Source organism: Nomascus leucogenys, chromosome 22a (genome assembly GCF_006542625.1).
Source record: "Nomascus leucogenys isolate Asia chromosome 22a, Asia_NLE_v1, whole genome shotgun sequence".
NCBI classification, from domain to species: domain Eukaryota; kingdom Metazoa; phylum Chordata; class Mammalia; order Primates; family Hylobatidae; genus Nomascus; species Nomascus leucogenys.
The window spans coordinates 132,321,667-132,443,562 of NC_044402.1; the positions used below are offsets into that span (position 1 = coordinate 132,321,667).

General features: G+C 45.8%; 4 protein-coding genes and 3 pseudogenes across 16 annotated transcripts; 4 read left to right on the forward strand and 3 right to left on the reverse strand.

The window, feature by feature from the left end:
- Positions 1-789: 789 nt before the first annotated feature.
- Positions 790-5,789, forward strand: PTMA (prothymosin alpha). 2 transcript variants are annotated; one of them, XM_012499833.2, is made up of 5 exons: positions 790-1,030; positions 3,620-3,691; positions 4,139-4,235; positions 4,694-4,767; positions 5,054-5,789. In XM_012499833.2, exons 1-5 carry the CDS (start codon positions 986-988, stop codon positions 5,099-5,101), a joined length of 336 nt encoding a protein of 111 aa, XP_012355287.1. In that variant the 5' UTR covers positions 790-985; the 3' UTR covers positions 5,102-5,789. The 2 variants fall into 2 exon arrangements, with proteins under 2 accessions (XP_012355287.1, XP_012355293.1); XM_012499839.2 differs by having other exon boundaries at positions 801-1,030; positions 4,142-4,235.
- LOC115832734 lies at positions 3,781-3,892 on the forward strand (annotated as a pseudogene).
- A 5,409-nt stretch (positions 5,790-11,198) lies between the features above and the next one.
- On the reverse strand, positions 11,199-12,006 carry LOC100590905 (annotated as a pseudogene). Its single transcript, XR_180163.3, has one exon. The product of XR_180163.3 is annotated as a 60S ribosomal protein L7 pseudogene (transcript).
- Positions 12,007-25,490: 13,484 nt separating this feature from the next.
- PDE6D (phosphodiesterase 6D) lies at positions 25,491-70,062 on the reverse strand. Of its 2 annotated transcripts, XM_030803020.1 has the most exons (5): positions 69,802-70,046; positions 32,403-32,491; positions 31,356-31,481; positions 30,529-30,634; positions 25,491-26,098 (listed from the first exon to the last, which is right to left on the reverse strand). In XM_030803020.1, the coding sequence occupies exons 1-5, from the start codon at positions 69,849-69,851 to the stop codon at positions 26,017-26,019; spliced, it is 453 nt and encodes a 150-aa protein (XP_030658880.1). In that variant the 5' UTR covers positions 69,852-70,046; the 3' UTR covers positions 25,491-26,016. The 2 variants fall into 2 exon arrangements, with proteins under 2 accessions (XP_030658880.1, XP_030658882.1); XM_030803022.1 differs by lacking the exon at positions 30,529-30,634 and having other exon boundaries at positions 69,802-70,062.
- LOC115832578 lies at positions 45,419-45,482 on the forward strand (annotated as a pseudogene).
- A 344-nt stretch (positions 70,063-70,406) lies between the features above and the next one.
- On the forward strand, positions 70,407-98,278 carry COPS7B (COP9 signalosome subunit 7B). 10 transcript variants are annotated; one of them, XM_030803014.1, is made up of 8 exons: positions 70,407-70,619; positions 77,288-77,465; positions 80,133-80,208; positions 83,087-83,175; positions 85,836-86,038; positions 88,593-88,698; positions 90,852-90,919; positions 96,503-98,278. In XM_030803014.1, the coding sequence occupies exons 2-8, from the start codon at positions 77,304-77,306 to the stop codon at positions 96,633-96,635; spliced, it is 837 nt and encodes a 278-aa protein (XP_030658874.1). In that variant the 5' UTR covers positions 70,407-70,619; positions 77,288-77,303; the 3' UTR covers positions 96,636-98,278. The 10 variants fall into 10 exon arrangements, 9 of the variants coding, with proteins under 9 accessions (XP_030658874.1, XP_030658877.1, XP_012355248.1 ...); XR_004027854.1 differs by lacking the exons at positions 70,407-70,619; positions 96,503-98,278 and adding exons at positions 75,114-75,252; positions 90,620-90,738; XM_030803013.1 differs by lacking the exon at positions 70,407-70,619 and adding an exon at positions 75,114-75,252.
- An 823-nt stretch (positions 98,279-99,101) lies between these two features.
- Positions 99,102-101,551, reverse strand: LOC100604929 (guanidinoacetate N-methyltransferase). The gene is given in 5 exon segments (XM_012503914.1): positions 99,102-99,441; positions 99,443-99,525; positions 99,528-99,895; positions 101,125-101,200; positions 101,504-101,551. Coding segments are annotated over 5 exon segments (915 nt in total).
- Positions 101,552-121,896: the final 20,345 nt, after the last annotated feature.

The following is a 121,896-nucleotide window of genomic DNA, read 5'->3' on the forward strand; positions in this document are numbered from 1 at the left end:
CACTCGAGGGCTGGAGCCGGCATCGCGCATCGAGTCCGCTTGATACATGAATCAGTGTGTGCTTGGCACGGTGCCCGCTTGTCGACTGGCTTGGCCGACGGACGCCGGACCTGATGGTGGGCAATCGGGGTCGCCTGCCCACAGGACTAGGGGTGCCCTGCCCTGGGAGGACGCGAGGGCATGGCAGAGGGACGGGGCGGCCCAGGTGTCCGGGTCTCGGCCTCGTGACCTCGTTGCTTGTCGTGGGGCTGCCGTCCACTTGCACTGGGACAATCCTTGGTCGAAGGCGCCCAGGAGCGGGGGGCGGGCACCTCCGCGGGCACTGCGCTGGGCACCGCCCGGGGCGAGCGCGGCCCAGCACCCCGCCTTCCCCTCCCCCGCGCTGGCAGCCGTCGTGCGCCCGCCGCCCCCTCTTCCCTCCCCCTCTTTCCGAGCAGCCGCGGGGAGGGCGGGAAGGGGGGGGAAGGGGGCTGGGCGGGCAGCTTTGCCGCGCTTTGGCTTTCTGCGTCAGCAGCCCTAGCAAAACAGCTGCGGGAGCGCGCGTCCGGAACGCGCTCGCGCACCCCTCCCCCGCGCACTCGGCGCCGCTGAGACCCGGCAAACTCGGGCCTTGAATGACAGTGCTATCGGCGACTGCGCAGCGCGGGACGCGCCGGGGCACTGCCGCTTTAAGCACGCTTGTCCATTGTTCGGAATCGAGCCAATGAGCGGGCGCCCGCTCCCTGCGCTCAGCCAATAGCGGCCGGGTATGGGAAGCCGAGCGCCGCCCACTAATCTATATTAAAGCTTCTGGCGCCGCGTGAGTCCCCCACTGGCTGCTCTGAAAAGCCATCTTTGCATTGTTCCTCGTCCGCCTCCTTGCTCGCCGCAGCCGCCTCCGCCGCGCGCCTCCTTCGCCGCCGCGGACTCCGGCAGCTTTATTGCCAGTCCCTGAACTCTCGCTTTCTTTTTAATCCCCTGCATCGGATCACCGGCGTGCCCCACCATGTCAGACGCAGCCGTAGACACCAGCTCCGAAATAACCACCAAGGTGAGGCTGGACGCCGCCCGCCCCCTCGGGGTCCGCGCGCCGCCGCTCGGGCGGTGTTTGGCGCGCAGCAGCTGGATTGCCTCAAGCCGCTGTTGCTCCCTCTCGCGGGGAAACGGCCCGCTCCCGGCGCGGTGCCCTTAGGCAGCCCACTCTTTGTGTGGTGCGGGGGAGGGGGCGGGAACCGCCGCGGGCAGACGTGATGCCCGTCGGGGAGTGGGCCGGGCGCCCTCGGTGGCCGAGGGCTAGGCGCGGAGGCCGGCTCACGGCCCTCGAAACTCGTTTGTGACCGGTATGAGTGGCGGCGGGAGGAGAAGGGCCTGGCTGGGGGTCGTCGGCCCGCCGGGCGCACGGAAATAACTTTGAAACTCAAGCGCGTTGGGAATCGGAAGTGCTGGGGGGCGAGTGTTGGGGCGCGGGCCGGCCGCGGGAAGTGGCGGCGAGCGCCCGCCGGCAGCGCTGCTCTTTGTTCGGCGCCAGGCCCCCGGTTTCGCGCCTTGTAGCGGACCTGAGATGGTTTGTCTGGACTAAGCCCCGATAAGGCGGATGAGGCGACGGGCTGGCTGGCCGCGACGTCGGCCGTCCCGGCGGAGATGTGACGGGCTTATCCGCTTTGGGCGCTCTGGGAGGCGGGGGTGGGCGCCCTTCGAGGTGAATGCGCCGGGAGCGGCCGCCCAGTTTCAGTCATGCACCCGCGATGCCGGGCTTGGCTGAGGAGGCGAGAGCCCACGCGTCGCAAGGAGGAAAGAGAAAGTGAAGCGCGGCGCTGGGGCGACGATGGGCGCCCCCCGCGGCTGCCCGGGAGCACCGTGTGCGCCGCAGCTCGGGGCGACGCGGGCCAACACGGCGGCCGCGACAGGCCGGTGGTAGGGTCGAACTGGGAGGGGCGCCCGGGCCCCGTGGCGGGTTCACTGCCCTCGGCTATGAGGTCCTGCGCGGCTGGCGCGGCTCTGCTCCTGTTGTCGGCGCCGCCTCGGTCCCACTGCCCGCCCTGGGTAGCGTCTCTGCCCTCGGCGGGAGTGCGGCGCTCTCAGACTGACTGGCTTTTTCTTAATATTTCGGCCCTCGTCCGCGCCCGTTGTGCCCCTGCGGGGATTGGCGCGAGTCACCTTGGCGTCTCCTTAACCCTTGTGCCCCTGGCGTCACCTCTGGCTCTCCCAGGGGCGACTTCTTGGCAGAGCGGAGCTCGGAGCCCGGATCTCCACAGGGGCTCTCAGTGATCCCTTCTGGACTCAGTCCGGGTATCAGTTTGTGGGGGGAGAACACCGTCCCCAGTGCGGGGCTTGGGTGTTCGATTTTCTCCGAAGCACCAAAAGGTGACTTCCCACGAGGGCGATGAGTAGCCCGAGAGGCGCATCCCCGACAGTCTCGGACCTAAGCAACCCGGTGGACTTCGGGGCGACCTCCCGCGGGACTTGGCCCGCCAAATGCAGACATTCGGGCCTACCGGGGTGGCGGCAGTGGGGCGTCGAGTCGAGAGGCCGGCCGACCGACGCGCGACCCGCGCGCGTGCCACTGCGAGCTCTGCCTGCCGGCCCGGAGTCTCCAAGGCAAGGGACGCACTCGGCGGCCCCGGGCCACGTGCTCCCTGCGCGCGGTGCGTGCCGAGGCCCGCGCGCAAAGCCCGCCGGGCGGGGGGATGCGCGCCTGCGCGCCGCGACCTCCCTGCCCCCACTGCTCCCCGGGGCTTCGGCCGCCAGGGGGCGAGAGCGGGCGGAGCCGGGGTCAGCGGAGCGAGGCGGGCCGGACGGAGAGGGCCGACAGGTGGCCCGGAGCCGCTCGCCGGACGGCGGCCGAGGGGCTCCCGCAGGCCCGGACGCTGGACGCCTGTTGGTATTGGCGGCCGTGTCGTGTGGAAAAAGTTAGCGGGCGCCCGGGCCGCGCTGCCTTTTGGATCCCGGGTGGAGTCCCACCCCCTAGGTGGGGTCGGGATCCCCAGCCGCCGCGGGGAGGCCGGGACTTGGTGGCTCCGGCGGCACGCCCCGGCCTGGGGCACCGCCAAGCAGCGGTTTGCGGCCTCTAGGAACAGCGGTCGGATTTGGGGGGTCGGTGTGCTTTGGCTTCTTTAGAGACCTGTTCTGGCCAGGGCGGTGCGATCTCGCGGGCCTTCCAGGCTGGCGCGCCCATGGGGCTGTCCCCGAGCGCAGGCTCCTCCTTGTCTTATTTATTTCTGGAACATAACCTGCTGCCTTTCTAGACGGCTCGAGGGGCGGGCTCTTTGCACTTGGAAGCAGGCTGATGGGTGTGAGTGTCCGGGGCTCGTCCACCCGGCCGGACGGGCTGGGGCTGTGGCGTCACATGTCTCCTTTTTCTTAGGAAGCGCCAGGGGGCAGTGGGAACCGCCGCCGGGGCCGCTGTAGCGGGCCTTAAAGGATGGGAAACCCGATCACAGATGCCCCCGCCGGCCTTCCTTCCACCGGACCAGTGGGAGAGGGACCACAGGGGCAATCAGGCCCTTCTCCACATGTCGCGTGCGACTCTTAATTTGGGACGGACAGAACAGACGGACAGACCAGTAGTTCTCAGCGTCTTTGCTTACCCTGTGTTACTCAGAAGACTTACTGGTTACTGGTTCCTTCTTCCCTTTTGAAGGACTTAAAGGAGAAGAAAGAAGTTGTGGAAGAGGCGGAAAATGGAAGAGACGCCCCTGCTAACGGGAATGCTGTGAGTGTCAGCCTTGCTCCTGAGCCCTGGCAGCTACCGCCTCACAAAGTTTTTCCTATTCTACTTTAAACATATATATATATATATATAGCTTTGCACAGTGGCATTATCGTAGCCAATGAGCTTTACCCGAGGCGCGATTATTGCTAGTTAAATATTTATAAAAAGCTTTCGAGCAATGCCTGAACTAGAATAGGTTCAGAGGAGATTCCGGTAGTCTTGAGTTTGGGCTTGGCCCAGGGTGGGGAAAAGCCCTTGCCCTGGGGCAGTTAATGTGCAGGTTTCACGATGGAGCCTGGAGGGTGTTGACTGGAGAAGGGCCTCTGGGGTGGGCTTGGCTGAGCTGTAGATGCAGTCGGCAGCCTCTGGTGGGAGGCCGGGCATCAGGAGCAACGCTCTGTCCAGCCTTGGGCCAGCTGGTAATGACATGGCCTGTTTTCTGTCGAGGAGAATGAGGAAAATGGGGAGCAGGAGGCTGACAATGAGGTAGATGAAGAAGAGGAAGAAGGTGGGGAGGAAGAGGAGGAGGAAGAAGAAGGTGATGGTGAGTAGCCTTGTCTATCTTCCCCTTTTCAGATACTTTTTCCTGGCCTTGTCTGTCAGAAGGGGAAGGAAGGAATTGGGGCTCCTGGGAGTGGGACCATGGTACTTGGGGCCAGTGGACCACATGGCCCTGGGCACCCACCTGTAGAGTCAGGGAGGGTCTCTGACATGGAGCTGTGCCCATGCCCACCCACACTCACTCGCACACCTGAAAGTTTCTTTCGTGCAGCTCTGAAAGCCACTGATCTGTTGGGCCTGGCCTCTTGGGGTGCAGCTGCTTGGGACTCTCTCCTCTGGAGATTCCCACCTGTGTAGTGGGTGTGGGTTCCCTGATTGGGCCTAGTTGCAGGCAGCAGAGGCAGGGCAGGGACCTTGCAGTCCACTGCATCTTCCTCGGGATTTCCCCAGGAGCCACAGTAGGAGGGAAGTGTGGTTTATCTGGCCTTTGATTCTCTCCAGGTGAGGAAGAGGATGGAGATGAAGATGAGGAAGCTGAGTCAGCTACGGGCAAGCGGGCAGCTGAAGATGATGAGGTGGGTTCTGGCTTGAGAAGAATGGGGGTTTGGCATCTGGGTCTCCCCACCTGCCTCCAGCTGAGGTGCTCAAGCTGCTGAGGGACTGTTTCTGAGTTTGTAGGTGGCCACTGTGTGGTCCTGAATCTTAAGAACAGGAAGGAACAGGGCTGGGCTCAACTTCCCAGAGGCCTTGGGCTGTGGAGCTGGGGGTCCCTGGTTCTTGCTTTGCCAGCGGGAACTGAGGCAGTGGGTTGGATAGGGCCCCTGGGGTTGGAGGGGCCTTTGACAGTCTTTCTCTGCCTAGGATGACGATGTCGATACCAAGAAGCAGAAGACCGACGAGGATGACTAGACAGCAAAAAAGGAAAAGTTAAACTAAAAAAAAAAGGCCGCCGTGACCTATTCACCCTCCACTTCCCGTCTCAGAATCTAAACGTGGTCACCTTCGAGTAGAGAGGCCCGCCCGCCCACCGTGGGCAGTGCCACCCGCAGATGACACGCGCTCTCCACCACCCAACCCAAACCATGAGAATTTGCAACAGGGGAGGAAAAAAGAACCAAAACTTCCAAGGCCCTGCTTTTTTTCTTAAAAGTACTTTAAAAAGGAAATTTGTTTGTATTTTTTATTTACATTTTATATTTTTGTACATATTGTTAGGGTCAGCCATTTTTAATGATCTCGGATGACCAAACCAGCCTTCGGAGCGTTCTCTGTCCTACTTCTGACTTTACTTGTGGTGTGACCATGTTCATTATAATCTCAAAGGAGAAAAAAAACCTTGTAAAAAAAGCAAAAATGACAACAGAAAAACAATCTTATTCCGAGCATTCCAGTAACTTTTTTGTGTATGTACTTAGCTGTACTATAAGTAGTTGGTTTGTATGAGATGGTTAAAAAGGCCAAAGATAAAAGGTTTCTTTTTTTTCCTTTTTTGTCTATGAAGTTGCTGTTTATTTTTTTTGGCCTGTTTGATGTATGTGTGAAACAATGTTGTCCAACAATAAACAGGAATTTTATTTTGCTGAGTTGTTCTAACAAAGCTGTCTCAAGCCTGGTTTTTCTGTTTCAGTTTCTTCAGACCTTCCAGGGCACAAGGATAGGAGGGGGAGGATCCTGGGGACAGTGGGTTGAAGACATTTTGGGAGGCAGTTGGATGTGACCTGTGATGGGCAGCAGTCTGGTGGGTGGGCAGGGACTGAGCTGCAGTTGGCTGGGGGTGCTGCTCACTGGGGCAGTCAGGGATTGCCCCAAGAAGCCTTAACGGGAGGAGGACTATATCACTGGGTGCCACGTGGGGACCCCGGTGCCCTGGAGGTGGGAGTATGCAGTCCTAGACACTGAAAACAGGCCACACGGGACTGCCATTACGTGGAGTGCAGGGTGGTGGTGGTGATACAGGCCAAGAGGGAACTTGACAAGCCTCCCGAGATGCGTCCAAGTGGTGGCTGCCTCTGCAGGCCTCACCGGTTCAGCTCCATGACGTGGCTCCCCCTGCTGGTGGCACGTGGTGCCCTCCGGCCTCAGGATGCCAGGGGTTTTGGTTTGGCACTGGTGCATCCTGGCTGTCATCCAACCTTTGGTCTCCAGGTCCCTTAAGTTAGTTGGGCATGCCCACCCTGCCCCTTGAACACAGTTGGAGAAGTTACTGTGCCATTTGGATTTTCATACATGGGCTGTGAGCAGTGGGTCAGGATAGCCAACTGGAGGAAGCGCCACCAGCTGGTTTCCTCAGAGGTGGAGGTGAGGATTAGAGCTCACCAAGAACCTTCTGGGATCCTCCAATAAGAGCTGCAGGGGCAGGGGCCGGTATAGGCACTGCCAGTGGGCCTGTTGCCCAGGTAGGACCTAAGGAAGCCATCCAGGGGTTTCTGCAGGAAAACTCCCAGGAGCAGACTGAAGTGTCTGCAGAGGCCTGGCCTGGGTTAAAGGGAGACGCTGGGAAGGAGGGAAATGTGCATTTAAGAGAGCAAGAGAGACCAGTTCCCTCTACCTGCCCCTTGACACCATGTCCACTCCAATCTATGCCCCTCCCCGACCTTTGTGTTTCATACCAGGCGCCAGAGTTCTGGGGGGACCTTTCCCTTCTCTGGCTGGAGCTTAGTCACCCTCACAGGGCTGCTCAGGCCACTTGTTTAGCATGTCCCCAGGCAGCTGCCACCAGGATCAGGGGCAGGTTGAGGCCTTGGTAGGAGGGACCCCCTGACCTGTATCTACCCCATACCCCCTGCACAGCCTGGGTATCTGCATCCTGGCTCATCCAGGGAAGAAAGGGAGGGTCTGGAGCCAAAACGCTGGCTCCTCTCTGTTCTGCCGCCCAAGGCAACTCAGTAGTGCAGTGTTCCCAAGCTCGGCGCCCAGGAGGGTGTCTCTAAGGCAGGAATGCAGGCGAAGGCCGTGAAGGAAGGCCACACAGGGCAGGTAGCGCTTGGAGCTGAGAGCAGGTCTAACCCAGCTCCCTCAGGCTGCAGTCCCGCTCAGAACCACTACTGCAAGTCCCCCTGAAAGGGGAGAAGCTGTGCCCTGGTCAGCACACAGACATGGCAGCCATGTTAGCATGAGGCAAGTAACTGAACCTTGTGGGTCTCAATCACTTCCTCTGCAAAATGGGAACAATAGGATGAGGCATGAGCCAGGGCCCAGGGCTGCCTTGCTAGGGTCCCCCTGAGACACCCACATCAGCAGAGCTTACTTCCTCTGCTGTCTGAGCTGCCTCATCCCACCAAAGGTTTGGCCTAGAACAGCATTTGCTGCTTTAGCAGAACACACTTACCCCTAGTCCTGAGCCTAGCACACAATTAACCACTGCCTGAGGATATGCCTCAGGGCCCAGAGTCACCTTGATACCACTCCCAAAGTCCCCAAATGGCCTCCCACTGGAGCCCAGGTTAAAAGATTAGCAAGGAATGGGGTGCCCCCTGGTGGACACAGAGGAACTGTAAAGCGTGCCACTGGATTCTGTTCAGTCCAGGAAAGACCCTTCAGTGGGCCCTGGTCCCAAGGTAGGCAACGTCAGTCACCCTCCACCACCCTGACCCCCCACAACAAGACCTTTCTCCCTCTCTGTTGCTGGAACCCCAGTCAGATGTGACAGTCAGTGGTCATTTCCCAGACCTTCCTTCTGGGCAACCGATGACCCCTCCCAAGGACTGAGTCCTTTATGTGGAACGAAAGCTGGAAGCAGGGGTCCACTCTTCCATGGTCTTGGGCTTCCCTGTGGCCACAGGTGCTCCTGCCACGCTCTGTTCACATGCTTGGTGTGTACAGTGCCCTCTCGGGGTGGGCCTGTTCCTGAGTTATCTCCAGCGCCAAGTACATCACACAGAAAATGCGGGCCCTCATGTAGGACTGTACACAGCCTCACTGGACTCCACACACCCTCACCGGACTCCACACACCCTCACTGGACTCCACGCTCCCTCACTGGACTCCATACTCCCTCACTGGACTCCATACTCCTTCACTGGGACTCCACCCTCCCTTACTGGACTTCGCGCACCTTCACTGGTCTCCACACACCCTCACTGGACCCAACACATCCTCACTGGGACTGCTGTCTTGAGTGCAAACTAGGAGAGTTTGAATGAGGGGCCTTCACTAGAATGACTAGAATGACTCAGTCACTAGAATGGGGGGCAGGGAGTCAGGGGCTCCCAGCTCTACTTCCTGGCTCTCTCTTGGCTGTCAGCTACACAGTCCCAGGATCCAGTACTGCTTCTCCTCTACTGCTATCACAAGCCCTAGGGTCAGGATAATCAGCCTCTGGCCCTTCATAACTCCTCCCAGATCTCAGTCCCTCCAGGGCCCTGCTGCCTAGCCTGCCTCTACCAAGCCACCTCTGCGGGTTGGATGCCTGTGTCCTAGACACAGGCCAGCCCTGCCTGCCTCAGGGCCCTGGCTGCTGCGTGGTCCCCTCCTGGTGGGAGCTGCTTCATGAGGGTGGAATCCCTGGGCCCCGTGTTATTTGGGGCCTGCTTCAGTCTGGCTGGGCCTCACCGGCCTGGCCCCCCGCTATGCCCAACCTGTCTGCCCAGCAGCCCATCTCCTTGATGCAAGTGTGGTCAGTTTTGCAGTGTCGCTGCTTGTCCTCCCTGTACCCCAAGCCCGTGGAGGCATGGGCAGAGCCAGCCAGGGAATGGGGTAGAGCTGTGCTCTGAGCTCTTCCTCTAGGGATACCTCAGCCTATGCTCATGGGTCTGGCCTGAGCTCAGAGAGGTGCAGGAAGCACAGATTAGGAAACATGGCTGAAACATTTTAAGGACGTCTGGCACACTGACCCTATTTATATACTGGGTGAATGACACATGCGTTGTTTGCAGAGAAGGCCTAGCAGCCAGTGACTAGTGTGGATTCCATGAAGTCCTCAGCATAGCCAAGGATCGATGGTGTGCCTCCATGGGCTCTCTGTGAAGGCTGTCACCCACAGCAACAAGAAGTACCAGGTGGTCACTTGAAGCAACCTCATTTTACATGCACCCATGTGGGGACCCCACTGTGAGGCTCTGGGCAGGGAGCAGATCCCTTACTGAAAGGAGCTGCTGGTGGATTCCATAAGGTCCCAGGGGACATCTATTGTTTTTGCCACCAGCAGCCATTCCTTCACCCTTTTCTTTTTTTTTTTTTTTTGAGACAGAGTCTCGCTCTCTCGCCCAGGCTGGAGTGCGGTGGCGCGATCTCGGCTCACTGCAAGCTCCACCTCCCGGGTTCACGCCATTCTCCTGCCTCAGCCTCTCCGAGTAGCTGGGACTACAGGCGCCCGCCACCACGCCCGGCTAATTTTTTGTATTTTTAGTAGAGACAGGGTTTCACCGTGGTCTCGATCTCCTGACCTCATGATCCACCAGCCTCGGCCTCCCAAAGTGCTGGGATTACAAGCGTGAGCCACTGCGCCCGGCCTCCTTCACCCTTTTCTTGGCAGTAATGCCCTGAAGCAATGTCCAGCTTTTTTTTTCTTTTAGACGGAGTCTAGCTCTGTCGCCCAGGCTGGAGGGCAGTGGCGTGATCTCGGCTCACTGCAACCTCCGCCTCCCGGGTTCAAGCGATTCGTCTGCTTCAGCCTCCCGAGTAGCTGGGATTACAGGCGTGAGCCACCAGGCCATAGCTTTCCTTCTGAACTTCCCCCCTCCCACACTCAGACTAGCCCCAGGGCAGAACATGTGACTTGGTCCTGGCCAATCAGTGGCCTGAGGTGCCCTGGCTGCATTGGTTGGTTCACAGTTGGCACATGACCCAAGTCATCCAATCAGAAGGAGTTCTGGGATTTTGTTGTTGTTGTTGTTGGGGGGTTGCCGGAAAGGGAAGAAACTTTTGGTTTTGTTCCTCAGGGATTTGAACTTAAGAGGCTGAGAAGATGAGGCTGCAGACTACTCAGTGAGAAGCAGAACTGAGCCAAGAGGCAGAGGAACCTCAATTCTGATGACATTGCTTGAGCACTTCAGTCCAGCCATGCGGAGTATTCAGTTACACAAGCCAGTAAATTTCCTCCCGGTTTAGGCTAGTTCAGGTTGGGTTTTCTGTCATCTGTACCTGAAAGACTCCCAACTAAACAGGGAGAATGCAGGGCTTCAGGCTCCAGTCTCCAGGGCCAACTAGGCCTCCATGAACAAAGACAGCTTGGTGGTGGGGGACAGGTGTGGAGATGCCTTTTCTGGTGTGGTTTCCAGATTGGGAGGAATACAGAGAGGTGAGTCAGCCTCAGAAGAGGCTGTGATCTCATGGTCAGTCTCTCAGCAGGATCTGAGTCCTGCTTGAACTATTCCAGCCAGGTGGGGGGATGGCTGGAGTAATCTCAGCTGCCCACCTGGCGTCCTCTGTGTGAAGCCTCTAATCCCCTGTTCTCCAGCCCACAGTGATCTCTGGACCGCTGACTTCCCAGTGCTCCCATCGGGCCTCACAGCCAGACACACTCATTGAAGTGACTCGATGGCCCTGGGAGGCTCCTGGATAAGGTGTGAGAGCCCATCTTCATGCAGCCTGGAACCTCCCAGTTGTGTCTGTGCCCCAAGGTGTACCTGAGAAAGGGGAGGTGGCTCCATCTCATCTGGAGAAATGCTAGGTTAAGCAATGCTAAAAGGGTTTTCTGGCAGGACATGGTGGCTCATGCCTGTAATCCCAGCACTTTGGGAGGCTGAGGTGGGAGGATCACTTGAGCTATAGAGTTTGAGACTAGCCAGCCCCAGCCTGGAAAACACAGTGAAACCCTGTCTCTACAAAAAATTAAAAAATTAGTCAGGAGTGGTGGTGCACGCACCTATAGTCCCAGCTACATGGAAGGCTGAGGTGGGAGGAGGTCGAGGCTGCAGTGAACCACTGCACCACTGCATTCTGGCCTGGGTGATAAAGCAAAACTCTGTCTTAAAACAAAACAAACAAAAAAACAAAAAAGGAAGGTTCTCTTTCTGTAGAATTCACTGGGCACTGGGCAGTGCCCAGGGAATTCTTTTTTTTTTTTTTTTGAGAGCAGGTACTGTTTATTTACCAACCAGCTTAGAAAAATAATCATGGTAGACACCTTAGTTCATTCTTCTAATAAGCCTGTTGATCTGGTCCTCCCTGTTGCCAGCATCTCCACCTTCTACAAAATGGGTGGTCTTTTTCTTCATTCCACCTCGTGGAGAGGACAATTTGAAGGGCCACAGGAAGTTATTTGCCTCTTTGAAGCGTTTTCCAACAGTATAGATCTCATGAATCAGATCCTCCATGCAGATGATGCCATATTTATCAAGAGATCAGGCAATCAAAGCGTTATCTGTCAAAGCAATTCGCTTCTTATTGATTTTGCCATAACCACGCTTGTAGATTAGTTCATTTACTGACTTCAGATTGGGGTACCCCCATGCAATATATGGCTGTACAATCCTCAGTATGTTAATCGAAGCCTTGTTGAGCTTCACAAAGGTTCCATTGAAGATTTGATGAAGGCGAAGAAGCTACAACACCTTTCGAACCTTTGGGCTCACACCATTGATACCTCTGATTCTGATGACAAACGCCAATTTGGGTTCTGCAGGTACACAGAAGTTGCTAGCTTTTCTTGCCATCCTTGCCATTCGAATTTCAGTTCTGTACATCTGCCTATATTCCTTGTGATAGTGTTTTGCTTTTTCATAGATAAGCTTCCTCCTTGCCTTTCGAAGCATCTTTTGGGCAAATTTCTTTCTCAGGCACTTGATCTTCAGCTCTGTGAAATTCCTTCGCTTTTTCTTAAGGGTTTCTGGCACAGCAGGAACCTCCTTCTTCTTCTCTTCTACATCCTTCATGGTTCCAGCCGGAAAAAGAGCGGGAATTCTAATATACAAAGTGTACTGAGTTTCCAAGAGGAAAGTTTAGCATGCAGTTCGCTCTCAATTTATTTGACCTGAATTTTTTCACAGAGAGCTATTAACGTATTGAAGGACATTAGTGTCCAATAAAAGCTGATCTTGCACAAGGACCCTCACCAGGGCTGGGGAAATGTTTGCTGAACTAAGCAGATGATGGAGAAGGATTCCTTTGAGAATTTGTTCCACAGTCTGGCTCTTGGAACCCCACATGGGCCTCATCCTCCTATGGCTGCAGGCAGCCTGGGCCCTGTGCTGACAGCGCTCCGTGTCAGTGTCAGCCCAGCACGGGGGACAGGCATGCCCTTGGCTGAGGAGGTAACTGGCATTTCTAGGTGGGGGGACAGTAAAACATGGAAACTGGCATAAACCTTTCTGGAAAACATTTTGATCCTGTATATCAAGATCCAAAAATATGCGCACATACTTTTGATCTAGAAGTTCCACTGCCAGGAAATCTGCTGAGGAAAGGCCGGGCAAGGTGGGTCACGCCTGTAATCCCAGCACTTTGGGAGGCTGAAGTGGGCAGATCACTTGAGGTCAGGAGTTCAAGACAAGTCTGGCCAACCTGGTGAAACCCCATCTCTACTAAAAATACAAACATTATCTGGGCATGGCGCACACCTGTAATCTCAGCTACTCTGGAGGCTGAGGCAGGAGAATCGCTTGAATCTGGGAGGCGGAGGTTGCAGTGAACCGAGATTGGGCCACTGCACTTCAGCCTGGGCGACAGAGTAGACTCTGTCTCAAAAAAAAAAAAAAAAAAAGAAAAAAGAGAAAGAAGAAAAAAAAAGAACTGCTGAGGGAGGCACTAGACCTGAAGGTGTCCATAACAGCATTATTATTATTATTATTATTATTATTATTATTATTATTTTATTGAGATAGGGTCTGGCTCTGTTGCCAGGCTGGAGTGCAGTGGCATGATCTGGGCCCACTGTAGCCTTGACCTCTTGGGCTCAAGCCATCCTCCCCCCTCAGCCTCCAGAGTAGCTGGGATTACAGGTGTGAGCCACTGTGCCTGGCCTAACATTATTGATTGATAAGAGTAAAAAATTAGAGACAAGCCAAATGCTCGATCATCAGGAAGCAGGCAAGTCACTTACAGTATAACCACTTGGTAGATATCACAATGTTTACAAGAAATTTTCAAAATTGTTTTTAAATTTAGAAAAGCATTCCAGGCCCACTGTATGACCTTCACACCAGGCGAAAGTACAATGTGAGGAACACAGTGAGACCGCCCCTCAACCCCTTGTCTGGTCCAGTAGCCCTCTGTTAACTGTTAATGTGAAGCATGTGCCCTTCCCTCCAGAACTACAACTAGTTTTGAATAATGTAGAGAAGAGCCTGTTTTAAAATGTCAAGAGAAAAAAAGTTGATACAGAATTGTGTCTACAGTATAATCTAATGATCAAGAAAAAAAAAAAGTCAAGAATGAAGTTCACCAAAATGTCACTTCTCAGTGGTGGAATTATTTTTTCTTTAAGGTTCTTTTGTAAATTTTCCACACATAGACTTCAGCAGAGAAATAAATTAACAATCAATAAAAAGAAAGAAACAAAAAAAAAGGCAAACAGCAATCTGCACATCCGTTAGGTCTCTTTCAGTTGCAAGTGATAGAAACCTAACACAAACTGGTTTATGAAAAAAGGAAGTTTGTTGTCACTAGGATGTCCTGAGATAGCATGGCTTCAGGTACAGCAGGATTCAGGTCCTCAAACCATGTCATCAGGAACCTGTCTCCCTCCCGCCCTCCGTCAGCTCTGTTTTCTTTGGCATTGGTTTTGTTTTCTGGCCGTTTCACAGCTATAATACTATTGAATATGGTGACTACTGTTCGCAGCTTCTTCACCTAGCTTGGTGGTGGGAGTGGGAGGGCTGAAAGGTAGTATGTTAACAGGACAGTTGGTTTTCTAATGAAACTCTTGAGAAGGCAGTGTGACAGACATCATGAGCCCTGTAGGAAGCCAGCAGCCCCTCATTCCCCATTCCTAGTTCAGTTGGGATTGCGCTGTGCTCTGCAGGTCCTCCTCATGGGGCCTGCTGGGACCCACCATCTCCGAGGGGGAACTGGTCTTTTTCTCCATGGTTCCAGCCTAAGTCCTGCAGAAGGCTGTCACTGGTCAGATCTGGTCATGTGGTCCCATCCCCAAGTCAGTCCCACAGAGGCACTTGGACAGAGGGTGAGAATGGGGTAGGAGATCTTCCATTATGAAAAGTCAGTGTGTGTTATGAATAGGAGGGAGGCTGGTTAGGAGAAAGCAACTGATGTCCTCCACATCCAGTCAGTGGGTACTTGAGGAATTTCAATACAATTCAAAATGGAATCAGGGTGACCTGGGCCTGCTCTTGGGCAGGTGGACCTGGAGTATGACTGCACCCAGTGGTAGTGAAACCACATGTCAATATTCCCCTTGTTATTGCCCCTGAGTACTTCTTTCACTTCCCCTAGCTCTTCCACCACTAGGGCTAGGCAGGGAGCTTGAGTCTCATTCTCTGAGGGAAGGACGCAGCCTGGGCCAAGAAGACACTGCTTAGCTTGAGTTTCAAAGTGACTCTCTTTACTCATAGCGAGATGAGAAATCAAGCTCTCAAGAGTAGAAAAGGGCTAATGTGTTTTTATGTATCATGGACCAAAGTTCAGAGACATGACCACAGTGGGAGAGGACAGTGAGAAAGGGCCCCACTGACTACACAGGGAGGGGTCAAGCCCTTCAAGGCTGACTGGAGTGGGGCTTGGATCAGGAGAGAGAGAGACAATTTAGACATGAGTGACCTCATGGGCTGGCAGCTAGTGCCACACAATGCCCCAAAGACCACGCAGGTCCTTCAGTGGATGCCAACATAGAATGCCTGTGTGTCAGGGTGCCAAGCCACCAGCATCTGAGGAACTATACTCTTATCCCTGCTCTCTGGGTCCTTTCCAAGCAGAGGAAAGATGCTGCTGTCCGAGGGATGTGGCTGCTTGAGACCTTGTCACATAGCAGGCCACCAGGCTTACCCACCACTCCTCCTTTCTGGTGCTCTCAAGGTCACTCCAGCCAAAAAATGGCCATCTGCTCTCCAGGTCAAAGTGGTGCATAGAAGGGATCAGATGACATCACAGCCAAGGACTTCTAAGGGAACAGGCAGCACCAGAGGATGGCACATCCTCCACAGCTCTCATGCCCAGCCCTGTCCTGAAGATACTGGGAGCAGGACAGGCCCGGCTCTGACCCTACTTGAGGGAGGCTTTAGGCAAGAAACTTCCCCTATGAGGCTTTGGGCTCCTCATGACTGGAGCGGAGCTCACCAGCTCTGCTCCTCACCTCCAGGTGAGGACAAACACAGGCCCCTCGAGTGTCACTGTTCATTATGATTAGTGACTGCAGGTTACAGGGATTTTGGCAACCCTTCTACAGGCAGGACGGGTCAGGGCTCTCAGGTGACACAGTGTGACAGGGACCAGTGTAGCTCCAGCTGTTTATGGCATAGGAGGCTCATACAGCAGAGGACTCGGCCACTGGAAGAGCTGAGGGGTCTGTGGGGGGACTCAGGAGGACTGAGGGGGGGAATGTGAGGGGGACTGCAGGGTGAGACTAAGGGGTGACTCAGTCAGCTCAGGCTGCTGTAACAAAATACCTTCAACTGGGTGGCTTATAAACAGTAAATATTGGCTGGGCACGGTGGCTCACGCCTGTAATCCCAGCACTTTGGGAGGCTGAGGCAGGCAGATCACCTGAGGTCAAGAGTTCGAGGTCAGCCTGGCCAACATGGTGAAACCCTGTCTCTACTAAAAATACAAAAATTAGTTGGGCATGGTGGCGGATGCCTGGAATCTCAGCTACTCGGAAGGCTGAGGCAGGAGAATCACTTGAACCCAGGAGGCTGAGGTTGCAGCAAGTCGAGATCGCACCATTGCACTCCAGCCTGGGCAAGGAGTGAAACTCCATCTCAAAAACAACAAAACAACAACAACAACAACAACAACCACCCAGCAAATATTTATTTCTCACAGTTTTGGAGGCTAGGAGATCCATGATCAAAGGTGCTGGCTGTCTACAAAAACAAAAACAAAAACAAAACAAAAGGGTGCTGGCACACTTGGTGTCGGGTGAGGGCTGTTTACTGGCCCATGGACGATGCCTCTTTGCTGCGTCCTCACATGGTGGAAACCCTCCCTGGTGTCTCTTTTTATAAGGGCACTAATCCCATTCATGAAGGCTCCACCCCCATGGCCTAATCACCTCCCAAAGGCCCCACCTCCTAACACTGTCTCCTTAGGGAGACACAGGAATTTTGGGGGGGACACCAACATTCAGACTATAGCAGGGGGATACAGAGAAGGGACTGAGGGGACTGGAGGGGGGACTGGCAGGAGAGACTGAGGTAGGACTGCCCAGGGCCTATCAAAATAACAAACTGGTTGGACACGGTGGGCTCATGCCTGTAATCCCAGCACTTTGGGAGGCCAAGGTGGGGGCACTGCTTGAGCCCAGGAGTTTGAGACCAGTCTGGGCAACATAGCGCGACCCCTGACTCTTAAAAACATTTAAAAAATTAAACAGAAATCAAAAACAGCAACTTAACTTTTACTGGTAGCCTCTTGTGCAATGACATGTTTTTGATGTGGCCGTCCCAGTGGCTTTTTGCCTTCTCAGGTAAGAGGCCAAGGAGATGCCTGTGTGCAGAGGCAGGGTTTTCCTTAGAATATCACTGTGTATCTCCTCCAGAAAGACTATTAAATCCACAACTGAGGTTCTAGAATTTGGTGCTATAACATCATTTGTAGCCTACAAATGTTTGAGGATCACTCTGGTTGTCAAATTATTTAATATCACAAAATGTCTACTTTTTTTTTTTTTGAGAGCTGAGGGGTCTCAGCTCTCGCTCTGTCGCCCAGGCTGGAGTGCAATGGCACAATCTTGGCTCACTGCAGCCTCCCCTTCCCGGGTTCAAGCGATTCTCCTGCCTCAGCCTCCTGAGTAGTAGCTGGGATTACAGGCATGCGCAATCATGCCCGGCTAGTTTTTGTATTTTTAGTAGAGGCAGGGTTTGACTATGTTCGTGAGGCTGGTCTTGAACTCCTGACCTCATGATCTGCCTGCCTTGGCCTCCCAAAGTGCTGGGATTACAGGCATGAGCCACTGCGCCTGGCTGAAAATGTCTACTTTTAAGTAAGTCTGCTTTTACTTTCTTGGAATCTTCCAAGAAAAACGTTATAATTTTAGCCTAATTTTACCAAATGAATATTATTCAAATTTTTCAATATCTGTTAAATTATATTCAGCTTGTTGCTGAATATAAGCCAATTAAAAGTTGGAGATTATTTAGATTCTAATCCTAAGGGCTAGATCTCAAGTAAACAATATGCATGGCCAACAGTGTATCATAAAGAAAAGAAATGATCACGATTGACCTCTTAACAACATGAAACAATAAAATGTAATTTTAAGTTCTGTAAACAAGTAGACCAATCATCTCCACTTGATTATGCCAGGGTACCTTGTGACCCATAAAATATTCAGATACCATATTATATCGCAAATGCACATAGTTTAGCTCAAAATGAAATAATATATATAAAGCATTCAAGTGACAATAACTTTGCATATCCTCTTATAACAGAGAAGAGTTATTTAGGGGATGATTTGAGTAAGTCAGTTCACTTAAGCCATTCTATCTGACTAGATGCCTTTTCTGTTGAATGCATTTCCTTTAATAAGTGCGAGAATTCAGAAGCATTCCATTGAACAAGAGCTGCTTCAGAGCTCAGAAGTGGGTGGTCAATACCCATTTGTTGCTACAGCTGCCAGTGATGGTGATGAGTGTATGTTTCTTTCTTGAGAGAGGGTCTCACTTTGTCACCCAGGCTGGGGTGCAGTGGCATTGATCTCGGCTCGCCGCAACCTCTGCCTCCCAGGCTCAAGCGATCCTCTCACCTCAGACTTCTGAGTAGCTGGGACTACAGGTGTGCACCACCACGCCCAGCTAATTTTTGTATTTTTTGTAGAGAGGAGGTTTCACCATGTTGCCCAGGCTCATCTCGAACTCCTGATCTTAAGCAATCCCCTGTCTCCGTCTCCCAAAGTGCTGGGATTACAGCAGGGAGCCACCGTGCCCAGCTGAGTATATGTTTTTAAGGCATTTTATTTTTTTGAGACAGGAATCTCACTCTGTTGCCTAGGCTGGTGTGCAGTGGCATGAACATGGCTCACTGCAGCTTCAACTTCCTGAGTTCAAGTGATTCTCCTGCCTCAGCTTCACAAGTAGCTGGGATCACAGGTGTGTCACCACGCCCAGCTAATTTAAAACAAATTTTTTTTTGCAGAGATGGGATCTTGCTTTGTTCCCCAGGCTGGTCTGGTATTCTTGGGCTCAAGCAATCCTTCTGCCTCAGCCTCTCAAAGTGCTGGGATTGCAGGTATAAGCCCTGGTGCCTGGTCCTTCAAGATAAATTTGTCTTTAATCTAAGAGCTTAACAGAGGTCCCCAAACTTTCTCTGTTCACAGCAATCTTAGTGTTTCAGTAACTTTTATTAGTGCACCTAGGCCAAAATAAATATCTAACTCCTCTTTAGTCAGTTAGGTTCAAACAACTTATGAAGCATTTCTGCCCTAACTTAGTAGCTTGTCATATTATTTTGGAGAAAAGAAGCCACATAAATTGAGAAAATATTTTCTTTTCTTTTCTTTTTTTTTTTTGAGACGGGCTCACTCTGTTGCTCAGGCTAAAATGCAGTGGTGTGATCTCAGCTCACTGTAACCTCTATCTCCCGGGTTCAATCGATTCTCCTGCCTCAGCCTCCCAAGTAGTTGGGACTAGAGGCACATGCCACCACACCCAGCTAATTTTTGTATTTTTTGGTAGAGATGGGGTTTCACTGTGCCAGGCTGGTCTTGAACTCCTGGCCTCAAGTGATCCACCTGCCTCCCAAAGTGTGGGGATTACAGGCATGAGCCACCGCGTCCGGCCTAATTTCATTTTTGATTACAATGAATGACTTACTAATGGGGTGTGTGTGCCTATTAGGCACTGCACAGCTTTTTGTACCTTGGAATCCAAACGGACACCACCACCCTCATCTCCTGTTGGTGTTGATTTTCTCTGGGTTCTTGCTTCTTATCACCCAAACCTCCACAAGCTCAGCTTCCCAGATATTTCATCAAAGAGAATGCAGCACAGCCTAATTTGAAACTTAACAATCTTAGCTAACAGTTAAGAGTTAATAGGACAGATGTTCAGTGCCACTGTATTTTCTTTGAAAATTAAAAAAATCCTGCGGCCTCCCTGTGAGTTTGCGGAAGTGCCCTGGGAACCAAACATCTTCACCAAATCCCCGATTCTCACCCAGCTCCACCCCTCAGTTTATTTAAAGCTACAGCTGAAGCTGCTTGGTTACAGATCAAATAAAATCACCAAAGAGAATTGCTAAGCCTGATTATGTCTTCACTTTGAGGACCATTTTAACAGTGTGTTTTGAAAGCTGTGAAACAATTACCAGGTCACTAGCAAGAAGTTCTAAAAATAAACTTGACAATACAGGCTTAAAGTACTGTCCCACAGGCACAGGACAGTATTTTAACTAGCAGGGCTGGTGATCAGATTGCACCTTAGCATGTTCTTTCAGGCTGTGATGTGGAGGATAAGTCAGGAAGGGAGGCCCGTGCTGCAGTCCTGAGATGGTTACAGGACCTGAGGTGGGGGCCATGGGGATGGCGAGGACACGAACAAGATGTTTATGAAGTGAGGTCAACGGGCTAGGGTCTACTGGGCTGTGGGGCATTAGCGCAGGAAGAATGGAGACAGCCCATGCCCACCTGGGTGGATGTGTCCAGCCACCCCTCTCACCCATGACTGGGAGTGAAGGAGAGCAAGGACACCTGACCTCTTTGCCCGACTTCTTCCTCATTTCTTTTCTCCATCCTACACTAGGCTGCAAGGGGAGGGCTTTCACCTCCTCCTATAACGCAGGGATTTCCCTCACGTTGTAGCCTGAGTTCTCTGTATTCAACAGGTAATCAAGTATGGTACACCTGGTTCTTGCCATGTTGATGTCAGTTTAAGAGATTTAAAAACTCCTTTCTTTCTGACTAAAGCCTGGCTTTCCAGACTTTTGGTTTGCTGGAGATTCAAAAATCCTGTTTTGGAAGTCAATTGCTCAATGTTGACTTCTTTCATTTGTTTATTAAAAAAAAATACAGACAGGGTCTTGCTATGTTGCCCAGGCTGGTTTCAAACTCCTGGCCTCAAGTGATCCTCCCTTTTGGCCTCCCAAAGTGTTGGGATTACAGCTGTGAGCCACCCATGCCTGGCCTTGACTTCTTTCAGTTTCTACGCCCCCTCCAGACTGATGCTGTCATTGCACTGTCTTGTTTTCTTCAGAACACTGATCACTATCTGAAATTATTTATTTGCCTTCTGTCTCCTCCCATTAAAATCTAATGGGAGATTGGTTGGGCATGGTGGCTCACGCCTGTAATCCCAGCACTTTGGGAGGCCGAGGTGGGTGGATCAGGAGGTCAGGAGTTCAAGACCAGCCTGGCCAACATGGTAAAACCCCGTCCCTACTAAAAATACAAAAATTAGGCAGGCGTGGTGGAAGTTGCCTGTAATCCCAGCTACTTGGGAGGCTGAGACAGAAGAATTGCTTGAACCCGGGAGGACCAGTTTGCAGTAAGCTGAGACCACGCCACTGCACTCCAGCCTGGACAACAAGAGCGAAACTCCATCTAAAACAAACAAAAAAATCTAATGGTAAAATAGGGCCCTCATTCATCTCATCTTGTCTAGTAAGTTACCTCCACCACTTAGAACAGTGTCTGGAGTATAAAAAGTGCTCAGTGAATGTGTGTGGAGTAAATGCATAATGCTTAAAGAATTGGCACATAGCATCTTCTCAATACACTACAACTAAAAAAGAAAATCTAACACATTTTTGGGATGAGGCAGCTGGAAGAAAAATGAAGAGCCTACAGATGAGGAAGGAGCAGAACACCCAGAAGAGGGGCTCCTAGAATCTAAGAAGAGAAACCCAGCAGACATCAGAAGAATCAGATGCAGCAGAGAAAGCAAGGACTCAAAGGGGCCTGACAAAGGGGTGGGGGCCAGAGCCAGATGGCAGTGTTTGAGGAGTGGATGAGAGGAGTGGGAAGCGTGAGTGAAGACAATTCCAAGTTTGGATCTGCAGAGAAAGAGAAGGACTAGGGCACGAGCTGAAGGCCATGCGGGATTGAAGAGAAGTCTTATTTTTAGAAATTTATTTTTTAAGGTGATTTGAACATGTTTTGTGGGCTGAGGGTTGAAGGATCTGGAGAAGAGAAAAGGCTTTTCCGATTTTGTCTTGAGCATAATCTCCTCTTCCTTTAAATTTCTACCTGGTATTTCTCTTACGGCATTTTTTTTTTTTTTTTTTTTTTTTTTTTTGAGAAGGAGTCTAGTTCTGTCGCCCAGGCTGGAGTATAGTGGCATAATCTCAGCTGACTGTAATCTCCACCTCCCGGGTTCAAGCTATCCTCCTGTCTCAGCCTCCCGAGTAGCTGGGATTATAGGCACCTGCCACCATGCCCAGCTAATTTTTTGTATTTTTAGTAGAGACGGGGTTTATTTTTTTTTTTATTTTTTTTTTTTTTGAGACGGAGTCTTGCTCTGTGCCCCAGGCTGGAGTGCAGTGGCGCGATCTCGGCTCACTGCAAGCTCCGCCTCCCGGGTTCACGCCATTCTCCTGCCTCAGCCTCCCGAGTAGCTGGGACTACAGGTGCCCGCCAACACACCCGGCTAATTTTTTGTATTTTTAGTAGAGACGGGGTTTCACTGTGTTAGCCAGGATGGTCTCGATCTCCTGACCTCGTGATCCGCCCGCCTCGGCCTCCCAAAGTGCTGGGATTACAGGCTTGAGCCACCGCGCCCGGCCGAGAGACGGGGTTTCATTGTGTTGGCCAGGCTGGTCTCGAACTCCTGACCTCGTGATCCGCCCGCCTCGGCCTCCCAAAGTGCTGGGATTACAGGCATGAATCACCACGCCTGGCTTTTTTTTTTTTTTGAGATGGAGTTTTGCTCTTGTCACCCAGGCTAGAGTGCAGTGGTACGATCTTGGTTCACTGCAACCTCCACCTCCCGAGTTCAGGCGATTCTCCTGCCTCAGCCTCCTGAACAGCTGGGATTATAGGTGCCTGCCACCACGCCCAGATATTTTTTTTTTCCATAGAGATGGGGTTTCACCATATTGGCCAGGCTGGTCTCAAACTCCTGACCTCGTGATCCACCCGCCTCAGCCTCCCAAAGTGCTGGGATTGCAGGCATGAGCCACCGCCCCAGGCCTCTTATGGCATTTCTGATAATTATTTGTTGTATCCTTGTACTACAGACAAACTCAGTAAAGGTAGGCTTGTGCCTAGCACAGCATCTTATTAGTGGGTATAATAGGCCTGTAAGTGTGGCCTGAATGTGGCTATATCCCCTTTGGAAGACTTTCCTGCTTAACGAGGGCCAGACTCAGTACTTCATCACATTCCCCATCACAAAAGCCCAATACTCAAAACACTAGCAAGAAACATAATGGGGGTACTGATGAGGGTGTATTGCATATTACACAGCAAAGTTTAACCGAAATTCTCTAAATAGAAATCTATATTCTTTCTCGCAAGTCTCCTTCTCCAAGCCTGTGCAGCCTGGGATTCTTCCCCCTTCTCCTCCTCAACACAGACTCTTAAGCCCCTCTTGATTGCCCTGAGCAGCTGAACTCTCCCTCTCAGCTTGTACAGGTCAGAAATGGGACTCTGTTCCTTAAGCAAGCTGCTTGGAGACCTAGTTCTGTCCTGCAGCCATCCTCATGTACACATCTATGCTAACACATCTTAAATGCCTCTACCAGTATTTCTCAAAGCATGGTCCATAGACCACCTGCATTGGAATCACCTGGTGGCTTTAAGGTGCAGATTTCTGGGCCTCACACCTGCTGATCAGACTCTCTGGGAGCCGGATGGGGTGGGGAGATGCCCATCACTGGTTTGAAAATCAGTGGCCATAGACTGTGCCAGTCCTGGTCAATATGCGTCTCTTTCCAGGAACATTCTGCAGCCTTCAGTGTATCCAGAAAAAGCTGCATCTCCAGGCATCTGGGCCTGCATCAAGGCCTACCATACAAGAGCTGACTTTTGACTTCACAAGGGTCCTAGTCCCTACAGTTCTTCTGTCCTCTCCTTTTGCCTGTGTTTACTTAGGCCTGCACCAATTCCCTCCTTCTCCTCCTAGCATTCAGCCTTCCTCCTCACCAGTTCAAATCCCACCCACACTACTTGGAGCCCCTAGTCAGTACTGTCCCTGAAACATACACTTTCTATTTTTCTCAGAAGAGCTAGGAAGAAGCATGTCTGACTGTTTTGGACAGATGAATGAGTGGAGAAGCATTCTCTGGGAAGTCCTTTCTCCACTACAGTGTGTTCAGTCCCAGGAGAACATTCCTTGATGGAATTATGGGGAGCAGATATGGTTTAGCAAAGAGGAGATGGGTTCACTCTGAGAAAAAGAGATGGCATTTTAGGAAGGTAATTCAGGCTGGGTGCAGTTGCTCACGCCTGTAATCCCAACACTTTGGGAGGCTGAGGCGGGTGGATCACGAGGTCAGGAGTTCGAGACCAGCCTGACCAACATGGTAAAACCCCGTCTCTACTAAAAATACAAAAATTGGCTGGATGTGGTGGTGCGTGCCTGTAATCCTAGCTACTCAGGAGGCTGAGGCAGGAGAATTGCTTGAACCTGGGAGGCAGAGGTTGCAGTACACTGAGATCGCATCACTGCACTCCAGCCTGGGTAACAGAGAGAAACTCTGTCTCAGAAAAAAAAAAAAAAAAATTTTTTTAAAATTAGCTGGGCATGGTGGCACACATGTGTAGTCCCAGCTACTCGGGAGGCTAAGGTTAGAGCATCTCTTGAGTCCAGGAGTTTGAGGCTCTTGTGAGCTAGTATCATGCCACTGCACTCTGGCCTGGGTGACAGAGAGAGACTCTGTCTCTAAAAAGAATAAATAAATAAATAGATAAATAAACAATAAAGCAATTCATTTTCACCTTGTTTTTTTCTTTTTTTTTTTTTCGAGACGGAGTCTCGCTCTGTTGCCCAGGCTGGAGTGCAGTGGCATGATCTTGGCTCACTGCAACCTCCAACTCAGCCTCCTGAGTAGATAGGACTACAGGTGCCCACCACCATGCCCAGCTATGTTTTTTTTCTTTTCGTTTCTTTTCTTTTTTTTTTTTTTTTTTTTTGAGACAGGTTCTTGCTTTGTCACCCATGCCAGAGTGCAGTGGCACGATCTCAACCCATTGCAACCTCTGCCTCCTGGGCTCAAGCAATCCTCCTGCCTCATCCTCCCGAGTAGTTAGGACTATAGGCACATACCTCCATGCTTGGATAATTTATGTATTATTATTTTTTTTTGTAGAGACTGGGTTTTACCATTGTTACCCAGGCTCGTCTCGAATCCCCGGACTCAAGCGATCCTTCTGCCTTGGTCTCCTAAAGTGCTGGGGTTACCCCAACTTGTTTTTCCATCCAAACTCTGGTATTTAAAAAATAGCTTTTGGGCCAGGCATGGTGGCTCACGCCTGTAATCCCAGCACTTTGGGAGGCCGAGCCAGGCAGATCACCTGAGGTCAGGAGTTCGAGACCAGCCTGGCCAACATGGTGAAACTCTGTCTCTACTAAAATTACAAAAAAACTAGCCAGGTGTGGTGATGGGCTACTCGGGAGGCTGAGGCAGGATAATTGCTTGAACCCAGGAGGCAGAGGTTGCAGTGAGCTGAGATCCCGCCATTGGACTCTAGCCTGGGCAACAAGAGTGAGACTCTGTCTCAAAACAAAACAACAACAAAAAAAGACACTGAAGGCTACTAGTAGCTCAGAGGTAAGAACACTTTTTGGTGTTCTCTCTTATGTCGGTCCTGAAAGCACTGCCAGTTGTAATCCCTTCTCTCCCACGCTGGCTTCCAATGACAGCAGTCTTAAAGGCCTCCCAGCCTCCTCCCAGCCCAGATGCCTTCCCATCGTTCTCCAGTTAGGTTCATGCAGATCTTTTCATTTTGTAGCTTCTAGTCTCATTTAGGAATACAAGAGTCCCTACTCTACCAACTTAGAACTGCCCTTTCTTGAAACTTCTTGAACAAATGAATACTGTAAACAAATAGAAAAAATTAACAATAATAAACAAACAAAGGGTGCATGTATGTTGTGGAAAAGAACCATTAAAGATTGTGTCTAAAAGACAAATGTTAAGGTCATGGGTTTGGTTCACGTATGTTGCACAATTTTGGAAAGCAGTAACTGGCACTAGGGAACAAGATCTATCAGTTCCATTCCTGGAGTGAAATACAGTTGTGACCTTATATTTGGTTTCTTTCCATTATGCAGCCAGGTTCACTTTCCAGAAAAAGGAGAGATAAAAGCAGTGCCATGCTAAAGACTGTAGGAATATTTTAATTCATATTTTTAATTACATTATGTAATAATATCACAGTCTATTTTACAAGTTAAATGTATGAGAATGTATGAAATAGAAATGGTAGGAAAAAACTAAACATGGGTCAGGAACACGGAATTTTTCCAAACCAGGGGCCAAAGGTAGATGTGTAGCCTGTAGGGCCCAAGGAGGAGACAAGGAGGGTGACAGGTACAGTTCCCGGTTTGTGGTATGTGTTTGTTCCCTGTGTGTATGCTGGGAAGGACTTGAGACCTGTCCCCTGCCCTGGTCTGGGGTTGGGAGTTTAGTCTGGTCAGCTGGAAGATGGCGGCTTGGGAAAAAGAGCCATCTGGTTACCTACACAGACCTGGTCCCCTGGTGGCTGCAGGTAGGTTCTGCTGTTGAGGGAATTAGGGGTGTATGTGTCAAAAATCAAACGTGTGGAGGAAAAAAGTAAACAGTTTCCTCCTCCCTCCAAAAAACCCAAATTCTTGAAATGCACACACATTCTTCTCTCAAACATAGAAAAGTCTCACTCTGGATGTGCTTACAAGAAGATCGTCGTCAAAAAACTTTGTTTCTATGATAACGTTCCCACTGTAAGAAGAGAAACAGAGGGCAAAAGAGAGTGAGCATGTTAGGCACAAGATTTCATTTCCATAAAGTGGTTTCCATCTGGATTCCTGGGCCAATGGACATGCACCCACCCAGAGTCTTAGCTTGGGGACATTAAAATCCTTGTCTATACGGGGCTACAAGTCTAACATGACATTTAACTTATGTGGTTACATTCATCCCTGTCAAGCTCACAAATCAGAAGTGAGAGCATGTCTCCACTCCTTGGTACACTCTAAAGCCCTTAGTAGAGTGCTCTGCACACAGGGTGCTTATAGATCCGACTGACTTTCTGATACCGCATTCATGGACACCTCTGGCTGGTTTACACATAGAAGCCTGCAGACCTCAGGGGCAGTATCCTTCCCTACAGTACTCACTATAGTTGAAAGGTGGGCTTCGGCCTGGCCCACATCTGTTTTCCTGCCTTTGGGTGACAGCACCTTGCTCTTCATTTGGGAACCACCCTTCCTCCAGTCCATGTGCCAAGTGAGTGGCCCCTCACTCACCTGGCAAAAGGGTGAACAGAGGATGTAACTTAGGCCAATCAGACTCTTTCCCTTGAGCAAGATCCTTCCTGTAGCTTCTCCTTGAGGAAGCCATCCAGGGATTCCTGCCCATCTGCATCTTCCAAGCCGCCCCAGCTCTCTCCCTTAGTCTTTCAACTCTTGTATTAGCCAGAGCCTGTTTCTATGACTTACAACTACAGAACACTAAATGATGCACCTGTATTGTGAGGTGTGAGGGAAGAATTTCATTTTTCTTGGTGGGTATCTCAGTGCTCCCATTTGTAAAATGGGAGAGACCATGGCCTTACCAAATCACACTTGAGCTGAGTTTAGGGCAAGTGTTTTTGGGGGTTCTAAAAAGTTAAGTAGCCAGGCGCGGTGGCTCACGCCTGTAATCCCAGCACTTTGGGAGGCCGAGGTGGGCGGATCACAAGGTCAGGAAATCGAGACCATCCTGGCTAACATGGTGAAACCCCATCTCTACTAAAAATACAAAAAATTAGCTGGGCGTGATGGTGGGTGCCTGTAGTCCCAGGTACTCGGGAGGCTGAGGCAGGAGAATGGTGGGAACCTGGGAGGCGGAGCCTGCAGTGAGCCAAGATCATGCCACTGCACTCCAGCCTGGGCAACAGAGCGAGACTCTGTCTCAAAAAAAATAAAAAATAAAAAGTTAAGTATAGTTGGTTCCCTACTTGTAATGAATCAACTTATGTTCTTTCAACTTTATAGTGGATTTATGGGGAGATTAAATGCATTTTTGACTTATGATTTTCATCTTATGATAGGTTTGAGACAGAGCGAGATCGTCTCAAAAAAAAAAAAACCAGCAACAAAAAGGCCTCGTGAAGAAGTCAAATGAAGTTTAATAAAATCTAAAAAAAAAAACCCCTGCTTTCCTAAACTACTCTGTACTTTCCCAGGGTAATTTTTTTTTTTTTTTTTTTTGAGACGGAGTCTCGCTGTTGCCCAGGCTGGAGTTCAGTGGCAGGATCTCGGCTCACTGCAGGCTCCGCCCCCCCGGGGGTTCACGCCATTCTCCTGCCTCAGCCTCCCGAGTAGCTGGGACTACAGGCGCCCACCACCTCGCCCGGCTAATTTTTTGTATTTTTAGTACAGACGGGGTTTCACCATGTTAGCCAGGATGGTCTCGATCTCCTGACCTCGGGATCCGCCCGCCTCGGCCTCCCAAAGTTCCCAGGGTAATTAATAACCAGCAGATACATTTCTGCTGGTAATTAATTATAAAACAGGTAAATAGGCCGGGCATGGTGGCTCATGCCTGTAATCCCAGCACTTTGGGAGGCTGAGGCGGGCAGATCACGAGGTCAGGAGATAGAGACCATCCTGGCTAACACGGTGAAACTCCGTCTCTACTAAAGATATAAAAAAAAAATAGCCGGGTGTGGTGGCGGGCGCCTGTAGTCTCAGCTACTCAGGAGGCTGAGGCAGGAGAATGGTGTGAACCTGGGAGGCGGAGGTTGCAGTGAGCTGGGATCATGCTACTGCACTCCAGCCTGGGTGACAGAGCGAGACTCCATCTCAAAAAAAAAAAAAAAAAAAACCCCCAAAAACAGGTAAATAAGGTACTCAGAATCTGACTGGCTGATAGGATATAAAAATAGCTACCACTGTAATTAAAAATCTACTTTTAGGCCAGGTGCAGTGGCTCATGCCTGTAATCTCAGCACTTTGGGAGGCCGAGGCGGGCAGATCATGAGGTCAGGAGATTGAGACCATCCTGGCTAACACGGTGAAACCCCGTCTCTACTAAAAATACAGAAAATTAGCCGGGCGTGGCGGCAGGCACCTGTAGTCCCAGCTACTCAGGAGGCTGAGGCAGGAGAAAGATGGGAACCTGGGAGGTGGAGCTTGCAGTGAGCCGAGATCTTGCCACTGCACTCCAGCCTGGGTGACAGAGCGAGACTCCATCTCAAAAAAAAAACAAAAAAAAAATCTACTTTTAAAACTATTAAAACTTTAAAACATTCGACTACAATTTTTTTTTTTTTTTTGAGGTGGAGACTCGCCCTGTCGCCTAGGCTGGAGTGCAGAGGCGCGATCTCGGCTCACTGCAACCTCCAGCACCCAGATTCAAGTGATTCTCCTGCCTCAGCCTCCCTAGTAGCTGGGACTACAAGCGTGTGCCACCATGCCCAGCTAATTTTTTGTATTTTTAGTAGAGATGGGGTTTCACTGTGTTAGCCAGGATGGTCTCGATTTCCTGACCTCTTGATCCACCCGACTTGGCTTCCCAAAGTGCTGGGATTACAGGTGTGAGCCACCGCGCCTAGCCTCTTCCAAAATTTAGATGGGGTCTTGCTATGTTGCCCAAGCTAGTCTCAAACTCTTGGACTCAAGCAATCCTCCTACCTCAGCTTCCCAAGTAGCTAGGATTATAGGAAAATGTCACCACACCTGGCTGTTAAAAAAAACTATTAAAAACTTTAAAAAAGGGGCTGGGCACGGTGGCTCACGCCTGTAATCCCAGCACTTTGGGAGGTCGAGGCGGGTGGATCACCTGAGGTTAGGAGTTCGAGACCAGCCTGACCAACATGGCGAAACCCTGTCTCTACTAAAAATACAAAAAAAAAAATTAACCGGTGTGGTGGTGTATGCCTGTAATCCCAGCTACTTGGGAGGCTGAGACAGGAGAATTGCTTGAACCTGGGAGGCGGAGCTTGCAGTGAGCTGAGATCGTGCCACTGCACTCCAGCCTGGGCTACAGGGCGAGACTCTGTCTCAAAAAAAAAAAAAAAAAAAAAAAGTAGAGACAGACATGGTGGCACATGCCTGTAGTCTCACCTACTTAGGAGGCTGAGGCATGAAGATCACTTGAGCCCAGGAGTTGGAGTCCAGCCTGGGCAACATGGCAAGACCCTGTTTTTTTAAAAAATAAAATAAACAAAACCCAAAACCAAAACAAACAAAAAACCTAAAAGTAAATAACCTCAATTTTTAACAAATTCAATATGGCTTTCATAAAGGAACTGTTGAAAGAGATGATCCAATATTACACAATTATCTGTGGGACTACCTCTTTTTTGAAATAGAGTCTTGGTCTGCTACCCAGGCTGGAATGCAGTGACATGATCTTGGCTCACTGTAACCTCCACCTCCCGGGTTCAAGCAATTCTCCTATCTCAGCTTCTTGAGCAGCTGGGATTACAGGTGTGTGCCATCATGCCCAGCTAATTTGGGACTAACTCTTTAGAAGGTACTATTACTATAACATTTGAGAGACTAACATCTTTCCCACAGACAATGGGACGTAGGAAGTTATTGACAGTGTTTTTGGAAAAAGCACAAACAAATTGTTCTTTGAATAGGAACCAAAGCTATTAATATGGTAAGCCATTCTCCAAAAAACTGTAACCAAGTAGTATTCTCGAAAACAGAATTATTAATAGGACTTTGCCAGATTCTGTTAAAGGTGATCTAAACAAAATACAGAGATACCGGAAGTATGGTAGTCAGGAATGGGAGCAAATTAACATAGATTCGGTATATATATTAAATGCCAGTCTCCTTCCATGTCATCACATTTTATCTTCATTACACCTCTGTAAGAGAGAATTAATTTCTGTGTTTACAGATGAAAGACTAGGGCTCAGAGAGATAAAGTATATTAGTGCCCAAGATGACACAGGTAGTCAGGGTGAAACAGGAATTTAAATCTGGTTGAATCTAAAGTTTTATTTTTATTTTTAAATTCTTTCTACTCTATCATACTGTCTTTTTCATATGAAAAAGGTTAGGAACCTGGAAACCTAGATACCCTTGGATACTCTTTTACTCTATTTCTCAACCAAGCTCTCTGCCCACTGAATGGCACCAGGAGTCCCACCTGCCTGGAATGCCTGTTTCTAGGCACACTTCATAATTTCCTGAGACCTGCTCACTCACGTTAAGACGCTTGCTGGCATCATCTGGGACTCGGGTGCTGCCTCTATCAAGGACTGCCAGGTATTTGTGGAGTTAGGGATCACAAAGCCAAACTCGAAGAACCATTCTGAAGGAAGAAGGAAAAGCCGGGGTGAGCAGGTGCCCCCGTATAAAGTTTAAGGGCTCTTTGTCTCCCACTCTAGAGTGAGCCTCTTCCTACCCTGAGAACCACCAAAGGAAGCTATCAGCAACCTCTCAGACCAGAGGCATAAAAAAGACAGGGAAGCCTGCTCAGGTTGTCCTCTGAACCACACCAAAGGCTTGCTTCTCATGCTTTGAGGTCTAAAGGACTAGGACCAGCGAGCAGAACACAATATAAGTAGCATTTTCTTAGAGGTAGGCTAGATGTGAACTATACATAGATACATAGCTAAATTCACTTGGAATTAGCTTGAAGGGGCTTATGTGCCCTTTACATTGCATGGTGAGAATTCAATGCAGAGTGGCCTTGCCAGTCAAATCTGTATGATACTGTATGTAGAGCACTGTACTAGGCCCTGCTCATAGCAGCTTCCTCCATGATCATATCACAATACAACGTCAGTGCCTAAACCAGGCACCACGATCCATGCTCCCAGTGTCAGAGACCTCAAAGCCCCTTGTAGTGGCTAGCTTTGTTTTGGTTTGTTTTCACTGGGGATTCACAGTCTTGCAGAGTGTAGGAATCCTACCACAAACTGAGTTGTAAAAGGAATGTTATCAAAGCACTGCTTTAGTTCACCGGGTATTGTTGCCTTTTGTCCTGGTCGCCCTAAGCCCTGATTTCAGGCATGTAGGCAGCAGAATACCTTCTAGGCATTGCCCTTTGAAGTAAACCTTTTGTTCCAGGCGGAATTTTTCCATTTGTTCTGTCGAAGAAAAATTAAGTTCTCGAGACACTGCCTTGCACTTGAGGATTTTCTTGGGAACACGGGCTGGTAAGAGAAAAACAAATGTTGAAGCCATTCTAAATGAAAACCACATGACTATGATGCTTCAATTTCCGGGAGCTTCTTACAGCTGATTTAGAGAATACTTTATTACATTTTGGATAATGCCTTGGTAAGTGCACTACACTTTGTGTGGCTGAAAGCAGAGGTCTCTAATTGGTCACCTGTATCTGAAAGATATTAGATCTTCAAGGAACACCAGGTTTTGTGCATCTAAGGACCTCATCTAGCTACTCTCATCAGGAAGGGGGCTGCATGGGTACCTTCTCTCTACTCTGTTCTGGTGATTTTAACCCCTTACTTCTTCTTTACTTCAGGGAGATAAAAATGCAAATTTTCTTTTGGAGTAAAAAGTTGAGATCTTAGTTTCTCTCTTCGGGTATGTTCAAATGGTAAAATATCAGCACAAAATGGGTTTTGGGAAGTGAGAAAAAGAAACGTTAAGAAAGTAACTGGCTGGGCATGGTGGCTCACACCTGTAATCCCAGCAGTTTGGGAGGCTGAGGCGGGCAGATCACTTGAGGTGCGGAGTTCGAGACCAGGATGGCCAACATGGTGAAACCCCGTCTCTACTCAAAATACAAAAATTAGCCAGGCGTGGTGGTGCACGCCTGTAATCCCAGCTACTCGGGAGGCTGAGACATGAGAATCCCTGGAACCTGGGAAGCAGAGGTTGCAGTGAGCCGACATCACACCACTGCACTCCAGCCTGGGTGATAGAGCAAGACTGTGTCTCAAAAAAAAAAAAAAAGAAATTAACTGAAACTGTCAACAACACATGGATTAACATGCTGTGTCTTCAGGGGCTCACCTGCCTATTAGGTATGTGTTAACTTAGCTCTCTTATGCTCAGGCGCTAGTCTGGCACTGGTCACAGCCCTGTGTAGATAAAGGATTGGAAAGTACCTTCATGCTCCACACCAGGGACAGACAGGTCTTCTGTTCCTTGCCAGAGTATCTTCCCTGTCTCAGCATCCCGAAGGTTCATCCAATTTCTGAGCAAATATGACTAAGGAAAAATAAGGCACTGAAAGTGACTCCCACTTTGTACTCTAGGTGTCTCATGTTTACTCCCACCAACTCTTGTTTACTTTTTAAAAAGTCTGTCAAACTGCTCATTGCCATGGAAGCAGATAAGAATGTGAGGAGAGTCAAAAAGACATCTAAAGGAAGAAGCAGAAACCTAGAGAAGTTACTTTTATCTATGAGAATCCTAAGACTGCACACACCTAGAGATTGCAAGAAAGGGACAGAAAATGAATAGTGCAAAATTTAAAATTTACCAACAGGATCTGACCAACCAAGATAAAATACATAAAGAAACAAATATCAGATGTACCCCAAGGAAACAACTCATGAAGATCACTCTACAATGAAGGCCACAGTCCATAAACTTCACCCACAAGCACAGAACTCTCTAATTGCTTTGTAGTGCCCCCTCTGTTTTTTTTTTTTTCTGAGACAGAGTCTCACTCTGTCACACAGGCTGGAATGCAGTGGCACAACCTCGGCTCACTATAACCTTCACCTCCTCAGTTCAAGCAATTCTTGTGCCTCAGTCTCCCGAGTAGCTGGAATTACAGGAGCACGTCACCAAGCCCAGCTTATTTTTGTATTTTTAATAGAGATGGGGTTTCACCATGTTGGCCAGGCTGGTCTCGAACTCCTGACCTCAAGTGATCTGCCTGCCTCAGCCTCTGAGTGCCCTGTTTTTAAATATGAGAAGATAGCCAAGTATCAACAGAAATTTAAGAAAGCATTTATTATGAAAGACAGACCAAAACAAACTAAAAGAAAAAAGTAACTTAGAGGAATAAAGAGGCTTACAGATAAAGATGTAAGTTTTAAAATGGAGCATTAAAAAAAGAGAGATATGACATAACCTCTACAGACACTAAAAATTAATACAATAAAATTCTGTATATTTTAGGTGAATTTCTCTGGTTTGAGGTTACAACTTATGAAACTGGTTAACCGATGTTCTCTGTCAGAAAATGCCTTCTAACATAAGTATTTATATTTTCTAGTTTCTGTATTGTTTGATATATTAAATGAGTCAATAATATCAATTTAAAAAAGGATATTCAGAGAACAAAAAGAACTCTAGAAACATATTTTGATAGCAGAACCAAACAACTCAATGCAGAGACAAAATTGAAGAAAGCTTTCAGAACGAAAAAGGCAAGGATAGAAAACAGGAGAGCAGGCTGAGTGTGGTGGCTCACGCCTGTAATTCCAGCACTTTGGGAGGCTGAGGTGGGTGGATTCCTTGAGCTCAGGAGTTTGAGATTAGCCTGGGAAACATGGTGATAACCTCATCTCTACAAAAATACAAAATTAACCAGTCATGGTGGCACATGCCTGTGGTCCCAGCTACTCTGGAGGCTGAGGTGAGAGGATTGCCTGAGCCCACAAAATCAATGCTGCAGTGAGCCGAGGTCATGAGACTGCACTCCAGCCTGGGCGACAGAGGGAGACCCTGTCTCCAAAAAAAAAAAAAAAGGAGAGTAAAGGTACAAAAACTTATAGTCCAAGAATAGTCCGAGAGTTCTAGTGTCTAACTAATAGAAGTTCTAGAAAGGTAGAACAGAGAGAACTGAGGGGAGGATGGCATCAATAAATTAATTCAAGAACATTCCATAGACTGAAAGTGTCTAGGCCAGGAGCGGTGGCTCACCTACAATCCCAGCACTTTGGGAGGCTGAGGCGGGTGGATCACCTGAAGTCGGGAGTTCGAGACCAGCCTGACCAACATGGAGAAACCCCATCTCTACTGAAAATACAAAATTAGCCAGACGTGGTGGTGCCTGCTTGTAATCCCAGCTACTCAGGAGGCTGAGGCAGGAGAATCACTTGAATCCGGGAGATTGCGCCATTGCACTCCAGCCTCAACAAGAGCGAAACTCTGTCTCAAAAAAAAAAAAAAAGGGTGTAGCAAATGCCCAAGTCACATCAGTGGATTTACAGAATATCAAAGATAAAGAAAAGCGAAAAGCTTCCAGAGGTTAAACAAGTCATTATACAAAAGGTCAAATCAGAATAGGAAAAAAAAAAAATCAGAATAAATCAAATTCAAAAGGAACCCTGGAGGATAGGAGACAATTTAGCAGGGCCTTTAAAATTTTCAGGGAAACAATTCCTGAAACAAACTAAAAAATATTTGCTTTCTTAAGAAACTAAGGAAAATATGGCTTCATCAAAATGACAGAGAAAACCAAGAAAGGGGATGACATGGGATATAGCAAGCAAGAAACAGCTGAAGGGAGTCCCCTGAGTGACAGAGAAGGAAGATCCCAAGACAATAGCTCTTTAACAGGTCTGGAGAGTGACTAGCCCAGGGTCCAGGCTAGAGCAGGTCACAAAGCTCAGGAAGAGATTTTCTTTTAAAAAGATGAAATTCATAGAATACCTAGTGTGTTTTGGCTGGGCACAGTGGCTCAAGCCTGTAATCCCAGCACTTTGGGAGGCCGAGGCGGGCGGATCACGAGGTCAGGAGATCGAGACCATCCTGGCTAACACGGTGAAACCCCGTCTCTACTAAAAATACAAAAAATTAGCCGGGCGTGGTGGCGGGCGCCTGTAGTCCCAGCTACTCGGGAGGCTGAGGCAGGAGAATGGCGTGAACCCAGGAGGCGGAGCTTGCAGTGAGCCGAGATCGCCCCACTGCACTCCAGCCTGGGGGACAGAGAAAGACTCTGTCTCAAAAAAAAAAAAAAAAAAAATACCTAGTATGTTTATATGGAAAGGAGATTTATACAATTAGAGGGAGATTTTGGGGTCAAATTCATGAGAAGCACAGAAAATCTAAGCAAATGACAAAAATCCAAGTATTGACATCAAGAAAAATTAAAGGTAGTACTGAAAGAAAAAAGTAGTCATAGTATAACTCATGGCTTCATTGCAAGTAGTGCTGATATGGTCATAACAATGAAAGCACAGGCTAACACCCAGTATAATTACCTGGGAGGATGGGGGAACAAGAGTAGTATATCCGGATAGTCAGGCACGAAATGTTGAGAAACAACAAAACTGTCATTTTCCATAGTGGAAAGTGGATAAATAATGCTAAAATGGAAACATTACGATATAGCCACAATTTGCTTTTTGGAAATACCAAGATGAATACCAAATAAATAAGCTAAAAAGGATTGAAAATAGTTTTCTCTGGGGAGTAGAAAATAGGGGGACAGGGAGCAGTGCTCTTCATTAGAAACTAGATAGACTGTGTTTTTTGGTTTTTTTTTTGAGATGGAATTTTGCTCTTGTTGCCCAGGCTGGAGTGCAATGGCGTGATCTTGGCTCACCGCAATCTCCATCTCCCGGGTTCAAGCAATTCTCCTGCCTCAGCCTCCTGAGTAGCTGGGATTACAGGCATGCACCACCACGCCCGGCTAATTTTTGTATTTTTAACTAGAGACAGGGTTTCTCCATGTTGTTCAGGCTGGTCTCAAACTCCTGACCTCAGGTGATCTGCCCGCCTTGGCCTCCCAAAGTGCTGGGATTACAGGTGTGAGCCACCTTGCCCGGCTGACTATGATTCTTTAAATGATGAACACATACAACTTAATAAAAATAAAGACTAAATTTAAGAAGAGAGTGCTAAGTTTCTTTTGTTTTGTTTTAAAAAACAATTGACAAACCATTAAATGAAAATTAATATTATGCAAGCACAGAGGCTAAGTCTGCAAAAGATCGTTAATATTTGCAAAGAGACTGAGCTGCAGATAAATATATGTATAATATATAGTTTACATGTGTCTTTTTTTTTTTTTGGTTTTCTCTTTTTGCTATCTTGTAATCAGACTCTCTTCCCAAAGCACTCCATAACCTCTCTACCTTGTGAAAGGCAGTGACCGCTCTGCACTACAGCAGCTAGAAAGGCCACATCCTTTTCTCCCAGCCCTGGTATAATTAGGGGTGAGCACAAGAAGGCCTAGCCTTGGACACCTGCTGCCCAGTTCTGGGGTCCTGAAGCTATAGGACTTGCGAGGGAGTTGGAAGTTCTTCAGGGTGGGGGCAGCAGGGGCATGCCAACCTGCCCTTTCCTACTGTGTGGTCTTTGCTACAGACCCTGTCCTTCAACTTCCAGGCAGTTCCAAAAGCCTCAGATACCCTTTCCCATTGTTTGAATAGCTTGCAGTGGAGAACCCTAAACAACACAGCTGACTGGAATCATCATGTGTGTAATAACACTACATTTTACCCTCTGGAGAGATTCTGTCTAGGTTTTGCTGCTATACAAGAAAAGTCTCAAAATATAACAAAGTGTTATTCAGCAGAGTGCCTGCAATGTGATGAGCAGTCTATCTTTCTGTGCACTCAACCTGCTTGTGGGCATCCCTGCATGAATGTACTGTCGCTTTCAGGTCACATTGGTTGTGTCACTCTCCCCTCAGGGTGTGCAATTCCTAACAAACTCTCCTTCTATGCTCAATACATCTCCGGACAGTGCCGTTCCTCTCCACCCGTGTGACCTGCCTTCCTCTGGTTCATATTTTCAAACTCCACTTTTTTTTTTTTAAACAACTAAATTCAAAAGCACGTTCACATACTTGCTTAGGTCATGTCTCACAATTATAATTACCATAAATATGCTCACACATCCCAGGGTCTCTATATGCTAGGAGAAAGCTTCCCAACTGCAGAAGGAAAACAACAGATACTACTGCTCTATCAATCCCCTCTGAGCTCAGATCTAAACTGTCCCAGGCAGCTAAGCCCAAGGTTTTCTGAAGACATAGTCCTCATTCGACCTGCTCTGAACAAGCTTTTCATTCTTTTACAGCAGATAGTGTCCTATGTACCCACTACGGCAACATGGACATCAGACTTTCTTAAATTAAACAATAAGACTAAACAAAACTAAAATGACTTCTACAGTTCCAGGCTCACAGGCAGGTGGCGCATTCTAGCAAAACTAGAAAAGTCCCGGAGGGTCCCTGCACAAAGCTGCAGCTGGAGCAGACTGAACTTCCAGAAAAAGCACTACTGTGACCGGCAGAGGTCAGAAAAGCAAAGCCTGGGGCCAGGACTTACTCTTCAATCTATATATTAAATGATAAAAAAGAAAGACGTTTTAAATTAGTCTTCTATCTGGTATTTAGTGAATAGTAAATTTAAGCTCCTCTTATTTCAAGGGAGAGAAGTAGCTAAAAATACATGGTTGATTTCCACAACATGAATGTCTTTTCTCTGTAAATAATCAGGTTAAGGACTTAATTGCTTTTCTTTTTTTTTTTTTTTTTGGAGACAGAGTTTTGCTCTTGTTGCACAGACTGGAGTGCAATGGCACGATCTCGGCTCACCACAACCTCTGCCTCCCGGATTCAAGTGATTCTCCTGCCTCAGCCTCCTGAGTAGTTGGGATTACAGGCATGCGCCACCATGCCCGGCTAATTTTGTATTTTTAGTACCGATGGGGTTTCTCCATGTTGGTCAGGCTGGTCTCGAACTCCCAACCTCAGGTGATCTGCCTGCCTCAGCCTCCCAAAATGCTGGGATTACAGGCGTGAGCCACCGCGCCCGGCCCTAATTGCTTATCTTTTTGGGAATCACATAAAAATATATTCTATAAAATATATTTGTATGTTTGGCCAGTTCAATAACTATGTACTTCCTGTATGTGCCCTAATCTGGAAAATTATCTACCAGTATCTATATCATGTGCTTCATTTTATAATCCTTGCACATTTTAATCCTTAACAAGTTTTGTAAGACTTTATCCTCAATACAGCATTAGAGAAATACAAAGAGAGCTCCATCCAAGGATGTTGGGATTGAGGCCATTGAAGGCCCCTCTAAGTTCTGTAATTTTAGGGGTGAAAAGGAAGCCCTTAGTTTATGGTAGAAATGCTGCAATTTGGGAACAACTTTATAAAATGGAAATCCATAATAGTCTATTAGTAAGGAGAAATAAAAGTTATTAAGGTAGATGTCTTAAAATAATAACAATGAGAAAAGCTGGTCCTCAAAAGAGGAAACTTCAAGTTGACTTCTGAGGAGCCAAAAAAAAAAAAAAAAAAAAAAAGAGGAAACATTTGGCAAAAAATGCTAGAAATGAAAGGGAAGCTTTGATGATTGGTCATCATCTGGCTAAAAACATATTTGTTTTAACAGCTTATTGCTAACCAGATTTTTTAGAGAAAAAGAGCCCGAGTTTTAAGACTCAAAGGTCAAGTCACTTCCAATCTTGAGAGGAGGATTAGGTGGACAGGCTTTAAAGGAGTGGCTGGAGTACTATTTATAAGTTCTACCCTCTGGGTCAGCCAGGTCTTTGTTCATTTAAAAGCTCCCTGGTGATTTATACGAAGGATGAGCACAAAGGAACATTCCTTTCCTATGGGAAGCCTCCTGCTTAGAGGAGATCAGGCCCTGGTACCCTCTAATTTGGAACCAGGCAAACATAAAGAAGCACTTTCGTATGTGAAATAAGAATATCTTAAAAATAAGCTTCAGAACGAAACCAATAGTTTGCAAAGTATTAAGCGTTAGGAAAGGTAAAAAAGGAAGTAAATATTCCATAAATATTATGGAAGAATGGGTGACACTTGGCTCAACACAGGTTACACAAATCCTCTTGTGTCTTACAGAATAGTTGTGACCTGGTGTGATTTAGATGCAGTCTGGTGCAGTAGCTGGGGGCAGACTTGAGGTATAGAAGGCAGTGAAGGAGGTGGGTGGTAGAATGGGAAGGGAAGGATTGGGGATCAGAAGAGATCAGTTAGATGAACGGGGTACTGGGTAAATTTCCTTGAGAGATGTGAAAGTAGAAAACTGGATAATAAAATGATTTGAACAAAGCTTGTCCAACCCATGGCCTCTGGGCTGCATGTGGCCCAACACAAATTTGTAAACTTTCTTAAAACTTTTTTATTTATTTTTTAGTTCATCAGCTATCGTCAGTGTATTTTTTTTTTAATTTTTACTTTATTTTATTTTTGAGACGGAGTCTCAATCTGTTGCCCAGGCTGGAGTGCAGTGGTGCAATCTCGGCTCACTGCAACCTCCACATCCCAGGTTCAAGCGATTCTCCTGCCTCAGCATCCTGAGTAGCTGGGATTACAGGTGCCTACCCCCATGCCCGGCTAATTTTTTGTATTTTTAGTAGAGACAGGGTTTCACTATGTTGTCCAGGCTGGTCTCAAACTCCTGACCTCAAGCAATCCACCTGCCTCGGTCTCCCAAAGTGCTGGGATTACAGGCGTGAGCCATGATGCCTGGCCCATTAGTGTATTTTACATGTGCTCCAAGATAATTCTTCTTCCAATGTGGCCCAGGGAAGCCAAAAGATTGGACACCCCTGTTAAAACTAGTTTGTAACAATCATCTAGGAGTATTTTGGAATGAGTACACTGGTTCTGAGACTTGATTAGTTTTAAATGGAAATAGTCAACATCATTTTTTATATAATAAAGAGATCCACACTACATGCCCATACCTCACTGGCCAGTTGAAGGAGGAAGAAAGAGAAATCAGGGTAAGAGAATAGAGAGTGAGAGGGAATGGGAAGACAAAAAGCAGAAAGAGAAAAGAAACATGGGGGGACACACACAGGAGAGACACAGGGACGGAGTGAAGGGGAAAAAAAGACAGAAAAAACACAGAAAGGCCCACATACAACTCAGAACCAAGAGAGAGCCAGGACAGAAGGCAACAAAAAGGAAGTCTCCGAAAATTTGGAGATGAGATCCCATACAGTTTTAATATTGTACAGCTGTCTGGGTTAGTGAGTTTCATAAGACAGCTTGAAATTGATGAGCACAGGAGGAAGACTAAGTATTTCAAGTGTTAAGCTCCTCTGAAAATGTTAATTGGCTGGTTCATAGTTTCGTGTAATTTATCGTCCAAACGATGATACTTTTTTTCTTTTGAGATGGAATTTCGCTCGTTTCCCAGGCCAGAGTGCAGTGGTACGATATTGGCTCACTGCAACCTCCGCCTCCCGGGTTCAAGCAATTCTCTTGTCTTAGCCTCCTGAGTAGCTGGGATTACAGGAATGTGCCATCACATCCGGCTAATTTTTGTATTTTTAGTAGAGACAGGGTTTCATCATGTTGGCCAGGCAGGTGATGTGCCTGCCTCGTCCTCCCAGAGTGCTGGGATTACAGGCGTGAGCCACTGCACCCAACCTATGATACTTTTAAGAATGAAAGAGTGTGCTAACTGGAGAGCACATTTAAATGAGCTGGTTCATAAAATGTGCTAGAACAGTCCTTGGCATTAGTAAGCCATGTGTTAGCTATTATTATTATCAATGACAATTAATTCTTTATTGTCTCCCATCTAGCATTCTGACTGGTTTTCCTTGCTTCTATTCTTGCCTCCTTCTCCATTCTCTTCATAGAAGGAAAGGGTCTTTTAAAACTGTAAGTTAGATGTCAATCCCTGGCTTTCCTCTGCACTTAAAAAAATCGAGTTCTTTCCATGGTCTACAAGGCCCCTCAATCACTATGCCCTAGGCACAAAAGCCTCTTACCTCTTTCTCCAATACACTAATACCTCTTCTCCCCTGTGCCAAGCAGCCTGAATACTCCTGACCTTATTCTTCACAGCCTCAGGTCCTGGTGTCAGTGACACCTCCCCTGAGAGGTTCTTGGGAACACTGAGTCCACAATGGGTTCTGAATGCACTATTGCTTCTTCCTTATTTTCTCTTGCCGCCACTATGTAAGAAGAGGCTTTCACCTCCCGCCATGATTCTGAGGCCTCCCCAACCATGTGGAACTGTAAGTCCAATTAAAGCTTTTTTTTTTGTTCCCAGTTTCGGGTATGTCTTTATCAGCAGCATGAAAACAAACGAATACAGTAAATTGGTACCAGTAGATTGGGGCGTTGCTGAAAAGATACCTGAAAATGTGGAAGCAACTTTGAAACTGGGTAACAGGCAGAGGTTGGAACAGTTTGAAGGGCTCAGAAGAAGACAGGAAAATGTGGGAAAGTTTGGAACTTCCTAGAGACTTGTTGAATGGCTTTGCCCAAAATGCTGATAGCAATATGGACAATAAAATTCAGATGGAGATGAGGAACTTGTTGGGAACTGGAGCAAAGGTGACTCTTGTTATGTTTTAGCAAAGATACTGGTGGCATTTTGCCCATGCCCTAGAGATTTCTGGAACTTTGAACTTGAGAGAGGTTTAGGGTATCTGGTGGAAGAAATTTCTAAGCAGCAAAGCATTTAAGAGATAACTTGGGTGCTGTTAAAGGCATTCAGTTTTATAAGGAAAGCAGAGCATAAAAGTTTTGAAAATTTGCAGCCTATGTGATAGAAAAGAAAAACCAATTTTCTGGGGAGAAATTCAAGCCAGCTGCAGAAATTTGCATAAGCAGCAAGGAGCCTAATGTTAATCCCCAAGACCATGGGGAATGTGTCTCAAGGCCACATCAGATAACTTCCCTGAAGCCCCTCCCATCAAGGACCCAGAGGCCCAGGAGGAAAAAGTGGTTTCATGGGCTGGGCCCAGGTTCCCCATGCTGTGTGCAGCCACTTGGTGCCGTGTCCCAGCTGCTCCAGCTGTGGCTAAAAGGGGCCAATGTACAGCTCGGGCTGTGGCTTCAGAGGCCTTGGCAGCTTCCATGTGCTGTTGAGCGTGCGGGTGCACAGAAGTCAAGAATTGAGGTTTGGGAACCTCCACCTGGAGTTCAGATGTATGGAAACGCCTGGATGCCCAGACAAAAGTTTGCTACAGAGGCAGGGCCCTCATAAAGCGCCTCAGCTAGGGCAGTGAGTAAGGGAAATGTGGGGTCGGAGCCCCCACACAGAGTCCCTACTGGGGCACTGCCTAGTGGAGCTGCGAGAAGAGGTCCACTCTCCTCCAGACCCCAGAATGGTAGATCCACCGACAACTTGCACCGTGCACCTGGAAAAGCTGCAGACACTCAACACCAGCTGGTGAAAGCAGGCAGGAGGGAGGCTGTACCCTGCAAAGCCATAGGGGTGGAGCTGCCCAAGACCATGGGAACCTGCCTCTTGCATCACTGTGACCTGTTTGAGACCTGGAGTCAAAGGAGCTCATTTTAGAGCCTTAAAATGTGACTGCCCCGCTGGATTTCGGATTTGCGTGGGCCCTGTAACCCCGTTGTTTTGGCGAATTTCTCCCATTTGGAATGGCTGTATTTACTCAATACCTGTACCCCCACTGTATCTAGGAAGTAACTAGTTTGCTTTTGATTTTACAGGCTCATAGGCGGATGAGACTTGCCAAGGCAAGGCAAAGTCTCAGATGAGACTTTTTTTTTTTTTTGAGATGGAGTCTCACTGTTTTATTTTTTTTGAGATGGAGTCTCACTCTGTTGCCCAGGCTGGAGTGCAGTGGTGTGATCTCAGCTCACTGCAATCTCTGCCTCCCGGGTTCAAGTGATTCTTCTGCCCCAGCATCTCAAGCAACTGGGATTACAGGCACCTACCACCACGCCTGGCTAGTTTTTTGTATTTTTTAATAGAGATGGGGTTTTGCCATATTGGGCAGGCTGGTCTTGAACTGCTGACCTCAGGTGATCCAGCTGCCTCGGCCTCTCAAAGTGCTGGGATTACAAGCGTGAGCTACCGTGCCAGGCCTCAGATGAGACTTTGGACTGTGGACATTTGGATTAATGTTGAAATGAGTTAAGACTTTGGGGGATTGTTGGAAAGGCATGATTGGTTTTGAAGTGTGAGGACATGAGATTTGGAGAGGCCAGGGGCAGAATGATAGGGTTTGGCTATGTCCCCACCAAAATCTCAACTTGAATTGTATCTCCCAGAATTCCCAAGTGTTGTGGGAGGGATTTAGGGGGAGGTAATTGAATCATGGGGGCTGGTCTTTCTCGTGATAGTGTGTCTCACGAGATTTGATGGGATTATCAGGGGTTTCCCCTTTTGCTTCTTCCTCATTTTCTCTTGCCACTGTCATGTAAGAGCCTTTTGCCTCCCACCATGTTGTTGCACTCCAGCCTGGGCAACAAGAGGAAAACTCCATCTCAAAAAAAAAAAAAATTATATATATAAAGCCTATTTCTCTGAAAATAAAAACTGCACTTCTGAAACTTTTATATACAGATTCTGGTAGAGAAATGGTTAAAAGAGGTAAAAATATGATGACACAGCTTTTCTCCTGCAGAATAAGCTACTGTGCATCTTTATAAAAGTTCCCTAATTAAAGAACATGTCTCTTTTCATTGTAAAGAGACCATTAGCAAAATTATTATCTTCCCCTATAATGCAAGCAGACTGGGGCAAGAACAGAACAGTTTTGGGGGCAGATCATTTCTTTTGTTGAAGTTGTTGGGGTTGTATTTATTCCCATAGGTTTGGGAAAGAAGACATACTTGACTTTGATTACAACATAGCTTGGCCATCAGATACCACTGAAGTTTTCAAGATGTTGCTCTAAGGATTTTCCAGCTTTCCATATCATAATGTACATACTAATGCAGAGGAAACTCAAACTGTAAGAGATATTGGTTGTCTTGAAGCACAATTCCAACCAAATCAATGGTTTATTTATTTATTAAAGACAGGGTCTCACTCTGTCACCTAGGCTGGAGTGCAATGGCACAACTGAAGCTCATTGCAGCCTTGAACTCCTAGATGCCAGCGATTCTTCGCACCTCAGCTTCTTGAGTAGCTAGGACTATGGGTGCAAACTACTAAACCTGGCTTTTTTTTTTGAGAGACAGGGTCTCTCTCTGTTGTTCTAGGCTGATCTCTATCTCCTGGCCTCAAGTGATCCACCTACCTTGGCCTCCCAAAGTGTTGAGATTATAGGCATGAGCCACCACACCTGGCCCTAAACCAAAGATTCAAAGAGAAACTTTAGAAATATAACTCCAGCCACAGGTTGCAATCCAAACATCATTAAGAATTCCCTGTGGTGAAGCATCTTCTGAGAAAGTGAAGTCAAGCTCTGTGTGTTAGGTTTAAGTGCTCCAAAAAAAAAAAAAAAAAAAGATAGTATTCAATTGACTATTGTTGTAAAAGCCTTAGAGAAGGGCTAATCTAACCTTACTTCCAGATATCTTTTCCTTTTTTGAGACAGGGTCTCACTCCTGTTGCCCAGGCTGGAGTGCAGTGGTATGATCACAGCTCACTGCAGCCTCAACTTCCTGGGCTCAGGTGATCCTCCCACCTCAGCCTACTGAGTACGTGGGGCTACAGGTGTGCACCACCACACCTGGCTAATTTTTTATATATTTAGTAGAGACAGGGTTTTGCCATGTTGCCCAGGCTGGTTTCGAACTCCTGGGCTCAAGCAACTTGCCCGCCTCAGCCTCCCAACAGACATCTCCTTTTAAACATGTCCCCTCCTGTGGACCAGGACAATTTCCAAACACTAAAAATTTCAAGAATTAAACAATTTATTTTTTTTTCTTTAGATGGAGTTTTGCTCTTGTTGCCCAGGCTGGAGTGCAATGGCATGATCTCAGCTCACTGCAACCTCCGCCTCCCAGGTTCAAGCAATTCTCCTGCCTCAGCCTCCCCAGTGGGTGGGATTATAGAAGTGTGCCACCATGCCCAGCTAATTTTTGTATTTTTAGTAGAGACAGGGTTTCACTATGTTGGCCAGGCTGGTCTCAAACTCCTGACCTCAGGTGATCTGCCCGCCTCAGTCTCCCAAAGTACTGGGGTTACAGGCGTGAGCCACTGTGCCCGGCTAAACAGTCAATTTCTTAAAAACCCCATATCAGTATGTAAATAAAATTAAGGTAAAAATTCAGTTATCCTGGGTCAGGATTCACTTTAAACAATACAAAAGCCTATCTAATGATGTTTAATGGTATGAGAAAATGTTCATAATGTATTGATATGTGAACAGGAAGAATATTTTTTAATTAAAAAGCAGTTTATAAAACATGTATAATGTGATCAGTTATTTAAAATTACATTTACACATATATTTCCTTTACCAAAGGAATGGCCGTTACAGAAAGTTTGGAAAATAGAGGACAGTGCTTGCTTCGGCAGCACATACACTAAAATTGGAATGATACAGAGAAGATAAGCATGGCCCCTTAAAAAAAAAAAAAGAAAACAAAGGACAAAAAAGAAATAACTGTAATCTTATAACCCAGAGATTACTGGGTTTAATATTTTGATGTATATATTTCTAATTTTTAATGCACATATAATTCTCCCCAATAAATGTCATTGTAAAAGTTTTTTTTAGTCATTAGCCTTGCCTATGTGTCTACCTACCTACCTGTCTGTCTCTCTGTCTAAAATGGCATCTTAGATAGACAGACAGATAGGTAGATAGATAGTGCAGTGGTGCACATGGCTTACTGCAGCTTCAAACTGTTGGGCTCAAGGGATTCTCCTGGCTTGGCCTCCTGAGTAGCTAGGATTACAGGCACCCCCAGCTAATTTTTTTTTTTTTTTTTTAGAGACAAGGTCTCACCATGTTGCCCAGGCTGGTCTCAAACTCCTGGGCTCAAGTGATGCCCCTACCTTGGCCTCCCAAAGTGCTGGGATTACAGGCATAAGCCACTGCATCTGGCCACATCAACTTATATATACCTTGTATTCTAAGAAGCTAGGGCAAATTATAAGAAGCATGTACAACAGTGCTTCTCAGCCTTGGCTGCCTATTAGAATCACTTGGGGAACTTCTAAAACTCCTGATTCCTGGACCTGACCTTTCAGACCAATTAGAATCTCTGGAGGTGGAACCCAGGCATCAGTATTTTTCACAGTTCCCCAAGTGATTCCACTGAAGCCAGGGTGGAGAACCACGACATGACAAAGTGTCTCCTAATCCCTGACCCTTGAGCAAAAGGTGATTTACAACAGGGATTTCTTAAATTTTCATATGCATACCAGTCATCTGGAGATCTTGTTAAAATACAGATTCTGGTTCAGTAGGTTGGGGTGGGATCTGAGATTTTGCATTTCTAACTAGCTCCCAGATGATGCCAATGCTACTGCCCCAGGGACCATACTTTGAGTAGCTTTAGGGTACCAGGAAAGAAAACTCTCATAAAGAGTGAAAAGAAAAAAATTATAGCCACTAAAGCCCATACTCTATACCACCAGACAGGGAGGGGCAGTCTCCAGTGGATGAACAAAGGGTTGAGGTTGGGAATTAAAAGACGTTTCTAGGCCAGGCATTGTGGCTCATGCTTGTAGTCCCAGCACTTTGGGAGGCTGAGGCAGGAAGACTGCTTGAGGCCAGGAGTTCGACACCAGCCTGGGTAACATAGGGAGACCTCACCTCTATTAAAAAAAAAAAAATTAGCCGGGCGTGATGGCGCATGCCTGTAGTCCCAGCTACTTGGGAAACCGAGGTGGGAGGATTGCTTTAGCCCAGATGTCAAGGCTGCAGTGAGCTGTGTTCATGCCATTGCACTCCAGCCTGGCGACACAGTGAGACCCTGTCTCAAAATAAATAAATAAAGCAATTTTAAGGAGAAAAAAAGGGAAAAAGATATTTCTAGGAAATAAGATTTTAGAGATTGGAAAGGTTTGGAATAACACATTTTTCAGGGGGAAAACGGCCATTGGAGCTTATTATTTGTGTGTACAAAGGAAAGCAAGCAAGCATGGGGGAGAAGAGGAGTAGGCAGTGAGAGAAAAAGATCAAATGTCTAAAAAATTGTTATGAAAAAATAAACCCTTGGCTACAGTGTTGGAAAGGGATAGAGAAGCACTATAAAGGGATCTGTGGAATCTATTTCTCTGCCAAAAACATGTTTGGGAAGCAGAAAAGCTAATAAACTGAAGTTGGTGTAGATTAATAACCATCTTCCATCAACTCCCTCCTGGGGACATGAAGAGACCCCAGGAGTATAAGTCTCCCATGGCAGTGCTTTAGGAACTAACAACAAACAGTGAACTACTGCCCAAATGCTTCTCTTTGTAAGCAGTAAGAATGGCAATAAGCTCAAACATGGCATCCCTTTGCGGCTTCTTGGCAATATCCTTCTGAGAATTTCTAAACTTCCAGGCAGGCTAGAGATAATGCCCTCAAAACAGGGAAAAAAGTGTTTTTCTCCTGAAGGCCTTCCCATAGAAATGAGAAACGTTTAGTATTTTTTAGAACAATAAGGTAAACATTTAATGTAAAGATATTCATAAGTCACTACCAGACTTTTATACCTCCAAAATAATTTCTAAAAACAATAAAATAGGAAAACCTTCATGTAAATTAGCTAGAGCAATTATTTGAATCAGCTGGTATACTTTATCAGCTGGTCCTTATCAAATGGGTCACATCCAAGTAAATTTCTGTTTAAATCAATAGAAGAGAGTAAGGGGAAGACTTTACCAAGATACGGAAATAATTCTGTTGTCACATGATTTGTGTTACACATCGCTTAGGTATATGAAACTTTGGCAGAAATGTATACAGTCTTCACATTCAGTATCTATTTACTGTATAACGATGATAGCTAAGATGTACTGAGTACTAGATAGTATGCTAATAATTTAGATATTATTCATGTATAAATTAATCCACATAACCCTATGAAATAGGCATTATTATTATAGCTCTTACATGGATGAGGAATCTGTACAGGTTTGAGGATGGTAAGTTTTTGCTTCATTTCATTGCTGAAAGGTCACAAAGCCAGTAAGTGGTCAAGTTGGTTTTTGACTGCCTGATTCTAACATCCATGATTTTTAACTTTATACGACACCCCCAACTATCCTGCATACCCAGTTTGTACCAGGGAGAGACTGAGGGATATACGATGAATAAGTCATGATCCCTAAACTCATGGTACAAGACAAGTAGTTCCTCTAGCACAAGAGATTAGAAAGGCATTTCCAAATGCTACAGGATACAAGATGCCAGATCAGATTATGCTGCTAGTGTATTCCACAGGTCAAAACCCATATACTTTTGGGGCCCTTGATTTTTAATCTTTTTTATATAACCTTAGTGGGTAAAAGGCATATTTACAAAAAGGACATGCTGCAAGGCTAGTGACACTATTTTCTAGCTCAGACAAGCTTTCCAGAAATTACTGAACCACATCAATCTATATAAAGGTGATAAAGCCGTAACAATGTCCAGGTAACAGATCTAATACCAGTTGAGTGGATGATCTCTTCCATATTCAAGTGCTAGAGTGTTGCCTGATAACTTGGTCCATGAATACATTAGAATGGAGACAACAGAAATGAGTCTAAGACTAAGGTTGTGGTCTCTCTTCTGAGACCATTTCTATAAAATCTCCAAAGGCTAAATGGAAATCCCGCTGATTGTATTAGCCCAACAATGGCTATAAATCAATAATTCTTTTTTTTTTTTTTTTTTGAGATGGAGTCTCGCTCTGTTGCCCAGGTTGGACTGCAGTGGCACGATCTCGGCTCACTGCAAGCTCCGCCTCCCAGGTTCATGCCATTCTCCTGCCTCAGCCTCCCGAGTAGCTGGGACTACAGGCACCTGCCACCACACCCAGCTAATTTTTTTGTATTTTTAGTAGAGATGGGGTTTCACCATGTTAGCCAGGATGGTCTCGATCTCCTGACCTTGTGATCTGCCAGCCTCAGCCTCCCAAAGTGCTGGGATTACAGGCGTGAGCCACCAGGCCCGGCCTATAAATCAATAATTCTTAACCTATGGTTCATTATCAATGCAGACAGATAAAGTCTTAACTATTTTGCATTTCTCAGGGCTAGCTTTCTAACAGTCTTGTTTAACTTAATTGCAGACAGCATGAGGCCAGGGAAAAGGTGAACAATATTTCTAGCCTTATCTGGCATCTAGCTATATTCATAGTTTAAAGGTAGTCCTCAAAGAAAGAAGAGGCAGGGTAAAAGAGCTAATATTTGAGTACCTACTTTCAACATATATGTCACGTGCTGTGCTAACACCCCCTCTTTTTTATTTTTCAATCTTATTTAATACTCATACCCACATAAAATAGTGGTGCTCCCAGCAGTCAAATATCTTTCTCAGGAACTTACAGCTGGTAAATAACAGAGCTAACATTCAGACAGAGGTCTGTTCACACTACATACCCTTGGGAACAGAAAGGCTCCAGGGAACTGCAGGGTCCTGGGTATCTTTGTAACGACATTCCTCCAGGGCTAGAAGAGCTGAGGGAACTGATGAGAGGGTGAGAAAGGCAAGCAGAATCCCTCAAATATACCATGGAAATGGCCCTTTTGCCCTTCCTAACAATGTTCTCTTGGGGATATGCTTAGCAGAGAAGGAAGATGACATATCGAGTTACTGAATTTGTACCGATCCACATTGAAAACAAAATTCCATTTATGATAACAAAACTTCCCTGTTGTAAGTTGCACTTAAATATTGTGAACTTAAGTATTTCAAAATAATGATCTCCATTGAGTATAGCTATGTGTGTGGCTATTAAAAAGTAGACCTCCTCTTTTCTATCCCTTGAATGAAACCATTTTTTTAAAAATCTGAAGCGGATTCAAGGACTAACACTTTTTTTTTTTTTTTTTTTTTTAAGACACAGTCTTGCTCTGTCGACCAGGCTGGAGTGTGGTAGTGCGATCTCAGCTCACTGCAACCTCTGCCTCCTGGGTTCAAGTGATTCTCCTGCCTCAGCCTCCCGAGTAGCTGGGATTACAGGTGGGCACCACTATGCCCAGCTAATTTTTGTATTTTTAGTAAGGACAAAGTTTCACCCTGCTGGCCAGGCTGGTCTCGAAATCCTGACCTCAAGTGATTCTCCTGCCTCAGCCTCCCGAGTAGCTGGGATTACAGGTGGGCACCACTATGCCCAGCTAATTTTTGTATTTTTAGTAAGGACAAGGTTTCACCCTGTTGGCCAGGCTGGTCTCGAACTCCTGACCTGAAGTGATCCACCTGCCTTGGCCTCTCAAAGTGCTGGCATTACAGGTGTGAGCCACCGTGCCTGGCCTAACAATTTGGTTTTAAGAACTGAAGACTTGTAGTGTTGTAAGCAACCCAAAATTATCTTAATGGACATAGAAGGCTTCTTTGTTTCAAAGTTTTTCATAAAAATATTTCTTACCCTATTCAGCTAATCTTTTGAGAGGACACAGAGGAAACAAGAAAATCTCAGAGATCTTAGGTGCAGTGGCTCACACTGTAATCCCAGCACTTTGGGACGCCAAGCTGGGAGGATCACCTGAGCCCAGGAGTTCAAGACCAGACTGGGCAACATAGTGAGACCCCATCTCTACTAAAAAAAAGAAAATCGCAGGCAGAGAAAGCATTTGGTGGTATGCTCCATATTGCAACATGGAAAAATGCACTGGTTCTAAGAGCAGTTTTTAATATTTGAAATCAATCCTAGCTGACTATAGATCTGCTCATGAGAGCAACTTTAAATAAATAGGTTGACATCTTTGTACAGTCATTTAGAGCAAGTTCTACATATTCAGCAAGATCAAAACTATATTTTGCAGAAATTCAGACAGAGGATTTATTAGTATTTATCTGTCTTGCTAGAGAGCCAAAGGAACAGTATTCAGAGTGAATGATGACAAAAAGTTTGTTTTACATGGAGGGTAGCATTATTGCAGTAATTTTGAGTTTCTCACTTAATCATTTCCCTCCAATTCTCCAAAGAGAGCCTCTATTCTCCTTTTTTCCTTGCTTACTACTATAATCATTGCAATCGTCTCATTCACGTATTTACTGCACAAACATGTATTGAGGTATTGTGTATCAGGTGCAAATATTGGGGATTCCACAGCTGTACCACTCAGTATGTGGCCCACAGACTGGTCCTGGTCTGTGAATCCATTTGCTACCACCCTGCGACATGTTTTCTTTTAAAATTTTTAATAACAATAAAGCAGAATAATTTGTTGATTTCAATAATAATTTTTAAAAACTTTTATGTCATTTTTCTTTAAAAACTTTTTTTTTTTTTTTTTTAGAGACAGGGTCTCACTCTGTTGCCCAGGCTGGGGTGTAGTGGTATGATTACAGCTCATTGTAACCTCAAACTTCTGGGTTCAAGTGATCTTCCTGCTTCAGCCTCCTGAGTAGCTGGGACTACAGGCATGTGCCACCATGCCTGGATAATTTTTAATTTTTTTTGTTGTTGTTGTTGAGACAGAGTCTATGTTGCTCAGGCTGGTCTTGAATTCCTGGGCTCAAGTGATCCTCCCAGTTCGGCCTCCCAAAGTGCTGGGATTACAAGCTTGAGCCACCAGGCCTGGCTTTATATTATTTTTCTAATAATTAATCTCACTGTATTTTACAAAAATATGTCTATGAAGGATTAGAAGTAAAAACCCGATTCTTTGCCAGCCATAGTTTAAGAAGCATTGTTCTAGGTAACAGGAAGAACAAGATAAGACTTTTGCTCTTGACAAGGTCTTAGTCTAGTCCTGTGTGAGTGTTCAATAAAAAATCTTGCCAGATGTAGTGGCTCAAGCTTGTAATCCCAGCACTTTGGGAGGCCAAGGTAGAAGGATCACTTGAACCCAGGAGTTTGATACCAGCCTGGGCAATATAGTGAGACTGTGTCTCAACAACAACAAAAACTTAGCTACATGTGGTGGTGTGTGCCTTTAATCCCAGCTACTTGGGAGGCTGAGCGCAAGATTGTGCCACTGCACTACAGCCTGGGCAACAGAGTGAGACCCTGTCTCCAAAAACAACAAAAACTCCTTCCATCCTCATACACATTTCTGAGGAACACAGAAAGTTTAGGCTTTGTAAATAGGTCTGGGGAATATTAATTTTTTTCTAACGAGCTATTAATAGGTTAAAAGGACAACAGAGAATGGTAAGATAAGAAAGGCTGTCAATAAAAAGGATAGTTTGATAAAGAACAGGAAATCAACAGGCAACCAGGAGGCCAGCGTGTATAACAAATTGCTATATGCCTCAGGTGAAGAAGTCAAGATGGCAAATCAAGGCTTACTGGAGGAAGACACTGAGTCCAGTCTCTGCCATACATTCCATTCTCCAGAGTGTTGTTTGTTACAGCATCACCTCCTATCCTGGCCACTTGTTTATACCTGTGTCATAGTACTTATCAGAGAGTACCATGAATATATTAGTTTGCAAGTCAAATTCTACTGACACTATATTATTTATCTTTCTCTTCTCAGTGCTCAGCATGTAACTGACACTCAAATATGTGTTGAATCACACTAAGCAATAGAGGGCGAGTTCATTAGAATTCTCTTCAGGCTGAGAAACCACAAGAGATGCTTTTAGGGTCCAGTAGACTGTAGAAAGGGCAATTTAGGCTGGGTGCAGTGGCACATGCCTATAATACCAACACTTTGGGAGGCCAAAGCAGGAAGACTGCTTGAGCCCAGGAATCCAAGACCAGCCTGGGCAACATAGTGAGATTCCATCTCTACCGAAGGAAAAAAAAAAAAAAAAAAGAAAAGACAAATTAGCCATACAGTGGTGCGTGCCTGTAGTCCCAGCTACTCAGAAAGCTGAGGCAGGAAGACTGCTTGAGCCCAGGATTTCAAGGCTACAATCAGCCATGATCTTACCACTGCACTGCAGCCTGGGTAGCAAAGCAAGATCCTATCTATAAAAAAACAAAAACAAAACAAAACAAAAATGTGGGAGGGGGGCAACTTAAACCTGGAACTCAGAAAGAAAAAAAAAGCAAAAACCAACCCACCAACCAACCAAAAAACCTCCGCTCTCCCTAAGGAGAACAGCTAAGGCAGTCAGCTGAATTGCAAGTAACAATGTATTAGAATTTAAAAGCCCATTCTGCATTAAGTTTGAATTCATGACTTGACAGAGTACTCATAAATTATATATGGGCATGTGGCTCTGAGTAATTTCAAGGTAAGTATATTTTTCAGGCAAAATGGCTGGCTAAGCATATAATGATATATGCTAATGTCTACTATGGCAGACCAGAGCACCATGAGGCAAAGCTTCAAAACCAAGGTCACAGGCATATAGAAAAACCTCTCCCTTCTCATTACTTTGGGGTGGAAGCAGCTGCAATGACTAGCAGTAAACAAAGGGAGTTTCTATTTGGTGGTATCCTGAGCATTTTCATTACAGGGCTATCTTTCTTTACTCTGTTTTCATAGTTTTTGGTTGTGGCTTTTTTCTTCCTGTTCTCTATCTTTTCACACACTGCCTTTATGATCTCTCCCCTCTCAAACTCTCTGCTCCTTGTTTCTTTTCTGAACTCATTTCCTTCTCTTACTCCCACTTTCTTCATTAATTCTTAAATACCACTTATGTCAGAGCCCTCTTATGCTTCTGCCTTAGTGTTGGTTATACAGAGCATTCTGCCTTTAGTACCTTCTTAAGGACCAATTCTAATTCACGGTCATTTAAATGCATTTCTCCACCCAATAATTTCCCAGTGATTTTCCCATTTATGGGGGATAAGATGAGAAAATATAAATGGATCTCTGAGAACCCAGGTTTCAGTATCCTTGAAACATAATATGCAGCATTGTAATCAGTGGTGATATCCCTGTGAAATAATACTCTTGCGCTGGCAAAGTTACTATGCTTGGAAAGTAGACAATCAAAATTCAAACTGGCCTGGGAAACAGTGGAGGCAAGTAATTTAGTAATGAGAAAAAGATCAGTATTTGAAATGTAACACAGTCTTCTCCCTAGCAAAGTCAAACAATAAAACAAACCTTTCTTTTTTCTAGTCAGCCCATTATCCTACTGACATGTACAGTTATGTGCCTGGAACTGGTCAGAAACAAGCTAGAAGAGACATACCCAAAGAGATTCTTAGAGGCTCCCTTTGCACTTTTATTTGCTTCCCAGCACCTCCTGATTGAGGAAGCGATAATATAAGGCCTTTTCCCAAGGGCATGTTCCCAAAAGGGCCACTGTTTCTTTCAGGTTATTTGGAAGCACAGGGATATTGCCTTGAATCCTGTCAAAATCTACATTCAGAGATTCCTGAATTTCACCCAGTTTTTAAAAAACTCTATAGTATTGGGAAGAAACTCAACTCCTTCAAATTATAACCCTTAAAAAAAAAAAGGTGGCGGGGCATGGTGGCTCATGCCTATTATCCCAGCCCTTTGGAAGGCCGAGAAGGGCGGATCATCTGAGGTCAGGAGGAGTTTGAGACCCGTCTGGCCAACTGAAACCCTGTCTCTACTAAAAATACAAAAATCAGCTGGGCATGGTAGTGCATGCCTGTAATCCCAGCTACTCGGGAGGCTGAGGCAGGAGATTACTGGAATCCGGGAGGCGGAGGTTGCAGGGAGCTGAGATCACGCCACTGCACTCCAGCCTGGGCGACAGAGCGAGACTCCATCTCAAAAAAAAAAAAAAAAAAAAAGGCAAAGTCAAAGATGATTCTGGTTTTTCAGTGCCATCTGGGGGTTTCTTCTGTTGTCACTCCAAGAGCCACAATTAATTTCCAGAATTGTGGAAAAAGGCTCACCGGTATCTAAGCTGAAGTAAAAAACAATCACTAAGGCTCTGACTTTTCTGATATCCTGAAACATGAAATCTATAAATTTGCAAAATAGAAAGCAATGCCAAACTTTAAAGCAAAGGTAAATAATGATTGTAATAATGTAATAGCAAGCATAGTGCATTTGAAGAGGTATGGTTTTTAAATTGAGTTGGCATGTATTATTTCATTCAAATTTCATAACATCTCCATCAAATAGCATGCATTATCCTTGGTTTTTTTTTGTTTGTTTGTTTTTTTTTTTTTTTTTTTTTTTTTTTGAGACGGAGTCTCACTCTGTTGCCCAGGCTGGAGTGCAGTGGTGAGATCTCACTCGGCTCACTGCAAGCTCTGCCTCCCAGGTTCACGCCCTTCTCCTGCCTCAGCCTCCTGAGTAGCTGGAACTACAGGCGCCCGCCACCACGCCCGGCTAATTTTTTGTGTTTTTAGTAGAGACAGGGTTTCACCGAGGTAGCCAGGATGGTCTCAATCTCCTGACCTCGTGATCCGCCTGCCTCGGCCTCCCAAAGTGCTGGGATTACGGCGTGAGCCACCGTGCCCAACCACTTTATCCTTGTTTTACAGGTATTAAGTGACTTGTACAAAGTCAGCTTAAATAAGTGATTTCCATTATTTAATGAATTCTATCAACCCACTCAAGCTGCTCCCCTAATATCTGCTTTCTTTTTTTTTTTTTTTTTTTTTTTGAGACAGAGTCTCGCTGTCTCCCAGGCTGGAGTGCAGTGGCGCGGTCTCGGCTCACTGCAGGCTCCGCCCCCCGGGGGTTCCCGCCATTCTCCTGCCTCAGCCTCCGGAGTAGCTGGGACTACAGGCGCTCGCCACGTCGCCCGGCTAATTTTTTTGTATTTTTAGTAGAGACGGGGTTTCACTGTGTTAGCCAGGATGGTCTCGATCTCCTGACCTCGTGATCCGCCCGCCTCGGCCTCCCAGAGTGCTGGGATTACAGGCGTGAGCCACCGCGCCCGGCCTAATATCTGCTTTCTTAGGTCACCAGATTTCTTGAAAGAGTAATCTATTATTTCTGACTTTATATTCCTCATGTATTCATTTTCTTTTTTTTTTTTTTTTTTTTTTTGAGATAGAGTCTCACTCTGTCACCCAGGCTGGAGTGCAGTGGCGCAATCTCGGCTCACTGCAAGCTCCGCCTCCCGGGTTCACGCCATTCTCCTGCCTCAGCCTCTCCGAGTAGCTGGGACTACAGGCGCCCGCCACCACGCCCGGCTAATTTTTTGTATTTTTTTTTTTAGTAGAGATGGGGTTTCACCATGTTAGTCAGGATGGTCTCGATCTCCTGACCTCGTGATCCGCCCGCCTTGGCCTCCCAAAGTGCTGGGATTACAAGCGTGAGCCACCGCGCCCGGCCACGTATTCATTTTCTAATCTTGAAAGATTATACTTTGTTTCTTTAACTATTCTTTTTTTTTCTAGACAAGGTCTTGCTCTGTGGCCCAGGGTACAGTGCAGTAGCCAGTGGCACAATCTTGGCTTACTGCAACCTCTGCCTCCTGGGCTCAAGTTATACTCCTACTTCAGCCTCCCGAGTAGCTGGGACTTACAGGCACACACTATCATGCCTGGCTAATTTTTGTATTTTTGGTAGAGACAGGGTTTCACCATGTTCCCAGGCTGGTCTCAAACTCCTGAGCTCAAGGGATCCATACACCTTAGCCTCCCAAAGTGTTGGGATTACAGGTATGAACCACTGTATCTGCCACTATCTATTATTCTTAAAAAGATCACAATGACCCATAAGGTATCATGGGACTCTCAGCTGATTCTTAAATATCATTATGAATAAAATTTCAACGAATTCCAAGAATTTGTTTGGTCCTCATCCTTCCTCATTCCTGACTCTAACTCACTCTTGAACCACTTTCCTTCCTCTCTGTTACTCCCTACTATCATAAAGATTAAACTAGGTAACATCTCATCTTTTAAGATCCTATTCAAGTGATAGTCCTTTTGTTGTTGTTGTTGTTGAGATGGAGTCTCCCTCTGTCGTACATGCTGGAGTGCGGTCGCGTGATCTCGGCTCACTGCAACCTCCACCCGGGTTCAAGCAATTCTCCTGCCTCAGCCTCTCGAGTAGCTGGGATTACAAGCATGCACCACCACGCCCAGCTCATTTTTGTATTTTTAGTAGAGACAGGGTTTCACTATGCTGAAACCATGGGCCAGGCTGGTCTCCAACTCCTGACTTCAAGTGATCCACCCGCCTCAGCCTCCCAAAGTTCTGGGATTACGGGCATGAGCCACCGCGCCCGACCTCAAGTGATAATTCTTGAAGTCTTCCACAACACCCCTAGCAGTAGTCATCCTTTCTCTGAGTTTCCATAGTACTTGATACTACTAGGCACGTAACACACTGCATTCTGATTGTTATGGTCTCTTTCTCTCTCCCTTATATAAAACAAGTTATTTGGTCATGGAAACTGGTTTATCATTTTCTTTGAGAGGGAGTTTCACTCTTGTTGCGCAGGCTGGAGTGCAATGGCATGATCTCAGCTCACTGCAACCTCTGCCTCCTGGGTTTAAGTGATTCTCCTGTCTCAGCCTCCTGAGTAGCGGGGATTACAGGCACATGCTACCACGCCCGGCTCATTTTTGTATTTTTAGTGGTGACGGGGTTTCATCATACTGGTCAGGCTGGTCTCGAACTCCTGACCTCATGTGATCCACCCGCCTTGGCCTCCCAAAATGTTGGGATTACAGGCGTGAGCCACCGTGCCTGGCCTGCTTTATCATTTTCTTTCTCTTTGGTTTAGCAGATGATATGCCACGTACAGATTCTGTTAACAAATGTCTGAATGAACGGCCAGTAAGTGGCAGCACTATGACCAGAACGCAGCTTTTCTGGTTCCTTTGTCTTTGGTCCTTAGGCAGAAGATGGCTCAAAAGCAATTAAGGCTTACAGTTACATTTCTCACTTCCTATTTCATGAAAATGCTGAATCTCAGATTTAGTCCCTTTTTCTTAATCTTTAGCAGTGACCTCGTGAAAACCATACTTTTCAGAGTAGTCACCTAGGTAGCAGTGCCACACATGGCATAATTATGACTATCCTACAATTTGCTCTCTCTCTCTCTCACATACACACACAGATATGTATATATATACATACACACACATATATACATATAGACACACACACACACATATAGTTTCTAGAGATGTGGTCTTGCTCTGTTGCCCAGGCTGGAATGAAGAGGCACGATCATAGCTCACTGTAGCCTCGAATTCCTAAGCTCAAGTGATCCTCCTGCCTCAGCCTCCTGAATAGCTGGGACCACAGATGGGACCACATTTTTTAACAGAGAATCACAGAAAAGGAAATAGTCTGTTAGATTCTTATCTCAATCCACAAATACTTAAGGGGCCTTTGAAACAAACTCTAAATTCATAATAACACTCTGTAACAGGAACCCTCGAGTTGGTTCTATAAGCTACCCACAATATACTTTCACCTGATATTTTTCATAGATGTTTAAGGAAAAGATTTCAAAATGAAACTGAAATAAGCTGGTCACAAGATAGCCTTTTGTGTTCTGAACAAAGCCAGGACATGTTTGTTTATCCATGCTAGTATCCAAGACTTTTTCACTTTTTTTTTCCTATTAACGAGATTATCTGAATTGCTCATCTGAAAACAACTTCGTTGTGGGATAATTTTTGTGTTACTTTATTGGACAAAACTATATGGACACAATCTTGTGCTTATCAGACTTGAGTAACAACCTCCTATGTTTGATCATCGCTGAAGTTGCTAATCAGACCCCTATGAGTAGCCATCTCTTGACCACAGAGGACGATGTTTAAGAGGACTGTGCTTAAGATGAAAAAAATATGAAAACAAGAATATATCCACCTGCTGCTTAAGTATTTTCTGGAAAATGTCTTTTTTTCCTCTGGTAAGTCTAATTGTTAAAAAATTCATTATCCTGGGCTAAACCCTGGCCCCTGTATCTGGTGAATTGAGGGAAAAAAAAGAATATAGGAGATATGACCACATTAGAAGAGGATAATTTTCAAGTGAAAAATAAATCCAGCTGTGACTTAAACACTGAGAAAAGGGCTGGGCATGGAGGCTCATGTCTGTTAATTCCAGCACTTTGGGAGGCCAAGGCAGTCAGATCACTTGAGCCCGAGTTCAAGACCAGCCTGGGCAACATGGCAAAATCTGGTCTCTAAAAAAATAACAAAAATTGGCCAGGTGTGGTGGCTCACACCTGTAATCCCAGCACTTTGGGAAGCTGAGGTGAATGGATCGCCTAAGGTCAGGAGTTCGAGACCAGTCTGGCCAATGTAGTGAAACTCTGTCTCTACTAAAAATACAAAAATTAGCTGGGTGTGGTGGCAGGCGCCTGTAATCCCAGCTGCTCGGGAGGCTGAGGCAGGAGAACTGCTTGAACCTGGGAGGCAGAGGTTGCAGTGAGTTGAGATCGTGCCATTGCACTCCAGCCTGGGTGACAAGAGCAAGACTTCATTTCAAAAAAAAAAAAAAAAAAACCCATAAAAATTAGCCAAGCATAATAGTGTGCACCTGTAGTCCCAGTTACCTGAGAGGCTGAGGTGGGAGGATCACTTGAGCCTGGGAGGTTAAGGCTGCAGTGAGCTGAGAAATTTTTTTTTTTTTTTGAGCAACCTCTGCCTCCTGGGTTCAAGCGATTCTTGTGCCTCAGCCTCCCAAATAGCTTCTGTGGGGTTTGCCATGTTGGCCAGGCTGGTCTCGAACTCATGACCTCAAGTGATCTGCCCACCTAGTCCTCCCAAAGTGCTGGGATTACAGGCGTGAGCCACCTTGCTCAGCCAAGCTGAGAAAAATTTAAAACTCAAAATTAATAATACAACAACAAAAGAATAAATTCTCCAGAGCAGCATCATGGTATACCGTAGAAAACATGGACTTTCAAAAAGACAAAACAAGTCTTAAATTAAGGTTCTGCCTTCATCTAAGTGACTGCCTTGTTGATCCTCAATTCCTTAATCTATAGAGTGAGGCTAACAATGAATAGGGTTGTTGTGATAATGCAGTAATATATCAAAGTTCTTTAAAAACCAAAAAGCAGTATAGAATTATGAGATATTACTAGGCCATGCTCTTTCTTCTTGTGGCTATATTTACAGTGTTAATTTATATTACAGCTATTTATGTTTCATTCTCTAAATGTTATCTAAATTCAGAGGCAATAATTGCTCTCCTTGACTCTGAATCATTGTATCCACAATGCACTAAACCAGACACTTCAATACTGAGTGTCTCAGAGTTGTGTCAAAAACAAAAAGGAAACAATCGGGTCACAAAAAAACTTTGTCTATTTTAGGTGTAGAACATATCTCAATATAAACATTTGCCGAAAAAAGTACTTGTTAAGTAAGAAAGGTTGTCATCAAATCAAAGAATTGTAGTGCTGGAAAAGGATTTGAGTATTTCTGTAGATCATCTACTGTAATACACATTTGATACATACAAAATTTCCCTCTGCAACACTCTTGACAGATAGGCATCTATCTGCTGCTTAAAACACTTTCTGGAAAATGTCTTTTTTCAGGTAATTCTACTAATTGTTAGAAACTGGCCTAAACTCTGTCACCTGTAATTTCTACCCCGCAAATCTTATACTTCCTCTGAGAGCTACACAGCAACATTTAATTCTTCCTCTTTAGAACAGTTTTTTTTTTTTTTTAACTTTAGAAGAGAACACTCATATCTCTTGTCCAACTCTTTTCATGTTTAGGTTAAACTCCCTTCAGTTCCCCCCATTACTGAATGTATGCCATGTTTCAAGTGGCCCACCTTTACACCAGCTCCACTTTCCCCTGCCTCCCTTTGCTGTAGACTAAACAAGCTTTCATGTGTCCTACGGTGAGACCATCGCCTTCTTTGCCATAAACAGTGTGCTTTAGTCCAATAAACTGAAATCTTTGTGGATATTGGACTGTAAGAAAATATATTTGCTTTTCTTCCCAGCTCCAAAATTATAAGCAGGTCAAGAGCAAAAAAGAATGCTGCTCTCAAAACTTTGACAATTTGAGTTTTACGCATTCAAGCAATTATTAGAATAGTCAGGCTGCTGGAGAAGATGGCCTTTAAAATTCCTTCCTATGATGCTAGGCTTTAGCTCAGGAATAGGGAGGGATAGGTCTATAAGTCAAATCCTCTCATAACATGAGGATTTGTGGATGCAGAATGCTGACAAGTGAGGACTGGGAGGCAAAACTGAGGTCAACCCTAGTAAGAACCTAGAGCTTCCAAGCCTCAGAACCATTGCTAGTCCTTTATCAAATGTAGTGGTGATACAACTGGAATTCTCCATGAGAGTTTTAGCGTGTTCTGTCCCATTTCTCCAGAAGTTACTGTAATGTTTCATTATAAACCATATACACAACCCTGGGAAGAAAATTAGAAGGTCAGTAGAAGCCTATAAATATCTAATTATACTCTAAATTCTTTCCAAAAAGCAAAAGCAGGAATGCCTGTTTAAGAATCCTAAGTAAGGCCGGGTGTGATGGCTCACGTCTGTAATCCTAGCACTTTGGGAAGCCAAGGTGGGCAAATCACTTGAGCCCAGAAGTTCAAGACCAGCCTGGGCAACATAGTGAAACCCTTTCTCTACAAAGAAAAAATACAACGAAAATCAGCTGGGTATAGTGGTGCACACCTGTGCACCCAGATACTCAGGAGGGTGAGGCAGAGGATCACCTGAGCCTGGGAGGTCAAGGCTGCAGTGAGCTATGATAGCACCAGCCTGGATGACAGTGAGACCCTGTCACAGAAAAAAAAAAAAAAAAAAGAATCCTAAGATAATCAATAGGACATTATATTCATTTAATCCATTCAGGATAACAATACAAACTCTCAAGAGTCCATGCGTGAGGAAACAAGCTACCAATCACAATCTACATGAAATTGGGCTTTATGAGTGGTATGTCTGGTTGCTTTCCAAGACTTTGGGTTGACAGACAAAATGTATATTATGGGAAGTAATAAACCTCAAATTCATTTTTAACATTTGGCCAAGGCAACTGTACCAGGGAATACTGATTTTCAAGAGAAGTTCTACAGTTGACTTTTCTTAATATGTCTACTATTCTTATTCTTTATTCTAAGTGAGTAAATAGAAGATGTAAAGCCAACTGTTTTTTGATTGGAAGCAAAGTCAAGGATTAAGGTACTATGAGAAAGAAGATACAGGGATTCCAGGACCAAACTATGGGAGAAGAAATGTAAGAACACAACTGAAAGATGCTTTCAGAAACCTTCTGAGCCCAAACTCTTTTTGCTAACCTGCCATAAATTAGAATGAGATTCATTTTCTAGACAAGATAAACATGAGGTACATATCAATGCGTATTGAATCATTTATTCAGAGGCAAAATGGAAATACCATAGTTTTTCAGTAAGAAAATATAACTAGAATGAAGGCATTAGTTATATCTCAGGGAAATAAGTGGCTTTACAATCATATTAACACTACTGCCATTATTATTATTATTATTATTGAGATGGAGTCTCACTCTGTTGCCCAGGCTGGAGTGCACTGGTGTGATCTCGGCTCACTGCAACCTCCACCTCCTGGGTTCAAGCGATTCTCCTGCCTCAGCCTCCCGAGTAGCTGGGATTACAGGTGCACACCACTACGCCTGACTAATTTTGTATTTTTAGTAGAGACGGGATTTCACCATGTTGGCCAGGCTGGTCTTGAACGCCCAAACTTAGGTGATCCACCTACCTCGGCCTCCCAAAGAGCTGGGATTACAGGCATGAGCCACTATACCTGACCTGTCATTATTATTAGTAATTATTAATAAAATGAATGGCAGCAGATATTACTATATGCCAGGCACTGAACCAAACATCTTTTATGCAGTTTCATTTAATTCTCAAAACAACCCTCTGATGATATGAGATACAGATGCTGAGGCTCAGAGTCTGAGTGTTCTGTTGAGAGTCACAATAGCAGAGACAGTAAGTCTAAACCTTGGAAGTGAGCCCATACTCTCAACCATTGTGCTATATACTCTACTGCAGTTATGTGTAAATATTTGATAGATACCAATTACTTTCTATAGACACTACACACACACACACACACACACACAAACCAAATGACAGTGCCCCTTTCCCTCAACATTGTGAAAACTGAATATTATCTTTTTTTTTTTTTTTTTTTTTTGAGACTGAGTCTCTCTCTGTCACCCAGGCTGGAGTGCAGTGGTGCAATCTCGGCTCATTGCAACCTTGGCCTCCCAGGTTCAAGTGATTCTTCTGCCTCAGACACCCTAATAATAGCTGGGATTACAGCTCTCCACACCATGCCCAGCTAATTTTTGTATTTTTAGTAGAGACGGGGTTTCACCATGTTGGCCAGGCTGGCCTCGAATCCCTGACCTCAAGTAATCTGCCCACCTTGGCCTCCCAAAGTGCTGGGATTACAGGCATGAGCCACTGTGCCTGGCATCTTTTTTTTTTTTTTTTAATAAATTTTTATGTTTTTTTTTTTTTTTTTGAGACACAGTGTCACTCTGTAGCCCAGGCTGGAGTGCAGTGGTGTGATCTCAGCTCACTGCAACCTCTGCCTCCTGGGTTCAAGCAATTGTCCTGCCTTTGCCTCTTGAGTAGCTGGGATTACAGGCGTGTGCCACCATGTTTGGCTAATTTTTTGTATTTTTAATAGAGAGGGAGTTTCGCTATGTTGGGCAGGCTGGTCTCAAACTCTTGGGCTCAAGTGATCTGCCCACCTTGGCCTCCCAAAGTGTTGGGATTACAGGCATGAACCACTGTGTCTGGTCTAATTTTTAATTTTATTTTCGTACAGTGCCACTTTCAGGATATATATATATATATATATATATATATATATAAAATCAATCTTTTAAATTTGTGTCAATTAATTGGGAAGAGATAGTCCATTATTATTATTATTATTGACAGGGTCTCACTCTGTTACCCTGGTTGGAATGCAGTGGGGCACAGTCATGGCTCACTGCAACCTCCACCTCCCAGGCTCAGGTGATCCCCTCACCTCAGCCTCCCAGTAGCTGGGACCACAAGCATGCGCCACCACACCTGGTTAATTTTTGTGTGTTTTTTTTTTTTTTTTGTAGAGGCGGGGTCTTGCCATGTTGCCCAGGCTGGTCTCAAACTTCTAGGCTCAAGCAATCCACCCACCTCGGCCTCTCAAAGTGCTGGGATTACAGGCGTGAGCCACTGCACCTGGAAGATAGTCTATTATTTTAACAAGGTTGAGCATGTCCTCATTTATTCATTGGTCATCTGCTTTTTCTTCTAGGAACTGCTTGTTCATATCCTTTGTCCACTTTGAGTTAAATGCTTATCCTATTGATTTGTAGGCAGCCATTTATATTCTGGATATTATAATATCTGAAGTATAAATGAATTAAATAAATAAATGGAGACAATAAGCCAATATTAAAAAAGAGCTACATTACTACTCTGTATCTTATACAAAAGAAAATTCCAGATGGATTAAAGATAACGAAATCATAAAAGTATAATTTATTCTTATGGAAGTCTGTCAGTTTCTTGTTAATTTAATAAAGTTATATTTTTATGTTGATGAAAAAGCTATTCAAATAGGCAAAACAGTGGATACAGACTATACTAGAAAGCTAGTATAAGAGTACTGTGACAAATGCTGCGTGCGGTGGCTCACGCCTGTAATCCCAGCACTTTGGGAGGCCTGAGGTCAGGAGTTCAAGACCAGCCTGGCCAACATGGTGAAACACCGTCTCTACTAAAAATACAAAAATTAGCTGGGCGTGGTGGCGTGTGCCTGTAATCCCAGCTACTTGGGAGGCTGAGGTGGGAGAATCGCTTGAACTCCGGAGGTAGAGGTTGCAGTGAGTTGAGATCACGTCACTGCACTCCAGCTGGGGTGACAAGAGCAAGACTCTGTCTCAAAAAAAAAAAAAAAAAGAGTACTGTGACAAATCTGTCAGTGAAAGCAACTGAAAGTAACTATCTTTGGAAATCATAAACATGGTAAATCTATTATTAAGTGAACAAAGTAAGTTACAAAGTGATATTTACAATTCCATTTTTTTTTTTTTTTTTCTTGAGACAGAATCTCGCTCTTTTGCCCAGGCCGGAGTGCAGTGGCGCTATCTCGGCTCACTGCAAGCTCCACCTCCCGGGTTCACGCCATTTTCCTGCCTCAGCTTCCCAAGTAGCTGGGACTACAGGCACCCGCCACCGCGCCCGGCTAATTTTTTGTATTTTTTTAGTAGAGATGGGGTTTCATCATGATAGCCAGGATGGTCTCGATCTCCTGACCTCGTGATCTGCCCGCCTCGGCCTCCCAAAGTGCTGGGATTACAGGCGTGAGCCACCGTGCCCGGCCTACAATTCCATTTTTATAAAAAACACATTAAACATTAGCTACATTAGAAGGCTATATTAAATAATATTTACAAAGGTCACTCTGGGTGGCTGGAGTTTGTAACAGGAAAATTAAATAGAATTTTAAAAAATGCATTCCTTTTGAAGATATTCCTTCTAAACAGACATAAAGCTGGTTAAGCTTCTGGAAAGAAGGGACTGTTAAGTTATTCATTTCTGTATCCTTCAAGTGTAGAGTGCCTTATACATAACAGTCACCCAACAGACCTTTGTTGAGGGAACGAAATGGGAAATGTGGGATTTACAAACATCAATCTCTATGTCAGCTGCTTAAAATAATCAAATCCAAAATATTTGCAGGAGAATCATATTGTTCCCCAAGTAACATTTCATTCATAACATTAATTTACAATTAGGAAATGTTATGCTTTTAACAAACAAGAAAGAAATGCAAGGTTCTTAATGTGTATGAGAGCCTTGCATTTCTTGAGAGGTGGTACAGCGCCACAGTCCAGTACAGCTCTTAACCACTATGCTATATTACCTTTTATGGATCTAGGGATCCAGGAAAATACAAATTGAAACAAAGTATCATGTGTTGTCCAAACTGGCAAAAATAAAAAAGACTGACCTAGTCAACATGGAAAACTGAGTACTATCAACACGGTTGGTGGGAGAGCACAATGGTGCTCTTTTTGTAGTGATAAACTCTTCTCACAAAAACAGATACTCTGAAAGAGGTAGGGTGAGATGGGGTGAAGGTGATACGAGAATAAAATCTTGTAAGATTTTGTTTTTGAAACAACTGATGGCAAATACAAAGGCTACTACTGAATTCACTCAGACCATGCCTAATTTATGCATACAGTATTCACTTTCATGCAGTATCTTTAAATTTTTTTTTTTTTTTTAGAGTTGGGGGTCTCGCTATGTTGGCCAGGTTGGTCTTGAACTCCTGGCCTTGAGCAATCCTCCCACCTAGGCCTCCCAAAGTGCTGGGATTACAGGTGTGAGTCACCATGCCCAGCCAAGTCCTCATGTTTCTATCTACTATGGGCATATGGGCAAGCTTCCATGTGAACAAAAGAGGCACAGATATTTATAGGGACCTTAAACACACACATTATGTTAGTCACAGACCATTCTATTGTAAACTATACTAAATCATATTATAAAGCTATAATAATTCAATCAAATGTGTATAGGCACAAGAAGAGACAAATAGATCAATGAAACAGAAATAATCCAAAAATAAACCTACGTCTTATAAAAATTTAGTATATGACAAGGATGGCACTTCAAAACAGTGAGGAAAAGATGAACTAACTACTTAGTAAATAGTACTGGAACTAGTGGCTATCCAAACAGCAGAAGTACTTAGATGTCTACCACATACCAAATGTGTAAATACGTTCCAGGTGGATTAAAGAGCTAAACATTGAAAAGAGAAGAAAAGATAGGATATTTAGTTAATCTTGGGATAAGGAAGATCTTTTTAAACAAGATACAAAATGCAAAAGCCAGATGGCAAATATTAATAAATTTGAGGCCAGGCACGGTGGCTCATGCCTGTAGTCCCAGCACTTTGGGAGGCAGAGGCAGGCAGATCACGAGGTCAGGTGTTTGAGAACAGCTTGGCCAACGTGGTGAAACCCCATCTCTATTAAAAATACAAAAATTATCCGGGCATGGTGGCATGCACTTGTAATCCCAGCTACTCAGGAGGCTGAGGCAGGAGAATTGCTTGAACCTGGGAGGCAGAGGTTGAAGTGAGCCAAGATTGAGCCACTGCATTCCAACTTGGGCAACAGACCAAGACTCCGTCTCAAACAAATAAAATAAAATAAATTTGAAATGACAATTTAAAAATTCTGTTCAACAAAAAAGGAGACAATACATTGAAAGAAAATATTTGCAAAATACATAATAGGCAAAGGATTGATATTACAATATGTAAAGAACATCTACAAATAAGAAAAATGAACAATTTAATAGTAAAATGGGCAAAAACAAAATTAACAAACAATTTACACAAGAAAAAGAAATGACCAAATAGAGAAGATGTGCAACTTCTCTAATAATAACAAGAATAACACTAGCTAAAGCATAATGCTTGCTGTGGATCAGGTGCTTTTCTAGATGCTTTAGATATCAACTCATTTACTCTTACAGCCCCATGAGATAGGTACTATTATTTTCCCCATTTTACAGATAAGAAAATTGAGGTGAGGTTAAAGCAGTTGCTCAGGGACACACAACTAGGAGCGCAGGGCTGGAATTCCAATGCAGGCAGTATAGCGACATAGTCCAGTATAGCTCTTAACCACTATGCTACATTACCTTTTCATGGATCTAGGGATCCAGGAGAATACCAATTAAAACAATATATCATTTGTTATCCAAACTGGCAAATAAAAAAGACTGACCTAGTCAACGTGGAAATTGAGTGCTATCAACACTGTTGGTGGGAGAACATAATGGTGCTCTTTTTGCAGTGACAAACTAGTCTTACAGAAACAGATACTCTGAAAGAAAGTTCAGAAAATCTATTTACCCAATAAAAGGTGGACAATAGTCAGTTTCTTACTAAAACATTAATTTTACTTTTTCCTGAAGGTAGTAGCATATCTTAACATTCCTGCTTTTCTTTTCTCTCTTACTCCACAAATGCCCAATAAAGGCTATCAGAGGATGAGCATGCCACTGCTCTCATGCTAACTTTTTGATGTGGCTGCTTCCCTTGTGCTTCAGGATTTAATCAGCTCAGGTCAAGCTTTTCCCAAAAGCCTGTTTCTGGATGGACTAACCGCTGAATCGGTTGATTCGCTTTTCCTTCTAGTGGGCTGACACAGATTCTGCTTTATGAAACTCTTTTCCGTATTTGTCTCTTATCGTCTTTCTCAACAGGTTCAAGAGCTAAGACTGAAGGTGAGAAGCTCAAACTTTACTGCTTTGTTCAAAAGCCATTAAAAAGGCCTTTCTTCTTTTCAGCAATACGGTATTTCCAATCAGATGAAAACGTTGCTTCTGAAATCTCTCAATTCTCCAGTTTGCGGTTTACTGTCTACACAGCACGTTAAGTAACAATATTATTACATTGTTACATGTTAATAATATAAATTATTTGAGGGAAAAATAAAATCCATGTCATAGCTTTTCCAGCACTTCAGTCATCCCTATACACCTATATGATCCATTATGAAGAGAAACACAGAAAGGCACATGGAGCTATAAAAGAGGCTGCTACTAAACCACCACATAAAAGTACTGAAAGTTTATCACGGATGGTAGTATGCAAAGGTGATACAGCCTTTAGTTTTTTTAAAAAGCACAGATCAATTTCCATTCGAAAAATCTCACTTGTACATCCAAAACCTCCTTTTTGCACTGTGGTCTAAAATGTATTACCAACTTGGTTTCTGATTATAGCAAAGCAATTAAATTTGCAAGCATGACATGGACATTGTGAAAACGCAACAGAATACCAAGAAAACAGTGCTTTACTAACCTCCAAGGGAGGAGCCCTAAAGTGGTGACTACCTTCTCACTGAGGGAGCAATTTAAGAACGTTCCGTACTATAGATTGCAGACAGGATGCATGAAGAGATAAAGTCGGCAGGAGAATGGAAAATTTGAAGATCCAAGTTTGCATTTTTTCATCTGCATCATATGGTGACAGACTAACACACTCCACGAAAACAGAAAGCTTCCTTACAGAGAGGATGCAAAAGGGGCACCACAACAGGCCCGAGGCAATGATTTCTCTACCCCACTCTATCTATCCTACCGTGGCCCCAGCGACATCACACCATTGCTGGACAGCTCCACCACAGCTAGGCATAACCGCACCGACAGGAGCGAGCAAACATACCTCGGCTGGGAGTCCCAGCGCGAGGCACCCCACACCTAAGCCTATGGTCCTCATCTTGCTGGAAAGAAAACTGAGGCGCTGAGGGGGAAGCAGTGACCAATGCCTCAGAAGGCCAAGAGTGTTAAGACGAGGTCGATCTTGGACTTCTCTTTCCCCACCTCCCCCAACTAATCCAGCCCTGGAAGAAGCCACAAGTTTGGAAGAGAAGTTGTGGAAACCAGACGGGGGTGGGGTGCGATGCGGTGCGGTGGGGGACCTGAGAGAGTTTTAAAAGCACTGGTATTTGTCCCACACAAGGTCGCCCACTCCAAGTCACTGTTCCCTGCTCCCCGGGTAGGCTTATAGCCAAAGAGGCTTCTAGGCTTCGAGATCAGCCCACCGCGCCCCCTCAGCCCTTCTCCGCGGGCCGCAGCCCCCTCCTGGCCTCTGGGTCTCGGCCGGGGATCGGAACCCAGTCGGCCTCTCCGACAGCGTTTCCGACGCCCGGCCTCTCGCAACCCCGTCTCCCAGGCTCCTCCGTCTCCACCCGCCACCCCCCGGCGCTCCCGTCAACTTCCCCTTCCTCCCTCAGAACGCCCCTGGGGGCGCCTCTCGCGCCGGGTCCCGCCGGGTGCTCGGCACGCTGTTCCTTTCCTCTCCCCTCCCGCGGCCCTTCTTCTGTGGGGCCCACCTGGCGCGGCCCCCGCCCCCGGGCCAGTCTCCTCAGTGAGCGGCCGCCTCCCAAGTCTTCCCGGCCCCGCCCCGCTCCCGGGCGGATACAGTTTGAAGCCCCTCAGGATCTCCCTGGCCCGCTCGTCCTTGGCTGACATGATGCGGCGGTCGCCGCCCGCGGCTTTCTCACTCTGGTCGGCGGAGCCTCGCAGACGGTGCCCAGGAGCCGAGGATGGAGCCGCAGCCCGGCTTGGAGACCTCGGGCTAGCAGCCGCAGCGGCCAGACCAGGACCGGCCTCTCTCTCCCCTCAGCTCCCGCTCCTGATCCCTTCTCCTTCCCCCTAGCCTCGCAGTGCCCTCCTGGAACCAGTGGAAAGCCAGCCTTGGCGATTGGCATCCCAACCAGCCAGTAGGAGCGCGCAGCGGCTTCGCAGGGGGACTGTTAACGTCAATGGGAAGGGCCCTCCCCGGGAAGTCCCATAGGACACAATATTCATCTGGTGTTTTGCCTAGAGTTTGTCCCAGCGGAGGGCTGGCTTCGGATCTGCAGAGGCTTTAGGGACCTGCTCCAGCCGCTGAGCACACTAGCCGTCTGAGACGGCAGCTGAGTTGCACTGTGCGACGCGACAGAGACTACATTTCCCAGCATTCCAGCGGCGCACTCGGGGGACCACAGATCCCAGCGCACCACAAAGAGGCCCGGGGACTACAAATCCCAGCATCCCCTGCACTCGGTTCCTCTGTAACTTAGACTCCAGTGTGCCGCGCAGTGTGCGCAAATTCACAAACCTGCCCGCTGAGTTGGTCGTTTCGGAATCCCGAGACTTGAAACCCAGCGGGAAGACCCTTCTCACCCTCAAAAGAAGATGACAGCCCGCAGAGACTTAACTTCTGTTTACATGGAACTCAGACATCTGCAAATCATGGTAAGGCTGCAAACAACAAACAAAAACACTGATTAAACCGTGAAAGAGAACAAAATGACTTCTTCAAATCGTGCTTGTTTGTTGGTCTGAGGCGCCTTTTACATGTATTTCAGGGGTTTTTGCTGTATTCCTGCTTTGGACCAGGAGAGCTATGGATTGTATACTCAGAATATCAAAACATAAAGGGACTTTGCTAATCTACCCCGTTGTTACGTATGAGGAAATTGAGGCCCAGAGAGGCGAAGGGATTGGCCACAGATGACAGCAAGTTCGGGCAGAGTTAGAATTCAGCCCTAAGTCGGCTGACTTGCAGTCTGGACTCTTTGCACCACACTAAGGAGGTGATATTTTTAGCAGCATGGCAATGTGAATTCTCCTTGAACAGTTTTCCTATCCAGTGTCGAAACACCCAGAATTAGGTAGCAATTTGGTGGATTTCTTGCAAGTGAGGGAGTGTGATATTTATTTATATTCAGCCTAGGTAGGACTTGGTGTTTTGTTTTTTGCCACTCAAGGTGACATTTAATGTGATTTCAGGAAGTAGGTAAAATTAGTGTGAGCCACGGTTTCCTTGGAAACCTCCTCTGTCCTTCTCTTGGCCTTCCTTCCTCTGCCTGTCCCCACTTTCACCCATCTGGGAACTCACCCAATTTTTTCTTCCATGTAATTCAACAAATATCTTTTCAGCCTGTTATTTGTCAGGCACTGAGTGGGTAAAAGGTGAAGGACATGGTCACTGCCACCAGGAAGATAAACATATATTTAGTGAAATGAGACTCCACTGAGATTCAAGATGGAGTGTGATAAAATGGCATAAAGAAATGACATCAGAATGCTAAGGAGGCCCTGATGAAAAGGTTCATTGCAGCTGGCAAAACTTTAATGGAGAAGGTGGCATTTGAACTTGAATTTTTTTTTCCATGTTAAAAAAGTTTTTTTTTGTTGTTGTTAATGAGGTGTAACATACAGTATGGGAACAATTTTCACATAGGTATACACCCCTGTCCCCACTACCCAAATCAAGATATAGAACATATCTAGCACACCTAGTGCTCCTTCCCAATCAGTATTACATCCTTACATATTGAGATAATCACTCTTCTGACTGTATCACCATAGATCAGTTTTGTCTGTTCTTGAATTCCAGTTAAATGTAATAATACAGTATGTACAGTATGTTTCTGGCTTTTTTACTTTATCAGTATTTTTGTGAAATTCATCCATGTCGTGTGTAGCCTTTTAATTGCTGAATAGTATTCTGTTGTATGTATATACCACAATTTATCTTTTCCACTGTTGACGGGCATTTGGGTTATTTTTTGGACTATTATTAGCAAAGCCATAGTAAGCATTCTTACGTTTCTTTTTGTAGACACCTGCACACATTTCTAGGAAAGGAATTGCTAGTGTGTAGGGAGGGTATGCACATGATCAGTGATAGTAGACATTGTCAGTTTTTCAAAATGATTGTACCAATTTACGCCTTTGCCAGCAATATGAGAGAGTTCTAGGTGCCTCTTATCCTTGTCAATACAGGAGTTTTGTTGTCAGTCTTCTTAATTGTAGCCATTCTGGCTGAATGTGGTATCTCATTAAGGTATTTATTTACATTTTTCCCAATGTTGAGCACCTTTCAGTATGCTTGTTGGCTAGTTGAACGTCCTCTTTCGTGAAGTGCCTGTTCTTTTCCCAACTTTTAAAAATTGGGCTGTCTTCTTATTGATTTGTAGTTCTTTACAGTCTGGATATGGAGTTCTTTGATATGTGCTTTGCAGATATCTTTTCCAAGGCATGGCTTGTCTTTTCACTCTCTTACTGGTGTCTTTTGAAACAAATTATACTTTTGAGGGATGGGGTCTCTGCTGTGTTGCCCAGGCTGGAGTGCAGTGGCTATTCACAGGCACCAGCATTGCCAACTACAACCTCGAACCCCTGGGATCAAGTGATCCTCCTGCCTCCGCCTCGCAAGTAGCTATAGTAACACTATAGGTGTACTCCACTGCATCTGACAAGCAGAAATTCTTAATTTTAACATAGTGCAATAGTTCCATGTTTTCTATTATGGTGTTTTTTGCATTGGATTTCAGAAATCTTTGCTTTTAGAGTTGGCAGGTTTTTTACAGGCTGATATAAGAGCATTCCAAAAAAGAGCAAGCTTGAGCATAGGCCTGGTGTCTGAGAGGGAGGGTGTAAGTTGTGCCGGGCATGGGAGTTCGGACTGTGAAGGGGGTGGGGTGCGACAAAGCTGGAGTTAGGAGGGAGGCACACTTTGAAGGGCTTTCAGTGCAGCCATTGCCTGGGCGTGGTGGCTCACGCCTGTAATCTCAGCACTCTGGGAGCCAAGGTGGGAGGATCACTTGAGATCAGGGAAGACCAGCTTGAGCAACATAGCGAGACCTCATCTTTAAAAAAAAAAAAAAAAAAAGGAATAAATTTGCCGGGTGCGGTGGCATGCACCTGTAGTCCTAGCTACTTGGGAGGTGGAGGTGGTAGGATCCCTTGAGCCCAGAAGTTCAAGGCTGAGGTGAGCTATGATAGTGCCACTGCACTCCAGCCGGGGTGACAGAGTAAGACTGTCTCTTAAGGGAAAAAAACCAAAATACTAAATCCAAATTGCAGCCATGGAGTCTGGACATTGTTCTAGAGGAAGTAGAGGTATTGCTGGAATTTCTATGAAGTCAAACTAAACTCACTTGTCTTCCTCTCATTCTCATATTTGTCTCTCCTCTTCCATAGCCCTGTTCACTTAACACCAGCTCCAGACAGCTCTGGCCTGCCAGCACAGAATCCTGGATGTTATGCTCCCTCCCTCTCCTTGTATTCAACTGGTCACCAAGTCTTATAGATTCTATAGTCTAAATGTCTCCAACAGTGTCCCTTCTTTTTCATCCCCAATTGCCACTACCTTTGTTTTTGTTTGTATTTTTGAGATGCAGTCTCAGTCTGTCGCCCAGGCTGGAGTGCAGTGGCGTAATTTCGGCTCACTGCAACCTCCACCTCCTGGGTTTAAGCGATTCTCATGCCTCAGCCTCCAGAGTAGCTAAGATTAGTAGTGCATCACCATGCCCAGCTAATTTTTGTATTTTTAGTAGAGACGGAGTTTCGCCATGTTGGCCAGGCCAGTCTCGAACTCCTGACCTCAGGTGATCTGCCCGCCTTGGCCTCCTAAAGTGCTGGGATTACAGGCGTGAGCCACCGCACCCGGCAACACAATCTTTTATCTAGAATAAATCAGTGACCTCACTGGAGGTTTTCCCTGCCTCCAATTCTCTCCACATCCAATCCATTCCTATAGCACCTAGCATGATCACTCTAAAAAGGCAATTATTCATACCTCTCCTTAGCTTAAAAAGCCTAAGTAATTCCCCAGTACCTGGCATGTGGATTCCAAGACCCTTGATCACCTGACTCCAGCTCTGTACCCCTCATTTCTCACTCTTGAAAACCCTGGGGTCAAACCACTCTGGGTTTCTTTTTGACATCAGTATATGCTGCACAGTGCAAACCTCTGTGACAATGGGCACTACCCCCCTTTTTCCCCCTTTTTGCCTGTTTTTTTCTTCCCCAACCTCTTCTGTGCTTCCAAAGTGTTGTCATATCTTCCCCATAACATTTAACACATTGGAGCGTTTGAGGGTAAGAGCTTTGTTTTATCTTCATATGACTTTTCAGGACATAATAGGTGCTAAAGAAATGTTTTTGAATAAATTAATGAATTGGTTGATGCTAGGCTCCTTTGCATTTGTCCTGTCTCATTTCTGCATTCTGACGCTCGATAGGCAAATAGGGCTGTTTTTCTCTCTCATTTTCAAGACCTGAAAGACTGTGGTGTATACAGGAATCAGCTTAAGTGTTCAATTATGTGGCATTTCTTAGCCATCTTCCCAGGGGAGTTGGTAAGCACCAGATGCAACGCTATCAATGACATTTTGGTCATAGAACCATTGTTGGCTTAACCCATCTCTTGCTTATTTTAAAACATTTTCTGAATAGAGGTCAAGAACATCGTCTTAGGCCTCAGATAGCCTGGGTTTGACAAAGATAGCAAGCTTTGTCACTTTCTGACTTTTGGACTTAGTTAACTCACCTGAAAAATGGGAATAATAATACAAGCCACAGTTATGAGAATTCAACGAGATAATGCATGTACAGCACCTGGCACATGGTAAAACGCTCAATAAGTGGTAGTTAGTAGGCTTAATGTATCTCCGTGCCCCGGGGTAGTGCAGTAGCCATGGGGAGCTCCTGAGAGAAAGCACAGCCTAAGGGGAGGATTTGGGGCCTGGGATGGCGATGGCGACAGTTGGGCTGCAGTACCGTCTAGGCCGCATTCCTCTCCTTGGGCCCTTACCCACCCCCTCCCCGCCTGGTTCCCGGGCTGCAGACTCTTCCCCGCCCCCTCGCCCCCACTTCCCCACCGGAGGTCGAAGGCTGTAAACGCGGCGGGTGGAACCTTGTGTGGGCGGAACGCGAGTGCAACGGTGGGAGGCTTCCGGGGGAGCTGCACGGGCGACGGGTCGGCGGAGGCAGAAAAGCGCCGGACGCCGGGGTGATCATGGACGCTTGACAACCTGCGGGCAGGCGCCGGGAGGCCGAGCCAGCGACTAAGAGGACCGAGAGGTGGCGCGGACAGGTAGGAGCTAGTGAGAGGGTGGGCCGAGCGGGGCCGGCGCTCCAGGCTCGGCCAGACGATCCGGCTTAGAGCCCGCCGCCAAGGAAGCCCGCGGCTGTGCCCGCCCCGCCCCCGCCTTGGGGAGCGCGTCCCGCGGCTCCTCACTCCACGCCTGCGGCCCTGCTTGGAGCATACCTACCGCCCGCCGTGAGGTCTGCTGCAGCTTGCGACCCTCAGCTTCAGTGCTCTGGCTGCCTTCGCTCTCCCATCCCCAAAGGCTGCTCGTTTGCCCCACTCCAGTCCATCCAAATAGCGCCCTCCCCTGACCGGAATTTATCTCCGCTCTGTGCCTAGCCTCTGGCCCTCCCACTCCAGAAGAAAGCGACTGTCTCCGTGTCTTTACATTCTCTGCGCCCACAGGCTTTGCTCCTTAAGCCGAGATCTTTTGAAGGGACAGAAGTTTCTCTGCATTTCCCTACCCCCTCTCCACCCCCACCTCCTAACATTCAGACTCTTAGCAGAGATCCCCATCTGTCTCTTCACACGGGTCCTCTTGGAAGGGCCTTTTCGCTCCTCCTCTCTTGACCGTCACCGACCCTCCTTTCTTCCCTACTCCTTCCCTTCTTCCTCGTATCCTCTCCCCTTCTCTTTTCCCTTTCCCTTCCGTCCTCAAACCCGTTGTTCCCCAGCACTTCACTGTTTTTCCTGTGTCTGGCCGGACCTTCTTAGGTAACCCTAAATGAGGCGACATACTTGTTTCTCTAATACTGTGAAAGGGCAACTATTCTGTGTGCCTGCCAACACAAAACTTAGTTCCTCTTGCACCAAACTTCTTCAAATTGTTCTTTGCTGCACTCTACTATACCGTCTTTCGTTCATTTTGTCACGCTGCTCTAATATGTATCATTCTTGGAGGAGAAATCTTACCTGGAACTCCTGTACCACTCAGCGTGTAATTAGATTACACAATTGAGGGACCCTCCTGTACTTAATGTCTTCGGAGCGCTGATACAATATTTTCACTGTTTTCCCAAATCTTTTCATTGTTTTCTCGAGGTTTTTTTTTTTTACACATTCTGAAGTCACGTTTGGTTAAAATGTCGTATCAGGAGGAGGCCGAATACAGGGATTTTCCCCCATGGTCTTACACAGCATGCATGTTCTTAGTTTGAATATATCGCTGCTTTTCTTTCAAAATGATGTCTCCCTTTACCTGTGCTTACCTGACTTGATTAAATGAGACATCTTTCTTGTCTGGTTTTTTGTTTTCCTTATCTGTCTGGCTGTAGATTGGATTCTGATGACACAGCAGGAGCTGTAACTGATTGCTTTTGCTTACATCTGGTGCCTCTGTGTATAGGCAGTATCCTCCATTTCTTAACCAGAATGTATAAACGAGGTGGATATAAAACAGCTGCTGAGAAACTCGTGTTTTTCTTTAGGTCCTGGTCAGGTTTAAGGACTTATAAGGCGTTGCCTCTGGAGGAGGGACAGGTGGAAGTGAAATGACTTTTACAAAGTGTGTTTCAAACACCAGAATTTAGGACAAGATCCTTTTAACTCCAGGTTGAACTCAACCCATCTCATAAGGTGGTCATTGCATCTGGACTCAGGAACTGTTTTTTTGTGTGTGTTTTTTTGTTTTTTGTTTTTTTTTTAAGACAGTCTCGCTCTGTTGCCCAGGCTGGAGTGCAGTGGCACAATCTTGGCTCACTGCAACCTCCACCTCCTGGGTTCAAGCAATTCTCGTGCCACAGCCTCCCAAGTAACTGGGACTACAGGTATCTGCCACCAGCCTGGCTAATTTTTGTATTTTTAGTAGAGATGGGGTTTCGCCATGTTGGCCATGCTGGTCTTGAACTCCTCACCTCAGGTGATCCACCCGCCTCGGCCTCCCAAAGTGCTGGGATTACAGGCATGAGCCACTGCGCTTGTCCTGTTTTTTCTTTATCAACACTATAAAATTAAAGTATTCTGGTGTTTGATTCAGCACTAAATAGGCACAGACTTTGCAAAGGAGAAGGAAGAATGACTGACACAATTTTCTTTTGGACAGATTTCAAGGCCAGAGAATGGCAGGGGAACAGAAACCCTCAAGTAATCTCCTGGAGCAGTTTATTTTACTAGCCAAAGGTACCAGTGGCTCAGCCCTCACTGCTCTCATAAGCCAGGTCTTAGAGGCTCCTGGAGTGTATGTCTTTGGAGAACTTCTGGAGCTGGCCAACGTGCAGGAGGTAAGAACGGTTTGCAAACAATTTCTCTTTGTTCTAAGACTCTCTGTAATTCTCCAGGTTTCCAAAGAATTTCAGTGCTGAAGTATTGTGAACCTGTGAGGTACCCTATTGTGAGACGGATGGGAATTGGTGGGGCAGAGGAAGAGATTGAGAGAATGTCCTTGGCTCCTTTTATCCAGTAATTTTATCTTACCTTGGGTAAAATTAGATTGTTGCTAATAATAATCTAAAAGATAGTAAAAAAGTCAAATTGATCTTGATAAATTAGAAGAGTAGTGCTGTAAGCATGGGCTGATGTTTAATAGGAGTAGATTCATGCATGCTTAGGGGCCAGAAACCTCCAGTGCAATATCGATAAGGAAGATTGGTCAGGGACATACAGCAGAAACATACTGCTATTGAACATAAGATGGACATGAATAGGAGTGTATTGTTCTTGAGGAAGAGGGCAGTGCTGTGCTGAATGTGTTAGATGTGTTAGATATGACAGAGAAGCTAGGACATAGTTCATTTTACTTGTTTGCTTGCTTGTTATTAAAACCTTGGATATCCAGTTTTGGTCATTGTGCCTCAAAAATGAGAAGATCCATTGAACAGAAGGAAGAAAGAGATGTAAAGCAATCTGTACTTCTCAACCTCTACTTCCCAATTTGAACATTTTTATTTATTTCTATTTATTCACTTATTGAGAAAAGTCTGTGAGCATCTTTATTGTTTTGTGGGGTGGAGGGTGGTGCTCAGGAGCTTTTGGCGATTGGTGGGGCAGGTCCCCTTCCTTTTCATCCTCAGAGGCTTCTGGCTGTGCAGGCTGGTGTTGGCTCTGTGGAAGGCTGCCATGCACAGATCTGGGTGGTGGTACTTCTTGTGGAGCATGTGCTGGATGCTGTTGAGAGTGGCCCTGGAGTTCTTGGTGGTGGCGATTTGCATATAGGAGGTGGTTTGCTTTTTTGGGCAGTTTATCACCTTCATGACCACCACAACACCTTTGCTGTTGGCTCCACACCCACAGTCAATTTTAAGAGGAGTTTCAGTGAATCAGTTGTAACCAAAGGAGTTGCCGGCCTTCAGTTTATTGGATTCGGTGCTGTGTGTCCGCCTATTCCTCTTGATGGGGAAACTGGAGCAGTTCCCTACAGCCCAGCCATTTCAGGTGCCCAATTATGGCTCCTCTACCTGTGATGTTCAGAGATGAGAAGAGCCACTTTTACTTTTTCATTGTAAATTTTTATTTAATGTCAGGCTTGCTTGCCAAACTATAAGCTCTGTGAGGAGGTCTGTAGTGCTCACCATTGTTTCTTTAGAGCTGAATACATAGCCTGACACACAGTAGGCTTTCAATAAAAATTTAATTTACCAGAAGTGGAAAATGAGTTTTATGAAGAAAATTTCAGAAAACTGAGTTCGTTTTTCAACACAAGAGATGACCAAGGGGTAATACGTTCCTTCAGGTTCATGAAAAGCCTGCATGAATATGCCAAGTAGTTGTTTTGTAACTGTGGAAGATTGGCTAAGAGGAGATGTAAGTAAAGCCAGAAAGACCTTATTGATTTAGGCCAGTGGGAGAAGTGTTGGAGTATCTGCTCTGGAGAAAATACTCTTTTCTGGCTAGTTTTGTTAATTATGTTTCTGAAAAGTGGGGGCTAGATTGGATGGTCTTTACCAGGTTTCTTCCCCTTCTGATTCAGGGACTTCAGGAGGTTTGTGGTAACCTGAGAAAGTAGCCTGAGGTATGAGGGTGCTGGAGTTCTCCATAGGGTGCTTAGCAGACCACCTTTATCTCCCCATACATTGCATTTTTCCGTATCTGAGCTGAGAATAAGCTGGTTGCCTTTCAGTGATCTGAAATTATAGATGCATTTCTTGGAAGCTTTATTTTTTTAATGGCTAAAATTGAGTAGTATCGCTATTGCTGTCTGTAGACTACCACTTGCTATTCCTGTTTAGAGTTTACTGGGCTTGGTAAGTTGGAAGGGTAACAGGAGCACGTTTGTGATTAAAAACAACAACAACAACAACCGGTTAACGTAATTGACAGCAGAGAAGTTCCAGGCAGAACAGTGGTCGTTTTTCTTCTACACATGGCTTTTTGCCATCAGCATCAGTGAAGAGTAAGTAATTTTAATGGACATTTTGATTTGGGGCAGACTGATACCCTGGTTTTCTGTCCCAGCCTGGCTTTCTGTCATACCTTATGATGTGCTGGTCTCTCCCAGAGTTCATAGTCCACGTGTAGTCCTGAAACTTGGAACCAACCCTGAGCTTTGTTCACTTTGGGTTGGTGGTGGCTCATGCCATACCTACCAAGCTGGTATGTAGATAGGGCTGCTCCAATCTTTGTTTTAATGCAAACAGAATCTTGAGAATATTTGAACTCCTTCCAGTGCTTAATGCTTTGTATGTGTGTGTGAGAGAAAAGCAGTTTGTTGGGCATGCTGTGTAGAAAGTAAAACATTCCTGAGGGAGAGAAATTAAATTTGGGGCTTTAATAATCTTGTTTATTTTTTTCCCAAAGAATCAGAGTTGGTAGAGACCCCAGGGGCCAAGTAATCAAATAGTACAGAATAAACAGCCATGGCATCTTTGACACATGCTCACCCGTCCTCTGTTTGAACACTACAGTGATTGGTAGACAGTTTGGTCTGTGGTGAACTTTTTTTTCCTCCTCAGCTTGCGGAAGGAGCTAATGCTGCTTATTTGCAGTTGTTGAACCTGTTTGCCTATGGGACATACCCAGATTACATAGGTGAGTTGGTGAAGATATTTCAAAAGACTTGTGTTAATTATGTTGCTCAGTTTGGAAGACCATCAAGGTTTGAGATATAAAGCATGGGGTAGTGGGGAGACTTCTTGACCTGGCTGCCTCCCATTTTGCTGTGCCTGGTGGGTGACCTCACAAAGGGAATGTTCCTTCTCACCTTTTATATTCTAGTGGGTCAAATGGGGCCTGTGTGTGCTCATCCACAAATGTAGCCCTTGTTTGTTTTCCAGATGAGATTCTTGAGGACTGGTGTTTGTAGGGCTCTTGGAGTGCTGTGAAGTGCAGAATACCCACCTGTAGAATATTTCAACATTTTAAATATTATCAAAATAATACCAGCATATTGAAGAAAATTTGGAAAATAGATTTTTTAAAAGTCACTCATAGGCTGGGCGCGGTGGCTCATGCCTGTAATCCCAGCACTTTGGGAGGCCGAGGCAGGCAGATCACTTGAGGTGAGGAGTTTTACACCAGCCTGGCCAACATGGTGAAACCCTGTCTCTACTAAAAATACAAAAATTAGCTGGGCGTGGTGGTGGGTGCCTGTAATCCCAGCCACTCTGGAGGCTGAGACAGCAGAATTGCTTGAACCTGGGAGATAGAGATTGTAGTAAGCTGAGATCGCACCGCTGTGCTCCAGCCTGGGCAACAGAGCAAGACTCTGTCAAACAAACAAATAAATAAATAAATGTCACTCATATGTTGCTCAGACATTTGGATCCTGGACTTTTTTGTGCCCCATATGTTTGTGTTTTGTATTACATAGGTAGAACTATGTATACAGTTTTATGTCTTGCTTGTTTCTTCCCGCTTACAAACATCCATATATATATAAATGTATATATATATATGTATATATATATATATATATTTTTTTTTTTTTTTTTTTTTTTTTTTTACACTTTATTGTAAGTTCCAGTAGGGTAGAGACTTTGTCTTTTTTTTTTTTTTTTTTTTTTTTTTTTGGAGACAGAATCTTGCTCTGTCGCCCAGGCTGGAGTGCAGTGGTGCAATCTCGGCTCACTGCAAGCTCCGCCTCCCGGGTTCACGCCATTCTGCTGCCTCAGCCTCCCACATAGCTGGGACTACAGGGGCCTGCCACCACGCCCGCCTAATTTTTTGTATTTTTACTGGAGATGGGGTTTCACCGTGTTAGCCAGGGTGGTGTTGATCTCCTGACCTCGTGATCCGCCCGCCTCGGCCTCCCAAAGTGTTGGGATTACAGGTGTGAGCCACCACGCCTGGCCCATTTATCCATATTTTAAGTCTTGGTAATATTTTTAATATTTCATAATCTACTTAGCTCATTTTCTGTTGTAGGGCATTTGGGTCATTTTAAATTATAATCTTAAATATTAGGTTGAGGTATTTGCATGTCCAAACACTGACTTACCTTCTACCCAAACCATTTTTTTCTGGCTTTCCTACCCTTTTTTAATGGTATGACAGTAGCCTGATACTCAGGGCCTTCTCTGCAATATCCTTGACTTCTTCTTTCTCCCTGGTCACTTCTACTTTGTGCTGCTGTCAGACTGGACAGTTTGCCACTCCTGGTACACCACATTTTTTTCTGACCTTCCCTTTCTTCCAGGGAATGTGTTCTGTTTTTCTGTCCTCGCTTACTAAAGAGGCAGCATTGCACAGACTCTGTTACCAGAATGCCTGTAGCCAGTCTGGCTCCACTTCTACTAGTTGTGTGTTCGTTGACAAATGAAGTAACCTTACGCAGCTCAATTTCCTCGTCTGTAAAGTGGAAGTAACAATACAAGCCCATTATTCCTTACCTACACTCCTTGAAGTTAGATGTTTCAGAATTTAGAATTTTTGGGACTTTAAAAAGGTAATATGATGCGCATGCCTTTTTATGTAACATTCCCAGAGGAATGTGGAAACAAGTGGGATAAAAAGCCTGTCTCTGTTCAGGTCAGAAATTCCTACCAGGTGAATTTCAGCACCATGCTTAAGAAAAAAAAATCAGTTTGGATTTAGTTTTTTGGAATCCAGACTTATGGTTAAGGAATTGAGGACACTTGGAACCTTGCGGGGTTGTTGTGAAGATGAACTGGATGTGTGTATGTATGTGTGGGTCTATGCAATCCACAAGACGTAAAGCTTGCTATTTATGTTAGCTGCTGCAGCTGCTGCCCTTGCTGTTATTATCATTTATGGTTATTATTGAAATTTTGCCTCTTTCTCAAGGCTCAACTTAAACTCCGTCTCTTCCATGAATTCTTTCTATCTCCTGTACTTCCCAAATGATACTGCCCTCTTTCCCTCTCCCCCTCCCCTTTTATCTCTTTCTCTTACCCCTACCTCCTCCCCATCCCTCTCCTCCTCTCTTCTGGTAGCTTGTACCTTTCTTCTGGTAGTTCTGCCTTGGATTTGTAGCTATTAAAACATCTGATTGTAAGACTGAGGACAAGTCCAGGGCCATGAAGTTGCACACCTCCAGGTGGTTGGTGGCCCTGGAGTTGTGCCATGCAGCAGCCCTGGCAAAGCCCATCTTATTCATCCTTGATTCTTCTCAGGACAGAGCATTGCACACAACAGATGTTTGATGAAGATATGTTTAATTTAATTGAATGTCACAAGGCGCACAAATAATACTCCATTAAGATAATTGCCACATCATTTTGCTTATTTGCTTTTTAGGAGACTAAACTCTGTGTTTGTAGAAATTGAGTCTTCTTTGGAAGTACATAGTCTTCCAAAGAAGACAGGAATATTTGCCAAATGAATAAGTGCAAAGTCATGATAGTGATTCAGTAGTAGATTTGGTTTGGGGAGTTGGTGAGCTTATTCCATAAAAGAAATCCTAATTTTATTTTGTGTCTTGATTTTTGTGGTGGGTGGGACTGAGCAGCCAACAAGGAGAGCCTGCCAGAACTGAGCACAGCTCAGCAGAACAAGCTGAAGCATCTTACCATCGTGAGCTTGGCATCAAGAATGAAGGTACGGTACTGAGCCTTCTCTTGTCTTCCTCCTCACCCCAAGTTAGCTGTCTCATTGACATCAATGAAGGAAGTCCCAGCTGCACATAGGAGAGTCACATCATAAATGCATAAAATTTGCTTGACAGAGGAAAAGATAAAATGGTGTAGAAAAGTACTCCCCATTCCATACAGGAAAAGTATGCCCAGAAGTGATTGACTCAGCAGGTCTCAGTCCTGGCATGCTGTGGTGCCGCATGTGGCACAATCATTTTGCCATATTAAGAGGAGACTGCTGTTAAAGATACAGATTTTTCAAATAGCAAGGCATCTCAAGGCAAGTTAACAACTTCATCTGTTGCTCAGTACACAGTGAACTATGCCCATGCTGGAAGAAAAACTTGCTATGTTGGACTTGCTAGATTTTTTTTTTTTTTTTTTTGAGATGGAGTCTCACTCTGTCGCCCAGGCTGGAATGCAGTGGCGTGATCTCAGCTCACTGCAACCACTGCCTCCCAGATTTGAGCAATTCCCCTACTCAGCCCCTAGTAGCTGGGATTACAGGCATGGACCACCTCGCCCGGCTAATTTTTTTTTTTTTTTTGAGACAGGGTGTTGCTCTGTTGCCTGCTCTGGAGTGCAGTGGTGCAACCTGGGCTTACTGCAACCTCCATCTCCCGGGTTCAAGTGATTCTCCTGCCTCAGCCTCCTGAGTAGCTGGAATTACAGGCACCTGCCACCATGCCCATAATTTTTGTATTTTTTAGTAGAGTCAGGGTTTCACCACGTTGACCAGGCTGGTCTTGAACTCCTGACCTCAGGTGATCCACCCACCTCAGCCTCTCAAAGTGCTGGAATTACAAGTGTGAGCCACCGTGCCCAGCCTAGATTTTTAATATACTGCCTTTCTCTGGGATTTTCAAGGTTTATTACACTAATTGGAATTTCTGCCTCATATGCTAACTTTAGACCCTAACTTTGTATAAGATACCAGCCGCTCCACTATACCTCTAAGTCCTCTCCCACAGTTGATTTAGAAGAAGCTTTGCAGCCACCTGCTCACAGCCATTAATAATGAAGGTCCAGATTTAGTTAATTTATAGTTGGTTTTGGCTCTCTGCCTAATCCCAGCCTAAGTTTTTGTGGGACTATGCCTTTAAAAAAATTTGGTTTTAGCATTTCCCCTCTATGATTGAGCTTCAGAGAAAAATATTACTTTTCTTTCTTTCTTTCCTTCCTTCCTTGCTTCTTTTCTTTTCCTTTTTCTCTTCTTTCTCCCAGATTTTTGCCCTTATTGCCCAGGCTGGAGTGCAGTGGTGTGATCTTGGCTCACTGCAACCCCTGCCTCCTGGGTTCAGGCAATTCTCCTGCCTCAGCCTCCCGAGTAGCTGGGATTAGAGGTGCCTGCCACCATGCCCGGCTTATTTTGTATTTTTAGTAGAGATGGGGTTTTGCCATATTGGCCAGGCTGGTCTCAAACTCCTGACCTCAGGTGATCCACCTGCCTCGGCCTCCCAAAGTGCTGGGATTACAGGCATGAGCCACCGTGCCCGGCCTTTTTAACTTAAAAAAAAAATTTTTAAATTGAGACAAGGGTCTCACCATGTTGCCTAGGCTGGTCTCAAACCCCTGACTTCAAGTGATCCTCCCATCTCAGCCTCCCAAAGTGTTGGGATTACAGGTGTGAGCCACTGCACTTGGTTTGTTTTGTTCTTGGATTGCAATTTCAGGTGCTGAAATCATTTTATCTGATCTAATGGCACATTTCTGATTCTCAGCCTAGCATTTCAGGTGGGAGGCCTATTTTGTTGGGAAATGAGGACCTGACCTTTTTTCTTGTCCTGATTGTGGACTTCTCAAGTGTAGTAAAGAAGTAGCAGTGACCCTTTTCCTCATTTCTGCAACCTGTCATTGTAAGTCCACCCACCGCCCATGGATATCATGCTTTAGCCATAGAAAACCCTTCTAGGTATATTTGCTCTCTTCTCTGTATATATCTTCCTTGTGTCTGTTTCTACAGATTTGATCACTGTGTTAATTTCCAAACTAGTAGTGATGTGGCAAAGGATTTGCAGAAAACTGGAGTCTTGGAGTCATGCAGAATGTTGGTACAGCCCAATAAAGAACTATTGTTGGGGAATTCATATTGGTTGTAAGTGTCTGAGAAAACAGATACAAACTTCAGGATGACATCTGAGCTGTTAGTACCCATTGGCCACCTATAGGTAGATGTGCTGGCTGCAAGTTTTTTTTGTTTGTTTTTGCACTCTGCTGGGCAAGTAGCCAGTTCTTTCCAGTGACTGGGATCTGTTGGAGATTTATGGTGATCTAGCAAAGTCTGAAAGCTTCCAGAAGGTGGCAGAGTGGCATATACTCAATAGTTCCCTTTCTCTCCACTGGTACAAGTTTTTAGGATCTCTACAAGTATGCTGCAGCATGTGAAATCTGAAGGCTGGGTGAAGCCAAGGAGGCAGAGAACCAGGAGGTTGCTTTCTTAGATGTTGTTGGGTCTTCTAGGTCTCATGTTCATTTATCCACCTCTTGTTGCCCTAGCTATTAATAATTACCACTAGCCTGTGTTTCCCGAGCCTAGAGGCAGCTGTTAGCTATGGGAGTAATACCTGCATTTTCGCTAATGCTTGCCAGATGGTTTTTATAATGATCACATGGCCTTATCTACAGTGTATCCCCTACTCCGTGTTGCTGAAAGACCTGGAGATGCGGAATCTCCGGGAACTAGAAGACCTTATCATTGAGGCTGTCTACACTGACATCATCCAGGGCAAGCTGGACCAGCGAAACCAGCTGCTGGAAGTGGATTTCTGCATTGGCCGTGACATCCGAAAGAAGGATATCAATAATATTGTCAAGACCCTGCATGAATGGTGAGGCTAAAAGGAGGAGGGGGATATCTAGCATGTCTTTTGTGCCTCTCCTTGCAAAAATGTGATTTCCTGGTGTCAGCTGAGGGTTTGGAGTGGGCCTGTAGCTACCTGGGAGCTGGGGATTAGTGAACCAGCGAGTGGAGCTACATTGTGATCACAGCTGTGTGATAACAGGAGTCATTTCAGGCCTCCTGGTGCCTTGGTTGTAAAATAGTTCTTGCCTTAAATGCAACTGGGAGCTATTTAAAAGTGGGCTATAAAATGCCCAGGGTTAGCAGGTGGAGCCTATGTGTCCTAGCTGTGTGAGGCTAGTCCTGCCCTTTCCAAACTCACACTCAAAGTTTGACCAAACTCAGGAAGGCTAGTGTTTGTAAGATTCTTTCTTTGTTTTTATTATTTTTTCTATCCCTGTTGAAGTTAACATGTTTATAAGATTCTTCGGATAAAAGAACTTATGTTCAAAATCAGTAACATATTGGGCTAATGTTTGTAAAACACTGTGAGGGACATGGAAGACAAGGAGTGGGTCATTTTAACTTGGAATACAGACTCATACAAAGAATATTTGATAACTATATTCTGGCATATAAAAAGCATTGGGACATTTGTGTTTTCTCTGTTTTAATGGAATTTGATATTTGCAAGAGCTGTCACACGTTCTACGAGGATTCAATGCGGAGTGATTTAAATTATTTGGGGCTTATAAAGCCAGATGGACTCATTGGAGAAGTTTTAGGTCAGTTTTGAAGGAAGGCCAGGGTTAGAGTATACCTGGAGGTGAGGAGAGTGTGTTCCCAAGCAGGCACGTGGCATGTTGGAAGCCATGAAGCAGAGCCGGTGAGCTTTGTGCACAGGTTCGGGAGAGAGAGAGAATCTCTGCTCATCTCTGAGAGAAGCATATCCAGAGAGGAGCAGTGCCACTTTGACTCCTTGGGGCCTGATGTCCCCTGAGTTTCCCTCACTTCAGCTACTCTTACACCCCAGGACATGCGTTGCTCACCCCTCACCCCAAGTTGTGTCCCAAGTGTAGCCCCAAACACCTTCTCTATACAACATCTGACACAAGCGGAAGTTTTCAATAGGTTACAGAACTTAGAATAAATAAGAAATAAACTTAGAAATACCCCAACACAAAAATGGTCTGGCACACAAAATCTAGTTTCTGAACCTGCCAAAGTTGGCTGTCCTATTCTGTTTTTGAGATGGCTGACACAGCTTTTTATGTCCATAGTCTGGTTTCCTGTTTTTAAGCCCCCAATATGTTTGACATAGAGGTGCCAGACTAACTGGTTACCACGGGATGTTTACTAGTAGAGACTCTTACAACTCATGTTTAGGCACTGGAGGTAGATTGAAACAAAATTGATAGGCTGAGGGCTACCACATATATGGCAAAATGCTCACACTGTTGGATCTTAAGTGGAGGGTATGGGGATATTCATTGTAGTCTTTCAACTTCTTCGTTTTTTAAAAAATTAAGTGGGGAAATAAAATAGGAGGAGGGGTATGGTAATTAGGAAGTAACTTAAACTTCTGAGAAAAGGAGGACTCTTCAAAACAGGATGCTTTTAGAAAATCTCTTTTTGTTTGTTTGTTTTTTGAGACAGAGTTTCGCTCTTGTTGCCCAGGCTGGAGTGCAATAGTGCGATCTCGGCTCACCGCAACCTCCACCTCCTAGGTTCAAGCGATTCTCCTGCCTCAGCCTCCCTAGTAGCTGGGATTACAGGCATGTGCCACCATGCCCGGCTAATTTTGTATTTTTGGTAGAGACGGCGTTACTCCATGTTGGTCAGGCTGGTCTCGAACTCCCGACCTCAGGTGATCCTCCTGCCTCGGCCTCCCAAAGTGCTGGGATTACAGGCATGAGCCACCGCGCCTGGCCTAGAACATCTTTTCTTTCTATTGAGAAAAGGATTACTCAGTGCCATCTACAAAATCTATTCTACCTTCTTTTTTTTTTTTTTTTTTTGAGGCGGAGTTTCACTCTGTCACCCAGGCTGGAGTGCAATTGCGTGGTCTCAGCTCACTGCAACCTCCGCCTCCCGGGTTCAAGTGGTTCTCCTGCCTCAGCCTCCCAAGTAGCTGGGATTACAGGCACCCACCACCACACCCGGCTAATTTTTGTATTTTTAGTAGAGATGGGGGTTTCACTGTGTTGGCCAGGCTGGTCTCGAACTCCTGACCTGGTGATCCACCCACCTCGGCCTCTCAAAGAGCTGGGATTACAGGTGGGAGCCACTGCACCCGGCCTGTCCTACCTTCTTTAATCGTATGTGTTACAAAACCATCTTCCATGAGATACAAAGTTGAAAATTAAAGCTGTATTCTAAGAAACTAGCCCCAGACTACCATATTTGTCTTCTAATGTCCCACATTATGTATTTAGAAGTGCTTGTCTTTGGGAAGGAGTGAATGGGCAAGAGATGTGGCAGAGGGAGTATTAAAGGAGGTCCCTGTAAGATACTGGGGAGAGCTGTCGGGGAAGAATATTTTGGAGCCTGGAAGAGACTTCCCAGGCCATTCTGCAGCTCAGGGCTGGTTTTCTCCATTGTAGGTGTGATGGCTGTGAAGCAGTTCTGCTGGGCATCGAGCAGCAAGTTCTGAGAGCCAACCAGTACAAAGAGAACCACAACCGAACTCAGCAGCAGGTAGAAGCAGAGGTAAGGAAGGAAAGGAACGTTTGTTTCTCCAGGGCATACCTGTTTATTCGTTTGCGTATCTTGGTGTAGATGAAACAAGCAGTCACCAACAAGTGGGCCTGGACTAGGTGCTGGGGTACAGGGATGAGTGTGACATGGCTCCTGCTCTTGGTGTTCTGTCTCTTTTTTCTGATTCCTGGTCAGCATAGGGTGATCGATCAGGCTTGGAGAACAGAGAATGTTGTAGTTTCAGTACACATGTACTTTGCAGCTGTAGAGCAAAAGAAAATGAGTTTGGGGATGGATCTTAAAAATAGATAGAAGGATGGTGGTAAGTTACCAGGTGGAGTGGAGGGAGGGGTACAGCTGGGCAGGGGCAGGTGGGGCTTCAAGGCCCTGGGAATGTTCTGCTTCTTCAGTTGCGTGGTGGGCACATAGTTTCATTTTATTCTTTTTCTGTGAACTGTACATATATATTATAAATGTGTAAAATGCATGACATGTTTCATATGGAAAGAAGAAAGGGATAAAATTTGGCACATGAGCTGCAAGTGAAGTTAAGAGGATGTAAGTGTGGTTTTAGTGACACCTGGTTGTTGAGGAAACTTTTAACTTCTTGGACAGATGTAGGCCCCAGCCTTTGCGTTATGGGCATTTGTGTACCTGTAACCTGACACATGAAGTGACCTCACTTCAGAATTTATTTGGAGCCCTGAAGATCAGAAGCATTGATTTTCCTTAGCATTGGAAGTTCTTTTCTAGTGTGGATGGGGTTTGAAGTGTTAATGATGCTTAATGAATTTTGAAAATCAGGTGTCTAAGAGTGTGGCAGAGTGGGACCCATAATTCCAGCTAAGAAGCATAAGAGATGAGTAGATGGTGCCTTTCAAAGGGGGATTTGTGAAATTTGGAGTGATTCTCTATACTGTTATATGCACTCCTTGAAAATAAAACCTGTATCCTATTTGTAAGACGAGCTTCTTGTCTCATGCCTAACCTATAGTAGGTACTCAAATGTTGAACTGAATATTTCTGGCACACCATAAAAGTGTGTCAGTGGACTGCTGAACTCTGCTTTTCATGAACTTGAGCTAATTTTTTGAATACACACACACACCACCCTATATACATATACTCTGTGGATGTTCAATTCATAGACCATGTTTAATCCTACTAGCCAAGGAAGTATGAGGCTGGGTACAGTGGTTCACACCTGTAATCCCAACACTTTGAGAGACCGAGGAGGAAGTATTGCTTGAGTCCAGGAGTTCGAGACCAGCCTGGGCAAGGAAGTATGAACTATATTTAACATTAGTCCAAAACAAAGACAATTAGGAAAATAAGCTTGCTGCTTTTCTAATAAGCTGTGCAACCACCCTCTTGATGGTAGCCTTTTCTCTGACTTGGGATTGAGGTCTGAACAAAGTAGGAAGGGCTAACCACTTTCTCCTTTCTGTTTATTCTTCCCTATAAATCAAACTCTGTACAAAATGAGGTTGGGAGGCTAAACACACTACCTAATCTTTGGTATCAAGGTCATTAACAAAGATGAATAATACTTGTTTTAGAATTTTGAACTGTTCAAGTTTATTTTCATGATAAATAGCATCAGACAAAAGAAAGGCGGATGTGCACAGAGCTATTGTAGACACTTGGCTAAAGTTTGAGGCACACCGTGTAGTTACACAACAGTGTAGACTCTTTAAATTTTGGTTAAACACAGAGGGTGGGTGTGTGCAGTAGCAGAGCTTGGTGCTGCCAGCAGGTAGCGGTACGGATTTAAGTTTGAGAAAAAAATCTGAGGAAAAGGCCAAGGCCACCTCCACCACCAATTAAAACAATCTATTGACGTAATAATCTTTTAGAAAATCTGAACCAGACCAATATGGTCTGTTCCCTGAGCATGGCCAAAGCTTAGGGCCTTGTCATTTTTTCCATTTAGCAAACGCATGATCTGGCTGCTAAGTGTTGAAGGCTGCTTGCCACCTACTTGCGGCACACAGAAGATACTCACCAAATAGCTACTGACTTGAAAGGAAAAGAAATCTACAAAGAATCAGGGTGATTCTGCCATATTCTGTTTGTATTTATGCCTCTGTTACCCTTGGCCTAACTTTTAAAAGCCAATTTTGTCAACTGATTGGTGATCTTTTCTTTATTTGTCCTTAAATTAGATTGCTTGTTTTCAGAGGGAAAAACGCGATGTCCCCCTCCTGAATCTTATAACAACAGCTTTCTTCTGGTGAGTTGTAGCTTTAAGATCCCTCCTTCTTAATGAAGTCAGCCCTATCACAGACTGCCAAAGAATATTCTCTCCATTTAGGCTTTTGTGGAAATAACCCATATTAGTTCCTAGTTCCAGCATACCTGGGGGACCATTATGAGCTGTTTCATTATTTCTGAGGAAGCACTGTGGTGGGGAGGTAATACTTAGAGCATTACAAAGCACTTTCACATTTAAATTTGATTTTGGAAAGTATTTTCTTTTTGAGACAGAGTCTCACTCTGTCACCCAGGCTGGAGTGCATGGAGTGCAGTGGTGCAAACACAGCTCGCTGCACCCTCAACCTCCTGGGCTCAAGCAGTCTTTCCACCTCAGCCTCCCAAGTTGCTAGGACTACAGGTGTATGCTACCGCTTCCTGTACCTCTTGGAGAGGGACTCTCTCCATCACCCAGTTTTCTTTTTCTTTGTAGCACTTTTCCAGTTGTGCGCTGCGTTTCCTCTTGTCTGCCTTTGCTTTGCCCCTCAACTGAAGGAAGGTTTCCTGCCCCAGAAAGCTTTCTCCTTTTGCCTAAATATTTAAGGTCTCTGATGGAGCTAGGCTGCATTTTTGCTAGCAGTGCAATCTTACTTGAAAATTTCTGAGGTTCATGTTTTGAGGAGCCTGTAAGCCAGGCCACTGGAGGAAGAAACTCATAAGGGACTCTACCAAATTTAGGTAAAAGAAGACAAGTCTGTGGTGATGATATTTGTTGTCAGTTGAAGGGTGGCTCTGTGGAGGAGGAATTGGAATTCTTAAGAAAGTCTACAAGACCAGAATGGGTTTAATTGGTTGACCTACCTGGGTGGCCAATTTGGAGTCCTAGAAGGAGCTGTCTACGCTTACAACTGCCCAGCTACTGGAAGAAGCTAGTTGACTTTTAAGATCCCCTTCCACTAGGAGAGTCTGTCGGTGCTTCAGAAGTCTCGTTTGTGAGTTGTGTGTTGTAAATGCAGTGCTAAAGCTGACTTGAGCAAAGTGTCTCTGTAACGGATTCCAGTGTGAGGGCCATGGCCCTGCCCCAGCCCAGGCCAGGCCTTTGTGGAGGATAAAGGGCTCATTTCCTAGGCTTAGAGACACTTGCCCAAGAAGCCCTCTTTTCCTCTGCAGGATGTTTACATTTTGCCTCAAAGTGGTAATGACTGTAGAGGACTTAGATTTGTCAGCAGTCTTATTGGAGGAGTGAGGTGTGTGCATCTGAAACACAAAGGAGATGAAGTGGTGTGGGAGGCTATCGAAGAGTGAGAGGCACTGCCAGGCAAGTACAGATTGAAGGGTGGTAGATCAGTGTGGGCTGCAGCAGTCAGGGCAGTTTGTATGGACCAGGTGCTCAACTCTCCAGGCAGGATCAGAGGGGCAACCTGGGGAGGAGCGGTACCCCCCCAGGGTGCATGAACAACAGAAGGGCACAGGGGGAATGACTAGTTCCAAGTGTGGTGTGGGGGACGAGTGTGGCTGAGATGGCTTGAGTGCACAGCATGTGTTCAGGAGTGGGAAGGAAGGTACCTGATCTTGGTATTTCAGAACTAGAGAAAAAACCAAGTTTTTCCCTGGGCCAAGTCTTATTTCATTTCATTGCATATCAGGGTTACTGAGCACCTAAAAAAGCTGAATGAGAGAGCAGTTTCTACAGGAGAAAATTGCTTGAGGAAGTAAATAGGCATCTGAATAACAGGGGAAAGTGTCCATGCTTCTGTCTACTTATTTGCTCAAAAGCTTTTGACAGGATCTTGAATCTCAAAGGCTTTTAAATAGAATTGAGTTACCATGAGAGAGGGAGGCTGCGTTATGGTAGGGAGTGGCAGTACAGAAATGAAGCAGAGGGTAAGCCCTTCTGTGACCGCAGAAGGATGATGCGCGGGCTCCCTCAGGACCAGAGTGAGAACCGTGAGTTCGTGGCTTTGTGAAGGGGAAGCATTGGAAGTGTTGAGCTTTGAAAAGAAAAAGAGTAAAACAGCAAAGCCTTGGGAGTCAGTTGAACTGGTCAGTTGCTGAGAGGCTGGCAGCGGAGCGTTGCCTTTGGTGAATGTGCCACAGGCAGAGTTTGCTCCTTGGCTGGCAGGTCAGGGACTCATCACTCAGCCCAGCCATAGATACTCTGAGTCCAAAGCCAGCCCAAATCACCTTGGGCCACTCTAAAGAGAGAAATAAATGCCAGTTGTCACTTTCTGATAGGCTGATAATGACTTTATGCTACAAAAACACAGGTGAAGCGGATTGAAAACATAACCATTATTTGGGGATTGATTAATGCCTTTTCCTTACTCATGCAGGGGTTATGAGACTGTCAGTAAATCTAAGACATGTTAAATAATGTAGAAAACTTTTTGTAGTATAAGCTGATTTTTTTTTTTTTTTTTTTTTTTTTTTTTTTTTTTTTTTGAGACGGAGTCTCGCTCTGTAGCCCAGGCAGGAGTGCAGTGGCGCGATCTCTGCTGACTGCAAGTTCCGCCTCCCGGGTTCACGCCATTCTCCTGCCTCAGCCTCCTGAGTAGCTGGGACTACAGGCACCCACTACCACGCCCGGCTAATTTTTTATGTTTTTAGTAGAGACGGGGTTTCACTGTGTTAGCCAGGATGGTCTCGATCTTCTGACCTCGTGATCTGCCTGCCTCGGCCTCCCAAAGTGCTGGGATTACAGGCGTGAGCCACTGTGCCCAGCCTAAGCTGATTGTTTAGTAAAAATTATTACACAAATAACTTGAGATAATAAGGCTAAATCGTGTTTATCAGACAAGATGATATTAGGAATTTTTTTTTTTTTTAATTTTTAATAAAGCTATTTTGCCAAATGGGAAAGGTAATTATTTGCTTGGAAAGATACCCCATTTTGGAAATACAGTCCTTGAAACAAAAACTTTTTAGTTTTCTAATGTTTTACTTGATTAAAAGCTTTTGGGGAAACCTTAAAACACATTCCCTCAGGTAATGTTAAATTGCAGGATCTTCTTTGGAAGTCAGAGGTAACTGACATGCAAATAAATAAACTAAAGTCATGCCGTTACCTCTTATTATGATTTTAGTTTATTTTCTTCTGGATATTTAGAAAATATATCAAATTGGAGAAGCCTTAGAATGTTATTTTATAAAGCAGTGTTCCCTGAGAAGTCAAATTTCTTAATTTTTCCTCCAGTGTCATCAAAATATGCATTAGCTGGGCATGATAGTATGTGTCTGTAGTCCTAGCTACTTAGGAGGCTGAGGCAGGCAAATTGGTTCATGCCAGAAGTTTGAGGCCAGCCTGGGCAACATAGCAAGATCCCATTTCTATTTAAAAAAAAAAAAGTCTTAAAGTAAAACAAATAATATATCTTTTATCAGAGAAAGAGTGATAAGCCATTGACTTGCTCCAGATCATTCACTCACCACCTTGCCAGGTGACTCACTGAATGAGATACACCAAAGTGACAGTGAGCCGCTGGGAGGGCGAGATGCCTCAGGGTTCTGAGTTCCCAGGTTGTGTTTTGTTGTCTGGCAGGACACTGGATAAACCCAGAGTTGACTCCCCTCCCTGTTTATTTTTATATATATATATATTTATTTCCAGGTACTGGGTCTTGCTGTGTCACCCAGGCTGGAGTCAGTGGTGTAATCATAGCTCACTGCAGCGTCAAACTCCTGGACGTAAGTGGTCCTCCTGCCTCAGCCTCCTGAATAGCTAGGACTATAGGCATGTGCCACCACACCAGGCTAATTGTTTTTTTCTTTTATTTCTTTTTGTTGTTGTTGTTGAGATAAGGTCTTACTTGAATGTCACTTAGGCTGGAGTACAGTGGTGCAGACATGGCTCACTGTAGCCTCTACCTCTTGGGCTTAAGCGATCCTCCTGCCTCAGCCACTTGAGTAACTGGGACTACAGGTGCACGCCACCATACCTGGCTTTTTTTTTTTTTTTTTTTTTTTTTTTAAGAAAGACACGGTCCCACTATGTTGCCCAGGCTGGTCTTGAACACCTGCTCTTGAGCAATCCTCTTTGCTCAGCCTCCCAAAATGCTAGAAGTATAGGTGTGAGCCACCATGCCCAGCCTGCCCTCTGTAATGACTGTTCCAGCCCACAGTCCTCTGTCACTCTCTCTTCAGAAAGGCTGCAGTGTTGATTGAGGTTACAGAAGTTTAGGGCATGGGTTTTCCCCCATCTCAAAATAGTGACAACAAAAAACAACTTATGATCTAGTTAAGGTGGATTCTGCAGATGATGGCTGTCCTCCAGGAACCCAATTTTTGTCTCACCCTCATAGCATTGTTTTGTCTTTGCATTTGGACTGTCTCTTACTCTCAAGCTCATAATATTCTGACTGTTCAGAACTTTTGACCCTGACAACTCCTTTTCACTATGTAGAAAACTGGCTGGGTGTGGTGGCTCATGCCTGTAATCCCAGCACTTTGGGAGGCCAAGGTAAGAGGGTCAGTTGACCCTGGGAGTTTGAAAACAGCCTGGACAACATAGTGAAACCTTGTCTCTACAAATAAGTTTTTAAAAATTAGCCAGGCATGGTGGCAAGTGCCTGTGGTCCAAGCTGCTCAGGAGGCTGAGGTGGGAGGATCACGTGAGCCTGGGCAGTTGAGGCTGCAGTGAGCTGTGATTGCACTACTATACTCCATCCTGTACAACAGGGTGAGACTCTGTCTCCAAAAAAAAAAAAAAAAAAAGACTAAAAAAGCTATTACTTATTTGACTGCACAGTTCTTCCCTACCACCACCATCCTCTTCCTGCTGTTTCTTCCTCTCAACGAACTGAGGAGCAAAGGTTTGGAACAGTCACTTTTCAGCAGGCAATATAGCAGTACTGATTCAAATGTAAAATGTAAATCCACTTTGATCTGGAAAGCTCACTTCTAGGAGTATCTTCCATAGAAGTTCACAGAAGTATGCAGAGGTAAGCATAGAGGGCTGTTCAGAGTAGCACTGAAACCCAAACTAGGAACCAATTCAAAAAACTGGAGAACTTTGCTAATAGAATAGGATTCACGTGTCACAGAGGATATCTGTTCTGACGTGGTAAAATGTTCAAGAGCTACTTAACTATTTTCGAGTCTGTACTTTGTTAAGTGAAAGAAAGGTATACTGCACACGGTAGTGTCATAGCATTTTGCTAGTACTTCTATTACATTTTCTTCATTTCTCACTTAGTTGGCTGAAGTTCATCCTCTACTGGTTTATTCAAGAAGGCTCATGGAACTGTATTCCCAAAGTTTTTATGAAAATATTTGTGGTTTTATAAATGAATAACAGCAGAGTGTAGAATTCTGGGGTCCCTCTTTCTTTTTCTGAGGACATTTTAATCACGATTTGTTTCACTGTTGGTGTTGTGCCTCTTTGGCAAATGGTCCCCTTCCATTTGTTTCAACCAGGAGAGCATTAGTCCCACGTTTTTGCTTGACTCATTTCCACAAATCTGCTGTGAGTAGCCCAGGCTTGTTTCTGCTCATTTGGATTTCTGAAGAGAATTTCAGGTTTTCTTGCAGAGGATTTTAGCTTCCTGTCTGAAGTGAAGACATAGTGAGAGCAAGTTTTGGTGAGCACATACAGGCTGAGCACTTCAATTCTATATCTCCCCACCAGGTTACCAACATCAAGAAGACACTCAAAGCTACCGCATCCTCCTCGGCTCAGGAGATGGAGCAGCAGCTGGCTGAACGGGAGTGTCCCCCTCACGCTGAGCAGAGGCAGCCCACCAAGAAGATGTCCAAAGTGAAAGGTCTGGTCTCCAGCCGCCACTAGGGCCGGCTGGGGCAGCTGGCACTCACCAGGCCTGGGTCAGGTGGGGAGGGGATACCAAGGGCCCATTTCCTCCCCTCTTTACCTGCAGTGAGTTCCAGACCTGCCCGTCCCCTCACCAGCGCCTCCCCACCCTGTTGGTACTGTTCCAGAAAAACTGTTACTCCCCCTCACCCACTCCCTCCTTTCCCAGTTGTTCCCTTCAGACTCAGGGGCTCCACCAATGCCATCCCAACAGGGTCAGACACTGCCCAGCTTCCCTCCAGGAGGTTCTTGTCTCTGTGTAAGGGCTTGTCTCCCTCCCAGTTTTTCTTTTGCTCCATGTCATTTTGTCAGGCTGGTTATAAGCCGGAGGCAGCTTTAACCAGCCCCCAGGGATGATTGTGAAGGAGGCCCCTCCCCTTGTGAGGAGGGGGCGCTCCTTTCCAGCCCCTCGTACCACAATCCTCATGATGGTGCAGCGATTTCTAGCCAGGCGTCAAGATGCGCTGCTTTCCCTCTCCTGCCTCATCCCTTGTTGGCAGCTCCAGTTCAGGCCGTGGAGGGATGTGATGCTGGGCTGTGTTTACTAAACCCACGGGTTTTCAGCCTCTTAAGCCCAGCTCCGATCTCCGATTAGTTGGGAGCACTGGGTTGACTAACCTCTGGTATCTGAGCACAGACAGAGGGTGCTGTGGGTCTGCTGGGTGGCAGAAATGGTTCCTTCCGGCTTGGCGTTCTCTCCTGGCCACTCTTCCTGCTGCCTCTGACTACTCAGCCTTGTTTTCGGTGTGTAGGCCCCAGTTGCCCACTGGAACTGCCGGCTAATGCTTGCTCTCCCGAGATCTTTAACTCCTCCTGGCTGCACCTGGGTAGGGATGGTGGCACCGATGCCCCTCTGTCTGCTGAAGGATCTGTTGCTGCTTCTGTCTTTTCACCCCTCCTTGGCTGATGACCCAGAGCCCTCTGATGATGGCATTCTCCTGGCAAGAGAAAAAGACTTAACTAGACTTCTGAACTTGAACAGTTTCAGGTTATATTTTAATTTTTTTTTTTTTGTACAGGTTCTGATTCTAATACATTTCAACATGCTTTTGTCCCCCCTCGTGTCAATATTTGTTATAGACTTATCGCCGGGGATCTTTCACCTGGTTGGAGGGTGGTGTGCGCGCACACGCGTGCGTGTGTATGTGTGTGTCTCTGTGTGTGTGTGTGTATGTGTGTGTGTGTAAGGGGAGGTGGAGGTCCTGGACTGATTAAAGTTCATTGAGGAAAAAGCATATTTTACAACAAAAAAAAAGTGTAGATTTAATGTATGTGACTGGGGTTTGGGGTTGCATACCTGGTAGATCTTGAGGGGCTGGGATTAGGGTGGTTCAGGAAAATGTGATGCTGTTTCCCCATATTTAGCCATGGTCAAAATATGGATTTTTCCTTTTTCTAAAATGTCCAGCAACTGCCTACTGTTGATCAAATGTTGAAGTATTCTTGTTTTCCTTTTAAGCCAATCCATGTGCCCACATAACATTATGCCCAAGTGGAGAGTTCACTTTAATTTCCAAAGTATGTTTCATGAAACCCCCTGTCAGATGCTCTGTGGAAAAGGGGTTCTGTTATGAAATAAATGTTGCACTCCCTGCATCCCATATCCTCATTGGAAATTCATTACTCAGGTGTCCAAGCGTTCCTTGGTGAGGAAGCCTGTACCCAAACCGATTTTACCGCCAAATCCTTTTGGGTAATAACTAGGTGGAGCAAATCTTAGGGAAATTTTGGGGAAAGTATATTTCTCAAAAAGCCTAAGAGTGCTGGGCGCAGTGACTCATGCCTGTAATCCCAACACTTTGGGAGGCTGAGGTGGGAGGATCGTTTGAGCCTGGGAGTTTGAGGCCAGTCCACACAACATAGTGAGATCCCATCTCTGCTACAAATAAAACCCTAAGAGAAGCTGAACACCTTTTAACCTTACAGGTTTTCCCAGGTATTCTTTCTAGACTCAAACAGTCACTCTCAGCAAGTTTTCTTTCATTCTTGTTTTTCCCACTGGCAAGTAGACTAGGAAACATGGTTTGACTTGTATGAAGTCTGTGACCATTCCTTATTTGATTGGCCCAAGGCCCTAAGGGTCCTCTCCATGATTCACCTTCCTTAAAAATAATGATGGCAACAATAATAACTTGTCTCTAAAGTGCTTTACAAAGTGTGTTTGCATACAATAAGTCATTCAGTCCCTTCCACCCAAACAGCCTTATGAGGTTGGTAAGGGTATTCAACCATCCTCGCTTTGCATATGAGAAGACAATCTCAAAGATTTGAAGTGTCCCAGTGGTAACTGGCAGAACGAGAACTCTTAGATCTCCTGACTTGCACATCCTGTCATCTGCTCTGTTACATTCTCATCTAGAGTCTGCTGTCCACACTTGACCCTTGCTACCCCTCTACCTGCTGCTGTTCCTCTGAGAGTTCATCTTGCCCTTATTTTGAGAGAGGGAAGGGCAAGCCCAGTGTTAGTGTTGATTTTGCCCTCAAGGACCCTGGCAAGGAAGCAGCAGTGTTCCCACTGTAGAGGCCAGAAAAGCTGCCCAATGACACAGCCAGGATCAGTCATGGAGCCGTGACAGGCCAGAGCCTGAGTTCCCAGCCACTGAGGAGGGGTGGCAGAGGATTGTTTGGCCAGGTCTGGGTGGGCTGAAGGCTTGGTGACCAGGGACAACATGATCGTCTGCAAGACCAACGCTATCACTGCCCTGAGGATGTTCTTCCCCTGAAAGGCTGCCTCCAATAGCACAGGCACCTGCGTCTCAGATGGTGGTGACATCTGAGTACTTGGACTTGATCAGCTGCCTGTAGGAGGTGAGGTAGCAGTAGGTGAGGGCAACACCCCCTTCAGCTTCAGCAGGTGAAAAGTGTGGTTCTCGATGAAGTTGAGCTGGTGTGTGTGCCAGGTCTTCTACAGTGGGTACGCGTCATACAGGATCCCATCGAAGCGACCACCTGGCAGGGTGAGCGCCACCTCCTTCCACAGGACTTCCAAGGGGATGACCTTGTGTGGCTGCTGCTGGGTCCAGTCCTGGAGCAGCTGGAAGATGCTGTCATTGCACTCCATGATCCAGTGTTCCTGGATGGCGACCTCCTGCACCTTCCATGTTCTTGTGGCCATGCCGAAGCCCACCTCTAAGACTCAGCCCCCTTTGGAGGTGGTGAAGGCAGTGAAGGGGGTTGCGGTGGGGGCGCTCTTGCTGCAGATGGAGCCCCAACCTGGAACCCGATGTGCCAGGGCCCAGTCCCTGCAGCCATCTCACTTTTCACACACCTCATTTCTGCTTGCCAAACCCACCCAGCCACTTAATAAGGAAGCAGAGAGTATGGGATAGAGGAATTGTGGGAATAGTGCCCCAGCCAGATGTTCATTACTCCACGGGGACTCTGGTAGGAGGCTTGGCCTTCAAGCTCTGCAGTTTTCTATCTGGCACCCTGGCAGCTGGGCTCAGGTCTAAAATGTGCAGAAGTGTTTTATAGATAAATAGAACATTCCAAAGAGATGTCCTCATCAACAGTGAGACATCTTAGGGAAGGAGACACCACAGTGTTAAAGAGAATTACCTCGATGGCAGTGCCTGTGGGCTGGTTTGAGCCACATTCTTTACCTCTGAGCTTTCTGCCTTCTGAAGCCCTTTTTGCTCTTTCTGTTCAGATGAGAGGCGTTATGGTTCCTATTTGGGTAACATTAGGGAGGTGGTCAAAGCCCCCAATACAGCCCGTTCCTGTGGTCCTAATCCAAGATGGTCATCACTGATAGTAGGATTCTCCTCTCCCCACTTCAGTCACAGGAAATAGGGTGGTGACCAAACAAGCTCAAGTGATAAAGTGCTGGTGATATGTGTACATGTTTGTTGTTTTCTCCACCTCTGAGGTGCTGTGTTGCCTGAAACCAAAGTGTTCCAGTTTGTGTACTAAAGTTGTTTTTCTGGCAGCCTGAGACTTCACTTTTTAGAAAATGCAGCAATTGGTTGATTTTTGTTGGTTCTGAAGAACCCATCACACTACCCATGGTATCTGAGTTTCAAGTCTAGCATGGCTTGGGTAATCTGTGATTGTACCTGTTTCTTCCTGGGATTCTGCACATAGCCAGGAGCATCTCATTGCTTCATTCCATGTTTTCTTGCAGTTATGCCTGGGATTTGCAGATGGAAATGCATATTTTATTGTAAATTTCATTTTATATCTAGCTTATATTACCCTTAGGGCATTAAGTGGGTCTTTTAAACTTATGTCTGTTAAGTAGGTTGTCTATGACTTGACGTTGGGCAGTAAAGGTAGATAGATGCTAAGCAAGTATTTATTATCAAAAGGAAATGCTGAGTCAACATTAAGGGTGAGAACTGCTCTTCGTGGTTAAGGATAAAACCAACAAGGAAAGAAGTGATGGGAATGCAGAGACAGGAGGCAGCCCAGCTCTTCTTGGGGTCGTTTATGCCCATCCTTACGTTGGTCTGCGGCGTTTCCCCAGCAGACACCACTGTGGGCTACTCTAATGACTTCTCTTTCCTCCTCGAACAACTTCTGGAGAAGTCACACAGCTGCAGAGTGGTGCTGCTACACATTCATCATTTAACCTTACCTGGGTCCTCAGCTATAGGGCCATCTGTCTCGAGTCAGCTGTCAACTTAAAAGTTTCACCATTTTCTCTGGTTTGACTTGCTGAAAAAAAAAAAAAACATTAAAAAAGTTTCACTATTTTCTTAAAATAGTTTACCTTATCACACCCTCTCATGTTCACTGGATGACTATCCTTTCTTCCTGGTGAAAGCAGAAACCCTCAGTTTCTCATCTTGCACCTACAGACTCATCTGCATCCATCCTTACCTCCTTGGGAAAAAAAGACGTCTCTCCTTCCATGTGAGTATCAGTCATCCCCCTGTGCCATTTCATTTTCTGTTTTTCAGTCCACCCTGCCTTTTCTCCCCAAAGTTTTCACTTCTGTGTCTTTAGCCTTTCCTCTAATGGATGTAGGTGATGAATAATTTTACACTTAAGGGGACCCTCCCTAAACCTGATGTCCCTTTCCAGCCGCTGCCTTTTTCATCCTTAACGACCATGCTTCTTGAGAGTTGTCTACCCTTTCTGTCCCTCTCTTCTCCTTCACTGACACGTGACCTTCTACTGCTACCCAGCCACTGATCATTTTCTTGTCGAGGGGACCATTGATTTCCAACACTATCCTCCTCAGTTTTTATCTGGCTTGATCTTTGTGTTACACTTGGCACTGTTGGGCCCACTTCCTTAAATGTTCTCTCAGTTTTCATGGCCCCAGTCTCTCCAGATTTTCCTGTGTTCCTTGGCCTATTTTAACATTTCTTCAGGGAAGCCTCTTCCTTTGGAGTTGGAGGTGTTTTCTAGGGTTCCATTGTGACCTTCTCATTTTACTTTTATACATCTCCAGAAGTTCTATGATTCACTGCCATGGTTCCTCTTTCATTTATAATGCCCAAATCTCTACCTCTGGCTTGTTCTGCCAACATGAATAGTCAGCAGCCACCTGGACATTTCTGCTTGCCATCTCCCAGGTCCACTCCTGTAGTCGGTAATTGGTGCCCACCATTCACCAAGTATATATTAGTTTGCTAAGTCTACCATAACAGGATGCCACAGACTAGGCCCAAGCAACAGAATTTTCTTTTCTTTCAGTTCTAGAGGCTTGAAGTCTAAGATCACAGTGTCAGAAGGTTTGATTTCTCCTGAGGCCTCTCTTTGGCTCGCAGATGGCCATCTTCTTGCTGTGTCCTCACATGTCCTTTTCTCTTTTTGTGTGTGTGTGTGTGAGACGGGGTCTTGCTCTGTCACCCAGGCTGGAGTGCAGTGGCACAATGACAGCTCACTGCCCCGTCAACCTCCTGGGCTCAAGCAATTCCTTCCACCTCAGCTTCTCAAGTAGCTGGGAATACAGGTGCATGCCACCACGCCTGGCTAATTTTTTGTATTTTTGGTAGAGATGGGGTTTCACCGTGTTACCCAGGCTGGTCTCAAACTCCTGAGCTCAAGCAATCTGCCCACCTTGGCCTCCCAAAGTGCTGGGATTATAGGCATGAGCCACTGCGCCAGGCCAGGCCTCTTCGCTCTGCACACATACATCTGGTGTCTCTTCCTTTTATAAGGACATTGGTCCTATTGGATTAGGGCCCCACCCTTAGGATCTCATTTAACCTTAATTGCCTCTTTAAAGGCCCTGTCACTAAATACAGTCACATTGGGGGGTTAGGACTTGAACATAATGAGTTTTGGGAGAGATAGTTCAGTTCATAACAGCCATTTGCCTGAGCAAGAACTGGGGGTTCTTCCTTAACTCCTCTGTGTCGCGTATCTGATTCACCATATCTCGACCGTTCTACAGGCGTACCTTGGAGATACTGTGGATTTGGTTCCAGACCACTACAATAAAGCAAATAGTGCTGTAAAGTAAGTCACACGAAGTTTTTGTTTTCCCAGTGCATATGAAAGCTATGTCTATACTGTAGCCTATTAAGTATGCAATAGCATTATATATATATAAAAAAAGTACATACCTTAACTAAAAATACAAAAAAATGCTAACGATTGAGCCTTCAGCACGTCGTAATCTTTTTGCTGGTAGAGGGTCTCGTCTCAATGTTGATGGCTGCTGACCAGTCAGGGTGGTGGTTGCTGAAGGTAGGGATGACTGTGGCAATTTCTCAAAATCAGATAGTGATGAAGTTTGCCACGTTAATTGACTCTTCCTTTCGCAAAAGATTTCTCTGTAGCATGTAACGCTGTTTGATGCATTTTACCCACAGTAGAACTTACTTCAAAATTGGAGTCTTCTCAAACCGTGCCGCTGCTTTATCAACTAAGTTTATATAATATTCTAAATCCTTTGCTGTCATTTCAACAGTGTTCACAGCATCTTCACCAGGAGTAGATCCCATCTTAAGAAACCACTGTTTTTGTTTGTTTGTTTGTTTTTTTGAGATGGAGTTTTGCTGTTGTCACCCAGGCTGGAGTGCAATGGCACTATCTCACCTCACTGCAACCTCTGCCTCCTGGGTTCCAGCGATTCTCCTGCCTTAGCCTCTCGAGTAGCCTGGATTACAGGCACCCACTACCATGCCTGGCTAATTTCTGTATTTTTAATAGAGATGGGGTTTCACCCTGTTGGCCAGGCTGGTCTCAAACTCCTGACCTCAAGTGATCCACCCATCTCGGTCTCCCAAAGTGCTAGGATTACAGACGTGAGCCACTGTGCCAGGCCAGAAACCACTTTCTTTGCTCATCCATAAGAAGCAGTCCTCATCCACTAAAGTTTTGTCATGAGATTACAGTAATTCAATCACATCTTCAGGCTCCACTTCCAGTTCTCTTGCTGTTTCCACCATATCTGCATTTACTTCTTCCACTAAAGTCTTGAACCGTTCGAAGTCATCCATGAGAGTTGGAATCAGCTTCCTTCAAACTCCTAATGTTGATATTTTTATCTCCTCCTGTGAATCAAGAATGTTTTTAATGACATCTAGAATGGTGAATCCTCTCCAGAAGGCTTTCAGTTTACTTTGCCCAGATTAATCAGAGGAATCACTATGGCAACTGTAGCCTTTGAAGTATATTTCTTAATAATAAGACTTGAAAGTCCAAATTACTCCTTGACCCATGGGCTGCAGAATGGGTGTTGTATTAGCAGGCATAAAAATATTAATCTGGCTAGGCATGGTTTGGCTCATGCCTGTAATCCTAGTACTTTGGGAGGCTGAGGTGGGTGCATTGCCTGAGCTCAGGAGTCTAGACCAGTCTGGGCAACATGGTGAAACCCTGTCTCTACTAAAACAAAAAATTAGCTGGTGTGGTGGTGCGCATCTGTAGTCCCAACTACCTGGGAGGCTGAGGCACAAGAATCACTTGAACCGGGGAAGTGGAGGTTGCAGTGAGCTGAGATCGTGCCACTGCACTCCAGCCTGGGGGGACAGAGCAAGACTGTCTCAAAAAATAAATAAATAAAGCATTAATCTCCTTGTACATCTCCATCAGAGCTCTTGGATGGCCAGGTGCATTGTCAATGACCAGTAATATTTTGAAAGGAGTCTTGTCCTGAGCAGTAGTTCTCAACAGCAGTCTTAAAATATTCAGTAAAGCATGCTATAAACAGATGGTGCTGTCATTCAGGCTTTGTCGTTTCATTCACAGAGCACAGGCAGAGGAGATTTTGTGTAATTCTTAAGAGCCCTAGGATTTTCAGAATGATGAATGAGCACTGGCCTCAACTTAAAGTCACCAGCTGCATTAGCCCCTAACAGGAGAATCAGCCTGTCTTTTGAAGCTTTGAAGCCAGGCGTTGACTTCTCTCTAGCGATGAAAGTCCTAAGTAGCGTTGTCTTCCAGTAGAAGGCTGTTTCATCTACACTGAAAGTCTGTTGTTTATGTTGCAGAGATTGCTTCTTTCCTTAAACCTCGTGAACCAAACCTCTGCTAGTCTCAGACTTTTCTTCTGCAGCTTCCTCACTTCTCTCAGCCTTCAATAGAATTAGAGAGTTAAGGCCTTGCCCTAGATTAGGCTTTGGCTTAAGGGAGTGTTGTGACTGGTTTAATCTTCTATCCAGACCCACTGAAACGTTCTCCATATCAGCAATAAGACTGTTTTGCTTTCTTACGTGTTCACTGGAGTAGTACTTCTAGTTAACTTCAGGAACTTTTGTATTCACAACTTGGCTGTTTGGTGCAAGAGGCCTAGCTTTGGCCTATCTCGGCTTTCAACTTGGCTTCCTCACTAAGCGGATAATCATTCTAGTTTTTGATTTGAAGTGAGAGTTGTGCGACTATGCCTTTTGCTTGAACACGTAGAAGCACCTGCAGGGTTATTCAGTGACCTAGTTTCAATATTGTGTCCGAGGGAATAGAGAGGCCCAAGGAGAGGGAGAGAGATGGAACAGCTGGTTGGTGGAGCAATCAGAACAAACATACACTTATTGATTCAATTTACAGTCTTATGTGGGGTGGTTCAGGCATCCCAAAGCAATTACCGTAGTAACATCAAAGATCACGATCACCAAAACAGATATAATGAAAAAGTTTAAAATATTGCAAGAATTACCAAAATGTGACACAGACATGAAGTGAGCACATGCTATTGGGAAAATGGTGCTGACAGACTTGCTTGACTCAGGGTTGCCACAAACCTTCAATTTGTAGAGTGCAGTATCTGCAAAGGCAATAAAGTGATACACAATAAAACAAGCTGTGTATGTATTTTATTATTGTTTGAACCCATCCTTTTTCCATCTCCTCTGCCACCTCAAGCATTTGAAAATTTATTCATTCAGTACACTTTTTATTTTTATTTATCTTTTGAGACAGGATCTCGCCCTGTCGCCGAGGCTGGAGTGCAGTGGTGGGATCATAGCTCGCTGCAGCCCCTCGACCTTCCAGGCTCAAGCAGTCCTCCCACCTCAGCCTCCCAAGAAACTAAGAATACAGGCATACATTACCAAACCCAGCTAATTTTTAATTTTTTAAAAAATTTTTTATTTTTTTTTTGAAACAGAGTTTTGCTCTTATTGCCTAGGCTGGAGTGCAGTGGTGCGATCTTGGCTCACAGCCACCTCTGCCTCCTGGGTTCAAGCAATTATCCTGCCTCAGCCTCCTGAGTAGCTGGGATTACAGGCATGCACCACCACTCCCGGCTAATTTTGTATTTTTAGTAGAGTTGGGGTTTCTCCATGTTGGTCAGGGTGGTCTCGAACTCCCGACCTCAGGTGATCTGCCCACCTCAGCCTCCCAAAGTGCTGGGATTACAGGCATGAGCCACCATGTCTGGTGCTAATTTTTCTACTTTTTGCAGGGATGGGGCCTCGCTATCTTGTCAGGGCTGGTCTCAAACTCCTGGATTCAAGTGATCCACCTTTGCTTCCCAAAGTGTTGGGATTACAGGCGTGAGCCACTGTGCCTGGCCCAGTACACTCTTTGCATACACATTATATGCTGGGGATGCAGCCAAAGAAGTTTAAAAAATATACAACTTAAGAAAAGTAGGCCGGGTGGGGTGGCTCACGCCTGTAATCCCAGAACTTTGTGAGGCCGAGGCAGGTGGATCACTGGAGGCTAGGAGTTCGAGACCAGTCTGGTCAACATGGCAAAACCCCATCTCTACCAGAAATACAAAAATTAGCCGGGCATGGTGGTGTATGCCTGTAATCCTAGCTACTTGAGAGGCATGAGAATCACTTGAACCTGGGAAGCTGAGGTGGCAGTGAGTTGAGATCGCATCACTGCACTCCAGCCTGGGCGACAAAGTGAGATTCTATCTCTAAAAAAATGAAAAAGTAGATGGAAATGATAAAGCTAAATGAAGAAAAATTAATTGGCAAATCAAAATTATAAATCTAATAGAATTCATTTGATATAGTCTGGCACGGTGGCTCACACCCATAATCCCAGCACTTTGGGAGGCAGAGGCAGGCGGATCAGTTGAGGTCAGAAGTTGGAGACCAGCCTGACCAACATGGTGAAACCCTGTCTCTACTAAAAATACAAAAATTAGCTGGGTGTGGTGGTGGGTGCCTGGAATCTCAGCTACTTGGGAGACTGAGGCAGGAGAATTGCTTGAACCTGGGAGGTGGAGGTTGTAGTGAGCCGAGATCGTGCCATTGCACTCCAGCCTAGGCAACGGAGCAAGACTCCGTCTCAAAACAAAACAAAAAAAACATTATTCTGATGTAATGAAAAATACCTGTCAAATCGAATTAGGAAAAGACAATGAGTAAAGAGAACTCTTACGATTTTAAAAATACGTTGCCCACAATCACTTTGGAACTCAAAATAGTTTCCTGGAAGGATGAATGATCATAATTTATTCAAAGAGATAAAATACTAGAACTGGCTAATAATCAAGAAATGAATGTAAAAACCACGGAAGTTGTACTTCTAAAACTGCTCATGTTTACTGGGTGAGTTTTTGTTATTAAAGGATCCAATGATTCTCTTTCATCATAAGCTGACCAGGTTAAAAATAAGGGAATGGAGGCCAGGTGCGGTGACTCACACCTATAATCCCCAAACTTTGGGAGGCTGAGGTGGACAGATCACTTGAGGTCAGGAGTTTGAGACCACCCTGGCTAACATGGTGAAACCCCGTCTCTACTAAAAATACAAAAATCAGTTGGGCGTGGTAGCACACGCCTATAGTCCCAGCTATTCGAGAGGCTGAGGCATGAGAAACGCTTGACCCCTGGGAGGCAGAGGTGAGCTGAGATCATGCCACTGCACTCCAGCCTGGGCGACTGAGTGAGACCCTATCTCCAAAAAAAAAAAAAAAGTGGAATGGAAAATTCAATTTACAAAAGTGTGTCTAGTTGAGACCCGTTACCAAACTCCAACAAAGATAAGTTTATTCTTTTAAAATAACCTTGTTTATGTAGATGAAAACAATTCTGTAAAATTCGACCTATAAACCTGTCACGAATTAGACAATTTAAGAAAAAGAGAATGCTTCCCTAATGTGATAAGATACGCATATTTAAGTCCAGTGACCACATTGTTATTCCAGTAGAAACACCAAGGCCTTCCCACAAAAGCAGTGATCTTGATATGCTCCTGACCATTCAAAATGAGTTTTAAATCTGAACTGCGGCTGATGGTTCTAGCAAGAAGAGAGCCCTCCAGTTACTGAACTGCTGTGGTTCCCAGAAAACACTGTACCCATCTGCACCCCTTGACTTTTGACTACACTGTCCACCCTCCCTGGGTTTCCTTCCTCATCCACCTGGCAAACACTCATCCATGAAAACATTTTCCAACCTCCCATTTCCAGGGGTAATCACTCCCACTCTGCAGTGTTTCAGCACTGCACAACTTTTTCTGTTTGCACTTATTACCCTGCATTACATTCCTCTGTTAAGGCATCTGACCACTTTGTACTAGAGCGTGAGCTCCCTCAGGGGAGGGACTGTGCTCTACAGTCTCTATGTCTGCAGTGCCTCGCATGATGCTCAGCGCATAATCCATAAAGCATGTCCTGCAGGAACTGTCGCAGGCACAGTCTGGTCCACTGTGATAGGGGATGGAGTCTGAAGTCACCAGGAGCCCTGGATGCTGGAGTCACGCTCCTTTTTTGGGCTTGCATTAATCATTGCCAAAAAACGTTCTTCAGGGTCGTGGCTCCTAAGTTGGTCGTGCCAACTTAGGCTTGCCCAGCTGGGGTAGCCAGCACCTGAGCACTTACTGTGTACTGGGTGCTGGGTTAAACACTGCATGGGTAGCTCACTGGATCCTCACAATGGCTGAGATGGTGCTACTATAACTCCTGTTTTCCTACTGAGGAAAGAAGTTCTGAGTTACTTTATGGTGGAGCTGGGACTTCTATCTGGGTGTGCCTCAGGCAAAGCCACCCTCCCACAGGGTTTGCTGACCTGAGGTTGAGGCTCTTCTGGAAGGCTGGGGGTGGCAGAGATCGAGGCCCAGGTTTAGGGCTCAAGACTGGGCAGGGTGGCCAGCAAAGGGGCTACTGGCTCTGCCAGGCTGTTCATAGTGTTCTGTAATTTGATGCTTTTTTTTTTTTTTTTTCTTTTTGAGACGGAGTCTCTGTTGCCCAGGCTGGAGTGCAGTGGCGCCATCTCAGCTCACTGCAACCTCCACCTCTTGGGTTCAGGTGATCCACCCTCCTTGGCCTCCCAAAGTGCTGGGATTACAGACGTGAGCCACTGCACCTGGCCTGTAATTTGCTTTTTAATACATTGTGACCATCTTTCCAGGTTGTAGTAGTTTTAAAATATGTCTAAAAATTCTTTAATACTCCTCCCGTAAAAGGTAGAGCCTGATTCCTCTCCCCTTGAATATGGGCCAGTCTCTGTGACACACTTCTATTGAGTGGAATGTGGCAGCATGATGGTGAGTGACATCTGAGGCTAGAATGGAAAAGGTTGCTACAGCATCCACTTAGTCTGCCTGTCTTGGGACACGTGACTTGGGATCCCTGAGCTGAGTCATGTGTCCAGTTGGGTTGGGGAGGAGAGACGCCCAAGGAGTCTTCACAGTACAGGTGCCAAGTGGGAGTGAGCGGGCCTGCAGGTGATTCCAGCCCCAGCCATAGAGGCTGATGTCAAACACAGCGGAGAAGACCCCTGCCCAGCCACCCCTTCACCGGATTGCAGATTGTTTAGGAAAATAAACGCTGCTGCTGTTTTACGCTACACGTTTTGGAGTAGTTTATCACACTGCGTGAGATAACTAGAATTGATGTCAATAAGAATGGTGCTACCTCTTTAATTCCATCATGTGGATGTGTCAATTTGTACAGCCATTCTCCTAACCCTGAGAAAAGTATCTCAATTCACATAAACATTTCCACATGTGTAACCCAGATGTCAGCCTGCCGTTTTGAGGGTTATTACCTTCCTCTGGCATGTTTGGGAGGGCAGAGCCTTGTTTCACATCCACTGCTGGTCAGCTCTGCAATGCAGCTCCTCAGCAGTGGCCTGGCTCTTCCAGGCCCCCGCTCACTCCCCTCCTACTGGGCACCCCTTGGAACTCCTGGACCACTGTCTTCTTCGGTGCAGTACTACCCACCCTGGGCCAGCCTCCTCCCCGACCTGGGTTAAAGTCTGATTACTTTCTAGAACAGTAGCTAGCTTTTTTTTTTTTCTTCTTTCTTTTTTTTTTTGAGATGTGCTCTTGCTGTGTTGCCCAGGCTGGAGTGTAGTGGCGCGATCTCGGCTCACTGCAACCTCTGCCTCCTGGATTCAAGCAAGTCTCCTGCTTCAGCCTCCCGAGTAGCTGGGATTACAGGCACCCGTCACCATACCCAGCTGATTTTTGTATTTTTATCAGAGACTACCCTGTTGGCCAGGCTGGTCTTGAACTCCTGATCTCAAATGATCTGCCTGCCTCAGCCTCCCAAAGTGCTGGGATTACAGGTATAAGCCACCATGCCTGGCCTAGAAGAATAGCTTTCAACCAGGGACAGTTTTGCCATGGGGACCTTTGGCAATATTTAGAGACTTTTTTATTGGTAATTTTTATTGAGGTAATTGAAGATTCATATGCAGTAGTAAGAAATAACACACAGGGATCCCTTGTATACTTTGTTCAGTTTCTTTCAATGGTAACATTTTGTAAAACTAGCATAGGACAAGGAGGATACTGGTTTATTTGTGTATGTGTGCATGTGTGTTAAGTTCTATGCAGTCTTACCGCCTGCATAGGTTTCTGTTTCCACCACAGTCAAGATACTGAACATTCCCATCACCACAAGGCTCCCTCTTGTTGCTCTTTAATAGCTACACCCACTTCCCTCCTGCCTGCACTCCCTCCATAATCCTGGCAGCCACAAAACAGTTCTCTGTTTCTGTGACTTTTCCATTTCAACATTATTATATAAATAGAATTATACAACATGTCACCTTTGGGAATTGTCTTTTTTCACTCAGCATAATTCCCTGGAGATTCATCCAGGTCGTGTGTATCAGTAGTTCACTCCTTTTCATTGCCGAGTAGTAGTCCACAGTATGGATGTACCACAGTGTGTTTAACCACTCACCTGTTAAAGGACATCTGGATGGTTTCCAGTTTAAGGCTATTAATAAAGCTGCAATAAACGTGTGTGCAGGTTTTGGTCTGAACACAGTCTTCATTTCTCTGACATAATTGCCCAGGAGTGCAACTGCTGGGTCATATGGTAGTTGTATGTTTAGTTTTGTAAGAACTGCCAACTTTTCCAGAGTGACTATCATCTTACATTTCCATCAGCGGTGTAGGAATGATCCAGTTTCTCCACATCTTGCCAGCATTGGGTGTTATCACTGTTTTAGATTTTAGCCATTTGATAGGTGTGTAGTCTTCAGCCATACCACTCTGAACCGCATCTCGTCTGATAGGTGTGTACCTATCACAAAACCTCATTCAGGTTTTAATGTGCATTTCCCTAGTGGCTAATGATGTTGAATATCTTTTCATGTCCCTATTTGTCATCTCTGTATCGTCTTTGGTGAAATGAGTCTTCATGTCTTTTGTTCATTTTCTAATTGGGTTGTTTATTTACTGTTGAGTTTTGAGAGTTCTTTATATATTCCAGGTACTAGTACTTTATCAGATCTGGAGACATACTTGGTTATCACCACGGGGTGGGTGGGAAGAGGTCTGCTACTGGCACCTAGTGGGTAGAGGCCAGGGATGCTGCTAAACATCCTACAGTGTACAGGCCAGCCACCACATCAGAGAATAATCTGCTCCAAAATAGAAATAGTGCCCAGGGTGAGACACCTTGCTCTAGAAACCCTACAGTGTACAGACTCTAGAAACCCCAGCTCCACGGAGACAAAAGCTGCTGTTTGGGGACCCCTCCATACTACTCCCTGTGTACCTCTTCATCTGGCTGTTCATGTATATCCTTTATAATATCCTACAGGTGTGGTGGTTCACACCTGTAGTCCCAGCTACTTGCTGGGTGGGAGGCTCAGGTGGGAGGATCGCTGGAGCCCAGGAGTTCAAGGCAGCAGTGAGCTATGATCATGCCACTTCACACCAGCCTGGGCAACAGAGCAAGACCCTGTCTCTAAAAGAAAAAAAATTCCTTTCTAGTAAACTGGCAATAATAAAGTGTTTCTCTGAGCTCACAGGCGAGCTGTTATATCAAATTATCAAACCTAATGAGGGGGTTATGGAAGCCCCCAGTTTGTAGCTAGGTCAGATGTAGGAGTGTGGATAACCTGGGGACCCACTACTTGTGATTGACATCTGAAGTTGGGTCAACTTTGTAGGACTGAACCCTTAACCTGTAGGAGGTGCGTTAACTCCAGGTAGTGTCAAAATTAAATTAAGTTGTAAGACACCCAGCTGGGATTTCCACCAAGAATTGGAAAATTGCTATGGCATAGAAAACCCACACATTTGGGTCAGAAGTATTGTGAGTGGAGAAAGAGTTTTTTCTTTAACTGTACACACACTCTCACACTAGCAACTAACATTGAATGCCTTTTCTGTTTAGGGCATCATGCTTCACGCTTTACATGGATCACTTCCTTCAGTTCTCACAGTAACCGTTGGAAGCATGTATCATTCTCTCTCTTTTACAATGAGGAAACTGAAGGTCAGAGGTGACATGACTTGCCCAAGGTGGCACGGCTAGAAAGCGGTCTCTGCTCTCAACTGATCTACAGTTACTGTTTTTGTTTGTTATTGAAACACCAAGGGTTCGGAATAGGTCTGCTGCTTGCAGCACAGAAAGCCAGTGACTGAGAGGACGAATATTGCCAAGGAAGAAGGCTTTAGTTGGGTGCTGCAGTGGAGGAGATGGCAGATCAGTCTCAAACCCATCTCCCTGACTGACTAAACTTGGGGGTTTACATAGCAGAGAAGAAATATAACAATGTATTGGAAAATAGGACCTAGGGAGGGGTAAGGAAACAAAATCAGGGGTCTGGCATCTCACTGTCTGGATGCCATGATTTGGTGAGTTTCAGTTCTTTGATCCTTTTTGAGAGGTCTACTAGTCCTTTCCTAAGGAAGGAACTCAGAGAAAACAAATGTAAGTTTCAAGCTTTAAGACCAGAAGGGCCCATTTCTATGTTTATCCAAAAGAACTGTCTATGGCAGCGGTCCCCAAGATTTTTGCCACCAGGGACTGGGTTTCATGGAAAACAATTTTTCCACAGACGGGGTGGGAGGTGGTGATTTGGGATAAAACTATTCCATCAGATCATCAGGCATTAGATTCTCATAAGGAGCACACAACCTCACAGGCATAGTTTCACAACAGAGTTTGTACTCCTATGAGAGTCGAACGCACCACTGATCTGACAGCAGGTGGAGCTCAGGCAGTATTGCTCGCTTACCCGCCACTCACCTGTTGTGAGGCCCAGTCTTTTTCTTTCTCTTCTTTCTTTCTTTCTTTCTTTCTTTCTTTCTTTCTTTCTTTCTTTCTTTCTTTCTTTCTTTCTTTCTTTCTTTCTTTCTTTTTCTCTTTCTTTCTCTTTCTTTCTTTCTTTCTTTCTTTCTTTCTTTCTTTCTTTCTTTCTTTCTTTCTCTCTCTCTCTCTCTCTCTCTTTCTTTTTTTTTTTTTTTTTTTCCGAGACAGAGTCTCGCTGTGTCACCCAGGCTGAAGTGCAGTGGCACAATCTTGGCTCCCTGCAACCTCCATCTCCTGGGTTCAAGCAATTCTCCTGCCTCAGCATCCCAAGTAGCTGGCATTACAGGTGCCCGCCACCACGCCCGGCTAATTTTTTGTATTTTTAATAGAGACAGGGCTTCACCATGTTGGCCAGGCTGGTCTCCAGCTCCTGACCTCAGGTGATCCACCCACCTGGGTCTTTCAAAGTGCTGGGATTGCAGGCTTGAACCACCGCGCCCGGCCTAATACTGATTTCTAAGTACTATCCTGAGATGACCAGCAGAGGGCAGCAGTACATTAGAGTGCTGAAGGAATGACGCTGGACCCTTAGGCTTCATGGTATGTTCTGGGCAAAGGCAGAGACTGGGTCCTGGGGTGTTGGCATCAGTGGACTCAGGAGGAATTTGGAACACAGACAAGGTGGTTAATTTTCTCTCCAAATTGGAGTTACTTGTCTGAAAGTCTATGGTGTGGACTAGGAATGAGAAGATGACTTGGGGCCAGGCGCAGTGGCTCATGCCTGTAATCCCAGCAATTTGGGAGGCCAAGGCGGACGGATCACCTGAGGTCAGGAGTTCGAGACCAGCCTGGCCAACATAGCAAAACCCCATCTCTATTAAAAATACAAAAATTAGCTGGGCGTGGTGGCGTGCGTCTGTAACCCCAGCTACTCAGGATGCTGAGGCAGGAGAATCACTTGAACCCGGGAGGCAGAGGTTGCAGTGAGCCAAGATCGTGCTACTGCACTCCAGCCTGGGCAATGGAGCAAGACTCCGTCTCAAAAAAAAAGAAAAAAAAAAAAGACTTGGGAAAGTCAAGACTGGTTGGTGGTCCCAGTGCCATAGAGGAATTCTGACTGAGGGGAGACCTCCAAGAGTGCTTAGATAGAGGGCAGCTCTCTAGTCCATGCAGCACCACACGAGTCCCAGGCTGTTGCCAGAGCATGGTGAGTGTGTGTGTATGTGTGTGCGTGCGTGCATGCAAACGTCCACCCACCAGAGCACAGTGAGAGTATGTGTGTGTGTGTGCACGCAAACGCCCACCCCCCAGAACACGGTGAGAGTGTGTGTGTGCGTGCACAAATGTCCACCCCGCCCTCCAGAAAAGCAGCTGAATCATCTTTCCTGTATGCCACCCTTTCTCTTGGAGCTGTCTAGTTCTCCATCTTATCAGGGACCTGAGGTAGCTGAATATAAAGGGCGTGGGTGGTGATGCAGGAATGTAGACTGGTGGGCGAAGGGCCTGAGAATGCAGCCTCGGGCCTCCTTTCACCCTAGGAAGCCAGAGGAACCTCAAGGAGATGTGAAGCCCCTGGGGTCAGATGCAGAACTGTGCATATATAAATATGCACTTATATAGCTTATTTTAAAAACTTTTAATCTTGAAATAATTATAGATTCACAAGAAGTTGTAAAAATAGTAGCAAGGCTCTGTGTGCCTTTCGACCAGTTACCCCCAATGGTAACATCTACATTACTTAAGCACAATAGGTAAATGAGGAAATTGACATTGGTATGATCCAGGCCTTATTTGGACTTAGAGAGTTTTACACACACTTATGTGCATGTGTGTGGGTATAGTTCTATGCAATTTTATCACATGTATAGATTTGTGTAACTCCCACCACAATCAAGATACAGAACTGTTCTATCACCCCAAAGATCCCTCATGCTACCCTTTTATATTAATATTTACACCCACTCCTCTCTCCCCTCCCTGTCCCTGCCCCTAGCAATCACCAATCTCTTTTCTGTCCTTATCATCTTGTCATTTCAAGAATGTTACATATATATATATATATATATATATATATATATATATATATATAGTTTTTTTTTTTTGAGATAGGGTCTCACTCTGTTGCCCAGGCTGGAGTGCAGTGGCACAATCTCGGCTCACTGCAACCTCCACCTCCTAGGCTAGAGTGATCCTCCTACCCCAGCCTCCCAAGTAGCTGGGACAATAGGTGCGCACCACCATGCCCAGCTAATCTTTTGTAGACATGGGGTTTCACCATGTTGCCCAGGCTGGATCTCGAATTCCTGAGCTCAAGTGATCCACCTGTCTCGGCCTTCCAAAATGCTGGGATTACAAGTATGAGCCACTGCGCCCAGCCCTATATGGTTTTTTTTTGTTTTGTTTTTTTGTTTTTTTTGAAATAGAGTTTCGCTCTTGTTGCCCCGACTGGAGTGCAGTGGCATGATCTCCACTCACTGCAACCTCCACCGCCTCCCAGGTTCCACTCTCCTGCCTCAGCCTCCCAAGTAGCTGGGATTACAAGTGTGTGCCACCACTCCTGGCTAATTTTTGTATTTTTAGTAGAGATGGGGTTTCACCACATTGGCCAGGTTGGTCTTGAACTCCTGACCTCCGGTGATCCACCCACCTCGGCCTCCCAAAGTGCTGGCATGACAGGCATGAGCCACCACGCCTGGCCCTATATGTATTTTTACAGGGGATCCACAGCAGTCATCATATTCTCAAAGGCATCCACAGTAAAGTGCTGAGATTGCAGGAGCTTGGTGTGAATTCTACAAGAAGCTGAACAGCAGCAGATCCTATTCTCTTGCCGAGCAGTGCCAGGTGTTCTCTGGGTGTGAGGAAATCATAATCAGCCTTTGTTGAATGATTACTGTGTGTCAGGCACCAACGGCTCAAAGATGTTAAGTAACCTGCCCGAGGCCACATGGCAGCAAGTGGCAGAGCAGGAGTGAACCTGGTTCTCTCTGTGCCCCTCTACTTCCACAGGAGTGATGAAATAGGAGATGCATCTGCACAGAAAGGCTTGGCTGGCCACAGAAACCCAGGCAGGTCCAGAAACCAGTCCTTGAGCCAGCAGGAGGTTTGGGAGCTGCAGATATGACTAGGAGAGCGCCAGCCCTGTGGGTGCTTCTGGCAAGGGAGCTTCCTGGCCGGGATGGGTGAGCCATGGCTTGCCAGAGGTGGCCTGCTGGTCTCCTGGTGGCACCAACTTCCTCTAAGTGCCTTCCCAAGTCATGACGATACTTCGTGGTCCAGATAAGTATGTGTGTGTGGGCGGCAGGGAAAGCAGATGGAATTGGCCGACAGTGGTAGATGATGGCACTGGACATTTTTTGGTTACTAATTGGTAGTGGATGTCTCACTAAATTTGGTCAAAGTTCTGCACATGAGTTGTGGCACTTTTTGGAGAAAGCCAGGCCAATCTCACTTAGTCTCTGTCGCCATGTCCTGCCTCCACCTCGTGCCTTTTGGTTGTCCTGTCCTCTCCTGTATAACCAAGTGGCACGAGCCTTAGGGTACTTCGCTTCCTGTCCCCAAAAGAAAGGCCTGGGGCTGGAGTTGGGGACCGGCGCTATGGTGTGCACTGGGATGGTTTTTCTTTCTGTCTGGCTGTTATCTGGGCTCCTCTCTTGTTGAGGTAGGAAAGATGGGACTCCTCCCAGGTTTCCCGTTGGAGTCTGTGTGACCATCCGTGGCCGTAGGCTCTGAGGCCCACATCTCCCGTTTCTATCATTATCCCATTTTCCTCTGCAGGGATTACCTCTCTTCTATCTATATATTCTTGCAGGGGGTAATTCCAGCTGCAAAAGCCTGAAGACTTAGGAGCCAGACCCACCTCGGCCCACCCCATGGAGCAGGGAGGCCACAGAGCTCAGTCATCTCAACAAGCTCTTGTGGGGCTTAGATTTAATGCAGAGCCACTACCTTGGTGGCCACGTGTCCCTGGACTTAGGCTGTGGCCCAGGCTTCCCCACCCTAGCCCAGGATATACTCATTTCTTGCTCAATTTCAAGCCATCAATTCTGGGAGTCCCCAGGATCCTCCCAATCTTCCTCTTGCTTAAGTTGGCTGGCATTGGGTCTTTTACCAGTGACCAAAGCACCCCAACTTTGGACACAGTGGAATGCAGACTCAGCCTCATTTGGGTCCCCTCCCTGTGGCCTGCCACACTCAGCAATGAGAGCCCTCCTCGGGGCCCTGCCCAGCTCCCCATTATGTGGAGTAAAGGCTCTGATGGGAAGAGAAATCTCCATTTTATCCCACTATATCTCCTCTGTACAAACTTCCTTTCCCTAATTTTTTTTTTTTTTGAGACAGGGTCTTGCTCTGTTGCCCAGGCTGGAGTGCAGTGGTGTGATAATGGCTCACTGTAATCCCAGACTCCTGGACTCAAGTGATCTGCTCTGTTGCCCAGGCTGGAATGCAGTGTTGTGATCATGGCTCATTGTAACCCCAAACTCCTGGGCTCAAGTGATCTGCTCTGTTGCCCAGGCTGGAATGCAGTGGTGTGATCGTGGCTCATTGTAACCCCAAACTCCTGGGCTCAAGCGATCCTCCTGCCTCAGCCTCTTGAGTAGCTAGGACTATGTGCACCACCAGGCCTGGATAAGTTTGTAAGATAGGGAAGAGACAGGGTCTCACTGTGTTGCCCAGGCAGGCCTCAAACTCCTTGCCTCAAGCGACCCTCCCGAAGTGTGAGGATTACAGGTATGAGCCACCGTGCCTGGCTGACACAGACTTCCTTCGGGGACTTTTTAGGAGGGTCATGGCTAGGAGAAAAATTTGCTTACTCTGGGTTGGCTGGACAGACGCTGTCTTGGAAGGTAGGGTGGTAGAATGGTCAAGAGCAGTTCAAATCTGGGCTCTACCATTTATGTGCCACATGACCTTGGGCAAATTACTTCACCTCTCTGAACCTCAGTTCACATATCTGTTAAATGGGCATAATAATAGTACTGCAGGATATAAGGATTCATCCTAAAGATTAAATAAGATGATGAATGAAAGTACTTTAGCATATGTCTTAGTTTGCCAGGGCTGCCATAACAAAGCACGCAGGTCCTTGCGGGGCGTCACTTCATTCTGTGTCACTGTGTTACAATGTCGATGAGGGGGAGAAACATCCATTCCTCCCCATGTCTGCGTGGGTTTTCTTTGGGTACTCCACTTTCCTCCCACACCCCAAAAGCTGTGAATGGGCATGTCTACATGGCCCCAGTCTGAGTGAGTGTGGGTGTGTGTGAATGGCCCTGAAATGGGATGGCATCCTGTCCAGGGCTGGTACCCGCCCTGTGTCCTCAGCTGCTGCGAGAGGCTTCAGCCACCTGAGACCTTGAACGATAATCAGCAGGTTGGAAAGTGAAAGGATGCAACGATTGTAAAATAAAAACTAATAAAATTGGCTGGGCACAGTGGCTGAATCCCAGCACTTTGGGAGGCTGAGGTGGGTAGATCAGTTGAGGCCAGGAGTTTGAGACCAGCCTGGCCAACACGGTGAAACCTCATCTCTATAGTAAAAACAATAATTATCTGGGTGTAGTGGTGCATGTCTGTAATCCCAGCTACTGGGGAGGCTGAGGCAGGAGAATCACTTGAACCCAGGAGGTGGAGGTTGCAGTGCGCCTAGATCATGGCACTGCACTTCAGCCTGGGCAACAGAGTGAGACTCCGTCTCAAAAAAACAATTCATAAAATCTACAATAATCATAGAGATGCACTGCCGTAACAGATGCAGTAGGAAAGGGCCCAGTGAGCCCACGGTATTCAGGATTATTTGTTTCTGAACTGCATGGTGCTCCTTCCAATGTTTGTTTCGCAGACATTTATTCCTTGATTTAACCCACCGTGACTAGGACCACCATCACTCACTGATTCACCAGAAACCAGAAAATTGTCTTACTTGTTTTTATTAATCTTTCTTAAAGATATGTATGACTCACATTTATTTTATTTTTTGAGACAGAGTTTCTCTCTTGTCGCCCAGGCTGGAGTGCAGTGGTGCAATCTCGGCTCACTGCAACCTCCGCTTGCTGGGTTCAAGCGATTCTCCTGCCTCAGCCTCCGGAGTATCTGGGATTACAGGTGTGTACCACCACGTTCGGCTAATTTTTTTTTTCTTTTTCTTTTCTTTCTTTTTTTTTTTGTTTGAGACAGAGTTTTGCTCTGTCGCCCAGGCTGGAGTGCAGTGGCGTGATCTTGGCTCACTGCAACCTCCACCTCCTGGGTTCAAGCGATTCTCCTGCCTCAGCCTCCTGAGTAGCTGGGACTACAGGTGCATGCCACCACTCCTGGTTAATTTTTTTATTTTCTATGTTTTTGAGATGGAGTCTTGCTCTGTCACCCAGGCTGGAATGCCGTGTCGTGATCTCGGCTCACTGCAAGCTCTGCCTCCCGGGTTCACGCCATTCTCCTGCCTCAGCCTCCCGAGTAGCTGGGACTATAGGCACCCGCCACCACGCCCAGCTAATTTTTTGTATTTTTAGTAGAGACAGGGTTTCACCATGTTAGCCAGGATGTTCTCAATCTCCTGACCTCGTGATCCACCTGCCTCGGCCTCCCAAAGTGCTGGGATTACAGGCATGAGCCACCGCGCCTGGTCCTCCTGGCTAAATTTTGTAGTTTTAGTAGACACAACATTTCACCATGTTGGCCAAGCTGGTCTTGAACTCCTGACCTCAGGTGGTCTGTCTGCCTCGGCCTCCCAAAGTGCTAGGATTACAGGTGTGAGCCATCGCACTGGGCCTAATTTTGTATTTTTAGTAGAGACGGGGTTTCACTGTGTTGGTCAAGCTGGTCTCGAACTCCTGACCTCAGGTGATCCACATGCCTTGGCCTCCCAAAGTGCTGGGATTATAAGCGTGAGCCAAGGTGCCTGGCCTATTTATATTTTTAATATTAGAAGTGCCTGGGGTCTTTATTTTGAAGTTTGTTGATGCTTTTGTGACCAGAAATATGCCGTAGGAACTTAACTCTTGTTTGTATTAGTTAGCCTATGGTAAAATTGGTTTCGTTATACGTTGTTTCACTTAAAGTCACAGTTTATAAGAACGCACTGATGATAAGTGAGAACTTACTGTACCACCGAATGGATGGCTTAAAATAACAACCTTACCGTCTCACAGTTCTGGAGATTAGAAGTCAAAAATCAGGGTGTTGTGAGGGTCAGGTCCTTGTGAGAGCTGGAGGGAAGGATCTGTTGGAGGCCTCTTGCTGGCCTGTGGATGGCTGTCTTTATGCTCACATGGTTTTCCCCTGTATCTTCATTTCATCTTTCCTCTGTGTCCAAATTATCCCATTTTGTAAGGACACCCATCAGACTGGACACCTATCACTGGGCCCACCCTAATGACCCCACTTTTACTTGATCACCTCTGTAAGGACTATCTCCAAATAAGGTTACATTCTGAGGTAGGGGGGTTAGGAGGAGGACACAATTTGACCATATCAGCATAGTACATAGCACATAGTAAGTACTAAATAAATGCTAGCTGCTATTATTCTAATAATGGTACCGCAATCCATGGTTACTTACAGTGAACACCCCTGCAAGTGAGGTGACCCTGGTATCCTGGCTGAAAATCAGGCAGCCCTGTGGGTTCCCTATCTGATTACACTGGTGTAAGGGGCTGGGCAGCAGACAAGTGGATTTGCACATGAAGGCCTTGAATTGAGTGTGCTGAAACTGGGACTTGAACTAGGACTCTTGGCTAGATCTGATGGGGCTGGGGCCAGGCACCAGAGCTGAAGCCACATGTGGCCTGGTGTCATCTTCATTAGCTTGTTGTCCAGGAAAAATATGGCTCCTCAGACCTGCTGGGGGAGATCTGAGCTTCAGGGTTCCTGTCTCCCAGGGGTGCCAGAGTCAGGGTCTGTGGTCTCCCCATAGTTCTGGGACCTATCCTGGAGATCTCCTTGTATCTCAGGACATCATTGTCTTATTCAAAGTACTTATTTTTTTTTGAGACGGAGTTTCACTCTTGTTGCCCAGGCTGGAGTGTAATGGTGTGATCTTGGCTCACTGTAACCTCCGCTGGGTTCAAGTGATTCTCCTGCCTCAGCCTCCCAAGTAGCCGGGATTACAGGCATGTGCCACCACACCCAGGTAATTTTGTATTTTTAGTAGAGACAGGGTTTCTCCATGTTGGTCAGGCTGGTCTCGAACTCCCGACCTCAGGTTATCTGCCCGCCTCGGCCTCCCAAAGTGCTGAGATTACAGGCATGAGCTACCACACCTGGCCTTTTGTGTGTGTGTGTGTGTGTGTGTGTGTGTGTGTGTGTGTGTGATGGAGTCTCACTCTGTTACCCAGACTGGAATGCAGTGGCGCGATCTTGGTGTGTGTGTGTGTGTGTGTGTGTGTGTGTGTGTGTGTGTGTGTGTGTGAGATGGAGTCTC

Bases quoted from the DNA above. Each gene is read 5' to 3' on its own strand.
- PTMA (XM_012499833.2), top strand. From the start codon at position 986: ATGTCAGACGCAGCCGTAGACACCAGCTCCGAAATAACCACCAAG. The intron at 1,031-3,619 runs GTGAGGCTGGAC...TCCCTTTTGAAG, and splicing joins GCTCCGAAATAACCACCAAG to GACTTAAAGGAGAAGAAAGA. The intron at 4,768-5,053 runs GTGGGTTCTGGC...TTCTCTGCCTAG, and splicing joins GGGCAGCTGAAGATGATGAG to GATGACGATGTCGATACCAA.
- PDE6D (XM_030803020.1), bottom strand. From the start codon at position 69,851: ATGTCAGCCAAGGACGAGCGGGCCAGGGAGATCCTGAGGGGCTTCAAA. The intron at 31,482-32,402 runs GTACTTTCCAAT...TTCTCTTACCAG, and splicing joins CCCTGGTGTGGAGCATGAAG to CCCGTGTTCCCAAGAAAATC. The intron at 26,099-30,528 runs GTGAGTGAGCAG...CTCTTCTTACAG, and splicing joins ATGCCAGCAAGCGTCTTAAC to TGGGAACGTTATCATAGAAA.
- COPS7B (XM_030803014.1), top strand. From the start codon at position 77,304: ATGGCAGGGGAACAGAAACCCTCAAGTAATCTCCTGGAGCAGTTTATT. The intron at 83,176-85,835 runs GTACGGTACTGA...CCTTATCTACAG, and splicing joins GCTTGGCATCAAGAATGAAG to TGTATCCCCTACTCCGTGTT. The intron at 86,039-88,592 runs GTGAGGCTAAAA...TCTCCATTGTAG, and splicing joins GTCAAGACCCTGCATGAATG to GTGTGATGGCTGTGAAGCAG.